At 42.8% G+C, this 144,179-nt stretch overlaps 1 protein-coding gene across 2 annotated transcripts; it reads right to left on the bottom strand.

The window, feature by feature from the left end:
* Positions 1–55,579: 55,579 nt before the first annotated feature.
* Positions 55,580–138,552, bottom strand: ONECUT1 (one cut homeobox 1). Of its 2 annotated transcripts, XM_075345772.1 has the most exons (3): positions 137,262–138,552; positions 67,386–67,490; positions 55,580–58,596 (listed from the first exon to the last, which is right to left on the bottom strand). In XM_075345772.1, the coding sequence occupies exons 1-3, from the start codon at positions 138,340–138,342 to the stop codon at positions 58,310–58,312; spliced, it is 1,473 nt and encodes a 490-aa protein (XP_075201887.1). In that variant the 5' UTR covers positions 138,343–138,552; the 3' UTR covers positions 55,580–58,309. The 2 variants fall into 2 exon arrangements, with proteins under 2 accessions (XP_075201887.1, XP_075201888.1); XM_075345773.1 differs by lacking the exon at positions 67,386–67,490.
* Positions 138,553–144,179: the final 5,627 nt, after the last annotated feature.

Here is a 144,179-nt window from a genome sequence, read left to right as displayed (position 1 = left end):
ACATGTCCAACATGTACGCACTGTACTCCAGAGACTCAGGGATAACTACTTATTCGCTAAATTTGAGAAATGTGTTTTTTTTACTGAAGAGGTTAATTTCCTGGGTTATATTTTGTCTGCAGAAGGCTTCCACATGAATCCATCTAAGTTTCAACTGATTAAGGAGTGGGTGCAACCCAAGTCCCAGAAAGCCTTACAGCATTTTCTTGGGTTTGCAAATTATTATTGCAAATTTATTAGCAATTTTTCCAAAATCGCCAAACCCCTCAGCGATATGACTAAAAAGGATATGGTTAATTGGAACCAGAGGCGAACCAGGCCTTCTCTAAATTAAAAGAATGTTGTTCCTCAGACCCTATTCTGGTTAAGCCTGATCTTATGCTTCCGTTTATTGTAGAAGTGGATGCCTCAGAGGTTGGAATGGGAGCGGTGCTATCACAAGGTACTCTGTTTCTCAACTTTGTCCTTGTGCCTTCTTTTCCTGCAAGTTTTCTTTCACGGAGGAAAACTATGATATTGGCAATTGTGAGCTGTTGGCACTTAAATGGGCCTTCAAAGAATCGAAGGCGCCAAACATAAGGTCACAGTTATCACAGACCATACGAATCTCACTTGTTTAGACTCTGCAAAGAGACTCAAAACTTGGCAAGCTAGGTGGGCATTATTCTTCTCCATATTTGATTTCGTGGTAACGTTTGGGCCTAGTACCAAGAACACAAGAGCTAATGCACTTTCCCATAGCTTCTGTCCCTCTCAGTCTGAAAACTCTGAACCAGTCCCAATTTTAGCTAAATGCATTATTGTATAATCTGTTTCCTTAGATTTGGTAGAAGAAATCCATAATACCAAAGACCAAGCCCTCGAAACCACTCCTAACCGTAAACTGTTTGTGGCTCCCCCACTTTGCCTACGTGTACTTTAGGAGTCCTACAATTCTGACCTTTCAGGTCACTGGTATAGGCCATACCCTCCGTCTGGTAACCAGGAAATTTTAGTGGCCAACAATAGCGAAGGATTGTAAGAAATTTGTACTAGCTTGTGAAACTTGTGCTCGAGCCAAAGCATCCCATAACCATCCCACTGGATTTCTCCAGTCCCTACCTACTCCAGGAATCCTTTGGATCCATTTCTCCATGAACTTCATCACTGACCTCCCATCCTTGGAAGGGAATACTTGTATCTGGGTAGTAGTGAATAGATTCAGAAAACAGTGTCATTTTGTTCCTCTGTCCGGATTGCCTAATTTTGAAACTCTTAGCAGGTTGTTCATTAGGCATATTGTGCGGTTACAAGGGATTCCGTAAAATATAGTTTCTGACCGAGGAACGCAGTTTGTCTCAAAATTCTGGAGGGATTTTTGTAAAAAGGTTAATATAGAGATATCCTTTTCAACTGCCTACTACCCAGAGACCAATGGTCAGACTGAACGTTCTAATCATACCCTAGAACAATATCTCCAGTGTTATGTGTCCGACCATCAGTCTGACTGGGTGAAATATCTGCCGCTAGCTGAGTTCGCCATCAATAACCAGTATCAAGAATCCATCCAAACTACCCCCTTTTTCTGTAATTTTGGATTGCATCCACGTTTTGGTACTTTTTCTTCCACTATGGTGGATACTTCTGATGCTGAAAAAAATGGACAAATTAAAAGTTATCTGATCTGAGGTTAAAGAGAACTTGAAGAGGGCACAGGGTGATCACGCCTTAGCTCCTAATAAGAGACATTCCAAAGACCCAAGCTTTGGAGTTGGGGACAAGGTATGGTTGTCCACAGGGCATATTAAACTTAAGGTTCCTTCTGCTAAGCTGGGTCCCAGATTTTTTGGACCTCATGAAATAGTCAAGGTCATTAACCCCTCAGCTTTCTGCATGAAACTCCCCCCATCCTTTAAGATATCAAACGTGTTCCACAAGTCCCTCCTCAAGTTCTATCGTTTCCCCATGCACCCAGTCAGGGCCCCCCTCCTCCTGTTTTAGTTAAGGGTAACTTGGAGTATGAAGTACAGAAAATCCTGCATTCCTGTATTGTTAGAAGGGCAGTACAGTATCTTGTACATTGGAGAGGTTATGGCCCAGAGGAGAGATCATGGGTACCAGCAAGTGATGTTTATGCTAAGGGTCTTGTCAAGCGATTTTACCTCCAGTTCCTCAACAAGCCAGGCTCTGGGGGTCAAGAGGCCCCTCGTGAAAGGGAGGGTACTGTCACGCCTCCCCCAGAGTCCACTCCTGCTGGTGATAGGAGAGGAGTCAGTACCAGTAGCTCTGGTAGGTGCAGGCTCCGCCGATCCATTAAGCTTGCCATTTTTGTACCTCTCTGCTAACTCCGGTTTTGACCTTAGCCTGATTTCCTGACTACGCTCTTGTCTGCTGATTTTGTCCCTTTTCTGTAATTCCTGGTTTGACCTTGCCTGATGACTACTCTTCTCGGGATTGCACCCTTCGACAAGTAGCGATCACCGGGGCCCTGTAGTAATTCCAAATCCCTGTATAGGGAATAAATGGTTTCAGGGTTCTCAAGATCCTGCTTAGTGACAGCTATCCTGAGACTGTGGTTCCAGGCAGACATTACACAAAGGCTCTGGAAATGCGCTATGGCTTCCCTCATAAAGAAATCCATCAAAATCTGCACTCCAAAATCCAAATGCTCCCCTCCATTCTAAGCACCACAATGTGTCTAAATTACCGTTAACTTCCTCATGTTTAGCATTTTTGTAGAGAGGAGAGCCCACTTATTGTATGGAATGTGTGTTTCCAGAAGCACGAGTGGGGCACAATGTAAGGGCACTATGTTGCACTGTGCACTAGAAGGGCTTATTTGCAATTTTTAATTCTGCAACATTGACTGTGTTTGACTTCATGGGTATTTTCCAGAGATAAAATTGTAACTAAACCGATAGATGAATTTCCAGTGAGGTGTAATTTATAAAATGTGGTCAATGAAAGTGGTTTCTGCTGTTCTGGCACTTAGGGGCTCTGCAAATGGAGTCGGCAACCTATTCTAGGAAAAACTGTGCTCCAAACTTCAAATGGCGCTCCTTCCCTCCCGAGTCTTGCCCTTTGGCTAAACACTATTGTCCAGTCACATGAGGGTTATTGCCATGTTGAGGACAAATTGTGTAACAAACTATGGGGCCTTTTCTTTACCTATTTCCCTTGTGAAAATTGGAAATCTGGAGTTAAAACAACATTTTAGTGTTAAAAATGTAATTAGTTTTTCTTCACCGCCCAATATTATAAAATTTTAGGACACGCCTATGGTATCAATATGGTCACTGCACCCCTAGATGACTTTCTGGAAGGTTGAAGTTTGTAAAATCGGGTCATTTATGGGGTCTTTGCTTTTCTGGCATGTCAGGGGTTCTGCCAATGTGAAATGGCACCCCCAAACCATTAATACTAAATCTGAACACTAATATGGCGCTCTTTCACTTCTGAGCATTGCACGCTGCCTCAAAAGTAGTTTTTGACCACATGTAGAGTGTTAGCAAACTCAGGAAAAATTGTTTAACAAATGGTATGGTAAATTTACTTCACATTTACTTCACTGACTGTCATGGTGGCATCAGGTCCTGTTCAGATGGCTGATTCTGAAACTCTACCTGAGAGACTCTCTAGTGTCTGAGAGCAACGCAGGCGAACTGGGGAGTCAACCTGCTGTGTGCTGAATCACAGGCAGGCTAGCAAGAGTTAATATGTGCTAGCCTGCTTGTTTGCTCTCTTTGATCACCTGTTGTGAAGGAGACTATCACATATGCTCCCCGAGCAGTATCCCTGAGATTAGGGATAGCATAGGGCCCCCTATCATGAGGGACAGCATAGGAACCCCTATCCTTTGTTATTCAACAAGTCACATCATGACATTATAGCTGGCCATACCTTTTACATTCCACCATGGACCCAGTTGCTTCCCTAACGAGACAATTGCAGAAAATGTATGTCTCTTCCGGTGGCTGAATTAAAGGGGGCAGTAATGCAGCAAGCTCTGTCCACTACATCGGAGCAATCTGTCATGGTCGCTGGATCATCTGAACACAAACTGCCTCTCCCGGAAACAGGGCCGACTCCAGGTTTTTGTGGGACCCAAGCGGAAGAGTTCCAGTGGGCCCCATAAACAAGCAGACACACACACATACACAGATACGTACACGTACATATACATATTGAAAGACAAACTCACAAAAATACATATAAACAGACAAATCTATACAGTCATATACACTGACATACATAGATACACATCATACATGCATACAGACAGACACACACAGCTCTGCTGCATACATACAGAGACACACACTGCTCTGCTGCATACATACAGACACACACTGCTCTGCTGCATACATACAGACACACTGCTCTGCTGCATACATACAGACATAGACAGACACACAAACTGCTCTACTGCATACATACATACAGACAGACACACACACACTGCTGCTGCATACATACATTTAGACAGACACACACATACTGCTCTGCTGCATACATGCATACGGACACACTCACACACACACACACTGCTGCTGCATATATACACACACAGACACACACATACTGCTCTGCTGCATACAGTTAGGTCCAGAAATATTTGGACAGTGACACAAGTTTTGTTATTTTAGCTGTTTACAAAAACATGTTCAGAAATACAATTATATATATAATATGGGCTGAAAGTGCACACTCCCAGCTGCAATATGAGAGTTTTCACATCCAAATCGGAGAAAGGGTTTAGGAATCATAGCTCTGCAATGCATAGCCTCCTCTTTTTCAAGGGACCAAAAGTAATTGGACAAGGGACTCTAAGGGCTGCAATTAACTCTGAAGGCGTCTCCCTCGTTAACCTGTAATCAATGAAGTAGTTAAAAGGTCTGGGGTTGATTACAGGTGTGTGGTTTTGCATTTGGAAGCTGTTGCTGTGACCAGACAACATGCGGTCTAAGGAACTCTCAATTGAGGTGAAGCAGAACATCCTGAGGCTGAAAAAAAAGAAAAAATCCATCAGAGAGATAGCAGACATGCTTGGAGTAGCAAAATCAACAGTTGGGTAAATTCTGAGAAACAAGGAATTGACTGGTGAGCTTGGGAACTCAAAAAGGCCTGGGCGTCCACGGATGACAACAGTGGTGGATGATCGCCGCATACTTTCTTTGGTGAAGAAGAACCCGTTCACAACATCAACTGAAGTCCAGAACACTCTCAGTGAAGTAGGTGTATCTGTCTCTAAGTCAACAGTAAAGAGAAGACTCCATGAAAGTAAATACAAAGGGTTCACATCTAGATGCAAACCATTCATCAATTCCAAAAATAGACAGGCCAGAGTTAAATTTGCTGAAAAACACCTCATGAAGCCAGCTCAGTTCTGGAAAAGTATTCTATGGACAGATGAGACAAAGATCAACCTGTACCAGAATGATGGGAAGAAAAAAGTTTGGAGAAGAAAGGGAACGGTACATGATCCAAGGCACACCACATCCTCTGTAAAACATGGTGGAGGCAACGTGATGGCATGGCCATGCATGGCTTTCAATGGCACTGGGTCACTTGTGTTTATTGATGACATAACAGCAGACAAGAGTAGCCGGATGAATTCTGAAGTGTACAGGGATATACTTTCAGCCCAGATTCAGCCAAATGCCGCAAAGTTGATCAGACGGCGCTTCATAGTACAGATGGACAATGACCCCAAGCATACAGCCAAAGCTACCCAGGAGTTCATGAGTGCAAAGAAGTGGAACATTCTGCAATGGCCAAGTCAATCACCAGATCTTAACCCAATTGAGCATGCATTTCACTTGCTCAAATCCAGACTTAAGACGGAAAGACCCACAAACAAGCAAGACCTGAAGGCTGCGGCTGTAAAGGCCTGGCAAAGCATTAAGAAGGAGGAAACCCAGCGTTTGGTGATGTCCATGGGTTCCAGACTTAAGGCAGTGATTGCCTCCAAAGGATTCGCAACAAAATATTGAAAATAAAAATATTTTGTTTGGGTTTGGTTTATTTGTCCAATTACTTTTGACCTCCTAAAATGTGGAGTGTTTGTAAAGAAATGTGTACAATTCCTACAATTTCTATCAGATATTTTTGTTCAAACCTTCAAATTAAACGTTACAATCTGCACTTGAATTCTGTTGTAGAGGTTTCATTTCAAATCCAATGTGGTGGCATGCAGAGCCCAACTCGCGAAAATTGTGTCACTGTCCAAATATTTCTGGACCTAACTGTACATACATACAGACACACAGCTCTGCTGCATACATACAGACAGACACACACTGCTCTGCTGAATACATACAGACACACACTGCTCTGCTGCATACATACAGACACACACACACACACACACACACACACTGCTCTGCTGCATACGTACAGACACACTGCTCTGCTGCATACATACATACAGACACACACTGCTACAGACAGACACACACACTGCTTGCTGCATACATACATACATACAGACAGACACACACACTGCTTGCTGCATACATACATACATACAGACAGACAAACACATACTGATCTGCTGCATACATACATATAGACAGACACACACATACTGCTCTGCTGCATACATACATATAAACAGACACACACATACTGCTCTGCTGCATACATACATATAGACAGACACACACATACTGCTCTGCTGCATACATACATATAGACAGACACACACATACTACTCTGCTGCATACATACAGCCAGACACTGCTTGCTGCATACATACAGACAGACAGACACACATACTGCTCTGCTGCATACAGTTAGGTCCAGAAATATTTGGACAGTGACACAATTTTCGCGAGTTGGGCTCTGCATGCCACCACATTGGATTTGAAATGAAACCTCTACAACAGAATTCAAGTGCAGATTGTAACGTTTAATTTGAAGGTTTGAACAAAAATATCTGATAGAAATTGTAGGAATTGTACACATTTCTTTACAAACACTCCACATTTTAGGAGGTCAAAAGTAATTGGACAAATAAACCAAACCCAAACAAAATATTTTTATTTTCAATATTTTGTTGCGAATCCTTTGGAGGCAATCACTGCCTTAAGTCTGGAACCCATGGACATCACCAAACGCTGGGTTTCCTCCTTCTTAATGCTTTGCCAGGCCTTTACAGCCGCAGCCTTCAGGTCTTGCTTGTTTGTGGGTCTTTCCGTCTTAAGTCTGGATTTGAGCAAGTGAAATGCATGCTCAATTGGGTTAAGATCTGGTGATTCACTTGGCCATTGCAGAATGTTCCACTTTTTTGCACTCATGAACTCCTGGGTAGCTTTGGCTGTATGCTTGGGGTCATTGTCCATCTGTACTATGAAGCGCCGTCCGATCAACTTTGCGGCATTTGGCTGAATCTGGGCTGAAAGTATATCCCGGTACACTTCAGACTTCATCCGGCTACTCTTGTCTGCTTTTATGTCATCAATAAACACAAGTGACCCAGTGCCATTGAAAGCCGTGCATGCCTATGCCATCACGTTGCCTCCACCATGTTTTACAGAGGATGTGGTGTGCCTTGGATCATGTGCCGTTCACTTTCTTCTCCAAACTTTTTTCTTCCCATCATTCTGGTACAGGTTGATCTTTGTCTCATCTGTCCATAGAATACTTTTCCAGAACTGAGCTGGCTTCATGAGGTGTTTTTCAGCAAATTTAACTCTGGCCTGTCTATTTTTGGAATTGATGAATGGTTTGCATCTAGATGTGAACCCTTTGTATTTACTTTCATGGAGTCTTCTCTTTACTGTTGACTTAGAGACAGATACACCTACTTCACTGAGAGTGTTCTGGACTTCAGTTGATGTTGTGAACGGGTTCTTCTTCACCAAAGAAAGTATGCGGCGATCATCCACCACTGTTGTCATCCGTGGACGCCCAGGCCTTTTTGAGTTCCCAAGCTCACCAGTCAATTCCTTGTTTCTCAGAATTTACCCGACTGTTGATTTTGCTACTCCAAGCATGTCTGCTATCTCTCTGATGAATTTTTTCTTTTTTTTCAGCCTCAGGATGTTCTGCTTCACCTCAATTGAGAGTTCCTTAGACCGCATGTTGTCTGGTCACAGCAACAGCTTCCAAATGCAAAACCACACACCTGTAATCAACCCCAGACCTTTTAACTACTTCATTGATTACAGGTTAACGAGGGAGACGCCTTCAGAGTTAATTGCAGCCCTTAGAGTCCCTTGTCCAATTACTTTTGGTCCCTTGAAAAAGAGGAGGCTATGCATTACAGAGCTATGATTCCTAAACCCTTTCTCCGATTTGGATGTGAAAACTCTCATATTGCAGCTGGGAGTGTGCACTTTCAGCCCATATTATATATATAATTGTATTTCTGAACATGTTTTTGTAAACAGCTAAAATAACAAAACTTGTGTCACTGTCCAAATATTTCTGGACCTAACTGTACATACATACAGACAGACACACACATACTGCTTTACTGCATACATACATACAGAAATCATATAGAAAAATTGCGCAAATCAACATTCGAAAAAATACAATTTTTATTGTCAAAGAATTAATAGTACAAAAATGGTGGCATGAAAACAACAGGAATTGGAGACAAAGGGCGGCTACTACCTTAGGCATAAATTATAGCATACACAATCAATACATGAATAAAAAGGGGCCATGCAATAAATGATTCACACAATACACAAGGGGTGCCAAATATCAATGGATCTATCACATAGTGTATAAACGGGGCTCCTCTTGAGCAAAAGCATCAAACATGGAGGATACAAAAGTTAACCTCATCATGACAAACAGATTAGGCATAGGTAACCACTAAATAAAAAAATGGAACCACCATAGCATGACCGATAATAATTATCAATAGGTGTAGAATAACATTACCTAGGCAGGTGAACGCCCTGTCTGGAAACCTCGTACGCACGTTTCGACCGGTAGTCTTTTTCCAGGGAGAAAAGTAATATGAACCTGTCAGTTCACCGCTCTTAAATACTATGGACAGAATGCTGATAGGACCTGCGATCATGTGATCGTAAAGTCCAACGTCACTTCCTGTGCAACGCATAGCAACGCTGATGCTGCCGTCGTCATCGCAGGAACAGGCGCCACCAGGAGAGAAGCAACGCCCACCAGTGTAGTGGTACGTCACTGACCCTAGTAAAGACGCCTATCGCCGCGGAGACGAGGGGAGCCACAACGCGCATGCGCTCAAGTGGCGTCAATGTTACCGTATAATAGTAAATATAGGAGCACCCATCATATAATTTAGGTCACAAAGTAAATGCCGCAAACCAGAATAAGGGTCGGTAAACATAACAACACTACATATATTAAGCATAAAGGAATAACGAATCTATAAATAATTTCATAGATACGAACATATGCAACAATTATACAAGACGCAGATACTACAATATAAGTGCATGATTATTAAACGTAAAGTGCAAGAGTGCAATAATAAAACTCTATATAAACAAGTTATAAATCACCAAACAAGGGGCACAGAGTATATGTAGGGTAATCTCAATGATACAATGAAATATATATGGGAAAATATAATAATATACCCAGTTAAAAAATGTAAAATGAACCTGAGTGCACACGTACAGAAAAATGATAGGTGTGGACAATATGAATATGAAGAAGTGCAATACTGATGCATATAAGAATTGTATGGCACAAAAGGTGTAAAAGTTAAAAGATCATGCAAGATACATGATATAAAGTGTGAAGTGAATGGATTAAAAAACATGAAAAAATATCTCAAGATTGTGCAAAAGTACAAAGTGAATATTAGTTCTATAAAAAAAATCTATAAAAATTCCATAATAAATATGAAAAAATCATTATCCATAAACAGTGCAAGTGATGCAAAAATATGTAAAAAAAAAATGTAAAAAATTTTTTTGGTTAAATAAATAACAAGTGAATATTGTGAAAAAAATATATATAAACCCTATACCCCACTATAATACATACTCATGCTAAAATGTATATATCTAAACTATATACATAGCCCGAAACCTAAAATGGGCATACATCAACCACAATCTATACCAAAACTGAGTACCCAGTCTATTTAACAACGTGTCTACACATACATACAGACCATAAAGATAAAAAATATATAGTCATGAAGCAATCCGCATCTTCGCATTTGTTCCATCTTGATTTTTTTCCTCCTTTTCAACCAATACCGATCCACCAGCAGATACCATGTGTAAACAAGAGCAGTGCACACAAACCAAACGATCATGGCTTAATGTACATATGAATATAAAAACTAGAATAGAAGAAAAAACAATTAGAAACAAGATAAAAACACATTAAAACCAGATTCATAAAATAAAAACCAATACAATGATCAGAGAAAAGGTGAAAAACTCAAATTTTCATTCAATCCAGCGGGCTGCAGAGTCCCCAGGGTCCAGATCCATCTTGCCTCCCTTTGCGCCAAAGCTTGACTCAAATTACCCCCCCGTAGATCCGTATGTATGCGATTAATCCCTTTAATGCGGAGGCCAGCAGGATCGCAGGAGCGGTATAGCTTGAAGTGTTTTGGGAGAGTTTTCAACAGATCCACATTATCTTCATTTACAGCTGCCATGATATCCCGCACATGTTCCCTGGCTCTAAGGGGTACTTCACACACAGCGAGATCGCTACTGAGATCGCTGCTGAGTCACGTTTTTTGTGACCTCATTAGCGATCTCGCTGCGTGTGACACTGAGCAGCGATCTGGCCCCTGCTGTGAGATCGCTGCTCGTTACACACAGTGCTGGTTCGTTTTTTTATTGTTGCTCTCCCGCTGATAAGCACACATCGCTGTGTGTGACAGCGAGAGAGCAACAATCCTGAATGTGAAGGGAGCAGGAGCCGGCGTCTGACAGCCTGCGGTAAGCTGTAACCAAGGTAAACATCGGGTAACCAAGGTGGTTACCCGATATTTACCTTCGTTACCAGCCTCCGCAGCTCTCACGCTGCCAGTGCCGGCTCCTGCTCCCTGCACACGCTAAGTTAAGTGGTGTGAGCTGGTAACTAAGGTAAACATCGGGTAACCATACCCGATGTTTACCTTAGTTACCAGTGTCCGCAGCTTCCAGACGCCGGCTCCGTCGCTGCTGGCTGGGGGCTGGTCACTGGTCGCTGGTGAGATCTGCCTGTTTGACAGCTCACCAGCGACCATGTAGCGATGCAACAGCGATCCTGACCAGGTCAGATCGCTGGTCGGATCGCTGCTGCATCGCTAAAGTGTGAAGGTACCCTAATTTTAAGGGCTTGTGTTGTTAATCCCATATATATCTTTGAGCAGGGACAAGTAGCATGGTAAACAACCATCTTGGTTGTACATGTGATAGCCTGTGTAATCACAAATTCCCTCCCCTGGGATGACAAAAAGGTTTTAGAATTTTCAATGTTGGGGCAGGACACACACGTACCACATTTCTTGCAAAATACATACAGACAGACACTGCTTGCTGCATACATACATACAGACACACACATACTGCTCTGCTGCATACATACATACAGACAGACACACACATACTGCTCTGCTGCATAGATACATACATACAGATACACATATACTGCTCTTCTGCATACATATATACATACATACACACACATACTGCTCTGCTGCATGCATACATACAGACACACACATACTGCTCTGCTGCATACATACATACATACAGACAGAAACACACCTTGCTCTGCGGGGCCCCACACGCTGCTCTGCAGGGCCCACACACATGCTCTGCAGGGCCCACACACGCGGCTCTGCGGGGCCCACACACGCGGCTCTACAGTGCCCACACACGCAGCCCCGGGGGCCCATACATACGGCTTCGGGGAGGGGGGGCTGGGCATACATCGTGTGGGGGAGATGCCCATACAGTTCACCGGGCCCATAATTCGGGGGTTGGGGAAGGCACATACAGATCGAGGGGGGGTCCCACAAACCGCTCAGGTCACGGTTGAGAGGGAGCCCACACAGCGCCGGAGGGGAGCGCTGTGCTGGGGGTCGCTGGCTGGCACTGCACCTCCTTCATCTGTGGGACCAAGCAGGACACCGTACGGTAGCTCCGCCCACAGATGAAGTCAATCCAGGAGGACGCAGCGAATGCTGTGGTCTGCGCACCTTAAAGGGACGGCAGCCACAGTTTCCTTCCGAGGACTGTGGTCCCCGGAAATCGGCCCGGGGGCAGCAGAACTGATGAGGCTGAATGGGCACCCCCAGCTCTCCAGGGTCCCGGCATTTGCCCGGGTATGCCGGGTGCTGATGCCAGCCCTGCCCGGAAAGATTCACAGGGAGGGTAGCCATTTTTTACCTTTAGAAAGGGGTCTAAATTATACGTCTGTCTACATCCCCACTCCTCTGATAGTGAGATACAGCGGGTGGGACTTGTTGTCTCGCTTTTGAGTGGTGACCCACAAGCGAGCTTCTTTTTCTGGCCCCCCGATTCACCAGTTTTAATGACTGTGGACAGATTTTTCTACACACTCGGTCCCATCTATGATGATCCAGACAAAACATTTTTAGCTGAGTCTAAGATCTGTTCACTGCAACAGGAGATTCAGCCTGCAGAGGATGATTGCTCTGAATTTCAGCGTTGTTCAATAAACACATAGTGGAACGACCCTGCACTTAAAGGTCAGTTTTTCCAGAGGTTGGCTTAAAGGAAACGGAGGAGTTAGTAATGTATGAAAGTCCTACTTCTCTAGAGTGTGCCATGTCTCTGGTAATATGCATTGATTGCTGATTTTGGCAGAGGTCTTGTGAAACCAAAATTTTCTAGGAAGAGGGTTACTGTACCAGCATTACCAGCCTCACCCAAGCCCATGCAGCTTGGAGGGACATTCCTGGGAGGAAAAGCTCCACTCCTCCAAAAAGGGGTGGAGTTTGTTTTTTCTGTGGCAAAAGAGGACATTTTATTAGTGCCTGCCCCTCTGTGGAAAAATGACAGTCGGAAAACTCTTAGACCCAAGTGTAATGCCTGCCTGGAACCACAGATTCAGACTGGCTGTAACGGACAGGCTAGAGGAAAGCCGCTCACAAAAAAGAACTTTGAAACCCTTTAATCCCTACATACAGGGATTTGGAATTACACAGGGCCCTAGAGATCACTACCTGTGGTAGACTGCAGTCTGATGAGAGTAGTAGTCAGGGTCAAACCAGGAAATGCAGAACAGGGAAAAAATCAGGCAGGCAAGGACGTAATCAGGAAACCAGGCAGAGGTCAAATCCGGATCGCATAGTGAGGTACAAAAACAGCAGGCAGGAGGGTAGTCAGAGAACAGGCAGAAGTCAAAACACAGGAATAACTATACAAAGCAGAATGGGAACCAGGAAGCAGGAAAACAGAACTATCTCTGGCTGTGACCAGCAGACAGGAAGGGGAATTAGAAGGGTGTGGTGTCTTCCCATTGGCTGTAGCTGAATGGTAGTAACTCCACCTACAGTCAGCCAGTGGTACTGCAGGTCCCAGGGAAACCCAGCTTAGTGGATGAGCAGAGCCTGCACCCACCAGAGCCACTGGCACCGACTCCTATCCTATCATCAGCACTATCCACAGCGGGAACATGGCGCCGCCTGGTGATTGAAGCAGAGGAGCGGACTCTGGTGGGGATGTGACACCAGGTTGATTGGGGGATTCAAACCTGGGTCTAAGTATTTCCTCCACTATGGTGTCTCAATAGTGCCAGGTGTGCACCCATTTCCACAAGTCGCTTACAGCTGCCGCTGGTCTGGCAGTGCTTCAGCAGTGCTGCAAGTACCAGCTCACTGACTGACTGGGGGCATAATAACTGATAGGTGTAACCACTCGACAACTGACAATGCTGACAGGCTGACTCTTATCAAAATGAACAAAGCATGGATTAACCCAGACTTCTCAACCACACCAGATGACACCAGCCGGTGCTTAAGGCAATTGAAATGTTCTTTTTATTGCGGTGTATTCCCATGCACGGCTTTTTTCCAAGATTGTATGTGATGGCTTAATACATAATTTCTTGAGGCCCACCTCAATGAATTTTATATATATATATATATATATATATATATATATATCCTTTCCCAATTTTGGTGTCAGAAATTAAGAGTGTTTTCAAAACTGAACCTAAACGGAATTCAGAGTGTCTCCTGTATGTCTGTTGCTGGCCTAATTGACATTCCTCCTGCCCATTTTGGCTAGGTCATGCACTGCCTGCTGATTCTTTACCACTTTGAGAATTATGAATTAAGAGTGTTTTCAACATTGATCTCTAACTAGACTCAGAGTGTCTTCTGTACAGCTGTTGCTGGCTGTATTGCTATTCTTTCTACCCATTTCAGCTAAGCTTCTCACTCTCTGCATCTCCTTTCCCAATTTGAGAGTCATAAAGTAAGAGTATTTTCAACATTGATTCAAAACTGGAATGAGAGTGTCTTCCGTATGTCTGTTGCTGCCTGTATTGCCATTACTTCGGCCCATTTTGGTTAGACCTTCCATAGTCTGCAGATCCTTTGCCACTTCGAAAATCTTGAATTAATAGTGTTTACAAAATTGAACCAAAACTGGAATCGTAGTGGCTCCTGTATGTCTGTTGTTGCTGTATTGCCATACATCCTGCCCATTTCGGCTAGGGCTCGCACTGTCTGTATCTCCTTTCACATGTTGAGAGTTATGAATTAAGAGTCTTTTCAACATTGAAGCTAAACTGGAATCAGAGTGTCTTCTTCTTGTCTATTGCTGGCTGTATTGCCATTACGCCTGCCCATTTAGGCCAGGCCTCACATTCTCTGCATGTTCTTTTCCACTTTGAGAGTCATTAATTAAGAGTATTTTGAAAATTCAAAAAATATATAATTCAGAGGCCCTCTTCCAAGATTTATCTGAGTGCCTCAGGCTCATTTTTGGCAGCGCTTATAACACGCCCCAGGGCACTCAGAACCGGGCCGGATTAGTCCGGGGATATCAGCGGTGGCGGGAGTCCGGCTCCGTTACCCTGGCGGTGTCTCAATAATAAAGGGAAGGTGATGATGATGGGAGTTATAGTTAATATTAAGTAAAATTCGTGACGCCACCTGTGGTTCTTACGTCTATGTGGGCCACCACTGCGCTGCGGCTTCCCTGGGGCAGTTGGTGATGGCGCAGCTGAGGTGATCTTGCTCCTCACAGGTGGAGCGAGACCCCGGGGCATGGTTGCAAAGTCTATTTTGGGAACCCGGTGAACTTCAGGGTGCAGGGTCGGGATACGGATAATAACGGACCAACACAGCAGTTTCTTTACCTCCTTCCTTTTACTCTGCAACAACCGGTGAAGTCCTGGGAGACTGGTACAGATGGTGGTAGCGATCCAGTTGGCCTGGAAGCAGTCGGGGGGGTATCTCCCTGGGCAGGTGAGTATTGAGACCTTCTCCCTATGCCCTTCTTCTCTTCTACAGGACCCCGCTGCCTTAGTCCAACAGAGGCCCACTCTGCTGGGACTTGTGGTACTACCCGTTACCCATATGGTATGCTGCGCGGGCCTTCACTGGTGCCGCTCTGCTGGCAATGACTGCAGATCCCTGATCTGCGGCTGTACCTTTGGGTTGTTTTGGGGTCAGGAGACCTGCAGTCTTCCTGCCCTTCAGATTCGGTTACTGGGCCTCAAGCACCTTGGCAACCACGGACTCCGATGTCCGGTTTTTGTCGTTTTATTCTGAGGTGAGCTGGTTCATCTCCACTCTCCCCAGAATTTTCCTCCTGTGCCTCTCTTCAGACCTCGCTTTACTGGGCTGAGCTATCTTTGCCCCAGACCCCAGCTCGCATGTCCACACTACTCCAGCTCCTCACTCAAGCTCCTCTGTCTTCAACGGTCTGCTTTCAACTGTCACTTTTCTAACTCCTCCCCAGGTCAAAGCTCCCCAGACTACTAGGTTAAAGCTCCCCTGCTGACCCGAGTAGGAACTGTATTGTTTGTAGGTAATTACTGACTAAGGGACCCCCCCCCTTGCTTCCAGTCTTAGGTGGGCTTTGCACACTATGACATCGCAGGTGCGATGTCGGTGGGGTCAAATCGAAAGTGACGCAAATCCAGCATCGCAGTCGATATCGTAGTGTGCAAATCCTTTTTGATACGATTAACGAGCGCAAAAGCGTCGTTATCGTATCATCGGTGTAGGGTCCGACATTTCCATAATGCCGGTGCAGCAACAGGTACGATGTAGTTCCTTGTTCCTGCGGCAGCACACATCACTGTGTATGAAGCCACAGGAGGGAGGAACATCTCCTACCTGCGTCCCGGCTGCAATGCGGAAGGACGTAGTTGGGCGGGATGTTTACATCGTGCTCATCTCCGCCCCTCCGCTGCTATTGGCCGCCCCCGTCGCAGCAGCGATATCTCGTGATAGCTGGCGTAGCGAACATTATCGCTACGCCAGCTTCACATGCACTCACCTGTTCTGCGACGTCGCTCTGGCCGGCGACCCGCCTCCTTCCTAAGGGGGCGGGTTATGCGGCGTCACAGCAACGTCGCAGAACAAGTGAGTGCATGTGAAGCTGGCATAGCGATAATGTTTGCTATGCCAGCTATCACAAGATATCGCTGCTGCGAAGTGGGCGGGGACTATCGCGCGCGACATCACAGCATCGGCTTGTGATGTCGCAGCGTGCAAAGTACCCCTTAGTATTGACCCCCACCTTGCTATGCACCCCAATTTGGGATGTATTCCACCTGTCTAGATTTTGGCAGTTGGTGACTGTTCACATTCAGTCATCAGGCCCTGTCCACAGGCTATTTACTTCATGCAGCATTTGCTTGGACCTGTCCCGCCGCCAGCCATGACTCAGTCATGGGTACGGGATTGAAATAGACCAGGTGAGTGCTGCTAAGAGCAGTTCTACTATTCATATGTGAGGCCGTATGGCACATTTTATAAAAATATTTTAGTGTAGGACTGCCCCAAATGAGATTTGCCGTGACGTGGCGGGATAGTGTGACGCCCTGGGCAAGCCAGGGGTCACAGGTCACAACACCACATGCACCCCACATTCCCTGCAGGTACATCAAGCTAACCCAAAATCCTTGTTGCCTTCCTCCAGGGGCTGATGTCCACACCAGGGGGTGGGCCAGGTGGTTGGCTCCGCCCACCGAGGAGTTCACAGCCCTGGAGGCGGGAAAACCAGGCAGATAGAGTTTGGACAGGAAGAAGAACAGAGTTGAGTGAGGAAAGTGAAAGTAGAAGGAAGTGGTAGAGGAGCTTAGGAGAGAAGCTGAAGTAAAGTGAAAAGAAACAGTTTGTAAAGCCTGAAGTTGGTCCGGGTGTGTGCCCCGGACAGTGACAGCAAGGTCAGCAGACGGCGGTGATAGTCTGCAGGGGGACTGCTCGGAGGTTGCTGGAAGGACCGCGGACGGGTGGTGACCCGGCGGTACCGGAGCAGTATACGAAGAACAGTCAGCACCAGGGCAGGGGCCTCTCGGATCCCGGCAAGGCTAGGAGTCGCCATAATTTGCCAAATCCGTCAGTGAAGGGGACGTCTGTCTCCTAACAACCAAGTCCCGATTGAAGGCAACAGCCCGACCGTGAAGGGGAGACACCGCCACCGCCAGGGCACCAGTTTCCCAGGGCCAGCGCCTGTGGGCAAGAGTAGAGCTCCTTCGGCCCAGCTTGAAGCCGAGGAGTGGGTAACCGGTGGGGACCCATCGCTACCAAAGAGACTTTCATAGGTGCAGGGAAGAGACCGTCACCGCTAACTGCAGGGAACATCAGCACCGTGAACCGTCCGAGGGACCCGTCCAACCAGCCGTTTGTTTACCGAGAACTGTGTCGTGTTTACTGGCTGAGTGAGTACCTCCGTGCCGTGCGGCACAGCGCTGCCCCTGCGCCCCTGCACCTCCACAGGCCCCAGACCCGCCTGTCCACCATCCCAATCCCATCACCGGGCCCCGGGAGCACCACAACCCCTACCCACGGAGGGCACATCAACAACTGGCTGCTCCATACCATCACTCCCGGGCTCCCCATACAGAGCAGCGGTGGTGTTAACAAATCATCACAACCGTGGGTGGCATCACGGACAATAAACTATCCCAAAACACCAATTCCCCTTTTCACTCACGGGCGAGGAGTGCCGCTCGAGTCCCCGGGATCCGGCCCATCGCTCGAGCCACCGAGCAGCGGCAGGCCGCAGCAGCCGCGGCAGCCGGACCCGAGCAGTGGGAGAGCGCGGCGTCCCCTCCTCCGCCCGCGACAACTTGGCATCACGAACAGGATTTTACCGCTCTGCCGTTGGGTAGAGGTGCGCCTTGTGACCGCCGGAGGTATCCGGCTGAAAAATTTCAGATGTCGCCATCTTTGGCGCGAAAAGTTCCCGCTCGAGAGTCTTCTCGAGTAGCAGAGGCGCGAAGGCCAAAACCCCGCCCCAATAGAGGAGGGGCCGGAAAGAAGCTAAGGGGAACGCGATGGCGGCTGGCTGCATGTGAACGCAGCTATAAAAGCAGAGACGCCAGGACTCTGCAGCAATACCGGGTTCCTGGAAGGCACGATTGCCAAGATGTACCACCCAACTCCCAACGAGGAAGCCCCCGCGCCCGGCACGGCGACGTGGTTGAGGGACCGGACCGTCCCGCTGAGTAACCGTCTGCAGGCCCACATGCAACTCCTCCTGGAGGAGTGGGAGACCGACATGGCGGACGTGGTGGCAGCTATGCGGAGACGCGAGGTGGAAGAGGATTTGGAGGAGCGGGTAAGAGACCCACGCCCCTGTATTCCCGAGGGATCGGCCATTGAAGCTGAGGGGCCCGGCCTGCCTCCGCTCACCCTGCCTCTCACCCCGCTACCCGCGTTAGCTGCTGCCGCCCCACCACTAGGCCCGCTACCTGCCCAACTGGTAGCGATACCCTGCCAATCCGCCTCGGTGGACCAACCGGCTGCAGACACTCAGGACGTTCCCGAATCGTTCCCGGGGGAACCGCTGGAACCGCGGCCCTGTAATGAAAATGTGCCAGAAGCCCCGGCAGTGATTGTGCCAGACCCCGAGCCCGGGACCGTGGCATGGATGAAAGCCCGGGTGATTCAATTCCACAAACGTCAGCAGGATCAGATCTTCAGGATGATGGAGCAGTGGACCAATGAGGTGGAGATGCTGATTGCAACTGCCCCGATGTACGGAGGGGAAACGGATGTAGCAGAACCGACTGGTGACCCACGTCCCTATGTCCTACCAGGACCGGCCGCTGCAGCTGAGGGGCCCGGCCTAGTCTCGACCTATGCATTATCCTTGCCATTACTTCTGGGGCGCCTCAGTGTAAACTCGCCTGACTTGCTGCCCCGTGCTGCTGCAGAGGGATCTGATGTGCTGGATGCTGGAGGCCAGGAGGCTGCGGCAGCTGGCGGTAACCCGCCTGGTGCAGGAACAAGAGATGATGACTCCGGCCCCAGCCCCGGGTCCGCTGCTGAGTTTGAAGAGGTAAGTGAGCGTTCCCGCTATGTAGGAGACCCCGTGGTTTTCCATGGCCCGCGTACCGGTGGAAATGGGTACCGGGTACCCCTGTCACAGCAGGCATGTCAGTGCATGTTTGATATGCTGGTGGCAGAGGATGGGTCCGCCTCAGCAGAAGAATCTGAGTAATGGCAGCGGAGCACCGTTGCACAGTCCCCGTTGGGACCACCAGTGTGTTTGTTTGAAAGTTTGATGAAAAATGAGAAATTGATTACCAAAGTTCACCTGATTCACATGTGATTTGGAAACCGGCCGTTGCCGGCACCGTTGTCCCCGTGGGGACCGTTTGAAAAGTTTGCATGAGGAACTGCTCATGGACAAGCCCGTGAACTTGCAGGGCAACCACAAACGTTAAGTGGCTTGTAAATATAAAATATGTTGTGCAGCTGACCGTAACCGCCTCCGGAGAGGCAGGTTGGAGGGAGGGCCCGCAGTGGAGCAGGCTGGGGCCCAGTCACCACAGGGACCGGTGGCTACCCTCTGGAGGGGAAGGACAGATCCCGCTCGGGTAACTTGTGCTGGACTGGGGTCAAAGGGGTGCTGCCTGGGTTTTAGGGGCAGCATCAGGGCCAGGTTACTTGGGTGGGAGAGAGCGGCAGCCGCAACCGTTTAATGTTACAGTTTGCAACGTTAAAGAACTGAACCTCCCGATGTGGGATGATGCCATAAATTGTAAATATGTTACCGTTTTTCTATATTCACAGAAAACAAAAAGGAATATAAAACCGGTGTTGGACGGGCAGCCCGAGGACGGTCTGCGTTTTGCTAAGGGGGAATGTGACGCCCTGGGCTAGCCAGGGGTCACAGGTCACAACACCACACGCACCCCACATTCCCTGCAGGTACATCAAGCTAACCCAAAATCCTTGTTGCCTTCCTCCAGGGGCTGATGTCCACACCAGGGGGTGGGCCAGGCGGTTGGCTCCGCCCACCGAGGAGTTCACAGCCCTGGAGGCGGGAAAACCAGGCAGATAGAGTTTGGACAGGAAGAAGAACAGAGTTGAGTGAGGAAAGTGAAAGTAGAAGGAAGTGGTAGAGGAGCTTAGGAGAGAAGCTGAAGTAAAGTGAAAAGAAACAGTTTGTAAAGCCTGAAGTTGGTCCGGGTGTATGCCCCGGACAGTGACAGCAAGGTCAGCAGACAGCGGTGATAGTCTGCAGGGGGACTGCTCGGAGGTTGCTGGAAGGACCGCGGACGGGTGGTGACCCGGCGGTACCGGAGCAGTATACGAAGAACAGTCAGCACCAGGGCAGGGGCCTCTCGGATCCCGGCAAGGCTAGGAGTCGCCATAATTTGCCAAATCCGTCAGTGAAGGGGACGTCTGTCTCCTAACAACCAAGTCCCGATTGAAGGCAACAGCCCGACCGTGAAGGGGAGACACCGCCACCGCCAGGGCACCAGTTTCCCAGGGCCAGCACCTGCGGGCAAGAGTAGAGCTTTTTCGGCCCAGCTTGAAGCCGAGGAGTGGGTAACCGGTGGGGACCCATCGCTACCAAAGAGACTTTCATAGGTGCAGGGAAGAGACCGTCACCGCTAACTGCAGGGAACATCAGCACCGTGAACCGTCCGAGGGACCCGTTCAACCAGCCGTTTGTTTACCGAGAACTGTGTCGTGTTTACTGGCTGAGTGAGTACCTCCGTGCCGTGCGGCACAGCGCTGCCCCTGCGCCCCTGCACCTCCACAGGCCCCAGACCCGCCTGTCCACCATCCCAATCCCATCACCGGGCCCCAGGAGCACCACAACCCCTACCCACGGAGGGCACATCAACAATTGGCTGCTCCATACCATCACTCCCGGGCTCCCCATACAGAGCAGCGGTGGTGTTAACAAATCACCACAACCGTGGGTGGCGTCACGGACAATAAACTATCCCAAAACACCAATTCCCCTTTTCACTCACGGGCGAGGAGCGCCGCTCGAGTCCCCGGGATCCGGCCCATCGCTCGAGCCACCGAGCAGCGGCAGGCTGCAGCAGCCGCGGCAGCCGGACCCGAGCAGTGGGAGAGCGCAGCGTCCCCTCCTCCGCCCGCGACAATAGCTCAAGAAATTGCAATTTTTTGCCAAAAATCTCAAAATTTTTATAATAGGTACAGTTTGGAATTTTTAGTGCTGAAGTGCACATTTAGTGCTGGCTTTTTGTTTTTTCTTCATAGTATTGACCTTTGTGGGGCAACACTACTGTGGCAAACAGACCGCTTACACGTAGTGCACAGCCTTTATTACTGTTGGGCTTGCTGCTGAATAAAGGATCATTTAACATTATCAGCACATAGGCAAAGTTTCTTTCCTTACAGTCCTTGCTGTTACAACTTAAAACTGAAATACATTTTCTGGCCTGCATGTATTCGATTCTATTACCTATTAATACTGCTATTGGCTGTCACGGTAATTTAATATGCACCAGCCATGGATAAAAAACAGGGAAGCGGACATGCTGCTGATGTGGCATGCACAGGTCGAGATAGTCTCGTGAAACTGTCCCTGCTGCATGAGCACAACAAAAAGGACTGTAGCCCTTGCCCACGACTACCGCCCCTGGCTACATTATACATGATTGCTTTTTTTTCTGACTGAAATGGAAAACTCCTGTGTTTTTGAAAGAACACTAAGTGTGAATATAGCCAAAGGGGTGAAAGAGGCCTTTTTTCCCCCTCTTTTGTAACCCCATAGCGACGGCCTAACGTCTCAAGACGTCGGAAAAACAGGGTACTTATTCTGTTTCGACGCTTTGAGACGTCAGGCCGGAAAAAGCTTGTAGCGCCCCCCAGTGACGGAAAATTTCGGGGGTTTCAGCTACTGGAGCTGAGACCCCCAAGATTATGAATCGGGGTGTTTTTTTGGACCCCCATAATGTGATCGCCAATCACAAAGAAAAAAAAAAAAGGCAAATAATACTGATTTCTTTCTCATCTGACATGATCAAACATGTCAGATGATAAAGAAATATAAGCCCCTAGTGCCCCCAAAGCCCCCGGTACCGGAGAAATCAACAACCACCCCCCACCCCCACCCCCCGGAACATCCAAAATGGCGTTGACGCGCGCCGAAAACTGCAGCCGCCGCCGGCTCTGCATTTATTTCCCTCTGATCTGAAATGATCAAACAGTTCAGATCGCAGGGAAATGTCCTCCCCCTGATCCCTCCTCCGGTACACCGGAGCCCTCTGGTCCCCCAGAGCCCCCTCCGGTTCTCCAGAGCCGCCCCCCTTCCCCCTCCGGAGCATGCAAGATGGCGGCGCGCAGCGCACAGTAGCGCGCGCCCGCATTCATCCTGCTCTTTCTGCCGTATGTGACACGTCAAATGCGACAGAAAAGTTGTCCCCAGGTCCCGCCAGGTCTCCCGCCGTCACCCCCCCGTCAGCCCCCGGTCTTCCCCGTTACCTGGCTGCTGCTCCGTCCCCGCGATCACTCCTCCTCCTTCTGGAAAGCTGGCGGCGCATGTGCAGTCAGCGGCTGTCAGCTGGATCCTTGCAAGCAGGGACGCTGACCTCGCTGCTGCACATGCTGCTGCACTGTGGACCGGGGGAGAGTGAGTGCAGTAATCTGCAGCCACACTCCTCACATGGAGAGCTTGCTGTTCTAGAAAATGGGGGGTATGTTCTGTGAGCGTGCCCCTCATATTCTGGAATGAGGTTACTGCAGGTCACTCTGCCCTAGGTTGGACCGGGGCAGTGTGAGTGCAGTATTCTCAGATTACTGCACCCACACTGCTCATGGAGAGCTTGGTATTTCAGAAAATGGGGGATATGTTCCCTGAACGTGCCCCCCATATTCTAGAAGGTCCAGAGTCGTTGAGGGAAAATGGATTACAGTGACCGGAATTTGTTTATTTTCAATAAATTGGTGAAAAAGGGAATGTTTCGGGGCGTTTTTTTTCAAATAAATTTTTTTTTTGTCTTTATTTTTTTCTATTACTGACTGGGTTGTGATGTCGGGTATCTGTTTAGATGCCGTGACATCACTAACCCCAGGGCTTGATGCCAGGTGACATTACAGCTGGTATCAACCCCGTATATTACCCCATTTGCCACCGCACCAGGGCGCGGGATGTGCTGGGGCGAAGCGCCAGGATTGGCGCATCTAATGGATGCGCCACTTCTGGGGCGGCTGCGGCCTGATATATTTAGGCTGGGAAGAGTCCAATAACCATGGCTCTTCCCACCCTGAGAATACCAGACCCCAGCTGTCCGCTTCACCTTGGCTGGTGATCTAATTTGGGGGGGACACCACGTTTGTTTGTTTTTTTAAAAAAAAAACGCCTGGGGAGCCCTACAAATTGATCACCAGCCAAGGTGAAGCTGTCAGCTGTGGTTTGCAGACTACAGCTGTCTACTTTACCCTAGCTGGCTATCAAAAATAGGGGGGACCCCACGTCGTTTATTTTAATTATTAATTTTTTGGGGGGCTAAATACAAGGCTAGGCATCCTTTAGTGCCACATGAAAGGCACTAAAGGGCGCCAGCTTAGAATATGCAGGGGGTAGGACGTTATATTTGTTTGACATCTATCCATTCTTCCATTGTAGCATTTTAGGCTGTGCGCCCACGATCAGGGTTTGCAGCGTTTTGGGCGCAGTGTTTTGCCTGCGTCCATAACGCTGTGTTGTGCAGTAGAAGTACAGTGGAAGGATTTTTAGAAATCCCGTGCCCACTGTGCTTCTCTTCTCCGCAGCATACACTGACCTGTGGTGCAGTTTCCCGAGCCTCAGCATGTCAATTTATGCTGCGGAGACAAGAGTGTTCTCTGCAGGTAGCATAGAGCTCCACAGCAGCCTGAACCCAAATCGTGGGCATGGGCAGCTGCGCTCTCCCGTGGACAACACTCACATCTCTGTAGGAAGGCTGACACTGTGTACTAGACGCCGTGTCGCTGGATCATGGCCACATAGCCTAAAAGTGAGAAATTTTGTTGCTATAGCAACATTTTTGTGAAGTACCTGTGGATTCAAAATGCTTACTATACTCCTGAATAAAATCCAGTTTCCAAAATGGGGTCACTTGTGGGGGGTTTCTGCTGTATAAGTACCCAAGGGGCCCTGCAAATGTGACATGGTGCCCGCAATTTATTTCAACTTTTCCAGAACTCAAATGGTGCTCCTTCCATTCCAAGCCCTCCCATTTATCCAAACAGAGGTATTTGGCCACATGTGGGGTATCATTGTGCTCATAAGACATTGGATAACAACCTGTTGGGTCCACGGTTTGTTGTTGCCTCTTGAAAAAGTAAGAAATATGATGCTAAAGCAACATTTTTGTGAAAAAAATGAACATTTTCAATATGGCAACCAAAGCTTATTAAATTCTGTGAAGTACTCTTGTATTCAAACTGCTCACTATACACCTAGATAAAAGCCTTGAGGTGTCTTGTTTCCAGAATGGGGTCACTTGTGGGGGACCTCCACTGTTTAGGCACCTTAGGGGCTTTCCAAATGCAACATAGTGTCCGCTAATGATTCCAGCCAATTGTGCAGTCAAATGGCACTCCTTCCCTTCCGAGCCCTGTCATGCGCCCAAACAGTTGATTTCCACCACATATAAGGTATCGCCAAACTCAGGAAAAATTGCACAATAAATTTGATGCTGGATTTTTTCCTTTTACTTTTATAAAAAAAAAGCTACCTGGTTGAAATAACAATTTTGTGGTAAAAATGTATTTTTTTATTTTCACAGCTCAACATTATAAACTTCTGTGAAGCACCTGAAGGTTCAGGGTACTCACCAAACATCTAGATAAATTCCTTGTGGGGTCTATTTTCCAAAATGTGGCCACATGTTGAGGGGCTTCACTGTATAGGCACCTCAAGGGCTCTCCAAATGCAACATGGCGTCCGCTATTGATTCCAGACAATTTTGCAGTCAAATGGCACTCCTTCCCTTCCGAGCCCCGCCGTGTACCCAAACAGTTGATTTCCACCACATATAAGGTATCGCCAAACTCAGGAGAAATTGCACAATAAATTTCAAGGTGATTTTTTTCCTGTTACCCTTGTGAAAAAAAGCTACCTGGTTGAAATAACAATTTTGTGGTAAAATTTTATTTTTTTATTTTCATGGCTCAACGTTATAAAATTCTGTGAAGCACCTGGGGGTTCAGGGTTCTCACAAAACATGTAGATAAATTCCTTGAGGGGCTTAGTTTCCAAAATGGGGTCACTTGTGTGGGGTTTCTGCTGTTTAGGTACCTTAGGGGACCTCCAAATGTGACATGGTGCCCGCAAATCTTTTTCAGCCAAATTTCCTTTCCAAAATTCAAATATTGTTCCTTCCGTTCCAAGCCCTCCCATTTGTCCAAACAAAGGTTTCAGACCACATGTGAGGTATCACCGCGCTCATAAAAAAGTGGGTAAAAAACCTTGAGGTCAAATGTTTGGAATTACCTCTTGAAAAAGTGAGAAAATTGATGCTAAAGCAACATTTTTGAGAAAATTATTAAAATTTTCAATATGACAATGTAACGTTAACAAAATCTGTGAAGTACCTGTGGATCCAAAATGCTCACTATACCCCTAGATAGAAGCCTTGAGGGGTCTAGTTTCCAAAATGGTGTCACTTGTGAGGGGTTTTGTTCTGTTTAGGTACCTTAGCGGACCTGTAAATGCAACATGGTGCCCGCAATCTATTTCAGCCAAATTTGCTTTCCAAAATTCAAACATTGCTCCTTCTGTTCCGAGCCCTCCCATTTGTTCAAAAAGAGGTTTCTGACCACATGTGGGGTATCCGTGCGTTCATAAGAAAGTGGGGAACAAGTTTTGGGGTCCATTTTGTTGTGTTATTTCTTCTAAAAGTGAATAAATTTGGGTTAGAGCAACATTTTTAGGTAAAATTTAATTTTTGCTTTTTTTCATTCCACATTGCTTTTGTTCATGTGAAGCACCTGAAGGGTTAATAAACTTCTTGAATGTGGTTTTGAGTACTTTGGGGGGTGCAGTTTTAAGAATGGTGTCACTTTTGGGTATTTTCTGTCATCTAGGCCTATCGAAGTCACTTCAAATGTGATGTGGTCCCTAAAAAAATGGTTTTATAAATTTTGATGTAAAAATGAGAAATCGCTGATAAACTTTGAACTCTTCTAACTTCCTAACAAAAAAAATTTTTGTTTCCAAAATTGTGCTGATGTAAAGTAGACATGTGGGAAATGTTATTTATTAACTATTTTGTGTCACAGAAATCTCTGGTTTAACGGTATAAAAATTCAAAAGTTGAAAATTGCTAAATTTTCAAAATTTTTGCCAAAATTCAATTTTTTTCATAAATAAACGCAAAAAATATTGTCCTAAATTTGGTGAAGTCATGAAGTCCAATATGTGATGAAAAAACAATCTCAGAAACATTGGGATCCGTTGAAGCGTTCCAGAGTTATAACCTCATGAAGTGACACTGGTCAGAATTGCAAAATTTGGTCTGGTCATTAAGGTGAAAATTAGCTCCGTCACTACGGGGTTAATTTGCCTTATATACATGTCATTATATGGGAAAGAATGTTTCTTAACAATGTTTCTTTTAAAATCTTTTTTTATCTTCGATTTTGAATGGGAGTCAGAGATGTGTGTCAGTATCTGCCCCATGCTGTTCCCATTCTATTTAAACAGTGTTTACAACTATTTCAGTGATTTCCAGGACCCTCTCAGACCTCCCAGGGGGGTCTGCTGGAAAAATGCTTGAATTTCCCAATGACTTCCATTATGCTCGTTTCTCAAGACAAGCACCTAAGCATTAGAAATTGCTCGGCTTGAGTAACGAGCACCCAACCATTTTAGTGCTCGCCCATTACTACCAAATAGCTTTAGAATGAATCGGACCAGGAGGAAGGCAAAATCTGCCGACAAATTTTTAGCATACATAGGAAATCCTTCAAGAATATTAAAAATTGCTTCCACGTGGCCACATTGTGAATCTCTTTGATTTAACAGGAGTCTACAAAGCAGTCAATTAAGTAAAAAGTGACTTTGTAACAAGTAGAAATGTAATAGTTTTGACTTGCTTTTACTATTCATTTCAGTGCTGAAAACTTCCTTTTATTGCAGTTTTTATAGTTTTACCATAAAAAATAAAATTTGCGGTTAGTAAATGATATTCACAGTTTTGTCAGTTCTCTCATTCGGCCACTTGGTGGCGCTGTCCACTGATGTATCTATGCTAACGGCTGCAAGCAAGTCAATCAATAAATAGTCACGCTTTTTTCTTCCAAGCTGTATGTATATTACACGACGTATAGCGTGTAATATATACTGCACCGTGTTTGTTTTTTTCTAGATAATTTGGCATTTTTAAACCAAAAAAATAAAAGTTTGGAGGAAAGTTGGTTCAAGTCTATAATGATGCAAAAGGTGAAAGCAGCTGAAAAGTGTGCAGTTTTGTTATACGTCAGGAAGGTATGTGTCAGTAATTTTTTTTTTTTTTTTAAGGAACCTGACAGTCCATTTATGTTGCCCAAACCACGGGCAGCATGAATGAGAGTCTGGCTGCACAATTGTAGCCAGGAGTATGTTTTACTCTGAAACATTCCAGTATTTCAGAGAAAACATATTTTAAGGATCCTTCCTGGCTTTACACGGACTAATTATAATCCTTATAAACCTGTACAAAATTTCCAGTAGCGATGCTTTCGCATTGTCACTAGCGGTCTGTGCTTGATCCACATACAACTATATCACCAACTTTGTGTGAGGTTGAAAAAGTTCACAAAATTAACCGAAACGTCATTATTCCACTCGTTATATGTTAGACTACTGAAATAAAAAGCACCAATAATTCAAACATATTCCTGTTTTTAGGTGCTGGATTTCTTCTTTACTGGACAAAGGTAGGCCATCAATAATTTTGGATTAGCAGTCGAATAGTATATTAATGACCTGCAAGCACTGAATCATGAGATTCTTGATTAAGTCTCATACAAAACAGGGTTGGAACAAACTATTTTTGATAGGCGGGCTTTGCACGTTGCGACATCGCAAGCCGATGCTGCGATGTTGCACGCGATAGTCCCCGCCTCCGTCGCAGGTACGATATCTTGTGATAGCTGGCGTAGCGAAAATTATCGCTACGCCAGCTTCACATGCACTCACCTGCCCTGCGACCGTCGCTCTGGCCGGTGACCCGCCTCCTTCCTAAGGGGGCGGGTCGTGCGGCGTCATAGCGACGTCACACGGCAGGCGGCCAATAGTGGCGGAGGGGCGGAGATGAGCAGGATGTAAACATCCCGCCCACCTCCTTCCTTCCGTAGAGCCGCCGGCGGCAGGTAAGGTGAAGTTCCTCGCTCCTGCGGTGTAACACACAGCGATGTGTGCTGCTGCAGGAACGAGGAACAGCATCGTACCATCGCTGCAGCAAAATTATGGAAAAGTCGGAGCTTGCAACGATGATACGATAACGACGCTTTTGCGCTCGTTTATCGTATCATCTAGAATTTACACACAACGATGTCGAAAGTGATGTGCGTCACTTTTGATTTGACCCCACCGACATCGCACGTGCGATGTTGTAACGTGCAAAGCCGCCCTAACTCTTGGAATCTATGGATCTCCTCCATCAGGTCTAGGGACACAGAAGACACCACAATACCCTCCACTATTGTGGGAACAGTATTGAGGTTTTCGTTTTAGATGGACGAAAAAGTACAAAATAGAGCATCAGTTTTCATTTTCTTGGTATTATGTCTAAATGTCATCACAAAATCAAACTTAGAGAAGACTAAAGCCCTTCAACTGTCATTACAATCATTAGATCATTTGATTAATTTTCTTATTGAACAATCACAGAGCTGTCAGTGAATCCTAAAGGTTAAGAAATCTAAAACCTGAATATTTAAGAAAGTAAAAATGAGGTTTTTTTATTTCTTAGGAGCATTTCTTATTGGGCAACTATTAGTGAGCAAAATGATTATGCAACTAATTGAAAACATAAATTTTTCCATCTCAATTGTTTTTCATCTGTTAAAGTGAGAATAATCAAACATCTCAAAATGTTCAGAAATATATATAACATATTTCTCCAAAAATAAGATAGTGTGATATTTTTTTTTTTGCCCTGAAAAAATGCGCTAGAGCTTATTTTCAGGGATAGGTGTTATTTTTGAGGAAACATGGCTAAGTTTACCTCAAAAGAAGGCTGAAACCCCCAGGAGAATTGCACTTAGGGTACTTTCACACTTGCGTTGTTTTCCTTCCGTTACAATCTGCCCTTTTGGAAAACAGCGGAATCCATTAACGGATTCCACTGTTTCCCATAGACTTGTATGGTTGACGGATTGTACCAGAAGGACCTGCGTTGCTTCCGCTGGGCGACGCTCCGTTGCTTCCACCCAGCGGGAGGAACGCAGCATGTAACGTTGTTTTGAGCAGCGGAATCCTCTGGATTTCACTGCGCATGCTCTTTTTTTTTTTTTTCAATCAAACTTTATTTTGGCTCGCGGTGGCCGAACGTTCAGCTGAGCGCCCGGCCGTCGGCAAGCGACAGCGCTCAGCTGAGCGACCGGCCGCCGGCATGCCCGGCCACCGGCAAGTCACAGCGCTCAGCTGAGCGCCCGCCCGGCCGCCCGCCCGCCGGTATGCCCTGGCGCCGGTAAGTGACAGCGCTCAGCTGAGCGCCCGCCCGCCGGCATGCCCGGGCGCCGGCAATTGACAGCGCTCAGCTGATCACCCGGCGGTCGGCTGCAGGGAGCGATCAGCTGATCACCTGGCGGCCGGCAAGTGACAGCGCTCAGCTGATCACCGGCGGTCGGCTGCAGGGAGCGATCAGCTGATCACCCGGCGGCCGGCTGCAGGGAGCGATCAGCTGATCACCCGGCGGTCGGGAGCGATCAGCTGATCACCTGGCGGCCGGCTACTGGGAGCGATTAGCTGATCACGCAGCGGCCGGCTGCAGGGAGCGATCAGCTGATCACCCGGCGGCCGGCTGCAGGGAGCGGTCAGCTGATCGTTCACAATAGTCTGCCGCTGGTAAAACTGTAAAAAAAAAAAAAAATCAAAACGAATTGCGTTGTTTTGCAGCATCCGTTGCATCCGATGTGCCACTATATGCAACACATCCGTTGCATCCGTTACACAACGCAATGCAACGGATACCGTTCAACGCAAGTGTGAAACTAGCCTTACCAGATCCAGACATCAGCGTTGCCGTCAGGTCACCCTGCGTTCCACAGCAGCTGCTCCCCCTGCTGGCCGGAAGCAGTGTCACTCACGCAGATTTAGTGAGAGTGGAGTGATACTATTACCTGATGTATGTGTGTGAGCCGAGTAATGCTGTGATTGGATGTATGTGTGTGAGAGCAAAATGTTACTGCGATCAGATGTGTGTGTGTAGAGAGAGAACTAGGACTCGAAGTGTGATTAAGAACCGTTCTGCAGGTTTGAAACACGTAAGACGCTGATTTTAATCTGTTGCATATCCTACCAACATGTTGGTTTTAACTTGATGAACTAAAAGCTGGTTTTATCACATTGAGACATGCTGTAAAAATCCTTTTTCTACTATGGGACCCGATGTCTGTGTGAGAGCAGATGGATACTGGACCTGATCTGTGTGTGTCTGCTTTCTTTAATGAAATGTCCTTCTGTATTCTTTAACTTTCTCAGCTGGGTGGACACTTCATTATTGAACCTCAACCATGGCATTGGAGTAGAGATTATATTTTATGCATACTCCAAAAAGGCAGAAAAGTACTGCTAGTGTCTCCTGTTTAAGAAGGGCCCACAAGTTCTCAATAGGGTTTAAGTCAGGTGAGGAGTGGGTCATGTCATTGTTCTTTCATCTTACGGCATTTACTGGCTCGACAAGCAGTGGAGACTTCGATGCATGCGATTAATATTATTATTAATTATTATTATTATAGCGGCATCAATTCCATGGCGCTTTACATGTGAATGGGGTATACATAATAGGGACAAGTACAATAATCATAAACAATACGAGGCACAGACTGGTACAGGAGGGTAGAGGTCCCTGCCCGCAAGAGCTCACAGTCTACAAGGGATAGGTGAGGATACATTAGTTTAGGGTAGAGCTGATTGTGCGGTGCTGTATCAGACTGAGGGTTACGGCAGGTTGTAGGCTTGTCGGAAGAGGGGGGTCTTCAGGTTCCTTTTGAAGCTTGTCAAGGTAGGCGAGAGTTTGATGTGTTGAGACAGAGCATTCCAGAGTATGGGGGAGACACGGGAGAAATCTTGGATACGATGGTGGGAAGAGGAGATGAGAGGGGAGTAGAGAAGGAGATCTTGCGAGGATCGAAGGTTACGTGTCGGTAGGTACCGGGAGACTAAGTCAGAGATGTAGGGAGGAGACAGGTTGTGGATGGCTTTGTAGGTCATGGTTAGGGTTTTGAACTGGAGTTGTTGGGCAATGGGAAGCCAGTGAAGGGATTGGCAGAGAGGAGAGGTCGGGGAGTAGCGGGGGGACAGGTGGATTAGCCGGGTAGCATAGTTTAGAATAGATTGTAGGGGTGCAAGACTGTTAGAAGGGAGGCCACAGAGCAGGAGGTTGCAATAATCCAGGCGGGAGATAATAAGGGCATGTACTAGGGTATTTGCAGCTTCTTGAGAAAGGAATGTACGGATCCGGGAAATATTTTGAGTTGGAGGCGGCAGGAGGTGAAGAGGGCTTGGATGTGTGGCTTGAAAGAGAGATCAGAATCTAGGATTACTCCCAGGCAGCGAGCATGTGGCACTGGGGAAAGTGAACAGCCATTGACATTGATGGATATGTCAGGTGGGGGAGTTGAGTAATGAGGAGGAAAGACAATGAATTCTGTTTTGTCCATGTTCAATTTTAAGAATCGAGCAGAGTAAAAGGATGAAATAGCAGACAGACATTGTGGGATTCCGGTAGTAGGGAGGTGATGTCAGGTCCAGAGAGGTAGATCTGCGTATCATCAGCGTAGAGATGATACTGAAAGCCGTGGGACTCTATGAGCTGTCCCAGGCCAAAGGTGTAAATGGATAACAGCAGGGGTCCAATAACTGAACCTTGGGGGACACCGACAGATAGAGGGTGAGATGAGGAAGTGGTGTGAGAGTGGGAGACGCTGAAAGTTCAGTTGGTTAAGTATGAGGAGATCCAAGATAGCGCCAAGTCTGTGATGCCCAGAGACTAGAGAATTTGTAGTAGAATGGAGTGGTCTACTGTGTCAAATGCAGAGGACAGGTCCAGGAGGAGGAGGACAGAGTAGTGTCACTTGGATTTTGCGGTTAGTAGGTCGTTAGTGATTTTGGTTAGGGCAGTTTCAGTGGAATGATGGGGACGGAAGCCAGATTGTAATCGGTCAAAGAGGGAGCAGGAAGAGACATATGAGGACAATTCAAGATTGACATGCTGTTCCAGTAGTTTTCAGGCATAGGGGAGAAGTGATATGGGGTGATAGTTTGACACAGAGGAAGGATCAAGGGAGGGCTTTTTGAGGATGGGTGTGATGGAGGCATGTTTAAAGCATGAAGGGAATATACCAGTTGTTAATGATAGGTTGAAGAGATGGGTTAGGGTCGGGAGGAAGACTGTGGTGAGATTGGGGAGGAGGTGGGATGGGAGTGGATCAAGCAGGCAGGTTGTAAGATGTGATCTTGAGAGTAGAGTGGAAAGATGATCTTCTGTCATGGTGGAGACGCTGGATTTGGAGGAAGAAGGCTGAGTAGTTGTGAGGAGTGGCTGTGGGCTAAAGCTTGCTCTGATGTTCTCAATCTTCTTCTTCAAGAAAGAGGCAAAGTCTTCAGATGAGAGGAGAAGAGAGGGAGGTGGTTCCGGGGGACGGAGGAGAGAGTTGAAAGTGTTGAATAGCTGTTTAGGGTTGTGGGATAGAAAGGATATGAGAGATGAGAAGTAGGTTTGTTTTGCAGCAGTGAGTGCAGACTTGAAAGTGGTGAGAGCCTGTTTGCATGTAACGAAGTGCTCAGTGGAATGAGACCTGTTCCATCTGCGCTCAGCAATTCTGGAAGCCCATCTCAATTCTTTAGTCTGGCTTGTGTGCCAGGGTTGCCTGTTGATTGTGCGGGTTTTGGTGTGTGTGAGAGGGGCAGCTGATTCGAGAGCTGCAGAGATGGTGGTGTTGTATAAAGTGGCAGCAGCATCTGCATCGTGTAAAGTAGCGATGTCTGTAAAAGGGAAAAGAGACTGAGAGAGTGAGTGTAAGTCAAGGTGATTGAGATTTCTGCGGGGGTGTGAAAGATTCTGGAGGGGGGGTTCGGTACTTAGAGAAGAGAGGGAAGAGAATGTGAGTAGGTTGTGGTCAGATAGGGGGAGAGGTGAGTTAGAGAGGTTAGATAGGGAACAGAGACGAGTGAAGATGAGGTCCAGTGTTTGGCCATCTTTGTGAGTAGCTGCAGAGAACCATTGAGTGAGGCCGAAGGAGTAAGCGAGTGTTAGAAGTTTAGAGACAGAGAAGTGTCAATGGGCATGTTAAAGTCATCCATGATGATGGTGGGGATGTCGGTGGAAAGGAAATGTAGTAGCCAGGTGGTGAAATGGTCAAAAAAGGCAGTGGCTGGCACTGGGGGGGCGATAAATGACAGCCAGTTGGAGGTTGGAAGGGGAGTAAAGTCGTACGGAGTGCACCTCAAAAGAGGGGAGAGTAACCGAGGGTGGTAGTGGAATTGGTGTAACGGAGCATTGGTCGGACAGAAGCAAACAAACTCCTCCACCATGCTTGTTAGTGGGGGGGGGAGGGTGAGAGAGTTGGAGCATGTGTGAGAGAGATGCAGCATTGTCCTGCATAAAAATCATTGTTTTTTCTTAAGCCTCTTTCACACGTTCGTGAAAAACCCCGCATGTGTGGCGCCCTGGACAAGCCAGGTCGTCACAGGTACTGCAACAACATACCCCACACCCCGAGATAGGCACACCAGTCACACACAAATCCTTGTTGCCTCCCTCCAGGGGCTGATGTCCACACCAGGTGGGGTGGAGCCAGGCAGTTGGCCCCACCCACTGAGGAGTTCACAGTCCTGGAGGCGAGAAAGGAAGACAGAACAGCTAGGGAGAGTGAAGGAGAAGGAGTGAAGTAGTGGTAGAGGAGCAGACTGACCGTGTCCGGGTACGTGGCCCGGGCACCGAGAGCAAGGTTGGCAGACGGTGGTGGCCGTCTGCAGGAGAGGCCAATCGACGCGGAACCGTAGGACCGGGGATGGGCGGTGTCCCGCCGGTACTGAACTGGGGAGCGAAGAGAAGCCAGCACAAACCGGCAGGGCCTGCGGACCCCGACCAGGCTTGGAGTCGCCGTTAAACAGGTCAAATCCGTTAGCGACCGGAACCTCCGGGGTTTCCTAGCAGCAAAGACCCGATTGAAGGCAACCGTCTAGACAGAGAAAGGGAAATACAGCTACCGCCACAGCTAGGGTTCCCAGTGCCAGAGCCTGCGGGCAAAAGGGGCTCCTCCGGCACATATCCAAGCTGGGGAGTGGGTTACCGGTGGGAAGCCACCGGGACCGAAGATACACAACAGGTGCAGGGAAAGGCAGCCACCACCAACCTTCCGGGAGTAACCACAGCAGCCGGCTGCGGGACCCGTCCATCCAGCCATTTGTTTTACCGGAGACTCTGTATCCATTCTTGGCTGAGTGAGTACCACCGTGCCATCTGGCACCGCGCTGCCCCCGCGACACTGCACCTCGCCAACCCTGCCTCCCCGACACCTCACCGGGCCCCGGGACAACCAACCCCTACCCACAGAGGGGGAAACAACATCCCAGCTGCTCCCTGTCATCGCTCCCGGGATCCCCGTCCAGAGCAGCGGTGGTGTCCCAATCTCACCACAAACCGTGGGTGGCATCACGGACCAACTCCCCAAACCAAACTACCCCCTTTCACTCACGGGCGAGGAGCACCGCTCGAGTCCCTGGATCCGGCCCACCGCTCGAGCCACCGAGCAGCAGCAGCAGCGCCGGACCCGAGCGTGGTGAGCGCAGCGCCCTCCCCGCCCGCGACACATGTTTTTCACGGACGTGTCAAAGGTGCATTTTACCCTCCGAGCCGTGATTATTGCCTACGTGTGTTCTCCATGTGTTATCCGTGATAACACACGGAGAATGGGAACTTTCTACTCACCTGTCCCTGGCTTTGCTGTCCGTGGTGCTGATCTTCGGTCTCCAGTCCTGCCAACTCCCCGCTGCTGCTTCCAGCCGCAGTGAAGTGAATATTCAATTAGCATAATGAGCGGCGGTCGGCAGCAAGTGACAGCAGCGGCAGAGACAGGAGGGCTGGAGAAGGTGAGTACAGTCTTGTTTTTTTTTCTCGCAGACACATGTCTTCTCTCCAGTGTGTGTCACACAGAACACATCCGTGTGGTCCATTTGTGTTACGTGTGACCCGTTTGCGTTCCGTGTGACACCTGTGATGCGGGAGAGAAAATGGACATGTTGCCGTGAGAAATACACGAACACACGTATGTACGGAACGGAGACACGTTCCGTGCGTAAATACATACGTGTATCCAAATCCATTGGAATACCTAGATCTACGTGTGTACGTGTCTCCAGTACGTGCGGAAACTGACCAAACATGTACCGGAGGCACGTACGTGTGAAAGAGGCCTTAAAGATGTAGACTTTTTCCTGTACCAATGCTTGAGGAAAGTGTTTTCTAAAAACTGGTAGTAGGTTTGGGAGTTTATTTTGAGTGCATTTTCTACCCAAAAAGGTACAACTAGCTCATACCAGTACACCCAAATCACCTTGCTGACATCTGAATCAAATTGGAAGTCTGTGCTCATTACTGATCCAGTCACGGGCCTATCCATCTGGTGCATCAAGTGTCACTCTCCTCTCATCAGTCCATAAAACCTTTGAAAAATCTGTCTTCAGATATTTGTTGTCCCAGTCTTGATGTTTCAGCTTATGCATCTTGTTCAGTGGTGGTGGTGTTTCTACCTTTCTTACCTTGGCCAAATTTCTGAGCACTGAACACCTTGTACTTCTGATCTGTTTCATGCAATGAGCATTCAAATTTATACTGCTAGGAGTTGGAGAATCTGCACAAATATTACGATATGGTCAAAATACTTTTCTAATAATTGTGCACACAGTGTAGCTTGCCTAGAGTTTACATTTTTGTCTGAATTGAGATATGTAAGTTTTTTTACTCTATGATAACAGTTACTTTATGTTTGGCTCCTTCAAGAAAGGGAGCACAATTTCTTGTAGGGCCACTTGATTGTCAATAATTGCCACTTGATTGCCAAGATTACCAATATTTTTTTAGCCTATGAAAACTTTTGTGAAAAGAAGGCACACAGATGGAATTGAGAGACAGTGTGCCCAGTGACAACACTGTTCTAACTCAAATCTCAGCGGCATCTACCTCCACCATTAAAGCACATTCTAGATCAGGCTGGACCAAAAGAAGGTGAAATGAGAAGCATTCCTTTTAATGTTGCCTCAGGTTTCCAGTTAACCACATAAGACCTTTGCAGAGTGGTGAAAGTCGGGATTAAACAGCTTGCGCCCTGCCCAGGCTCAAAGAAGTGAGCAACAAGGCAACAAGTGTAAGGGTTAACCACGAAGCTACCAGGTTGGCATCTACCACTAGTCCCAGAAAAATGTAAACTACTGCACTGTTGACCAATGGTCCCTGTAACGGAGGTGTGATGTGCCTGGAACAGAAGCAGAAACAGAAGGGACAAACATGGAAGTGGATGCAACGCAATCTGTTCACCACTTAGGACCCCACTTGTGATCAGTTAAGGCACAGGAAAACCAATACTGATGCCACAGTTAAATAGAAAGCCAGCCTTATAAAGTGGTAATTTACTTCTATACTAGGTACAGTGAAACCTCCTGAGACGTCCATCATGTTGAGTTTTCCTTCAACGGGAGTCTTCAAACTGAGGCTGGATAGACATCTGTCTGAGATGGTTTAGTGAATCCTGCATTGAGCAGGAGGTTGGACACGATGACCCTGAAGATCCCTTCCAACTCTAAGGGGCACTTTGCACACTACGACATCGCAAGCCGATGCTGCGATGCCGAGCGCGATAGTCCCCGCCCCTATTGCAGCTGCGATATCTTGTGATAGCAGCCATAGCGAATATTATTGTGGTGCCCTGGACAAGCCAGGGGCCACAGAGAACAACACCCACACACCCCACACTCTCGGTCAGGCACACCGAAGTCAGACACAAAACCCTTGTTGCCTTCCTCCAGGGGCTGATGTCCACACCAGGGGGGTGGGCCAGGTGGTTGGCCCCGCCCACCGAGGAGTTCACAGTCCTGGAGGCGGGAAAAACAGACAGATTAGTTTTGGAGGTGAAAGTGGAAGGAAGGAAAGTGGTAGTGGAGCAACTATCTGACAGCGTCCGGGTGTGTGGCCCGGGTGGTACAGCAAGGTTGGCAGACGGTGGTGACTGTCTGCAGGAGTGGCCTATCGGAGTCTACTGTAAGGACCGTGGACGGGCGGTGGCCCGGCGGTACCGGACCAGTACACAAAGAGAAGTCAGCACTATCTGGCAGGGGCTTACGGACCCCGGCAAGGCTAGGAGTCGCCGTGAATTTGGCAAATTCGTTAGCGAAGGGGACCTCCTGGGTTTCCCAGCAGCCAAGACCCGACAGAAGGCAACAGTCCAACCGAGAGAGGGAAACACAGCCACCGCCAAGGCTACCGTTCCCAGGGCCAGAGCCTGCGGGCAAAAGGGGCTCCTCCAGCCCATATCCAGGCTGGGGAGCGGGTTACCGGTGGGAACCCATTGGAACCATCTACCATGCATAGGTGCAGGGAAAGGCAGTCACCATCAACCTGCCGGGAGAAACAACACCGCAGCCGCCTGTGGGACCCGTCCATCCAGCCGTGTGTTTTACCGAGAACTGTGTCCTCATCATTGGCTGAGTGAGTACCACCGTGCCGTGCGGCACAGCGCTGCCCCCACGACCCTGCACCTCACCAGGCCCCGTAACCCGCCTGCCATCCATCCCTACCCCATCACCGGGCCCCGGGACAACCAACCCCCTACTCACGGAGGGCAGAACTAACAACAAAGCTGCTCCCTGTCACCGCTCCCGGGATCCCCGTCCAGAGCAGCGGTGGTGTCACCAATATCACCACAACCATGGGTGGCGTCACGGACAATACTCAAATCCCCCACAATCAAATCCCCACCCTTTTCACTCACGGCCGAGGAGCACCGCTCGAGTCCCCGGGATCCGGCCCACCGCTCGAGCCACCACAGAGCAGCAGCAGCAGCCGGACCCGAGCAGTGGGAGAGCGCAGCGTCCCCTCCTCCGCCCGCGACATTATCGCTACGGCAGCTTCACATGCATTTACCTATCCTGCGACATTGCTCTGGCCGGTGACCCGCCTCCTTCCTAAGGGGGCGGGTCGTGTGGCGTCACAGCGACGTCACACGGCAGGCGGCCAATAGAAGCGGAGGGGCCCACCTCTTTCCTTCCGCATTGCAGACGTGACGCAGGTAGGAGATGTTCCTCGCTCCTGCGACTTCATACACAGCGATGTGTGCTGCTGCAGGAACGAGGAACAACATCGTACCATCGCAGCAGCTAAAATAATGTAAATGACCGACACTACACCGATCATACGATTTTCGACGCTTTTGCGCTTGGTAATCGTAGTTAAAACGATTTACACACTACGATGTCGAGAGCGACGCCGGAAGTGCGTCACTTTCGATTTGACCCCACCGACATCGCACCTGCGATGTCGTAGTGTGCAAAGGGCCCCTAACTGAGTCTATCATTCTATGAGAGGTCCACTCTCCATAAAGATCACAATTTGCAACTACATTATAGTCTATGTAAATTGGTGAAAAGATGCACAAAATCCTACAAGATTGATCTAAAAAACATTTATTAAGGGTAAAAATAAGACAAAGAAAACCCGATCTAACACCATCTAAAGAGCAGACGAATTTCAGACAAGGTCCTTAGTCATTGCATGGCTTTTTTATATGTAGGAAATGGTTTCTCTTGATCCATCTTGCTGGATATTATGCTTCTTTTTCATATTTTGACTTGCCATACTATGAAGTATCCATGCAATTTGGAACATTTACCCCAGAGTGAGCTGACATTTCCTTGTTGTTTTTGTTCATATGTAAATTGGTCCTCTAAAAAAGATCACCTCTCATTCTGCCCAAACTATTTGATATTGCTTTATGCAAACTATGATCCAATAAATAACATGGACTAGAGGCAACATAGCCAAGCAGAAGACAGGGGGTAGGTAGTAAAAACGGATTTCCAAGCTTTTCATTTCTTTTTTTTTCCAGCAATGATATATCCCTAAATTGACCACAGCATAGGGGAGTGACATAATGGAGGATGGGAAGGAAGCAGAGGAGGGAGCTGCCAAGCTCTAATTGCAGCAGCTTTCATTGCTCGGCCCGGGGTATACGCTGCAGCACAACCTGCCACAACATATTAAGGAATGAGCAATCAGTAGAAGGAAAACATGTTAGCAATGCTGGGTAGAATGATAGTAGAAGCCGTGCTAGGGACTGAGGGAAGTGTCACCATACTGGTCCATGACATCCTGGGAAATAGCAAGAAGAAAGGGATATTCCAGAGGTGGCAGAATCAGGCAGTCTGCTTCATGTTCCATTATGTAAGACATCAAGCACTGCTGTGATTGGCTAGATCTGCAGGGATTCTTTACATATCTGAAAGCTAGTACGGCTTCCATTTAATGGATGTTTTTTCTTCCACTGGAAACATGGGAATACCTTAATGTAGTACACTATACCATACCTTTTTTTTTTTTTTTGAACACTGACATTTACAATCTAGGCCAGATGAAGGCCAATAGGACACTTATTTGGCCTTTGTACAGCAATAGAGCCCTATTGACACATTCAGCATGTATGTCAGGAACTATAGACCCCGTCACACGCAACGACGTATTAACGATATATCGCTGGGTCACGGATTCCGTGACACACATCTGGCATCGTTAGCGATGTTGCATGTGACACCAACGAGCAACCGTTAACGATGGAAAGTACTCACCAAATCATCCATCGTTGACACGTCGTTCATTTTCAAAAAATAGTTGATTGTTGAGGTCGCAGGTTGTTCGTCGTTCCCGAGGCAGCACACATCGCTACGTGTGACACCTAAGGAACGACGAACTATAGCTTACCTGCGTCTGCCGGCAATGAGGAAGGAAGGAGGTGGGCGGGATGTTACGGCCGCTCATCTCCTCCCCTCCGCTTCTATTGGGCGGCCGCTTAGTGACGCCGCTGTGATGCCGCACGAACCGCCCCCTTAGAAAGGAGGCGGTTCGCCAGCCCCAGCGACGTCGCTAGGCAGGTAAGTCCGTGTGACGGCTACGAACGATATTGTTCGCCACGGACAGCGATTTGCCCGTTACGCACAAACGACAGAGACGGGTACGCTCGCTAGCGATATCGCTGCATGTGACGGGGCCTTATCTTTACTTTGGGTCGGTCCAGAACCCCTTCACACCTGTACGATTTTCTGTTTTTCATTTTTGTTTTTTGCTCCCCTTCTTCCGAGAGCAGTAACTATTTTATTTTTGCATCAATCTTGCCACATGAAAGTTTGTTTTTTGTATCACGAGTTGTACTTGTAAATGAAACAATGAGTTTTACCATATAGTGTACTGGAAAATGGCAAAAAAAATTCCAAGTCTGGAAAAATTCCCAAAAAAGTGCAATTCCATGATTGTTTTTGGGGTATTTTATTCATCGTGTTCATTATATGGTAAAACTGACCTATCGGTGTGATGCTTCAGGTTGGTATGAGTTTGTAGAAGCCAAACACTTAGGCTATGTGTCCACGGTAGAATGTACCTGCGGATTTTTCTGCATGAAAATCCGCGACTTTCGCGGCAAATCCGCACCTTATTTTTGCCGCGGATTTGTCGCGGATTTACCGCGGATTACCGCTATTTTGCCGCGGATTTTGATGCGAATTTTTTTTTTTTTCCCCATTCTATACCCAAAATCCGCACCAAAATCCGCAAGAATAATTGACATGCTGCAGATTTTTCCGGATCAAAATCCGCGGCAAATCCGCCGCGGAAAAATCCGCAGCATGGACACAGCATTTCCAAAATGCCATTGAAATGGCTTGGAAGTGCCGCTGTGCAGATTTTCGGGAAATCCGCGGTAAATCCGCGGCAAAATCCGCGCAAAATCCGCAGCGTGGGCACATAGCCATATAGGTTTACTTTTATCTAAAGGGTTAAAACATTTTTTTAGAAACTTGTTAAAAGTGGTACACTTTTTGTGCCATTTTCCATGACCCGTAGCGTTATGGGGCTCAGTGATGGCTTATTTTTTTATTTTTTACATCTCGAGAGGATGTTTTTAATGGTACCATTATTGCGCAGATGCTATGTTTTGATGGCCTGTTATTGTATTTTGCGCAAAATGTGTGATGACCAAAAAATTGGCTTTCGGAATTTTTTTTGCCTCTATGCCATTTTCCGATAACATTGACTGATTTTATATTTTGATAAGGCATTTCTGAACACAGCGATACCAAAAGTGTGAATGTTTTGTTTTTTAACTGTTTAATTTTCAATGAGGCGAATGGGGGGTGATTTGAACTTTTAGGGCTTTTTTCTAAATTTTTTAAAACTTTTTTTTTATTAGTCCTCATAGGGGACTATAAGGATCAGCAGTCTGATTGCTGATTCATTTCTGCTGATCAGAGCTGCATAGCTCTGATCAACAGAAATGCTGCATTCCTGTTACAGCCTCTGCTCTGCCGGCTGTAACAGGAACTACGTCATGATAGTGACAGGAGTCATCACATGACCAATCGCTACCATGGCAACCATCGGCTCTTCGTGATCATGTCACGGGGCTTCTAATGGTGGCAGGGAAAGGCGATTTCCCCGCTACGGCCATTTAAATTGCATTGTCACATTTTGGCAGCACGATCTAAGGGGTTAACAAGCATGAGTGGATCACGACTTCACTTGCACCTGTAAGCCACACATATCTGCTGTTCAAATCAGCAGACATGTGCAGGAATCACTGACGGCTCACCCCAGCAAACAGCAGTGATCACCCCTTCTTAATTTAGGTTGTACCGGTACATCCTCGGTCATGAAGGAGTTAAAACACAGGGGTTAGTATTATGGTCCAACAAAATAAGGATAATGCACACAATGATACTACATCATAAAAATATTACACATAGTGATGTCACAGTAACAGCGTAATGCAAAGTAACAAGTTGGCACGTTTTTACATATGAAAGTAATAGTATGGCTATATAGGCACTAATGATGGGCAAGCGTGCTCGCCACTGCTCAGTACTAGTTCAAGTATCTGGGTGCTCAGGTACTCATGATGCTTGTCTGAGTATCACGGGGGCTCGGATGTGTCATTTGTGAAGAACTGAACACAAAGCACAGGCTTGCTACACTCGATGATGGGAGCTGGTACCCCAGTTAGTCAATTGCAATCTCTGAATGGGTCTCATTGGGGGTAACAACAAAGTTTTTAAATGTATTGTGGCAAAAACAACAAAACACCTCCCTCCCCCGGAAATGCTGGCTGTATGTGGGCGGGGAGCTGAACTGCCCAATCATTGATTTCCATATACTCAAGTCGAGCCCGTCAGAACATCTGACCAGCTCGACTCAAGTAAAAAGCACTCGAGCACCGTAGTGTTCACTCATTAGTACAAGTACCGAGCACCGAGCATTATACTGTTCGCCCATCACTATTAGGCACCTGTTTCAAATACAAATGACACCTTTTTATGTTGAGATGCAACACGCCAATCTTAAGAAGTTGAAGCCCTGCTTCATCATTGTCTTTTTGCCTTTTTTGTCTAGTTTTGTGTGAATTGCACTTTTTTTCTTGTACCCAAATCATGATTCTATTTGCACCTTTTTTTTTCATTTTGTGCATGAAGTTTAGCCATTCCAGATGTTTTTGGCTAAATCATTAAAGTGGCATAAGTTGGCGCAATTTCACTCTAGTCCTTCCCTTATGTAATTTTCCCATAAGTTGCAAAACAGACTGGAAGTTTACTTGGCAAGAAGAAGTCCAAGTGCACTGACTCATCAGTGAACTTCAAGCCTGATTTGCATATTTCTTCAACGCTACATTTCTCATCACTGGCACATCAGATCTCAGCAAAAATAAATATTTTTTATTTGGGAACAAACGCCTATACAATGCCATCTGTAAAAATGTGCTGACTGGTTCCATTTAAGGGGAATCTGTCAACAGGTTTTTGTTATGTAAGTTCAACCCAGCATGCTACAAGGGTTAACACAGAAAGTTTAGGAATGCCTGTTTTGTTACGATCCAATCTTTTGTTTATGTTTGTTGAAGAAGCAGGACCCTTATCATTACAGGACTAGAAACTCAAGTGCATGGACATGCCCTCTGCTGTGATTGACACCTCAATGTCAATGTACAATGTCTATTGAGAGCCTGGTGTGGGCGGGACAGCTCCTAACTCTGCTACATGACTAAATCTATATATTCTGCTTGTGTCAGAATGACTGCACCCAGTAATCTAAGGGATATATAGTTGGATTAAGGATCTCTTTGCCTACATCATGGTGCTCTCAGATGAGGTAGCAAAAACCTGCTGATAGATTCCCTTTAACTAGCTACAGGAAATGTGCCCATAATGATGTCCCACTGGATGTATAATGTACCCTGTAACGTCAGGGTACAGAGATAATGCACACAGTTTGTACCAGTACAGTGGAACCTTGGTTTAAGAGTAACTTCATTTTAGAGCGTTTTGCAAGACAAGTAAAGCTTTTTAAAAATTTGTAACTTAGTTTGAGAGCAATGATTTGCAATAAAAGCAAATCCTCACCGTGCACACTTTCGGTTCTTTCCTTTCATCGCGCTCGGACCCGCTCTGGCATGCTCTGTGTAAACCTACTGGAGGTAACTTTCTGTACATATGTACTGTATACAGTAGTCCATTGTACAGTACAATATATACTGTATAGCATATCTATCAATTTGCATTTGTGGATACAGTATTGACTTTCTCTCTGCTAACCAGTACAGCACATTGCTTATACTGTAATCTAATTCCCTGTGCAGTATTCCTACCCCACATTTGCTTAGTTCCGCCCTTATTTTGGGGAGTATAGATTAGGGGTGTGCTTTTTCTGTGTACTGTACTAGAATGAAGGTTGTCATATTTATACATCATTTTTTCTCTATAGTGTATCTCCCGCACACTATTGTAAGCTAAAGTGCAGTTTAATTTGTTTTATATTATTTATTATTATTATTTATTATTATTTATTATTATAGCGCCATTTATTCCATGGCGCTTTACAAGTGAAAGAGGGTATACGTACAACAAATCATTAACAGTACAAGACAGACTGGTATAGGAGGAGAGAGGACCCTGCCCGCGAGGGCTCACAGTCTACAGGGAATGGGTGATGGTACAATAGGTGAGGACAGAGCTGGTTGCGCAGTGGTCTACTGGGCTGAGGGCTATTGTAGGTTGTAGGCTTGTTGGAAGAGGTGGGTCTTGAGGTTCCTCTTGAAGCTTTCCACGGTAGGGGAGAGTCTGATGTGCTGAGGTAGAGCGTTCCAGAGTATGGGGGATGCACGGGAGAAATCTTGTACACGATTGTGGGAAGAGGAAATAAGAGAGGAGCAGAGAAGGAGATCTTGTGAGGATCTAAGGTTGCGTGCAGGTAGGTACTGGGAGACTAGGTCACAGATGTAGGGAGGAGACAGGTTGTGCATGGCTTTGTATGTCATGGTTAATGTTTTGAACTGGAGTCGTTGGGCGATGGGAAGCCAGTGAAGGGATTGGCAGAGTGGCGAGGCTGGGGAGTAGCGAGGGGAGAGGTGGATTAAGCGGGCTGCAGAGTTTAGGATAGATTGGAGGGGTGCAAGAGTGTTGGAAGGGAGGCCAGAGAGCAGGAGGTTGCAGTAGTCGAGGCGGGAGATGATGAGGGCATGCACTAATGTTTTTGAAGATTCTTGGTTAAGAAAAGCACGGATCCGGGAGATATTTTTGAGTTGTAATCGGCATGAGTTGAAGAGGGCTTGGATGTGTGGCTTGAAGGATAGAGCAGAGTCGAGGGTCACTCCAAGGCAACGAGCTTGTGAGACTGGGGTGAGTGAGCAACCATCAAGTTTGATGGAAAGGCTTGTTGGAGGAGGTGAGTGAGGAGGAGGAAAGACAATAAACTCTGTTTTGTCCATGTTAAGTTTTAAGAATCGTGCAGAGAAGAAGGATGAAATAGCAGACAAACATTGTGGTATTTTGGTTAGTAGAGAGGTAATGTCAGGTCCAGAGAGGTAGATCTGTGTGTCATCGGCATAGAGATGATACTGGAAGCCGTGGGACTCTATGAGCTGTCCCAAGCCGAAGGTATAGATGGAGAACAGCAGGGGTCCAAGAACATATGCTTTTTACTGTACAGTATTTTGTATTAGTGCACTGTAATAATTTTAAATGACTACAGTACATTATTTTGTATTACTGTAATAAGTTTGTATAAATGCAGTAAATATTCTTGGGTTGTGGAACAAATTGTTTGAGTTTCAATTATTTCCTATCGGAAAATTCGCTTTGATATAAGAGTAACTTGCTTTAAGAGCTCACCCCCGGAACAAATTATGCTCGTAATCCAAGGTTCCACTGTATAGGGATATTAGACACAAAAATGTTGCCATGTACATAATTACATCATAGCATAAAAATACATAATGATATTACAATGGAGGTATACAATAATGTCTTGGTGAAGGGATAAGGCATTGGTGTCACATGAGGGACACAACAAGTTAATGAGACCTTCGATAAGAAAACTTTCAATGGGGCACATTTCATTTTCTAGCACCTTCACCATATCAATGTGTGACGATGGATCATATTAGTAGACGCTAAGCTAAGAATTCGTTATTGGGACACCTTGGGATGCTCCTCTCATATTTTTTTAGTGTGAACGTCCCCTTTAGTGTTTATCCATTTAACACCTTGCTGTGTATTAGATACATTTACTGTGTTCTACTTTGGCAATTAGTTATTTTCTCTAAACTGGAGAACTGATGCAGAACTAGAATTTTCTTTTGAAGGTAAAAAAACCCTAGATGGCAGATCTAATTCTGTATCGTCTCAGATCAGCACTATCTCAGCCTAACAAATAAATCTTTATGTCAGAATTAAATACACTCTGGAAAGGCCATTTCAGCTCTTTTTGAGATTTTTTCTATCGTGTGCAGTGATGGATATCTTTCGATGCTGGATGATAGCTGCAGACAGTAATTTCTTAAAGTCTGCAATGCTACTAATTTGAAGAAGTATATCCAATTTTCGTGGTGTGTACAGACGAGAAAATAATGAATGCAAAGAAAGAAGAAGGGTAAAGAGCGCGGATACATTGATGAAATTTATTTCATTTTCTGACATCAAAATAATTGTCACTGCAAAATGATGCAGACTTTAAATGTGCCTTGTAGATGTCAGAACAGTTTCCAAAACACAAGACTTTGTCGCACAGTAAATCAATGCACATTATTTTACAAGAGTTAATGACACATCACATCTGCATTTCAGTAATATGGGAATTATGGTAAAAATAAAAACCATAAAATGAAATAAAACACAAAAAGACAAATCTAGAGGTTAAATGTGAAGTAAAGCTGTAGAAAAACTGTAAAAAATCATGCATCTGAAAACAGTAAGTATTACAACCCGCCCATGAGAAATAATTTGGATAGTACAAAGCTAACTACGCAAAATCCTTGGAAAATTTACCTAATATGGCCCAAAATTGTGGTTCCATTTGACAATAGAAGTTCGGTGGGATTTTATCACATGTCAACCAAGTTTTCACTCCAGCTATCACATATGTATGACACGTCCAGGTTACATGGCAGTAGTGGTTTATCAGTAAAGAAATACTCATTTTAAATAACATATTGAGCAGTATACGGGGTAAAAGGCAAAAAGAAGATGTAGAAGTCAACCTTTTATATCAGTGACCAGCTACTACAATCCCGATTGTTTGTCTTCCCCCTGACCAATGAAATGTATCAAGTACTAACTCTGCTCAAATTGTTCCTTTTTTTACTCCCAAAATGGATGCACTGTGCAGGTAGTCTTGGGGGTCACAGCCAAGTGTTAATTCTGCAATCCTATTTTTGCACATGTGAGGGTATGGCTGAACACCAGACCTCCTATTCTACTGCAGAAATACCTATGGTTAGCCCACTATTTCACTATAGCATGTGTCCCCAACCTGTGGCTCGGAAGCCACATGTGACTCACGGGCTTGTAATGTGTGGCTCGCGGCTGTCTTCCAGCTGGGTGCATAAGTGCCAGGTCTAGCAGATAGCTATGAAGGGAAGGTTTCTAAATGGTGACTTTTGTGAGTAGCCCTACCCAGAAGAGCAGATATGAAAGGGGGTAAGGTAGGAACCCTTAGATCTTGGTGTAGTGCCTCAGTGTGACTCATCTAAAAAAGCTTTGACTGTCATTATACCTCTAAAAGGGGCTTTGGGTGTCATTACTGTAAATGGGTTGAGAGCTGCATGTGGCGTATGACCATCCCTCAGACCTGAATGTGGCTTTTGACCCTCCCTCAAAGCTGGATGTGGCTCGTGACCCTCTCAGAGCTGGATGTGGCTCGTAACACTCTCTCAGAGCTGGATGTGGCTCATGACCCTGTCTCACAGCTGAATGTGGCTTGTGACACTCTCTCAGAGCTGAATGTGGATTGTGATTCTCTCTCAGAGCTGATTGGATCGTGACCTTGTCTCAGACCTGGATGTGGCTTATGACCCTCTCACACAGTTGAATGTGGCTTGTAACCCTCTCTCAGAGCTGATTGTGGCTCTCAAGGTCATAAAGGTTGGGAATCTCTGCACTATAGTATATTGGAGACTACAATCAATTGTGTACACGCGTTGTGACATATCATTTTCGTTGTTTATGGGTTTAGGTGGTCACTACACTGAACATTGCAAATAACTGCAAAAACACTGCAAACAATGTGTTACGATGCCATATATCATGGGGTAAGTCTACGTCTGCACACTGCATCTCTGCACGTAGCATACAGAATACATTATAAGTATTTTTTTTATATATCCCTTAATTTCCCATACAATTACATTCACCAGACAGATTGCAAAGTGTGTTCTTCTGGCATTCCTCTGACCGGTATGGATCGTCAGTTTATCTGTATAGGTAAGTGCACAAGATTGCGCTTCCCTATACGGAGAACCCCCATGGAAAATGTATACTATACATTTTGACAATGGGACTTTATAATGGATGGGCATATGCATCCTGACAGCTCCATAAACTCTATTTGTCCCTAGGCTTAGACACATGATATTACTTATTCTGCGGTAAACATATACTGTAGACAAATAAAAAGAAAATTAATTTTAGTATATTTTTTTGGTAAATTGAGATTGGTGTACAGTTTTAATTTTTCTTCATCCTACATTAAATAAATAAAATAAACAGGGTAGACTAGCAATGTACTATCAATATATGTCATAGACAGGGGCATTGAAATTATCACATTTTCAGATGCATTTTTTTATTATTTTTATTTTTACTTTATTTTTCCACCAATGTTTTTTTTTATTATTATTTACACAGCTTTTTATTTTTTTTTACCCAGATAGCAGTCCAGCTGCTCTTAGTAACTGGTTTGGTATCCACAAAGCAACCAAAATGAATGATCCGGTTCATAACATGTTCACCTCCTCCTCTGTAAATCACAGATTTCAATTTAGTATGACCATTTATTTAGAAAGTTGAGCAAATATCCAAATACAAGTTTGCTTGTCGTCAACACTTAACACCCTCTTCTTTCTATACCCGTGCTTAATGGCAAATTATACATATTTATATACACACATAAACAAATCAACTCAAAAGAAAAGAGTCACAAATGCCAGTGCTTGATTAACGTCGAACAACATCGGAAATATTCTTTGGATGCGCAGGTCATACCCACAAAGTAACCCCTTAAGAAATAAATTAACAACAAAAACCCATAAAATGTACATACATACATACAAATGACTTATTTTTGGTTTGATAACAATACCTTCGTCAGTACAAGGTATAGGGATCTGGCAGTGTTTAAAACACACGACAACGTCTGCAAAGATTATTCTTTATACACCCTGCACAGTCAAGAGATTAAAAAAACAAAACAACAAAATAAAAAAAATCTCTCCATCATTTTATCTCGGCAGACAAATAAAAAGGTTGTAACATGAAACTTTGGTTTTCTTGAAACGGACTATATACAGGCATTATTAAAATGTCATCATAAATTAAGCAAAAATTACATAACCGAAATCAAAATGAAAGGTTTCATTTACAGATCATTGAAAAGGAATATAGAGAATGTGTATTATTACATTGATTTCGTTTTTGTTTTACCCTGTAAAAAAAATTAATTTCAATATTAAACACAAAGTGTCATTGTTCAAAAACAATATCATACATGAAAGTCTTCATTGCGTTAAATTGCAACCTGTCCTGACCCAACCCCTTCCTATACTGTAGGGAAAAAAATAATTTCTTTGGAAAAAAATGAATAGCGGGAAATAAAAGCAAAAAAAAGATATAATAATAACATAAAATAGGTATAAAATAAATATGGATTATAAAGCATTTGAATGAAGGTTAACATTTACCAAACTAGTAAGTTTCTGCCTTATCACATAGACTTTCTATACAACATTACCCTAAAGATTTCTTATACTATGAGGTATTTGAAGGAATTGGTAAGAGGACTGCACGGCCTACATCCAGGCAATAGGTACTCGAAGCGATTGGCCAGGCGCAGGCAAGAGAGTGAGAGAGCATAAAAGAGACTGCCAACAGCTAAGACTAGCTAAAACTTTGGTTCATCAGCTAAAAGAGTGAAAAATAAAATCCTTTGGTATCGAAGAAATGTTCATTGCATGGTTGCACTGCAAAAGCACCACGGTGAAGAAGAATTATTCCTTTATGAGTATTATTATTATTATTATTATTATTTAATTAGTGGCCTTTCATCGAGGCTGAGGTATTCAAAGACATATAAGGTGAGATAGAAGAGGTCAACAGCGGTTTAACACTTTGGTATAAGCAAGGCACTCGTCCTATGAGTTTACAAAGTCTTCAACATTTTTGCCTAAAGCTTTATTTATTTTTTTTCCTAGCATTGGTAATGGATTTTGTGTGTCTTTTGGTTTTTAGAGGGCTTCAGATGACCATTGACAAACAATGACCATGATCTGGCTTATAGAAGGTCAATGAAGCATCAACCATAGGTAAATTACTGCAGGTTTGGATGAACTTGAGTTATGGGACCTGTAGGCCGACAACAGTAGGATGACTGATGATTGAATCAGAAAGGGGAGGACATTTAGACAATAAAAATGGACAATGCCTACATTTAGAATTAGTGAAAAGTTTATTTTGTAGCTACCAGAAAGGTAATCGAGAGACATGGCTATGTTAGCATTCGGTCATTTTAAAAAGTCAATTTCCAATAACTCAGTGACTTTTTTTTTTTAGGGAAAATTGATGAGCCAGACCATGATCATGATAAGCCATCTGGTCTCTCTGCTATTGAGTCCATCAGTCTCAAGGGTGCTTTACAGCACCTCTGACCCTGAAGGGGTTAATTATAATATTTATGAAAAAAAAGAAAAGAGTTATATTTCTCAAAGGTCAAGGGTTATGGGTCAGGAGTCAGAAAAAGGTCGCCGAGTGCCTTTGGCAGACGAAGGCCGTGCAAGAAAAAAAAATCTTTGGTATTCTTTGGTATCATCAATGTGATTAAAATCACGAAATGGAAATTGAGTGAGGTAGCATCTTTGGTTCACACTATAAATAGTCGATCTTTACATTTTTTTCATTTTTTTTTTACACACGGAAGCAGCTATTTCTTTGCTTCTTTGTCCTTTTAGGAAATTGTTACCAAACGTATTGTAAAGCTAACCACACCACAATAGACCAGAAGGTCAGTACAATGAAATCAGCCTGACCTCTGTGATAGGAAATTGAACGCACCATAAACACTAATTAGGCAACACAGCCAAAGTACTTTCTCTTTGTTTGCTAAATGCATAGTTTTTTTTCTTTTTTCTTCCTTCTTGACATTGATCTGGTTTGAAAAAAAAAAAGACCTTTTTATTTGGGCTACTGCTTTTCCAGCTCTAGTGAGTGGACTTGTCCTAAGACTCTTTGGTATATAAAATCATACAAATTTAAGCAGTACTGACAAAAAACATAAACAGCAAAAACATAAACATATTGGGAAGTAAGAAATAGATTAGACTGTGTATAATTTGTATTTCACAAATGCAAAATGTCTTTCTATTATTACAGAGCTATTGGATATTAGCATATCTGTTACCTCGAATGAACCATTCTTGTATCTAACCACAAAACATTATAACTTTAGAAGTCATGTCCTGAGGTCTATATAATATTTTACAGCAGAATGTATTTTTGGTTGTGTGACCATAGGTAGGCCTCCTTTGCACGTGCAAGAGTTTGATGATTCTATTAAAAAATAAACTATAGATATATTTAAAAAAGACTCTTGTATCTAGATTTAACTATTACGTACTTAGAGTTCTGGTCAGGTGCACTAGACCTCTGGGGAGTCGGGACATGTACATCCGGCTTCTTAGTGCACATGACCGGAAGTACGGTAACTTTTGATCGTGTGCACTGAGCCTAAACCCAGTGTCTGAGAGGTGGTGACAATGGATACAGGTACACAAGTCGCCACCGATGACACTGGGCAATGGGCATTGTATAGCATGTTAGCACGTCCCTGTGGGCTTACTAACATACTAACAAGCTAAGAGGGTAGACTAGTTGCGGAAAATGAAGGAAAGAGCAAATACTTGGTATTCAAATGGTTGAAGAAACTGGTATTTTATTGAGTAAGCTTGATCAGATACAGCACAGATGTTTGCCACACAGCGGTGGACACCGTGGGCTACACCAGCACCACTTTCACTCACAAGCTGAGCAGACCATCTACACTGCACACTGATGAAGGTCTATGTTAGACCAAAACGTCTGTACTGTATCTGCTCAAGCTTACTAAATAAAATACCAGTTTCTTCAACCATTTGAGTGCCAAGTATTTGCTCTTTTCTACATACTGTACTGGATCCTACTTGAGCACCTGCCACACAGAAGTGCTGTGTTTATTCACAACATAGTCGGAGAAATGACACCCTTGCAACTAGTCCCTGCGCTCAATAGCATATCATAAAGGATCTTTAGAAATACTTTTTCTAAAGATCTTTGTTTGCTACTAGATGTAGGGACAGTTAGGCAGGGATTAGAAATATGCACCCAGAACTGCTCGTGGTTCTGGGTGCATATTGCACCTGACAGGTTCCAATTAATGCTCACAACATACACCTAAAGTTCTCAGTTCCAGGGATAAACAGCTGCTTTTACTGCACCAATTATTCACTGGTTTGTACAATACCCAGGGAATCAGTCTGCTGCCCATGTACAAAAAGATGTGATTCATGGGACGGAGCCACTGGGCATATGTGACCACCGGTACCAGACACATTAGGAGAACACTGAGAGGAAATATAAAGAACACTGAGGCTTCTATATGAAGTACACAACAGGAATATTAAGACACAGGAGACTTGTAAAAAAAAAAAAATATAAATTCCAAAAGAAAACGTGAAATATGTGCTAAGTGCATTTTCTTGGTTTTGATTATTTTAGAAAAAGACACAAAATATGTTCTAGATTGTATTGGAGCCTTCAGAACTTTGGTAAATAGAGGTATATGATTTCATGAAAACAACATTATGTTTTGTAAGATCAAAAAGCGTAAATTAATATTTTTTCTTTGTGGGACAATTCAGGTTCAGTCTTGTCTAAGATTAGTAAGAATGGTCTCCTTTTTTTCCAGATATTGTTATGTTTTGCAAGATCTAAAAGCGTAAATATAACAAAAATACCCCAAGTTTTATAAAAAAACTTTATAAATTATTCACTAAAAAACACCCAAAAACGCAGTACAAAAGAGCATCAATTAAGGCATCAAATTACCCACTTTACATAGGTATTACAATTTTTATCGGTTAGTGGAAGGCCAAAATCCTCATTACACTCTTCCCATCAAACCCATACTCCAAAAGAAAGATATAACGTACACTACACTGGTCGCATGAAATCATGCAATAAGACCAAAGGTGGATGAATGTAAGGAGAAAGGGAGTAAAAGACAGAAATAGTTATATTTAGAAAGGTGGGCCATATCGAGACTTTAGTTGTACCGTCATATATTCATTCATAACACACCGACAGATTTAACAAAAAGTCCCTTAGTTAGCCTCCACTATTGATCAAAGTAAATGATACCTCTGAACCCCCACAGATAAAATACTCACATAAAAGGCCACTCCTCCTCAGATTATAGGGACATTCACCGGTATCCACACTTTACATATCAGATAGCCATTACATCATTAGTGGGTACCAATGAATATCCAAAAACTAGAGGACTAGCACCTCTGTTGTATACACATTAATGAATATTCCAACACACTTATTGGAATATTCATTAATGTGTATACAACAGAGGTGCTAGTCCTCTAGTTTTTGGATATTCATTGGTACCCACTAATGATGTAATAGCTATCTGATATGTAAAGTGTGGATACCGGTGAATGTCCCTATACTCTGAGGAGGAGTGGCCTTTTATGTGAGTATTTTATCTGTGGGGGTTCAGAGGTATCATTTACTTTGATCAATAGTGGAGGCTAACTAAGGGACTTTTTGTTAAATCTGTCGGTGTGTTATGAATGAATATATGACGGTACAACTAGAGTCTCGATATGGCCCACCTTTCTAAATATAACTATTTCTGTCTTTTACTCCCTTTCTCCTTACATTCATCCACCTTTGGTCTTATTGCATGATTTCATGCGACCAGTGTAGTGTACGTTATATCTTTCTTTTGGAGTATGGGTTTGATGGGAAGAGTGTAATGAGGATTTTGGCCTTCCACTAACCGATAAAAATTGTAATACCTATGTAAAGTGGGTAATTTGATGCCTTAATTGATGCTCCTTTGTACTGCGTTTGTGGGTATTTTTTAGTGAATAATTAATAACTTTTTTTATGAAAAAAATTGGGGTATTTTTGTTATATTTACTGTCCCAGACCCCTAAACTGATCTGGTTATACCATTTAAAATCTAAAAGCGTAAATTGATATTTTCTTTGCGGGACGATTCAAGTACAACCTTGTCTGAGATTAGTAAAAATTGTCTTCTTGTCTGGATAAAGTGCCACTCTTGTCTTTTGGATGTGTCTGGTATTGCAGTTTAAAGCTTTTTAAGTAAAAGAGACTGAACTAAAATACCAAAGATGATAAGAGTGGAGGAGAGAGGTGCTTCTAGAAATGATAGATACAACTAAAAAGCTAGTACAGTGTGTAGAAACTAACCTTAAATGACATTGTTAAAAAGACCCAATCTAGTGAATGCTGTATGGCCCAAAATGGACTCAAAATCACACCTATAAACAATGCAATGTGCAGCTGGGAATGATACATTAATACATAATTATCAAAGCTCTGATCATAGCGAATAATGCAGCAGAAAACCTGAACATATTTGCACTGTGTGAATGGGGCCAGGAGAACTATTGTTAATATAATCATACATTATAACTAAATTCTGGACAGCTGAACCACACCTCTACAGGAGTATAAAATATATACTATATGAAAATAAGGACAACTATGGTTGCGGAAAAAAGAAAATAAACAAATAACGTTTTGTTCTGTCCTCTAGTAGCCTTCATTGGTTACAATGGTGAGCTGTACACTGTCAATTATTATTATTTTTTAATAAAAAATTGTCGAGACAGTGACTGTAAGGAACAAATTAGTGTGATGGCTGATGGTTGTGTGCAGTGATCTGCTAAGACATTAGCAAAACCTATGCTCAAAGGGACTCTGTCTGCATAGGATGACTGTTCAATCCAAGTACAGGTGCTCATGCATTATGGTGGGACGAATCATTTAAGCATACCTTCCAATTTGCATGTTTTCCATCTATCTCCTCACTTCTCTAGCTCTATGAAGCCAGAGCTGGCAATCAAAGAAAAGGAGAGGGTGGAGATTGAGGGAAAACAAGCCGGTAGGAAGGTGTATGTAAATGATTAGCCCTATCATAATGTATGAGTGCCTGTACTTGGCTTGAACACTTATCCTGTGCTGACAGAGTCCTTTTAAAGTAGCACCTGCTGTAGTCAGCAGTGAGACTTATAGAGCAAGAATAAATCTACAGCCTACCCACCCTGTCTACGAACAGACATGGATGAATCACATAGATATCAGTCTATAACAGAATTTACATCTCCTGAAGTAGCCTTGGTGTGAAGAAACATGGCAGATCTAGAATAAGTTGTGTATTAGAAAATGTTTTTTTTTCTCTTTGTGATTGCTTTGCATTCTGTTACATACTAGACCCTTGGAGTACCCTTTAAGGAATCATTATTGTGTATGGAGTACAGAGGAAGGACACATTATTGTACAGCATGGAATAGTTACAATTGCGCACAAGTAAAGTATAGTTGTATGTCTTCTTGACATTGCATACCAGTAGAACATCATTGCTATTAGACATTACTCTTTGGTATCATCAATGATTTACTGGTTGCATTTCAAGACAATTACAGTACACTAAAAACTTGGCCATTTTTAGAAAACTGCAAAAATATATCAATGGATTTAGCTTTTAAAGTCTACTATGGTATAAATGTGCAACTCTAGCTGTCTTTGGAATTAGATATGATGGTAATTTGTGATTTAAACTACATTAGTAGTTAAACTTAATGTCAATGTAGATGGAAAGATATTCCAGCTGTGCAGTCTCTATTCTAGACGTATAAGTCAATAAATACATTGCATGAGGCAATATTATAATACCTTGAGGATTACAAGTTTGTAAAAATTGGAGAAAGGTGTCTTGACATTCTATTGACAAAAATGGACAAAAAAAAGTATAGATTTTACTTATATCAGTAAGCTGGTTATCATTACCGATTCATCAGCTAATGAAACCTAATAAAGTAAAGGCTGTCATTAGAAGATGTAGACAAATATTGCGTAATCTGCACTTGTTTCGCCAATTATGAACACCAGGATCAACAATTCTACAAGCATATGAGGATAACGTTGGTTGAAGCTGTTGATATTGGCAGTCTTGAACAAAGTCTAATTTGTATGACAGGCTTCCCGACTTTCCCATGACAGATGATGTCAGGGGAAATAAGGATCTGGCATGTTAAATTTCGGACAGCCAATCCTTTTCTTCCCAGTGAGATAAGCCGCCACCAGAAGACTCTGGTAGTGGCTCTGTCAAAGAGAACACAGAAATAAATGGCTCAGGTGAAAATTCCTGTGTGCAAAGGAGTGGGGAGAAGTAGCTGTTGGCCGAACGATCAGCTGAAATGTGGTTCATCCGACAGCTATTTTTTGAGAAGGGGCGGGGCGTTATTCTGCTATGTAGTATACATAAAAAAATATAGGATGACTCCAGAACACATAACTCTTTGGTTTGCTGTCAATGCTGTTTGGATAGTGTTACCACTTGATTAAAATCAGAAAGACATAAGTACAAGAGCACAAATTTTGGGATATATTTGTATTGCTGAAGGGCATTGCGCTAGCTTAGGTTTTACAGTAAGAAACAAAAAAAAAACACCCACTAACCCTCAACTTGATTATTTCTTCTGTTATATATGCTGTTATGTGATATGTAGGGTTATAGGAGCTGATGGGGTGAGGGCAAATGATTTACTGATTCTTAATACAATGGGTTTCAAAGCCTTATCAAAAATAATGGGACAGGAAATGGAAATATTTTGAAGGCCACAAGCGCTACCGTACACACACCCATACACACACCTAATCTCATCCACCCACCCCACACACCCTCACATACACTGGATTCATGGTAAATATACAAAAGAGTAAGATGATGGCGTGTGGGTAAAAATATCAGACAAACTGAAAATATTTGTGCTCGAGAAGATCGTAGCCTCAGATAACTACAATGAGGAACGGTTTGGTTTCCTTATAAATAACAGTCCTGTTTATAGTGAATGTTTGTGAGTTTTCATTATTATCTAGTAAGAAATTAGAATTGTTTTGTTTATACCTACACTTCTTCATACAACATTATGTAAAAATATCACTGGAATATTAAAATCACTGGAATAAAACACCTGGACTACTATTCTAAACATGTTCTTTGGTATGTTGCACTTGTGGGAGAGGTTGTATCACTATTTTTTGAAGAACTCTTAACAAACAAAGAGAATGCACAGGTCTAGGTGCCATTCAGTCATTTGAGCACCACCGGCAAGTCTTAAAACCGTTGGGCTCAAACAACACAATTACACTCAGTTCCAATGAACTCAAGACGACTTGTAGGTCACATCATATCCCAACCTGTAGACAAGTTATGACCATGTTCCTTACCACTGGATTGTATACAGTACTGATACACCATACACCTTCATATTTAAATGTGTGGTGGAAATGAAAAACCCAGATCAGAAGAAGTCCATTCAATGAAAAGAGACCACGATGCTCCAAACCACCAGACAGCAAACTACGGTGAAGGTGGAAATGATGATTGAAGGTGTAAGGCCAGTGGAATTTTGTATCACTATTAGTATTCTTTTTTTTTGCAAGTCGTTCTCCTGAAAAATGTCTTAAGAAGAAAAGTTCACCGTACAGGAGAAATGAGTCTTTGGTTTCTTTGGATTTATAAATAATTTTGGTTTGAAATAGTTCTGAAAGTATAAACCTGCTATTGAGAGGTCCTTGTCCTTTGTATTAAAGCTTTTCCACCGAGGTTGTAGTTTCTTTTTTTTCCTTTTTTTTTTTTTTTCTTTTTCTTTTTTTTTCCTTCATGCTTTGGTACAAGTGCTTGATGAAGATGATGTGTTTCCCGAGCTGCCCTCATCTTGCCATTTATCTAGACTCCTTCTACGAGCATTCATGAAGAAGTTGCTGACTGTGCTGAGCTCTAAGCCAAGCTGCTGGGAAATAGTGATCTGTAACTCTTTGGATGGACGCTTATTTTCTTTGAATATTGCATGGAGAGTCCTCCGTTGGACATCTGTGAAGACCAACCTTGGCTTCTTTGGTGTGTTTCCTCTGTCTTTACCATGATCTTGTTCTTTTCGTTTACATGCTAATAAAAAAAATGAAGCAAGAAAGAGAGGAAAAAGAGAAAAAAAAGTGACTTTCAGTGTTACATTATTTCATGCATCAAATCACAAATGCAACACAATACTTCTTAAGTGAATAAAGGCTTGTAAATTTGTCACATATTGTATACAGCTCATTAGTCCTTCCTCGGTGTACAAATGTGTGATAGCTTGTCTTGTGCTAATACCTATGTAGAAATCAGTCTTAAACTTTTAAGGGGATGGGGAAAATATACAGTCATATAAAGACAGGGCATGGACTGCTGGTCGAAAATCTAAATTCAATCGGACTAATGACTCTTGACAACCTTGGACAAGCAACATATGAGGACATCTGATGAACTAGAAAATTTATGACTGGCACTCATCTAAAAGCCCCCACACACACAAAAAATTAATCCTGCTAAACCCGCTCATATTGATCGGTTCACCAAAGGTCTATCGTGTGTTGGTCCGCCAGCCGACTGATGGTCGGGAGAGATGTGGATCGCACATGTCTGGTTTCACATTACAGATTGCATTGTGACACATAATTCTGCCAACAACCATTTCATGTGTGAAGGTTGCTTTACACGCAGCGACATCGCTAGTGATGTCGATCGTGAAAGCACCCGCCCTGTCGTTTGTGCGTCATGGGCAAATCTTTCCCCGTGGCGCACAATATCGCTAGTATCCATCACAAATACTTACCTGCCTAACAACGTCGCTGTGGCCGGCGAACTGCCTCTTTTCTAAGGGGGCGGTTCGTGCGGTGTCACAGCGACGTCACATGGTAGGTGTCCAATTGAAGCAGAGGGGCGGAGAGCAACCGCAGGAAAGGCACGCCCACCTCGTTGCCGGAGGATGCAGGTACGGTGTTGTTCGTTGTTCCTGGGGTGTCAGAAATAGCGATGTGTGTTGCCTCAGGAACGACGAACAACCTGCGTCCAGCACCATCAACGATATTTGGGATTTGAACGACGTGTCAACGATCAACGATAAGGTGAGTGTTTTTGATCGTTAGCGGTCGCTCGTACGTGTCACATGCAATGACGTCGCTAACGAGGCCGAATGTGCATCACGAATTCCGTGACCCCAACGACATCTCGTTAGCGATGTCGTTGCGTGTAAAGCCCCCTTAAGACCAGCTTAAGAGAACTCGTGTCTAAAAAAGAAATAAATAACAGTAGTAACTTGCAATTTTAAACTTTTCCCGCTAATCACATTTTTGTACTGAACCCAAAGAAGTGAAGTTTTGGGTTCACTTCAACTGAAGAACTGTTGAGAACTGTTGGCTAAACAAATCTCTGACAACTCGTGACTAACAACATTTCATGTGTATGGCCAGCTTAAGAGAACTAGTGTCTAATAAATGAAAAAATAATAGTAGTAATTTGCGATTTTAAACTTTTCCTGCTAATCACATTTTTGCACTGAACCCAAAGAAGTGAAGTTTTGGGTTCAGTACAACTGAAGAACTATTCAGAACTGTTGGCTGAATGACTCACTGACGACTTGCGGCTAACCACCGTTTCATGTATATGGCCAGCTTAAGAGAACTAGTGTCTAAAAAAATGAAAAAATAATGGTAGTAACTTGTGATTTTAAACTTTTCCCGCTAATCACATTTTTGTACTGAACTCAAAGAAGTGAAGTTTTTGGTTCAGTACAAATGAAGAACTGTTAAGAACTGTTGGCTGAACGACTCACTGACGACTTGTGGATACAACCATTTCATGTGTATGGCCAGCTTAAGAGAACTAGTATCTAAAAAATTAAAATAATAATGGTAGTAACTTGTGATTTTAAACTTTTCTCGCTAATCAAATTTTTGAATTGAACGCAAAAGAGACTCAGTTTACACAATATTCTCTATGTTCATAGAGGTATTCTCTATGATCTATGATAACAGAAGCTATTACAGAAATGTAGAAAAGGTAGAACAATACCAACAGTCAGAACACAAGAAAAAAAATGAAATATCTTGGTCTTTCAGATAATTACTAAAGGTTAAAGTTTCTTCCGCCTTTCAGATTAGTAATTAAAATTCCAAATTGGATTAGGAACACAAACATGGTAAACATTGGGGAAACCTGCTTGGATATTACCCTTTATCTAAAGCTTTCCTCGGATATTTGCTCTGTAACGCAAGTGGTAGACTTTTGCAAGAGTACACATCTTTACATTGTCACACTTAAGCCTGTTTTTGTGCAGTAATATTATAGAATTATGGCATTTACATTTCTATAACATAGTTTTAATAGCCACAGGTTAAACTTGGAGCAAAGTCAACTCAGATAGCTCGAAATAATGTTCCATTCCTCTTGTATCTTTTGTTTAAGTAAGATTAATCAGCTAATAAACACATAGTGACCTATCTCACCTGAGATAAGGAGGCGCCTCTTGGATTGTATTGCTGGTAGCAGTTGGGTCCAAGAGCTACCTATTATCAGTGCTGTGTCTGTGACTATATATTGCTCTATAACATAAGACATATAGTTTGCTGACAACATGTCATACTCTTTAAAGACTGTATGTCTGCCAAGTTATCTTTAAGAATAATCAATATGACAAATCGATAGACAACGCCAATAATTCATATATAATAATAGCCTAGCAATTTATCCTCATTTTGGCCCAGTATTTACATACACATTATCAACCCGCAAAGAGTGATAGTAAAACCTATTTAGAGAAGTTTTTTCTTTATCGCAGCAGCGCAAAGTTCAATTGTTAATAAAATTCTTTGTAATGATACAGATCTAAGTTATTGTAACTCATTTAATAACTTAAGGCCCAAAGGCATAAAATTACTGTCAGCTAAATGATTGTTCAGCACGTCGTTATTACATCATTAAAGGGGCTGAATAGGGTGACAAAAGGGACATTTTTTTCAGTAACACTGTCAATATTGTCCATGGGCCGTGTCTAATGTAGAAGTAAACAGAACTGAGCAGCAATACCAGACATTGCCCGTAAGCAAGAACAGTATGGTGCAGTTTCTGGAATAAGACAAAAATTGTCCATTTGTAGTCTTGTAAAAAATTGATAATATCAAATTATTGTCATAATAATTAATGGGGTAGTATTTCCTAAAAGAACTCAAAACTCCAATCAATGGATTAACTAACACAAAGGAGCCAACATAAACCTATTTTATATTGTATTGATTTTTGGATGGGTTATGATGGCTCCTTTTTGTAATAAAAAAAATTGGCATTTTTTTCACCAAATGTTTCATCATGGTGCAATACGTGCACCATCCGTATGTCTTTTTTTTTTACATCTGTATTGCATCTGTTTTTCTACTTGAACAATTTAATAAATATTAAAAGGCCAAATGTTTCCATAAAACGGATGGTAATGCATATGCAATTCAGATTTTTCTACACCCATTGACTTAGAATGGATGAGTCTGATCTAAAGATACAGACCACAGTAGTGCATGCTGCCATTCTTTGCATGTGGACTGTCGGCCCATGGGTAAAGACGTCCATTTGAGCTACCACATTGGCTTGCATTAATCAGGATGCTGTCCATATGCTTTCTAATTTGCATACAGACAGCACGCTTCTGAACGATCCCTAAAGCTGACCCATTTCTAAACTCTGTACAAAGCCTTTGAAATTAATACTCACTACCGCGAAAAGTGCATTTAATTAAAAGAAGACCAACAACCTGGATTTTCCTATATAAACTAAAACCAGTGCTATACTGGTTCTATCATGCTGATTCTAAACATAGGTGAAGGAAGGACAGGCAGCAGAGAGGGTTTGGAATAACTAACAAAACCTGACCCACCTATTACGGTAGATATTCTGTAGCTGCTGTCATTCAAATAACAGAGCATTTCACAAACTTTATTTACCTGTATTTCAGAAACTATACATGTGATCTCACAACTAAAGGTATGTATAGAATCAGCATGATAGCCCCAGTATAGAACTGGCTTTACATTATATAGGAAAATCCTGGTGGTTGGCCCTCTTTAAAGGTGAGGAGGGGATCTAGTGCTGTTAAAACATTCTTCATAGACACTATATAAGTTGACGGGATCAATTAACCTGTCCTCATCCTATCTTATCAGCGATGTACCTATTAGATCTATTATTATTTGAAGGATCCATATAAAGCTTTTTGAGAATCACAGTGGTTGTGTATTTTATCTGTTTGCGCTATCCACTTTTCTTTGTGCTGAACTGAGCTCCCCCTTGTCATATACAATACACAATCTGCTTCATGTGCCAAGATCTGAACTTTCCTGATTGCTTCCTCTTCTGCCGGGCCAGCAGCTTGGTACGTATATATGGCGCCGTCTGCTTACTCTCCTATTGATTTTTTCCATGCAACTTACTTTCCACTTGCACATTACACAACTCTAAAACCAACCTGCTCACCTAAAAACCATAATGAGTCAGTAGAATGAATAGCAACAGATATCCAAGCTAGTAATATCAGAGGATATACAATGCATAGCTGACTCTGCCTTGATGTCTACAGAGCGATGATGGGATGGAGGGCAGTAGACATGAATTATACATCTACAAGAGGTGAAATCGGTGCCATTGTTTCTTTCCCATTGTCATTAAGATAAAAGTACCTTCAATTTTTGTGCCATTAAGGGAATATACAGTACAATAGTATAAGTACAGATATAATACACATTGTATAGAGGCAAAACACAGACAGATAGATAGATAGATAGATAGATAGATAGATAGATAGATAGATAGATAAAATATGGATAGACGATAGAATAGGGGATATAGATAGATATGACACAGATTTTAGATAAATTTATAAATAAAAAATAGCTCTGTTTAATAATCATTGTAGTGGGTGCAACTCTTAAAGGCATTATCCAAGATATTTATGACCAATCCTCTGGATAGGTCATTTGTATCAGATTGATGGGGGGTTTGGACTAGACACCCAGACCCATCAGCTGATACCTGGTGCTGCAGCTGAAGGAAATACCGTACATAGTCTAGAGGCCCTGTCACACACAGAGATAAATCTGCGGCAGATCTGTGGTTGCAGTGAATTTGTGGACAATCAGTGCCAGGTTTGTGGCTGTGTACAAATGGAACAATATGTCCATGATTTCACTGCAACCACAGATCTGCAAAAGATTTATCTCTGTGTGTGACGGGGCCTTAAGGATCCAAAACCACACAGCTCTACACATTGTGTAGTCAGCCTTCTGGAGCCATCTTGAGAACTTTAGCTCAGATCCAATTGAAGTGAATGTTACTTGAGTTGCAGTACAGCCAATACACAGTGTAAGGAGCTGTGGCAACAGGTATTTGCTGATCGATGAGGATTTCAGGTGTGTTGGGTTATATTGATAACCTTTTCATAGGACAGGTCATCAATATCTCAGTCACTAACAAACCCTTTAAAGGGAACCTATCATCAGAAATTTTGCACTAAACCTAAAAGATTCCCCCTCTGCAGCTCCTGGGCTGCATTCTAGCAAGGTTCCTATTGTTATTGTGCCCCCTTTTAGACCAAAATAAATTCTTTATAAAGTGGTACCTTTTCCTATGCAAATCTTGTTAATCGTACATGGGGGCGGGCTATCTGGTGTCCGTTATCCTGCCTCCTGCTGCTTTACGCCATCCCCCATCGCTCAATTTCATACTTCAGGACGCCGCCCAGTGCGCCCGAGGTCTCGCACATGCGCCGTGCCACTCTAGCGGGACTGTGCACTGTGCACAGTGTGACCGCTGGTGACGTGTCGCGCAGGTGTGAGATTATGGGCGGTGCTGTGATTTTCATCAGCAAGTACCCGCCCATAATCTTGTGCCCGCGCTTTCCCCTTTGCCTCCACCGTTCTGCACAAGCGCTGGCCAGATGAATCCACGTCACCTCATACCAAGATGGGAAAGAGGTGATGTGGGGTCATCTGGCCAGCGCTTGCGCAGAACGGTGGAGGCAGAGGGGAAAGCGCAGGCACGAGATTATGGGCGGGTACTTGCTGATGAAAATCACAGCACCGCCCATAATCTCACGCCTGCGCGACACGTCACCAGCGGTCACACTGTGCACAGTGCACAGTCCCGCTAGAGTGGCACGGCGCATGCGCGAGACCTCGGGCGCACTGGGCGTCGTCCTGAAGTATGAAATTGAGCGATGGGGGATGGCGAATAGCAGCAGGAGGCAGGATAACGGACACCAGATAGCCCGCCCCCGTGTACGATTAACAAGATTTGCATAGGAAAAGGTACCACTTTATAAAGTATTTATTTTGGTCTAAAAGGGGGCACAATAACAATAGGAACCTTGCTAGAATGCAGCCCAGGAGCTGCAGAAGGGGAATCTTTTAGGTTTAGTGCAACATTTCTGCTGACAGGTTCCCTTTAAGGCACTGGTCATGTGGTAGGATAATAGAAAAAAAGCAAAAAAGATAGTGCTCAGACTCAGTATTTGCAGAGCTGCAGAGCTACCTTTTCCTATTTGCTTTTTTTCTTGATAGATAGATAGACATATAGATAGATAGACAGACTGTATATAGATAGATAGAGGGATAGATAGATAGATAGATAGATAGATAGAAAGATAGAGGGATAGATAGAAGGATAGATAGATAGATAGATAGATAGATAGATAGATAGATAGAAGATAGATAGATTAGATAGATGGATAGATAGATAGATAGATAGATAGATAGATAGATAGATAGATAGACAGACAGATAGAAATATAGAGGGATAGATAGAGGGATAGATAGATAGATAGTTAACTCTATAAAACATTTGCATCCTTTTTGTTATGAGGAAGGATGGTGATTAGTGAATTATCTTTTTAGGCCACTTCCTGATTTACCTTTTGTGGTTTAAGAGGAGCTCTGATTGTTTCAATTAAACTTTCCATTAGACACTTAACTTTCAATTCATATTAATGTTTTTAGCTACCATCTATCTATCTATCTATCCATCCATCCATCCATTCATCCATCCATCCATCCCTCTATCTATCTATCCCTCTCTAGCTATCTATCCCTCTATCTATCAATGTATCTATCTATCTATCTATCTATCTATCTATCCATCTATGTATGCCATCCATCCATCCATCTATCTTACTATCTATCTATCTATCTATCCCTCCCTCTCTATCTATCTATCCCTCTATATCTATTTATCTATCTATCTATCCCTACATCTATTTATCTATCTATCCCTCTATCTATCAATTTATCTATCTATCCATCTATGTATCCATCCATCCATCTATCTTACTATCTATCTATCCCTCTATATCTATCTTACTATCTATCTATCGATCTATCCATCTATGTATCCATCCATCCATCTATCTTACTAACTATCTATCTTACTATCTATCTATCTATCTATCTATCCCTCTATATCTATCTATCTATCTATCTATCTATCTATCTATCTATCTATCCCTCTTTCGCTCTATATCTATCTATCTATCTATCTAGAAAAAAAAACAAGAGCAGACCAAAATATATAGTATGGGTGAAAGGCCTACCAAGCAACCTTTCAATTGCTAACATATAGAAAAAATAAAGATGGCAGCACTCCTATGAATTCAGAAAAACCGACCTTTATAAGCCCATAGTGTGGCTGGGCTTATAAAGGTCAGTTTTTCTGAATTTGTAGGAGTGCTGCCATCTTTATTTTTTAGATCTATCTATTTATCTATCTATCTATCTATCTATCTATCTATCTATCCCTCTATCTATCTATCTATCTATCTATCTATCTATCCCTCTATCTATCTATCTATCCATTATCTATCCATCTATCTATCTATCTATCCATCTATCTATCTATCCATTATCTATCCATCTATCTATCTATCTATCTATCCATCTATCTATCTATCCATTATCTATCCATCTATCTATCTATCTATCGCATACCACAATTGTCATTCACAATCATGTTTTAAGGTGCACTGGGCTACTGACTGTACGTTTTTTTCATGTACCCCACTGTAAACATACATAAATGCTGCAGACCATACCTACAGTATGTCTAATATAAGTGGTATATTATAATAGGATTTTTTATTTTTATTAGTGTATTCAAATTGAAATGCAGTTATACATGTAAATGGGAATTTTATTCCTTCTTGACTGTTGACGGATTATTACTAATATTATTATTATGCAAATAAATGATACATTAATAAATATTACTTGTTAGAAACATTCTTAGGTTATATTTTTTCAAACAATGTTTAATGATGGCAGGACGGATGTGATTCTTCTCAAATATGGTGGTTTTCACTATCACCTCAGCTAAAATCATGTTATCTATTAATATTCCTGAAATAGGTTAGAACATTACTGGCAGTATAATAGATTATATGTAAACTATGCATACATAAATTATATTAATATTTCCGTCAATGCTGTGTATATAATTTACATTTTATTATATTTATGCCCTGATATATTGTCATCATATGTATGTTATATCTCATCTGTTACTATTTGTCTTTAAATGTAAACTGTGTAGCATTTAAATGGATAGTACAGAGGGAGAGGCCGAATGTAAAGTCCATACGGTGAACCAACAAATTGCATGCTTTCCAGTAAAGTCTCCAACCCTGATTTGGTAATTAAATATGTCTATATTGTATTTTTATATCAAACAGGGGACCTACCATTGTCTTAGATTGTACGTTTTCACAGTAATGACATATCATTAATGGTGATTTTTTTTTAAGTGAAAAGAAGAAAAGGGGAAAAAAAAGAAAAAACAATCTGTTTGGAATATCTCCTGAAGAAATGCAGTATATACTGTATACTCACACAAGTGATTAGACTGGGTGCTTTGTGGTGGATAACCGATTTTAACCAGGGAGTCTGCAGGCAACTGTCCAGAGTGCTGAAATACCGGATCGGCTGGTACCAAAGCTAGTTTAGTAAAGACATTAGATAATTTAAATGATAAGACTACAGCTTATTACAACAGATCAACTAAATCACTTTGTTATATAAAGTAAATGCAATATTCACTACACAAGTAAATTAAAATGACATTAATGTAAGGTTAGGCATGCAATAGGAAATAATGAGAGGAGAATATGGATGGTAACAAATAATAGGGGGATCACGTATAAAACTAGTGCACAGAAGGAAGGGTAATGTTCACAGTAACAAGATGTCAAAGCTTCTCTTCTTTTTCTACAAAATGACAGAATCTGATGGGCAGCGCCAGTCCTCGTATATCCCTGCACTAGGTTTTATAGGTAAGCCCAATATATAGTGTAATCTTGATCAGCGTAAATGTGTGAGGAATCCGAGATATGGTGTAAACTTAACACCAAGCATAATAAGAAGCCAGTGAAGCTGGCAGAAAAATCATGGTCAATAAAGAAAGACTGTAAGATTAGCACAGAAGGGAAATAAAAAATACCGAAGTCATATCCAAAGGGGCTGTAAGATGGAATGAGTAAAACATTATGTTTGGCATAAATGCTAAGTTAATGTACAAAGTGCCTAGCATGCTAATGGAAAATACAGCTTTGAATTATAATGGGCAATAAATTGCCCTTGTTATACAAATGCTAATTTGAATTTAGTTATGGCAAATGATTTAAAATCTGAACATCGATAAGCACATGCACATTACAAAAAGTGCAAGTTGTTGACTTAGAATAAATCGTTCCCAAGTGTGAAATCATTCCTCAAGTGCCCATAGCTCATAGACGCCAACGGTAGATTTTAGCTTCGGACAGTGCCAACTTACACTTGATTAGATGGGATTAAGGTCAATAAATAGGAATATCCCAAGCTAAAGGATAATATCAATTTCCCCTTACAACACATCAGAATCAGACTTGTTATTGGCTTTTCATGCATTTGGAATATACAGTAAGATCCTTTAGGCTTCTTGTATATAACAAGTTAAGTGATTAAACACAACTAAAGTCCATAGGGCCCCATACTAAATTCATAAATGGGCCCCTTTCTGGCTTCACAATAAAGTAACTGCTGCAACACAAGCAGCCGTAAAAGTAACAACAACCAAAGGATGATACTAGTGTTGTATATCAGATCTATTCCATAAAGAAGAACCCAAAAAGTAGTGCTAGACAACGAAAGCCACTGCAACTCCACTCCACAAAGAACAATAATGCATGTACATGAGCGGGCCACCTCAGCCTCTGACCCATAGCTGCTATGCCTAATACCTCAATATTGATGGCATTCCGGGTACTACAATATAATATATGTAAACAAAAAAATGACCCGCATAATGAGTTGGTATACATGTCACATATAATCGCATGTTTGCACTGGCCATAAGACAAAAACAAACCCAAGATAAAAATAATATGGACGTCTACCCTGCATGAAAGTGAATGAATAAAAGCATAATGCAAATAAATAAACATAGGGTACTTAGTAAACACTATTTTTGATCAAAAAAGCGTAAAGCCATCCCACTGCGACAAGGTGTACCCAAATCGGGATGGTACCTAACACTCTCTAGAATTAAAACCTTACCATGTGTCAACAGACATCAATCTGAATAAGGGCAGAGAGTGACTGGGTCCTGACTATGTACACACAGCCATAGGAAGTACTATAGATGAAATGCCCAGCTCACTGATAAGGGGGCCATACCCTATTTGTACTGATTACAAGAGGCTACAAAGAAACAAAAAAATGAGCCGGAGCATGAGCTGGTATACATGCAACTTATAAGCACATGTTCACACTGGCCATAAGACAAAGAAAACCCAAGATAAGAATAATTTGGACATATACCCTGCTGTACAAATAGGGTGTGGCCCCCGTTTCACTTTTCATCTATAGTGTATAGGTTTTAATACTAGAGAGTGTTAGGTACCGTCTCAATTTGAGTACACCTTGTCGCGGTGGGATGGCTTTACGCTTTTTTGATAAAGAATAATGTTTACTAAGTAACCTATGTTTATTTATATGCACTATGCTTTTATTTAGTTACAGCAGGGTATACATCCACAATATAATACATGTACTGCTCATCAAGTTCAGTTTTCCTATAATTCTCCTGCCTTCAATGCACTGTAGGTAGAGATGACCGGAGCAGGTAAAATTCTAATTCGCCTGTTCATCCAGCATTTAAATGGAATTTCAATCAGTCGTGAATTTATTGTCTCATCAGACCCCAGAGCATTATAAACGCAACATGTAAAAAATAAAAAACCTTCACTTAGGCCCCTTTCACATTGCATTTTTCCCTACGTCCACAGGTCCCGTCGGGGCATCCGTCCGGACTGCCCCTCCCCCACTCTGCAAAGCGTGCTCCGGACGCATGCGCCCAACAGGGCCATTCACTGTTATGGAGCGCACTGCGTTAGCGTGTGCTCTGTTTTGTGCCATTTTTTGCACATATACGTTTCTGCAGACGGACACCCGAACGTACTCCTCTATGTTCGGGTGTCCTTCTGCAGAAACGTATATGTGCAAAAAATGGCACAAAACAGAGCACACGCTAACGCAGTGCACTCTATAACAGTGAATGGCCCTGTCAGACGCATGCGTCCGGAGCACGCTTTGCAGAGTGGGGGAGGGGCGGTCCGGACGGATGCCCCGACGGGACCTGTGGATGTAGGGAAAAATGCAATGTGAAAGTAGCCTTATATGCAACCTTCTGCTTACCTTCCAGACGTTCCCACTGCTGCCTGTCCAGTGCTTTGAACTTTCTGCCCGGTGTTCCCTCCTTTCAGGGCTTTCAGAAGCAAGCAGGCTTCAGAGTTTACTGGGCCTACTCGCTGTCAGAAGTCCTGACCTAGAGTGAACACCGGCCGCAGTATTCGGCTACAGACCCTGCAGGTCACTATGTATGCATTTCAAGATACAATAGACCTATGTATATGTGTCTGGGAATAAATTAAGCAACCTACTGTATGCTGCTGAGATGCACAACCACTTTGAGTTCAGGTAAAGTGTGATTGTCACAATAATCTTTTTCCTGGTTATTCATTATTACTGTATATTATAGAACATTAACCTCTCCATGCATGAATTTTATGTTGCTATTAAATGTACAGAATTGTTAGCCAATGCGAGTGGGAGACTAAAGCTGGCTTTACACGCTGCGATCTCACTAGCGCGATCGCAAGCGATCGTACCCGCCCCCGTCGGTTGTGCGACACGGGCAAATCGCTGCCCGTCACGCACAACCTCGCTTACCCCCGTCACATGGACTTACCTGTCCTGCGACGTCGCTCTGGCCGACGATCCGCCTCCTTTCTAAGGGGGGCGGGTCGTGCGGCGTCACAGCGACGTTACATGGCAGGCGTCCAATAGAAGCGGAGGGTCGGAGATGAGCGGGACATAAACATCCCACCCACCTCCTTCCTTCCGCATAGCCGGTGGAGGCAGGTAAGGAGATGTTCCTCGCTCCTGCGGTGTCACACACAGCAATGTGTGCTGCCGCAGGAACAAAGAACATCGCTAATTAGGAGAAAACGATTTTTTGTTTTAGGATGACCTCTCTGCACAAACGATTTTTTCCACTTTTGCGATCGTTTTAGGTCACACATAAGTGTCACACACTGCGATATCATTAATGACGCCGGATGTGCGTCACAAACAACGCGACCCCGACGATAATTCATTAATGATATCGCAGCATGTAAAGCCCGCTTAAGAATGTAATATATCAATGGGAATCCTCAGTTGTATATATGGTACATGTTTTTGACTATATTTGGGTAATTTGAGCAATACAGGATTGTATTTTGATTTTACTGCTTACAGACCACCTTCCAATCCTTGTGTTTTTACTGTGTTATTATGAGATGTTGTTATATTAATAAAGTATAAATTACTTTGCATAAACTATTGGGTGTGTTTCTAGGTATTTGGGGTTTCTTCAGTAGACTCTTTGTAGGTCACTATGCATGCATACCTAAATCCAGGGCCTGCTCGTTGCCAGAAGTGCCAGCTTAGAGAGAAAATGGATATGCAACACAATTGGGGCGCGGAAGACTACACAGGAAAGGTGAGCTATGTTTTTTTTTTCTTTTTTACCTTTTGCTGCCACTTACCTCACTGGCTGTCCCCGCTTCTCCATGCCTGATGTCCAGTCCTCTGCACCTTTGTTGCATCTCTGACCCTGTGTTCACTCACAGCCAGGGATCTAGGCCAGGGTTTGTGGCCTCAAGCAAGCAGGCCCTGGAATTCACTGAACATGTAGTGTTTAACTCCAGGGCCTTCCCACAGCTTCAAGCTCTTGCTTAGAGTGAAAAAAATGGGCCAGTGATGCAATGTGATGGAAACATAGAGGAGCAGGCAGGGAGCAATGGGGATTATAGAGGTGAACGGTGAGGGGAGTATGTTTTTTTTTATTTTTATTAACCTTTTGCTGACCTGCTACTTGTCACAATTTCAGAACATTCTGTATTGTTCTGCCATGCTCTCCTGCAGAGCAGGTATATGTTGCCTATGGTGCAGAGCATTTTGCAGGATGACTGTTCTGCTGGATGTTTCACAGGACTGGGTTTCACCTTGAAGGTCTTCGTGCTCTTGCAGATGATTCTCATCTCCGGTGATTGTTCTGCTTTTTTTGGGAGCGTGTTAGCTCAAGACGCTTCCAGTCGAACCTCTTCTTTACAGTTGTGCTGCTGGCTCCCGTGGTGTTCAGTGTTCAGATCTTGGTCTCTCGACTCCGAACTACTGTTTACCCATCTCTGGCTGTCCTCCCCTGTTTCTGTTGTGACTTCCTAGCTTCTGATGTCAGACTTCCTCCTGACCACTTCCTTACCTGCTCCCTATTTCTTGTATGTACTCTCCTGGAACCCTGACCTTCGGCTTGTGCCTCAACCTCGTTTCTGTCTGCCTCCTGTATACTGTTGTGCCCTCCTAGTTTATGATCCCGGCCTGTCTGACTACATCTCCATTTACTGCATACTAGTATTGTCTAGCGCCACTTTGTGCCAGTCATTACACTACTGTACAGCAAGATGGCTACTGAATTTGCAAAGCGTGAATAATTAAAAAAATTGGATTCTTCAGAATTTGGATTTTTGTAAAATTCGAGTCAATTCCGCTCTAATAAACTCACCCAACTCTAACTATAAACGTCAACAACTAATGATTGCTGTGATTATTTAAAAAAAGTGTTATCTAAAGGCAGTTTATACCATTAATTACAATGGACACACAGCATTTTCTACAGCAGTCTTCCAAGGTGTTTCTTGATAGAGTTTTTGATATGTTAGACTGGGATCAAATTTCTATTGTGTCTAGACTGTCTGGTCCAATGACTATAGCCAAAATGCCACATGCTGCATGCAATGTTTATCTGTCTGGCACAGGGAGACGACCATTATCAGGAACTGATGCCACCAGATACAAAACTGTTCTCCTGGGAAACTATTAGATTAGTTTTATCATCAGTTTCTCTTTCTTTTTTTTGTACTGCATCGGTGGGATTTATGAGGGAAGCGTAACTCAGGTGCTTTAAATGATGTGGTGGACTGTAATATTTATTAGGGCACAGTGGCTTTTTACACATGATGATTATTCATATTTTGTTTTAGTTGTATCTTATGATAGTTTTAATATGTATTTGATTATTCTCTCACTATTGTCTGTCTTCAGCAGAAATCCAAATTTAAATTGATCTGTCAGATATAAAAATCGAAGTGTGAGAATGAATAAAATTGGTGTAATCTTTGAGTCTGCGAAACACTTTATCTACAAATACTATGTAGACATTTACTATTGTACAGTAATGCATTTTGTTAAAGGGGATGTCCACTACTTGAACAACCACCACTTATTGCGCTTGTTCGCCCTCATTAAAATAGATAAGCCTATACTCACCTTCGGTGTGGACGCGGTTTCAGCGATGTCTGAAGTTGCATTCCCGGGGCCCACACGACATTGTTCTGAAACGCGAGCCCCACAACCAATCAGTGCTCGGGAGCTGTCTTTCCGCTTTCGGACATTTGAACAGGAACTGAGCTCTGCTTTGACTTCCTGCTCAAACGTCCAATGGTGGGGAGAAGGAAGCTGACACTGACTGGTCATCGGGCTCGCATGTCATAACAATATGCCATGTTCTAGTGATGTCTGAAGTTGCATTCCGGAGCCCATGTTCACAATAACAGTAATTTTGACCAGGAGTGACCAAACGTCTACATGCCACTTTAAGCCTAGTGCTTTTTTTCATTTTATATATATATATATATATATATATATATATATATATATATATATATACATATATATAAACACACACCGTATCTTTCGGATTGTAAGACGCACTTTTCCCCAAAACATTTGGGAGGACAATGAGGGGTGCAACTTATAATACAAGCGTATCTTACCAGGAGGTGAAGAATGGGTGCTGTGCTGCCTGCAAGATGCTGCGGTGGGGGCTGTGCTGGCTGTGGTAGGGGCTGTGTAGAGCAGGGCGATGCAGCGGGTGAGATGCTCTGTCAGCGGTGCTTCAAATAATAGCGCTTGGCATCAGCACGTGTGCAGATGGAGCTCTCAGCTTAAGATCTCATCTGCGCACTTGCAGCATCCGGCGTACTGATCTCTCTGCAGCGGACTTAAGGAAAATGGCGCCCGGAGGTGGTACGTGCAAAGATGAGATCTCGGCTTGTCATTGAGCTGAGATCTCAATCTGTGTATGCGCCAGCATAGCACCTGCAGCCCCCACAGCCCCCACCGTATCCAGCACAGCCCCCACCGCAGCGCCTGTAACATCTCCCTACTCCAGCACCACCCCTACATCCTGTGACCCCACTGCACTGCCGCTGCCACCCTCCTTCGGTAAGACACCTCCGAAGTAAAAGATGGACACCTCTTTTTTTTACCTTTTTCATCTCTAAATATGGGGTGCGTCTTATAATGCAGTGCATCTTCTAAAACGAAAAATACCGTGTGTGTTTGTATATATATATATATATATATATATATACACACATACATATATATATACATATATATATTTTTCATATTTTCATGATGATTCATATCTTAAAGAAAAACAAACCTCCAACCCCCATTCAATCAGTTATCGGTAGTATGAGCCATTGGTTGTTTTTTTTTTAGTTCATGTATTGGTAAATAACTTATCCTTTACATCCTTTAGTATCTTAAGCCGCGCTCACATCAGCGGTATTTTGCCGCAAAACCAGACCGTCATAAATGAGTTTCAGTTTCATTCATTTACAATGTAATCGCGGCAAGATGCGGTGACATGCAGTTGCGTGTGGCATATACAACCGCATGTCACTGCATCTTGCCGCGATTGCATTGTAAATGAATGGAACTGAAACACATTTATGACGGATCCGGTTTTGTGGCAAAATACCACTGATGTGAGCGTGGCCTTAGCTATCCTTTGTTCTTCTGTTATGTCATTCGTAGGAAATGTTAGCTGTTCTGGTTCATACATTCTGAAAGTCTCTAAAGGAACGTGGTTAGTATGAAATGGTATTAGAAAATATCTCCTACTGCTGTATCTCATTTAGATAAACATTAACTCTGAGCAAATGTGGCAATGCATTAGTTGGTTATAAATCAATCAGTCTACAAGGACACTGACAATATACTGGTCGCAGGTGGACTACTTTCTCAGCCAGGGATTCTCTATCTGTCTCCTTATCGCTGAGCCTGCTCTTCCGTAAACTAAGAATAAGACTGTATTCTGCCTGTATACACATTAAAGGACTTGTAATCAGAATCACTAATGTTGCATTTACACTGCACAAATATCATGAATGAGCGTACCAAGGAAAACTCGTTTCCCAGCAATCGTGCAATGTGACTAGGCTGCTGTGCACACCACGAACTAACAAAATGCTTGCTCATCGGGTGAAATTAACTATTGGATTGCACAAATGTTATTCATTTTCGACAAAGCATCGTCCTGTATAAATAAGATCTGTACTGCCGACAACATTGGCAGAATATATGCACTGAAAGATCTAAGGCTATGTGTCCACGGTAGAATGTACCTGCGGATTTTTCTGCATGAAAATCCACGATTTGCCGCGGATTTACCACGGATTACCGCGAATTTGCCGCGGATTTTGATGCGGATTTTTTTTTTTCCCCATTCTATACCCAAAATCCGCAACAATAATTGACATGCTGCAGATTTTTCCGGATCAAAATCCGCGGCAAATCCGCCGCGGAAACATCCGCAGCATGGACACAGCATTTCCAAAATGCCATTGAAATGGCTTGGAAGTAACGCTGCTGCAGATTTTCGGAAAATCTGCGGTAAATCCGCGGCAAATCTGCGGCAAAATCCGCGCAAAATCCGCAGCGTGGGCACATAGCCTAATACAGATCGTTCTATGTGCATCTGAAGCACGATTTGCCTGTGTAAACAGGTTAATAAACAGGCTATACACTGATCAGCGGTAGTTTAATGCTGCAAAGACATCTAGTGTAAGTGGACCTTAAAGGGGTGGTTCACTACGCTGCAGTAGTGGCCACATTTCTGTAAAACTGATAAGGAAGGCTTTTTTTACCTTGTTCAGCTAATTCTGCCTCTGAGCGGTCTGCTCATTCCTATGAAGTGACCCCCATGACCTACAAGATCAGGTGATGTCACGTCAACTTCCAGTTGACCCGACATTACTGAGCTCAGCCCCAGTCTTCCTGAGTGACTGGGCTGTGGGTGCTGTTTCACCACTCGTCACAGCCCAGCGTCACAGCCCAGCATCGCTCCTACTTGTAGTGCTCTGCAGCGAAGTAGAGAGCGCGCAACATGCCGAAATTCTGTAACAAAGCAAAAACTCACCAAAAACCCAATGTGGGAATGCAGCCTAAGGCCCCCTTCACACGTCCGTGATACACGTGCGTGTTTGGTCCGTTTCCGTATATACCGGAGACACGGCCAAACGTGCACCAATGTTAATCTATGATTGTGGTCACACGTCCATTATTTCATTATGTCCGTGTGTGCGTGTCCGTGATCCGTATGTGTTTGCGTTTGGCACGGATGCATGTCCGTTATCTGCACGGAGCACGCACACGTGGACACAATGAAAGTCTATGGGTATGTGCACACACGTTAGTAAACACGTATGCATATACCTATAGTCCGTGTCCGTTTGGTGTTTTTATTTCTAGTGATGTCGGCTATTCTTTCTATTTCTGTGTATGTCGGTCAATCTCCCTGAGTCCGTCGGTCAGTCTCTCTGTCTCTCTGTCGGTCTCTCTGTCTGTCTGTCCCTCTCTCACAGTCTGTCGGTCAGTTTCCCCCCCTCTCTCATACTTACCGTTCCCCGATCTCCGGCGCAGCGCTGCACGGCATTCACACTGCTGCGGCGGCTTTTACTATTTTGAAAAAGCCGGCCGCCCATTAAACAATCTCGTATTCCCTGCTTTCCCCGCCCACCGGCGCCTATGATTGGTTACAGTGAGACACGCCCCCACGCTGAGTGACAGGTGTCACACTGCACCCAATCACAGCAGCCGGTGGGCGTGTCTATACTGTGCAGTAAAATAAATAAATAAATAATTAAAAAAAAACGGCGTGCGGTTCCCCCCAATTTAAAAGCCAGCCAGATAAAGCCATACGGCTGAAGGCTGGTATTCTCAGGATGGGGAGCTCCACGTTATGGGGAGCCCCCCACCCTAACAATATCAGTCAGCAGCCGCCCAGAATTGCCGCATACATTATATGCGACAGTTCTGGGGCTGTACCCGGCTCTTCCCGATTTGCCCTGGTGCCGTTGGCAAATCGGGGTAATAAGGAGTTATTGGCAGCCCATAGCTGCCAATAAGTCCTAGATTAATCATGTCAGGCGTCTATGAGACACCTTCCATGATTAATCTGTAAGTTACAGTAAAAAAACACACACACCCGAAAAAATCCTTTATTTGAAATAAAAAACACACACAAATTCCCTCATTACCAATTTATTAACCCCGACAAACCCTCCATGTCCGGCGTACTCCACGGTCCTCCAGCGTCGCGTCCAGCTCTGCTGCATGGAGGTGACAGGAGCAGCAGAAGACACCGCCGCTCCGGTCACCTCCACACAGCAAATGAGGTGAGTAGCGCGATCAGCTGCTGTCAGTCAGGTAACTCGCGGCCACCGCTGGATCCAGCGGTGGCCGCGGGTAACCTCAGTGACAGCAGCTGATCGCGCTACTCATCTCATTTGCTGTGTGGAGGTGACCGGAGCGGCGGTGTCTTCTGCTGCTCCTGTCACCTCCATGCAGCAGAGCTGGACGCGACGCTGGAGGTCCGTGGAGTACGCCGGACATGGAGGGTTTGTCGGGGTTAATAAATTGGTAATGAGGGAATTTGTGTGTGTTTTTTATTTCAAATAAAGGATTTTTTCGGGTGTGTGTGTTTTTTTACTGTAACTTACAGATTAATCATGGAAGGTGTCTCATAGACGCCTGACATGATTAATCTAGGACTTATTGGCAGCTATGGGCTGCCAATAACTCCTTATTACCCCGATTTGCCAACGGCACCAGGGCAAATCGGGAAGAGCCGGGTACAGCCCCAGAACTGTCGCATATAATGTATGCGGCAATTCTGGGCGGCTGCTGACTGATATTGTTAGGGTGGGGGGCTCCCCATAACGTGGAGCTCCCCATCCTGAGAATACCAGCCTTCAGCCGTATGGCTTTATCTGGCTGGCTTTTAAATTGGGAGGAACCGCACGCCGTTTTTTTTTAATTATTTATTTATTTATTTTACTGCACAGTATAGACACGCCCACCGGCTGCTGTGATTGGGTGCAGTGTGACACCTGTCACTCAGCGTGGGGGCGTGTCTCACTGTAACCAATCATAGGCGCCGGTGGGCGGGGAAAGCAGGGAATACGAGATTGTTTAATGGGCGGCCGGCTTTTTCAAAATAGTAAAAGCCGCCGCAGCCGTGTGAATGCCGTGCAGCGCTGCGCCGGAGATCGGGGATCGGTGAGTATGAGAGAGGGGGGGACACTTCAGTCAATTGGGGGATTAGCGGTCACCGGTGAATCCTTCACAGGTGACCGCTAATCAGTACTCGACACAGACAGAGCCGCGGTATGAGGATGAAGTCGGGTGAAGTTCACCCGAGTTCATTCTCATCGCGCAACTCTGTCTGCTGTCAGCCGACATTTATAAACGACATTGTGCATCACACACACGGACATTACACACGGACATTACACGTACACATACACGTTAATTCCACACGCACACACGGACGTTCTGCACACAAACACGGCTAGCATACGCAATTCACACAGGTGCCACACGGACCATAAAAACGGACACAAAAACGGGACACGGACCCGAAAAACGGCCCGTAACACACGTGCGTGTTTTTCACGGACGTGTGAAGGGGGCCTAAGGGTGTGTTCACATATGGAATAGGTATTTCATTTTTGTGGATCCATTTTGGGTTTATAAAAACAGAAATTCCCTTGAATAAGAACAAAAGTGTTCTAAAATGTCTTCTATTTGCCTCCTTCTTGTCTTTTATCACTTTTTAGGTTTTATCTTGTAGCTTGCACAACTTTTTTTGTTCAGCCCCCCCTCCAAAAAATACTGATAACATCCATTTTTAAAAGAAAAAAAAAATTGACGTCTATGGAAAATGGATCATAATAGATGGTCATGGATCTAATTTTTAGAAATGCCAATGGCCAGAACACTGGAGTTGTTTAGAGTAAAAACAGAACTGTTGCAAACTGAATAAACATGGATGCAAAATGAAATCTAATACGACCGTTTTTAAACAGTCATTTTTTTTTAAAAGACAGATCTGATTAAAATAGAATCTTTGTTTCCATTTTGCATTTATTTTTGCTTTGTTTGTTGCAACTGTTCCTTTTATGTAAAATACTATATCTGTTGCAAACAGATAAGAATTGGACACGTGAACAGAGCCTTATGAAATCAATCTCATGACCCCAGACATATTCAGCTTAGTTCATTTTGACCATAGCGATTCAGTGAATAGAGCGTATAAACACATTCAGAAGCAAAAATAGTAGAAATTAGCTATATTATATTGTTTCATATTGGAAAATAATTCCCATGGATGGCCCCTTTACATAGATCTTATTACAGTATTATTATTTATTATTATAGCACCATTAATTCCATGGTGCTTTACATATGATCTTATGCACATGAGCATTTGTTTGTTGGATATCTTTTCACTGCATACAATAGAATACTGAAAAAAAGAACAACTAATCATGTGGCCTAATTTAAAGAATGTTTTTTATATCTCTAAGCCCAGTTTCACATACACTGACAAGCAAAAGGGTAATAGTGTTTTGAGGTTTTTGACTTTCATGCGCCATATCTCACCATCCACTACAGCTTTGAACGTCAGACTACCTTCATGTTATAGTTAATCATCTTGGTTATCTTATACATAAATTTATTTAGCGTATGCTTAGTTATGCAGGTTCTTGTCATGTCACTACATGCGGCTGCATGTGACCGCATGTGAACTTATCTTGCTGCGATTCCATTGAATTGTATTGAACTGTACCGCATTTGTGCCGGATCTGGCATTGCGGCAGAATAAAGGTCCAGTCACACTAAGCAACTTACCAGCGATCCCAACAACGATAGGGATCGCTGGTAAGTTGCTAGGAGGTTGCTGGTGAGATGTCACACTGCGACGCTCCAGCGATGCCACCAGCAACCTGACCTGGCATGGATCGCTGGAGCGTCGCTACACGAGTTGCTGGTGAGCTCACCAGCAACCAGTGACCAGCCCCCAGCGCCACGTGGAAGATGCTGCGCTTGGTAACTAAGGTAAATATCGGGTAACCAACCCGATATTTACCTCGGGTACCAGCGCACGGAGCTACACGTGCAGAGAGCAGGGAGCAGCGCACACTGAGGGCTGGCTCCCTGCTCTCCTAGTTACAGCACACATCGGGTTAATTACCCATTGTGTGCTGCAGCTACATGTGCACAGAGCAGGGAGCAGCGCACAATGCTTAGCGCTGGCACCCTGCTCTCCTAGCTACAGCACACATCGGGTTAATTAACCCGATGTGTCCTGCAGCTACATGTGCACAAAGCAGGAGCCGGCACTGACAGTGAGAGCGGCGGAGGCTGGTAACAAAGGTAAATATCGGGTAACCAAGGACAGGGCTTCTTGGTTACCCAATGTTTACTGTGGTTACCAGCCTCCGCAGAAGCCGGCTCCTGCTGCCTGCACATTTAGTTGTTGCTGTCTCGCTGTCACACACAGCGATCTGTGCTTCACAGCGGGACAGCAACAACTAAAAAATGGCCCAGGACATTCAGCAACAACCAACGACCTCACAGCAGGGGCCAGGTTGTTGCTGGATGTCACACACAGCAACATCGCTAGCAACGTCACAAAAGTTGTTCATTAGCAGCGATGTTGCTAGCGATGTTGCTTAGTGTGACGGGGCCTTAACACTGATGTGTAGCTCGCCTAAGTTTAGTTTTCCTAAGTAGAAACCAGATCGTAAACAGTCAAGAAGAGCGTTATCTGACAGATAGCTGATTAGCGTTCCATAAGTTTACAGATGAAGGGGAGATTAGAAATAGGTCTGCAGTTAGCAGCGCTGTTTTAGTCCAGGGATAGTTGTTTTTTAGTAATCAGTGTATTCTGGTATGTTTGAATGAGGAGTGAAAAATACCAGTTGAGATGGAGAGGTTACATTTTTAAGTCAGGTGAGTGGTGACAGCCAGGGAAAAGGACTGAAGAAGATATGGGAGAATAGGGTCACTGGTGCAGATAGTAGGACAAAGAGATGCACGAAGCATTGTAACTTCTTCTGTCACCGGACCCATAAGAGCATAGTCTATTGACTTTTGGCTAATTGCTCCAAATCACCTGTTTCAAATCTTCTGCTGTCCACTTTTTGTACTTTTTTTTGTAAAATTGAGGCTTTGAATGACAATATTGAAGTCAAAGCTTTTTCACCTTTTTCGGGCCACCATTACAAACTTGTTATGTGCATCACAAGCATATCTGTGATTTCACTATTATGAATCATATGAGTCATCTCCACTGCCGTGTTTTTTGTGCCAGAGCTAATAGACCTCTTGATGATCTAACTTGTTGACTCTGATATTTGATCTCTTGGCTTTTGAATGGATGGACCAACTTCATTTTGTATTCTTCCAACTGTCACGGTAATCACATGATGCATTGCGGCAGAATAACACTGAAGTGAAGCCCGCCTTACTAAAGTCTCTAATGATCTACTAACAGCTAAATCTAATGATCACTTCTCCCTGCTGATTCTCCTGAATGTCTCTGCTGTATTCAATACTGTGGATCACCAGCTCCTCCTCACTAGAGTCTGCTCTATTGGCCTCAAGGACACCATTCTCCGGGTTCTCTTTCTACCTCTGTGACCGCTTCTTCACTGTATCTTTTATCGGCTCCTCTTCCTCTCTTCTTCCCCTTATGGTCAGGGTTTGTCAGGGATCAGTCCTAAGCCCCCTCCTATTCTCTCTATACACTGCCCCATCAATAGATTTGGTTTTCAAGATCGTCTGGTTGTTGATGATATCCCATTATACACATCATCTCCTCACATCAACACAGCATTACTACAAAATACCAGTTATTATCTGTCGCTTATCTCAAACATCATGTCCTCTCTCTATCTAAAACTGAATCTGTAAAAAACTGAGCTCATGTTTCCTCTCTCTACTAACATTCCTAAATTCCTAAACACAATATTACCATTTCCATATCAGGTTTAACTATTACTCCCCAGCAGCACTCCTCCTGTCTTGGGGTCATATTTGACTCAGATCTCTCTTCACTCCCTACATCCGATCATTTGCTTACTCATGTCACCTACACTTTAGAAACATTTCTAAAATTCATCTTTTTCTTATGGTTAACTCTGCAAAAGCTCTAAACGTCCAGTCACACATAACGAGATCGTGAACGAGATCGCTACTACGTCACAGTTCCCAGATCGTTGCTGAGTCGTTGGTGAAATCGTATGTGAGGTGTCACACACACCGACTTTAGGAACGAACATGCGACCAGTATAACGATCTTGTAAATCGTCGGGACCCTGTCACACAACAGCTGTGGTAACAATTCCGATCTCGATTCAGGGCGTAGTGAAACGCAGTTAGCCACGTCGGCGTGCATTTGCGTCACCTTTTCCAAACTCCTCCGCTCTGATTGGTGGCCAATACTGCGTTATGATTGGGCGGCCGGGCAGGCGTCACCTTTTCCACACCCCTCCGCTCCGGTTGGTGGCCAATACTGCGTTCTGATTGGGTGGGCGGGCGTAGAAGGTAAACTTTTGTATCGCATCATCCTTTGTAACTTCTTTTGAGCCTTGCTTTGAGAATAGCTGTCTATCAGTGAAGAATAGTATTATACTATCTATTATTAATCGCAGCTTCGATCCTCAAAGCAACACACTTGGGAACGAAAGAGGGATCAATCCAAGTGCAGATCCTGCTTTGATCCGAAAAGCAAGCAAGCAATCGAGAAAAAAGCATGAATGAATCTGGGTGTAGTCACGGGTTCTATCCCAAGACTCAAAAGGGAACAAAGCATGAAGCGATACCCAATCAGAACGTAGTAGTGTTCTCAGCGCAAACCAATCGGTGCAGAGAGAGGCGCGGAAACGGTGACACAACTACACGCTATTGTTCTCAGCACCAACCAATCGGTGCAGAGGTGGCGCGGAAACGGGGATGCAACTACATGCCTACGTTTCACTCATCTAGGTCGTTAGCGAAATCGTTAGCTAGGTGTCAAACATACAGATCCATCCTGACCAGCAGGACTCCAACGAGCCAAAAATGGCCCAGGCTGTTCAGCATCGACCAACGATTTCACAGCAGGGGGCGGATCGTTGGTACGTGACAAACATGACGAGATCGCTAGTGAAGTCGTTGCGTCACAGAAACTGTGACGTAGCAACGATTTCGTTCACAATCTCGTTATGTGTGAAGTGGCCTTTACTGTTGCTCTTATTCAAGCTCATCTGAACTATTGCAACTCTCTACTTATTGGTCTCTCTCTTACTAAACTGTCCACTCTCCAAATCCATCCTGAATATAGCAGCCGGGATCATATTCCGCTCCAACTGCTACACCGATGCCTCCACCTTGTGACAATCATTCTACTCGAGGTCCATCCACTACAGAGTATAATATAAACTTATCATTCTCACCCACAAAGCTCTTTACAGTTCTGCACCGCTCTACGTCTCCTCACTCATCTCTGCCTTTCACCCAACCTGTGCCCTCCTTCCGCTAATAATCTAAGACTGACATCCTCTAAAATCCGAACCTCTCACCCCTGTCTAGAAGAAGTTTCACAAGCTGCGCCAATTCTCTGGAATGCACTACCAAGAACAATTTGATTAATTCAGAATAGCCACAATTTTAAGAGTGACCTAAAATCACATTTCTTTAGGGTACCTTCACACTTTAGCGATGCAGCAGCGATCCGACCAGCGATCTGACCTGGTCAGGATCGCTGCTGCATCGCTACATGGTCGCTGGTGAGCTGTCAAACAGGCAGATCTCACCAGCGACCAGTGACCAGCCCCCAGCCAGCAGCGACGTGCAAGCGACGCTGCGCTTGCACGGAGCCGCCGTCTGGAAGCTGCGGAGACTGGTAACTAAGGTAAACATCGGGTATGGTTACCCGATGTTTACATTAGTTACCAGTGTGAGCAGGGAGCAGGGAGCCGCGCACACTGAGCGCTGGCTCCTTGCTCTCCTAGCTGCTGTACACATCGGGTTAATTAACCCGATGTGTACAGCAGCTACATGTGCAGAGAGCCGGAGCCGGCAGCACAGGCAGCGTGAGAGCTGCGGAGGCTGGTAACTAAGGTAAATATCGGGTAACCACCTTGGTTACCCGATGTTTATCTTGGATACAGCTTACCTCAGCTGTCAGACGCCGGCTCCTGCTCCCTGCTCGCTTCATTTGTCGCTCTCTTGCTGTCACACACAGCGATCTGTGTGTCACAGCAGGAGAGCGGCTTTGAAGAAAACGAACCAGGGCTGTGTGTAACGAGCAGCGATCTCGCAGCAGGGGCCAGATCGCTGCTCATTGTCACACACAGCGAGATCGCTAATGAGGTCACTGCTGCGTCACAAAAAGCGTGACTCAGCAGCGATCTCGGCAGCGAGCTCGCTGTGTGTGAAGCACCTCTTAGACTGGCCTATCACCTCACTTATCTTACTATTCCCATTTTGCCCTTACAATATTTCCTTCATAATCGGGTCCTTTTTATCATCTGTCTACACCCTCCAGGCACTTAATAGCACTCTGTACCTGTACTTGTACGCCTTCTGGCTGGTGACATGTTCATGCAGCATTATTTGATTTCCCTATTTAATATATTGAAAGGCAGAACCTGAGATACAAGCACATTTTACTACTTACATTTTGTGCCTCCCCTATTTCCTCCTAGATTGTAAGCTTGCTAGTAGTGCCCTCACTCCTCTTAGTATCTGTTGAATCGTGATATTCTGTAATATCTGATATTGTCTATATATGTCCCCTTTGAATTGTAAAGTGCTGCAAAATATATTGGCGCTATACAAATAAAAATTATTATTATTCTAAAAAATAAAATTTAGATTTTTAGGAGCAAAACAGTAAAAAAACAGTGAGATGACAAAAACCTGCATAGCTACTCAGATGCTAAATAGTTACAGGTCAAATTTATGTATGAGATAGCCAAGATGATTGCCTATAAATAATGGTAATCTCATGCTCAATGCTGTAGTGTATGGTGAGATATGGGTCTTGTAAATTAAAAGTTCAAACTGTTACCCTTTTACTCGTCAGTGTAAGCGTAATGTGGGCCATTTTTGATGCATTCATCTCTGGTCTTTAGACTTGTGGCCAGGGAAGGGCTTTCAGCTGTAAGATGGCTACAAAAATGAGACTATAACTATATTGTACTCCTAAGAAACTGGCACTGGGATCACACAAGCAGTTTTTGATTAAGTTTCAGGTGCAGTTTTTAATGCAGTTTTTAAAGCTAATACCAAAATTGGATTCAGCAGGTAAGAAAGAGGTTATAGTGCAACATAGCAGAGGATAAGGCTAGGGCTACATATCGTTCAACAATAAAATCACGTTTACCTTGGGACATCTCATCTAATGATTCTTTTGGTTCTTGCACTGCAATCTGCAACTGCAGAAGAGTGTGTTGGATTTTCTATTCTTGGACTTACATGCAATTTGACTATTTTTTTTACAGCAAAACCAAACTTCTAAAATAGTTGTGTGACTGTAGACAATTGCTATCTCGTCACACATGTTGCCCAAGCCCCATGAAATCCTTCCTTTCTATTTTCCATTGTTTTTAATACAAGTATATTTTTGGCTCAAAAACTGCATCAAAATCTGCAAGTGTGATTCCAGCTTTATGATGATTGAGTCAAGTGGCGTGTATGAGCTTACTGGTGGTGGTTATAAATTAAGGGTATGTGCGCACGTTGCTTTTTACCTGCTTTTTACCTGCTTTTTTGCTGCTTTTTCTTCTGCGCTGTTTAATGCCAAAATGGATGTGTTCTTCTATTCAAGCAAAGTCTATGGGAATTTGGGTTTCTTGTTCACACTATGTTGTTCAAAATGCTGCCTTTTTGAGGCAGAACTTTGGTCAAAAACTCAGCTTTGCAGTGCAAAACCCAAATGGCAAAAACAATTGACATGTTGCTTCTTTGAAAAGCTGAGTTTTTGACCAAAGATCTGCCTCAAAAAGGCAGCATTTTGAACAACATAGTGTGAACAAGAAACCCAAATTCCCATAGACTTTGCTTGAATAGAAGAACACATCCATTTTGGCATTAAACAGCGCAGAAGAAAAAGCAGCAAAAAAGCAGGTAAAAAGGAGGTAAAAAGCAACGTGCGCACATACCCTCAGGCTGCTCCTTTACCCAGGCTCATTTTACTCAATATGTGTGACAATCATCTGTCAGTATTCATTCATAGAAAATCCTATTAATTGTTGTCGGTAGCTAAGCCCCTGTTCACATGGGTAAATTTACTACTGACCAAAGACGATTCTTAGATCAGTTTAATAGATACGATCAGCAATAACCAAGATTCGCTTGCCATGTTTGAATGGGTAAAATTGTTTCCATATCATTTCTTGAATTCCTTATCTATGTCCATTTAAACAAAGACACCATCCAAAAAAATCGAATTTAATACACTTAACCCTTTCATTTTTCTCAACTCACATTCATAAGTCCTAAAAGCTGAGACAATAAGGTTCTTACACAGAAAAGCGTTTATCTGGCTCAGTAGTTACTGTTGAATTGATGTCCCCACCTAACAAAGCAGTGTCTTTAGAGAATCAAATAATTTATTTATGAATTTTCTTAAACATTGATTATAAAGTTACTTAACAGGAAAGTGTTAAACCCAGCCAGGCTCTGATCCTGTCCCAATGCATTTTGAGGCCTGCTGGCACACAGCGAAGTGAGTCACTAATGTTAGGGACCATCCTGATTGGGTTTACCTTCTCGCTGTTGGATGGCTTTCACACTTTTTAATTAAAAAAAAAGTTAACTAAGTACCCTATATTATTTACATGTGTTACTAATTATTGACTTACTGCAGTGTGCCTGCACATTATGATTTTATTTAGGTTATAGTTGTTTGTTACTTGCCACCTACATATTACATTTATACTAACAGGTAAGCTGACCTACGTGTTTCTTACTTAACACTAGAAGTCCCAGAAATTTCGAGCTCCCCCCTGAAGTCCCGAAAGAGGGTCAAATGACCCTTAGTCCAAACTGGATAAAACTAACTAGAAACTAAATGGCTAAACTCAATGGAAAACAACAACCTCCTGTGATGCGACAGTAATGGCCTTAATTACAGATCAAAAGATGGTGATTATAGGATGTTAGCTAAAATCCTTCAGGTCATTCGACCCGTCTCTGGGTTCCAAAGGTAGAAATGTTAAATTACTCTTCTCTGGGACTTCTAGTGTTAACCTTATAGATTAATGCTAAGACAACTATGAGGTCTTTTTCACAGGAGGACAAATCCTTCAAGATGGCCATATACTCACTACATCCCGTGATTGAAGCCCTGCTAGCCCAACATGTATCTATTCAGAAAGGAAGATTTCTAGTGCCGCATATTGGATGTAACAATCCTACAAGTCAACATCAATCTTTTAATTTGCCTTGCTACATTACTTAGTATACGAAACCTAACCAGGCACTCGATATGCAGACACATGTTTTGGATTGTTTCCCTCTCAACAGTGCAAAATCGGAAGTCTGATTTGGCAATCAGAGATAAAGGTGGTTTTTCTCAATAAGGAGAAACATTACCCCTAGATCAGGGGTCCCCAACCTGTGATTCGGGATGTACATGTGGCTCGCGGGCCTATGATGTGTGGCTTGCGGCTATCAGCTAGCTAGGTGCATTTTACCCAGGTCAAACAGCTGCAAACAGCTATTAAGACCAGTTTTCTAGATGGTAACATTTGTGAGTAGCCCGACACAGAAGAGCAGATTAGAATGGAGGTAGGAACTTGTGGATACTGGTATACTGGATCGATGGGGTAATTTCTGTAGGAAAGGTTTGGCTGTCATTACTGGCAATGGGGGCTCTGGGTGTCACTACTATGAGAGGACTCACGACCCTCCCTCAGAGCTGAGGATAGCTTGTGACCCTCCCTCAGAGCTGAATGTGGTTTACAACCTTCTCTCAGAGCTAAATGTGGCTCACGACCCTCTCTCAGAGCTGAATGTGGCTCGTGACCCACCCTCAAAACTGAATGTTGCTAATGACGCTCCCTCAGAGCAGAATGTGGCTCATGACCCTTCCTTAGAGCTGAATGGGGCTCACAACACTCCCTCAGAGCTGAATGTGCCTCGTGACCCTCCCTCAAACCTAAATGTGGCTCGTGACCATCTCTCAAAGCTGAATGTGGCTCACGACCCTCCCTCAGACCTGAATGTGGTTCACGACCCTCCCTCAGAGCTGAATGTGGCTCGAAAGGTTGGGGATCACTGCCCAAGGCCAACCATCCCTGAATCATATTATCTGGTTTGAGCAGTCATGCAGGTTAATTGGAAAGGAGGAAAGTGAGACTTCTGATTCTGCTAAGCATTAGGTGAAATACTAAATTGGATTTGTTAAAATTCTGTTGGAACTCGGTTTACTTCAATGGTCGTTATTGTGGGTTGATGCAATGCATATTAAATGTCGGCAGAAAATTCAGTCCTCGCCCTTAATATACATGAACTCATGGACAGATTTGTGCCTGTTATAAGGGATGGATATATGTCACATATTTAAGCTTTAGTGGTTATTTAATTTGTACTTCTTAACCCAACACAATGATTTTTGAATAACCAAACTCCTTTACTCATCGCTCTTACAAGTGCCATACACCGTGAAGACAAGATGAGACAAGTAGAGATGTTTTATACTGGAAACCACAAAGTACAAGTACACTCTAATCATCCTCTGTGTACTAATGTGTGCTGAAAATAAAGGTAATATGAATGGCAAGGGTAATGTCTCAATGCGGTTTTACTGTAAGGTCTCTTGATATAGTATTCTAACAATCATTTAAATGCTTTATTGAACTGCCCTGAAGCATAAATTGAGTTTATGAATTAGAATTAGTTGTGCAAATTACGAGATCTACCTGTAATTTATTTCCGTTGATGTTTTCACATCAGAGGATGGAAGGTGCAATTGCCTGAGTTGCAGTGAATTGCAGATGTCTGAGCAGGGGAATTAAATAAGCAGCCCTATGTAAATACGCAAGGTGATCACAGTGGCTGCGGAGGAGGTCATAGTTGTAATTAGCTCCTGGTTTGTTTTCAGAGGCAGCTGGGAAGGTGACAAGACCTTAATATAGGTTCTTTGTAAGTAGCAATTCCCCAACCCTATAGCTTATAGCTGCTGTTTCATTATGTGCTAATAACCTCTAAGGGCGTCTGCAAGCACCAAGCTGAAATAAACATTTAAAAAGTAAAAAAAAACTGTGATTATTAAGTTGTTCTGTATCTCCCGAATTTTGCATTGTTGCGCTCATAGACATAACAACAATTAGGAATAATACAACCAGAATAGTTGTTAGTTGATGGTTATCATTATATTTATCCAAGTGAAATGACTAATTAAAATTTTAAAACCGAGTCCAACACTTGCTGATTGGGAATATTTAATACTAATTTCACATTACGGTAGTAATGTGAATCACTTATCCTTTGAGAAAATACATGTTCAGAAATGTACACAAACAATATATTCAGCAGTGAAAATAATCTTCTCAGGTGGCTTTTGTTTGCCCCTTAAAGGGAATCTGTCAGCAGGTTTTTGCTATGTAAGCTGAAGACAGCATGCTGCAAGGGTTAATAGAGAAAATTCAGGGATGCCTGCCTTGTCACAATCCAATTTGTTGTTAATTTGCTATGTTTATATAATCAGGACTGTATCATTGCTCAGACTACAATGTCAGGAGCAGGTCAGTCCGACACGACCCTCTTCTGATTGACATCTCCTATCAATGTACAACCTCTATAGACAGCCTGGTGTGGGCGGGACAGCTCTCTCAGCTCTGTTACATGACTTAATCTAAAAATTCTGATTGTGTCAGAACGGCTGCACCCAGTAATCTAAAGTGATACATCGTTGGATTCAGGATCTCTTTGCCTACATTATGCTGCTCTCAGATGAGGTAGCAAAAACCTGGTGACAGATTCCCTTTAAACAATCACTAGTAAACCAATTGTGAATAAATTGAAGAGGTGGTTGGATTGGGGGCAACATTTCTCTGTATGTTAAATGTAATTTGTGTAGAGAAATGTTGAGAAAAAAATTGGAATAAACTTGAAAAAAAACAAACTATGAGATGCTAAATTCCAAATGTGGCGTGATAACAAGTAGACTATTATTGATCGCTACAAACAACAACACTTCATTTCTGTAGAGGAATCTTGTGAGCGCAATGCTGAATCTGAAACAAGTGTTATTTATAAGCCATCCACCTATTGACTGGTATCTATTTACATTGCCAAGTATCTATTTTTAATGCTGTCTTTACACTTGTGTTAACTGTTTTTCATGGGGTCTCTATTGCTTTTGGAGGCTCAGGCACTCTGCATTATTTCATCTTCAAGAACACCTGCATACCAGATGAAGACATGATGGACCCATATTGAACGGAATGTGGTGTCAGAAAATGATCTATTATTTAAGTTAGGTTTTAATGTGAATGATTTTTTTTTATCCTTGGATAAAAAAAAAATTCTACATTACTACACATATATAGTGATATAGAAATTTGAAAAAAAAAAACATTATCAAAGGTAAAAAAAATGAAAATCTGACAAATAATAGATTATTTCCTAACATCACTTTCCCTTTCATATAGGTCCATCATGTCTTCATCTGGTATGCAGGTGTTTTTGAAGATGAAATGATGCAGCATGCCTGAGCTTCCAAAAGCAATAGAGGCCCTATGAAATAAGAGTTAACACAAGTGTATATCAATAAATAAATATATATATATATATATATATATATTGCAATTTATTCAAGGATCCTTAAAGTGAACCATTGACCAGGATTTTCCTATATAACCTAAAGCCAGTGCTATACTGGTACTATCATACTGATTCTATACATACCTTTAGTTGTGAAATCGGATGTATAGTTTTTGAAATACAGGCAAGTAAAGTTACGGAAATGCACTGCCTTTTGATTGGCAGCAGCTGCCGAATAGCTAATATGGGGGTCAGATTTTGCTATCTATTCCTGCCCCTGTGTGCCTTCCTCGCCTCTGTAGATCACTGCCAGGATTACCATATAATATAATAGAAACTAATAGATGAATATAAAATGTAATAGATTACAATAATAGGTAGTAGATACTGTAACACAAGCCAAGCCATAGCCAAGGAGTGATGTGCCACCTTTCCAACTCCCCTTCCTTCAGAATGACCTTTATCAAGATTAGAGGATGCCCAGTATAAGCAAATAGGGTTTTAGTTATTCTATTTCTGCTATATGAAAAGCAGGAAATAATTCTAGTATTAAGTCTCTTGGTTAGAGTGAAGACTGCAAAACATTGTTTTTACTATAGTCAGTGATATGAAGAATAAAAAATGTAAACAATTTAAAGGGAACCTGTCATGTCAAAAATTGTTATTAATCTGCAGATTAACAGCATTCTAAAACTGCCAGTTACACCACTGATTTCCTGGCCACCAGGAGGAAGTAAACTTTATTCCTCCCAGCAGCCTCAGGCTTTCAGTCATAGAGGCATGGCTAGGGCAGGTTCAGTCACCGCTCGGTATACCATGAGTGAGTCTGTCACTGACTGACAGCCGGCTGGCAGCGCATCAGTATTGATTCTCTCAGTAGATTGGCCGGGCAGTTTTAATAATGTTATTAACTTGCAGATTAACCCCATATCTGCATATTAGTATCGTTTTTTGACATCATAGGTTCCTTTAACATTAAAACCTGATTGAAACAATATGTTGTTTTCTGATGACTCATTACCTTTAAGTAATTTTGGGGGGAAGAAAACAAATAATAATAAACATACATGAAGATAACAGATCAGAAGCTGAGCCTGTAAAATGTAAAGCTATGACGTCAGTGCAAACACAGCCTGTATTTATTCTACTAGAGATGGACAAAGTGCTTTCTGCAACCTTGTAATACTGGGTTATCACACTTTTCTGTATTTTATGGAGTGCTGCGCTTTCTTTTTGGATATAGTAATTATACAATATTATAGACTAAACCTGATATCTTATCCTACAAGAAATAATCATTTATATAAGATCACTACATTTGTATTAGTTAAAGTGCAAGGACACTTTTTGAGGGTAATTTTTCTTAAATAAATGTATTTGTGGCTAAAAATCATTTTTGCATTAGGACATTATTAAAAATATTGGACTGTTTGGCTTCTACAGCCTCAATATATAATAGTACAGAGCAGTCTGGAGTATAAGTAGTAAATGTATCTGTCAGTGATCTCTAATAACTGATGTCACTCTTTTTTCTCTTATACACTCTCTTCTGACCTGATGTATAATAATTATCACAAATATGCGGCAATATTCGGCTTCGCGAATATCTGACGAATAGTTCGCCGCTATGTGAATATTCGATGCGCAATGTAAGTCTATGGGAAGCCCGAATAGTTGCTATTCGGCAACTATTTGGGTTTCCCATAGACTTATATTGCGCATCGAATATTCGTAAATCGTGGAATACTGGTGACCTATTCGGCGAACATGGGTGTTGCCGAATATTTGCGGTATTCGATCATCCCTAATAATTAGTTCAAATTTGGACTTTTATTTGGTCAAAATCTCTTTAGAACATTGTCCAAGAGAACAGAGACTGAGGTGACAGATTCAGAGAGGTTATACAAGCCACAGTTTTAATAAAAAACTATTTGGAGAAATTATTTTAAGCCAACAATATATGCATTAAAAAAAACGCATACAAGACAATAATAGGAAAAAAAAACCTGTGCCATGATTTTGTTCTTTTTTTATATATAGATGTGAATATGTTTCTCTTAACGTTTTTAAGTGTTCTCAAGTATTCCTAAAGTTGGAAAGTGAAAGATTACATGGCTATTACTCCCGACGGTTAAGGCCACGTACACACGTTGTGCATTTGAGGAATTTTATACCTCAGTATTTGTAGCCAAAACCAGGAATAAGTAAAAAATACAGACGTGGTGACGTGTTTCTATTATACTTTTCCTCTTGCTCCACTCCTGATTTTGGCTACAAATACTGAGGTAAAAAAACTTACCAAATACTCAACGTCCCCAACGTGGCCTTAATGTTCCTTAATTACTTTGTACATTTAAACTGTAACACTTTAATACACATTTTTGCATTTTTACTTAAAACTATGGGACTATCTGTCAAAACACCATGAAATACTACACTATTTTATATATATATATATATATATATATATATATATATCATTTTCTTTCTTTTTTTTTTAGGGTGATTCCCATAAAGAGAATAAGGATTCCTTTTATGGGAAGTTCCCTGAAGAAAGCAAAGAAAAAGTAAAAGAGTCTAATAGTAACATCTAACATCTCTTAAAGGGGACACTGAAGGTACTGTTGATTGGGCACGTGTGACGTAACAACCTCACGTGAGCCCTGGTAGTGCGAGTGCCGACACCACTGGAGCCGCATCAACACCGGAGCTGAGTATAATCTTTTTTAACTTAACAGGGGCAAAAATGGTGAATGAGAAGGGGTCATCCAAGTGGTGGAAGTTACAGTGATTCTCTGTAGCTGACAATAGGACACAACTGATTGGGTATCATAATCTTGATGAATATTATGAACATGTGGCAGTAGTGATTTTGCCAGTTTCTTTATAACTATAATATAAGAATTATACATCTAAACCACCCGAACCGTGCCTAGGTCATTACAGACCGTCCCATACTGCTAATAATCAGTCATATCTGACCTGATGAGTATAAAGGACTGTTTTATACTGTGGTATCATCTTACTGTGGCTTGTTTGATTGACTGATTTATGTTGCGTTTTTTTGGGGGGGGGGTTTGGGGGGGGGTTGGCAATATAACGTATTCCAAGCGCATCTGGCAATAGTATTTGGTGTAAGTGAGCAATCCTTCAGTTTTGATGTTAATTGCTGCCATTATAATTGCTCCTGGTAACAGAAATCCTTTTCAGTCATTGGCAGAATAATAAATGGCCTCCGAATGTCGGCTGCAATCAGGGATATAATAGAATTATCTAAAACTTTGCTGTCTGTCGAGAATCCTAAGGATCTGGACCGATCTTCATGTATGTCCGAGCTCCAGTCTGGATGCAGCAGCCATTTATTCTTGCAGTCACCCTTGGCTTGCAGTTCTCCGCACAGCGCTGTATTGCAGCCCCTAATGGCAGGGACAGTGTTAATCCACTGAGTCGTGTCCTCACTGGGCTAAATGTCTGCCGTACAAAGGGAGGCCAGGTTGTCAAGGAAACCATCTCCAGGCTCTCCTGATAGATACTGTTGTTTATAGTAATTTCACCACATGAATTATAATATCCATCCACTATAAATGGGTTAAAAGCGTGGAATCACCAATGTTCTCTTCAATATAAGGAAATTTTGGACACAGAAGCAGCATTTTTAGAATGATTGCCAGGACCGGCCCTGTTCTGTGTGCCGGTGATTTGTGGTGACCCACCTTCTTCTCACCTCAGGTCCCCGGTTATGTCTTCACACAGCGCCGTCAACCTACATTTGACACTGCAGATTTCACAAACAACCTTGTTTTCATTCAATAAAGAGGGCACATACTCTCCTCTAGCAGCAGATGAATGCTCCTTTATTTTATGCTTTTATTTATTTTATATGATATATTCCCTTGAAGTCACCAAGTTAGCATATCAGTCTTCCTGGTGTATGCTCCATTATACAGTGACCCTCCGTACATTATCCTTCACACCCTGCTCTGTAATGTTTCTGTGCTGGAATGTATTCCTTCCCTTCTCGCTGGTTCAGTATGGGCCCTGGAGGGCGGAGGGGCTGGAGGTGAAGGACCTCATAAGCCTGCCTCACATTTATCAATGTGTGGCGCCCCAGGACCTGGTCGCCACAACAGCATTGCCCTCCCAAAGGGTTAATGCTGAGCCTGGAGGTAATTGGGAGATCTATTGGCCAGTAAGTTAACACTCAACACAATTCTCCCTCCGGCCAGCAGAGGGAGCTCTGAACCTGGAACTTCAGGGAGGATTCCTTAAGTCTGGCTGAAGGGAGGAAGTAGTGGTTAGTCTGGAGACAGGAGTGAAAGAGTGCAGATGCAGGGTAGTGCTGCCTTGTGAAACTGGGGCCTAGAGCTTGGATAGCTTGGCCCAGTGAAGCAAGGGGAGCAGAGAGGCACAGCAGAGACTCGGACATCGGAGTCTGTAGTTGCCAGGGCATAAAATCCATCCCTGGTAGCTGAATCCGGAGGGCAGGAGAGCTGCAAGCCCCCTGTCCCAGAAGCAATCTGAAGGTACAACTGCATCCCAAGGGCCTGGTGTGGGCTCCAGCAGAGAAGCACCAGAGAGGGCCTGCGCAGTCTACCACACAGAAAAGGGGACGAACAACAAGTCCCAGCAGCAAGAGGGCAATTGCAAACCTAAAGTGCAGTGTCCTAAAACAGCAGAGAAAGATTAAGGAGTAGGCCTCATACTCAACTGGCCAAAGATCACCCCAGGCACTTCCAGGCCGGCCGGACCATCTTTACCATCTGTGACGGTCTCCCTGGACTAAACTACTGCCGAGTAAAAGAGGAGAAGGTAAAGAGACTACTGTTTGTGCCTGTTTCTTTCATTGCTTGTCGGCCCTGCACCGTGTTAGTCACACAGCACCATAGACTTCCACAAGCACCAACTGTGCCCCGGGCATTGCTCCACCTGTGGGGAGCAGTACCACCATTGCTGCTATAACATCATCCCGGTGGCCTCACACAGCAGCGGCGGCTTAATAGCCGCAGACCACAGGTGGCGTCACGAATACAAACTTAAAGTCATCCGCCACATATTCAACTGACACCCACCAGGGCCACGGAGCCGGGCCCAGCCACCACTGACTACCACCGGACTAGTCCGGCCCGGCACCGGGTGTCCCATAGCCCTGGGGTGGGCGAGTCAACTTTTGGCGTCACGAACAGGATTTCGTGCCCGGTCACACCGGGTACTGTGCGCCTGCAGGAATTGTGCTTAAAAGACTGTGTACTGTCTGTAAACCGCCGCCGCCATTAGCCTCGCCGAGCGCAGGAAGAAGGGGGGCGTGCCTGAAAAAGAGCGCGAAGGGAGCGCGCCATCAGAGCAGAGCGCTGTTAACCCCGCGCGACCCAGAAGGAAATTTGAAAAGTGAACGGAGCCTGGTAAGGTTCACTAAGGGGGAGGAAGATGTCCGACTCAGAGGGAGAGCAGGTGGCTGCCATCGCCCAAGGCGCCGCAGCACCGGCCGAAGCAGTCCCAGTCGCCGTCGCCCCGGCCCCCACTGTAGCGCCGGTAATGCCGATCACCATGCCGTACATACCGGGAGCAGAATGGCTGCCGCAGTACTCCGGGGAGTCCCATACCTTGAGTGACTTCAGAGAAAGCCTGCACAGCTTATTCCGGGTGTATCCGCTGACTGAGAGCCAGAAGGTGGGCATAGTAATGGGACAGCTAGCCGGCGCAGCCCAGCGTGAAGCGAAGTCCTGGCCTGATACAGATAAAGGGACAGTAACCCAGATACTGGCCAAGCTAAAGAGTACGTTTGACACCCGCACCGCAGCAGAGATAAAGATGAGATTCTTTGGGTGCAAGCAGCGGGCCACAGACAGCATAAGGGACTATGCCTTAAACTTGCAGGAGGCCCTGAAAGCAGTTAAACAGGTGGATCCAGAGAGTGTACGTGAAGAAGACAAACTCCTAACTGAGCAGTTCATAGAGGGGCTCCTATCAGATGCCCACAGGACCCAGCTGCGTATCCTGGTCCTGCAGAACCCTGCTCTGGACTTTGCCAAGTTTAAGGACCAGGCCATCAGGGTACTGAGAGAATCTACACCGAATGACCCAGTACCCCTCCGGCCTCTTGCTATCACGTACCCCGGGGTGGTGCCTGCAACCCGAGCCACTGCAGGGGCTGAGGCGCAGTCCCTGGATAAGGATCCCACTGTAGAGCTCAGACGGCAGGTCCAGGGGCTGACCAAGACTGTGGCTGCCCTTGCCAAGACCGTGCAGTCTCTACAAATGACCCCCTCGCCTGCAAAAATCGAGTTGGCCTCCAGCCCAGATGACGTCCCATGGATGCGACAGAGGAGGATTCCGCCGACCCGAGGCAGAGACACAGACCGGTATGATTCAACAGGACAACCGATCTGCCGCCACTGCAACCAGGCGGGCCACATTGCACGACGCTGTCCTTTAAATGGGCTGAGCCTGGGGCCAGGAGACAACCCCCTCCAAGGTATAGAGAGTCAACTGTATAAGGGAAAAAGAAGGAGTATTTATTAGAATGTACATAGTTATGCAAAATGTCTGTAAGGTTGTGTACAAAATGTTTTTCTTTTCTTTGATTGCGAAAATAGACAATTGGGCCACTGGACTATGGGTGGCCAACACCTAAATTGTTCAAAGTTAGCACCAGTGTGCTCGACACCCCTGAAGAAAAACCTGTCCGGCGTGCATAGAGTGGGGTCATCAATGCTCTGACGCACGCCCAGAGCCTACGTTGGGGGTTTGATCGCGGCGGGTCCCCCATGGAGCAGTGTAATGGACACCCGGCAGGGAGCCACACTGGACTCTTATAGTAATGTTTAAGTTTATAACGTTAAAGTATTTGCGCCTCCCATAATGGGATGAAATGTTCTAACATGTCATGTTTGTTTCTACAGTCCGGGAGTACTGAATTTAACTAAGGGGGAGTGTGGCGCCCCAGGACCTGGTCGCCACAACAGCATTGCCCTCCCAAAGGGTTAATGCTGAGCCTGGAGGTAATTGGGAGATCTATTGGCCAGTAAGTTAACACTCAACACAATTCTCCCTCCGGCCAGCAGAGGGAGCTCTGAACCTGGAACTTCAGGGAGGATTCCTTAAGTCTGGCTGAAGGGAGGAAGTAGTGGTTAGTCTGGAGACAGGAGTGAAAGAGTGCAGATGCAGGGTAGTGCTGCCTTGTGAAACTGGGGCCTAGAGCTTGGATAGCTTGGCCCAGTGAAGCAAGGGGAGCAGAGAGGCACAGCAGAGACTCGGACATCGGAGTCTGTAGTTGCCAGGGCATAAAATCCATCCCTGGTAGCTGAATCCGGAGGGCAGGAGAGCTGCAAGCCCCCTGTCCCAGAAGCAATCTGAAGGTACAACTGCATCCCAAGGGCCTGGTGTGGGCTCCAGCAGAGAAGCACCAGAGAGGGCCTGCGCAGTCTACCACACAGAAAAGGGGACGAACAACAAGTCCCAGCAGCAAGAGGGCAATTGCAAACCTAAAGTGCAGTGTCCTAAAACAGCAGAGAAAGATTAAGGAGTAGGCCTCATACTCAACTGGCCAAAGATCACCCCAGGCACTTCCAGGCCGGCCGGACCATCTTTACCATCTGTGACGGTCTCCCTGGACTAAACTACTGCCGAGTAAAAGAGGAGAAGGTAAAGAGACTACTGTTTGTGCCTGTTTCTTTCATTGCTTGTCGGCCCTGCACCGTGTTAGTCACACAGCACCATAGACTTCCACAAGCACCAACTGTGCCCCGGGCATTGCTCCACCTGTGGGGAGCAGTACCACCATTGCTGCTATAACATCATCCCGGTGGCCTCACACAGCAGCGGCGGCTTAATAGCCGCAGACCACAGGTGGCGTCACGAATACAAACTTAAAGTCATCCGCCACATATTCAACTGACACCCACCAGGGCCACGGAGCCGGGCCCAGCCACCACTGACTACCACCGGACTAGTCCGGCCCGGCACCGGGTGTCCCATAGCCCTGGGGTGGGCGAGTCAAATGCTCTTCTAACAATTTGTGCTTTAAAGAGAAACCTCATCTCAGAGCCAAACTAAAAACTGAATTAAGAAATTAGTTTTAGCGTTCTTGGATATGGCCAAAGGTTTAACCCTTTATGAGCGTCTACGTGATGAAAAGGATTACTTTCTCATGGCAGCGGTGCTTTACATAGCAACAATTAATATAAAGCAATTCATGATCAGTAATATTCCTTAGTTCTGTGGTTTTCTTTTCAGGATGTAGGCAGGTGGCAGTTTTATGCCTTTAGTATAGAGTCTTTTGACAGTCTGCAGATAGTCCTTTATGGTACTGGCAGACACAGACAGAAAAGGGCCTGTCACGCTCGCCGGGTGTAGCAAGTGTGGCGAGGTGTGTTCAGACCTATTTGCATCTGATGCACAACAAAAAAGCACACAAAAAGGAGGTAACTGGGGACACAAAAACAACGGGAGGCCCTGGAACAGGTGAGGAGGATAGGCAGCTCCTAACCTCACCTGTAGCTGTCCCTACTCTCCTCACTAGTCCCTATACAGTCTCCGCAACTGTCACCAAACAGGAACCTGGGACCCTGGGAAGACCCTATAGTAACTCTTGACTAGTGAGGGGCAGGTGGGGTTCACTAGACCTCACCGCTGCACTAACAACACACCAGGGAAGTAAAAACAAACAGGGGGAAAATTAACAACGAAAAGGATATTGCCTGAGCACAGGAACTTGACTTGCAGAACCTTCCTCAAAGGCGGCCAGGACACAAATGACTTTGTATCTTCAGCAGGAAACACTGGGATACACCACTATTTAAGGGGCCTGAAGGGCTTGACTACTTTGTAAGTGCAGCTGATCACTCAGCAAGGAACTGCTTTGGAAAAGCTTCAATAGCAAAACTGGCACTTAACCACTTCAGTGCCAAGAGAAATGAAATCCATTTAAATGAAGAAAGCCAGATGAGAGGCTCCAGTCCAAAGGCTGTCACTGGTCTTAAAATACAGGGAGAATATTGTGACAGGGCCCCTGTGCGAGAAAAATATATGCACTCTTTACAGTTCAAGAACTCATCATAATGCCCAATTCCCCATGATTCGTAGGTGGATGTGGCCCCCTTATCTCTTGGGCCCCTGTATGGCTTCACAGGTTGCAGCAATGATATGTCTGCTCCTGATTCATTGTAAAAGTCAGAATATCATCATACAGCAATTAAAGGTAAACAATAATTTTAAAATGTATCATATATAATACCATTCTACAAGGTTTTCATCGATTTTTTTTGTTGTCGTTATGACATTATTTTTCTTCTGATTTATCAAAAAAAATCCAATTTTGCCTCATCCCATCCAGTATCCAAAATATATTTTATATTGTATTTCTAAGAAATAATTAACTGCAATCTTCAAACATTTCCTTGCATTTTATATGGTGGCATTTTGTTAGTAAGTAGCCATATGATTTGTATTGAGGTAAGTTTTCTCTAACTTTGCTAGATGTAATACCTATATGACCTGCTATCCTATGCAGAGTTTGACATTGGAAAGCAATCCCATCATATGCTTGTATTACCAAAATGTCTCCATTTACTCATAGAAATGATTTAAGTAACAGGAAATCTCCAATCAGAATGATATAATAATGTAGTTGTCTAATTGTATTCGATTGTGTAATTATCATGAATGTGTAGCTTTACTTTAAGTTTTGACCTTGACTTCAGTGGTATTTAATGATAGGTCATTCTGTCTTTGAAGGCCACAGAGAATAGGTTAAAAAAATGATTATTTTCAAACTAGAAGGCTTAAAGTGCTGGAGTGGTGCTTTAACTTAAGGTCCCTGGCCCTAGTATTATACTAACCCTCCAGTGTTATCACCCTTTTTCGGTGTCACTCTGGTCCCGCAGCGCCATCTTGTGACTGCAAATTTTGATAAGTCAGAAGTTTCGTCACAGGCTCTCAATATAAGTCTATGAGAGCCAGAACGAGCCTCTCTCATAGACTTGTGTTGATTTGTTACCTACGGCACCTCCATGAAATATTGGAGCAGCTGGCAGGTCACAAACAGCTGGAGACCTACAGGAACAATGGTGAAAGAAGGTGAGTATAAGACTAGGAGCTGAGGACTTAGGGGTACTTTGCACGCTGCGACATCGCTAGCCGATGCTTGTGATGCCGAGCGCGATAGTGCCCATCCCCGTCGCACATGCGATATCTAGTAATAGCTGCCATAGCGAACATTATCGCTACGGCAGCTTCACATGCACTTACCTGCCCTGCGACGTCACTCTAGCCGGCGACCCGCCTCCTTCTTAAGGGGGCGGGTCGTGCGGCGTCACAGCGACGTCACATGGCAGGCGGCCAATAGAAGCGGAGGGGCGGAGATGAGCGGGACGTAAACATCCTGCCCACCTCCTTCCTTCCGCATTGGCGGTGGAGACAGGTAAGGTGAAGTTCCTCGCTCCTGCGGCTTCACACACAGCGATGTGTTCTGCCGCAGGAACGAGGAACAACATCATATCTCCTATTGGTGCGACATTATGAAAATGACTGACACTACACAGATCACCGATTTACAATGCTTTTGCGATCGTTTATCGGCGCATCTAGGCTTTACACGTTGCGACGTCGTTACCGGTGCCAGATGTGCGGCACTTTTGATTTGACCCCGACGAGATCGCAGTAGCAATGTCGCAGCGTGTAAAGTACCCCTTAGATTTAAAGCACCACTCCAGCGGTGAAATAAAACAAAAACACTGTATTGGATTTTTAAAGAGGTTGTCTAAAGTTCTTAAATATAAAAACAAGCAACTTTGCAATTTACTTATTAAATATTCCATTCGATCTCAGTACCAGGGGGATTTTAATTTTTGTATACAGCTCGCTGGTTATATGACCGATCTTCCTGCCGTCTCACAGTGTCCAGTAACCTGTTAACAAGCATGGCCGCTTGCTGGCTCTATACTTTAGAGTCTGCAAAGCTTGCTCTAATGCGGGTTGGATTCAGCCGGCTTCAGTCCTCCTGTGTTCTCCCTTCCTGCAGTGGCAGCCTAGGAGGGTGCTCAGTGGTTACATGGTCACACTGCTGGGCTGAACTGTCAGTTCTCAAGAATGCACCATCCCAGCAACCATGAAGCTGAGGGGCTAGAGAGCAGTGCCTTCCTAAAGCAAAAACGTAAGAAACCCCCCCCCCCTAGGCTAAATTCCCACAATGTGTTTTTGATATTACAGATTTTGTGCAGCATTTCCTTATTTTACTTAAGGCCGCTTTACACGCTGCGATATCGTGACCGATATTGCCATCGTGCGTACCCGCCCCCCATCGGTTGTGCGACACAGGCAAATCGCTGCCCATTGGCGCACAACATCGCGCTGACCCGTTACACATACTTACCTGCCTAGCGACGTCGCTGTGACCGGCGAACCGCCTCCTTTCTAAGGGGGCGGTTCTTTCAGCGTCACAGCGACGTCACAGCAGCGTCACCGAACCGCCACCCAATAGAAGCGGAGGGGCGGAGATGAGCGGGACGTAACATCCCGCCCACCTCCTTCCTTCCTCATTGCGGGCGGCCGCCGGTAAGGTGAGGTTCCTCGTTCCTGCAGTGCCACACATAGCGATGTATGCTGCCGCAGGAGCGACAAACTACTTTGCACACCGAGCAGCAGCGATATTCGAGAATAGGGGGGCATGTCATCGATGAGAGATTTTGACCGTTTTTGCGACGATTCAAAATCGCTCATAGGTGTCACACGCAACGGCATCGCTAAAGCGACCGGATGTGCGTCACAAATTCCGTGACCCCAACGAGATTGCTTGAGCGATGTCGCAGCGTGTAAAGCGGCCTTTACATGTTTAGATTGTTGGGTTTTTTTAATAAGCATTTTTAGAACATTTTTTTCAGCTGCAGTTTTTATCTTCTTTTTTCAGTATGTCATGTTTTAAATAAACTTGGATTTGATACTTCTAGGTGTTTTCCTTTGATAAAACTTTATAGATATAGTCATGGGCAGATCACATACGTTTTTACAGTATTTCCGCTGTGGAAATGCACTAAAAATGCAATGTGTTTTTTTATCTGCATATTTTCCTCATCTCATTCAAGTCTATGTGCGGATTTAGAAAGTGCACTGCAGGACAGTTTATGGTGCATAAAAGAAAAGCACATTGGGCATGAGATTTCTAGATATCCTATTCACTTGGCTGGAATTGTAAGATACTGAATTTTCTAGTTTTCTACATATCGAAAATACGTAGTGTTAACAATGCACCGAATACTAGCTTTCACACTTGTTTTCCTGTTCAAATCATTACTTTGTTTGTAAAGGATAATTCCCAAATATTACAGAAAAACAACAAGGAACTAGTGATGGGTGGACCCGGACTGCAAAGGTCCATATCCGCAGGGGTTCAAAAGAACATGAACACTGACCCCGGGCCCAGAGTTCTCAGGGAACTCCGGATACTGATCTAAATCCAGCAAATTGGATAATTAAATAAAAATAAAGGAAAACTAATGAAAAAAGCATGGCTGTACACTACTTCTGGGGCTGCTCATAATGCTTCATGCATATGCACTGCTTCCCTTGCCCACTGATAGTCCCCATGTCCGCTGACTGGTTGCAGTCATACTGCGCCCCCCCCACTCTGTGTGACAGCATGTTTGACTGCAACCAATTACAGACACTGTGTGTGTAACTATGGTGTAAAAATAAATAAATAAATAAATAAATAAATAAATATTGGCGTAGGGTCCCCCCCATAATATGAGACCCAGTCATGATAAAGCATACAGTAACAGGCTGCAGCCCCCAGCCGTGTGCTTCTCTTGGCTGTGTGTCAAAATAAGAGGGACCACAAGTGGGTTTTTTTATTATTTAAATAAGTAATTTTAAAAAACGGCATGCGGTCCCCCCAATTTTTATACCCAGCCATGATAAAGCTAACAGCTGGGAGCTGGTATTCTCAGGCTGGAGAAACCATGCTTATTGGGCCCCCATTCATTTGTGATTCAAGGTCTATGGATTATTCTCATTATAGACAGCAAATAATTACCGTACAAAAATTATTTATTAGATATATAAAACACACAAAGTCACACCAATTAGTGAAAAATATAGACAATAAGTATCAATTTGTCTCAGGATATTATTAAAACATCCCGTCCACCTTGGCCCTGGATACCAGGGACGAGGTAAGAAAGATGATAATACAAACAAATTGATACAATTTAGATAGAGCCCTGTAACACAGGTAAGGACAAAGCGACACAGTAATTATGATGATGGTCAGTTATACAACCGGACTTATCTTTTGACCGTAACAAAATATCCAATCAGACATAAATTTCACAGGAAATGTAAAGCTGTGTGATTATAGTTGGAGAAGTTACAGTCCATCAAGATCCATATGTCGCATTTATGCAGATGTCCAAATCCCTTTATTCATTATGTGAAACAGTAGCCATCTACAATGGATGAGGTCTGTCTCTGCCTCGATGCGTTTCCCCATGTGAGTGGTTCATCAGGAGGCCAAAAAGCTGATATCAGACATGCAAATCCATAACACAGTCCCCATCAAGATCAGCGGTAGTGCAGAGAATTCTGAATAATGTAGTCCACAGCCATCATAGAGGAGCGTCATGGTATCCAGGGCCAAGGTGTACAGGATGTTTTAATAATATCCTGAGACAAATTGATACTTATTGTCTATATTTTTCACTAATTGGTGTGACTATCACCTTTGAGTGTTTTATATATCTAATAAATATTTTTTGTATGGGAATAATTTGCTGTCTTTATTGGACCTCCCCAACCTAAAAATTGCAGCCTGTTACACCCGATCCTGAGTATCTGTGAGTCCGCCCATCTCTACTAGGAATCCATCTGAAGCAAAAATTTTAAATATATATAGTGGCCTCCTTACTCTCACCCAACAGATGATGTTGGAGAGAAAAGGATCTGGCCTGCTGAATTTCAATAGCCGATCCTTTTTTTTCTCCCTTGAGATATGCCACCATATATTTTAAGACACCAACTATTGCACAAGTTTTGTAAATCTGTCAAAATGTTCTTTGCAAAAAAGTTATGTTTTTCCAGTGGTGTTTCTCCATTTCTTGCCAACATTCTTTTCCACAGGAATAAAACTCACTATGCCCAGATGCTGACCATGATTTAATATTAGTGCTAGAAGAAAGAAGTGCTAATAGGGTTTTACCCGATAAATAACAGGTTAGTAATGTATATTAATACACTCACCCAAAATGGTCACAACCACCATAGATAGCATAGGATAATGGCGGCTTCCGCGGCCCCACGTGCAAAAGTCTTCAGTGTAAGAGGAGAAAAGGGGGTTAAACCCGCGCAATCCGCCAAATAAAATGTAGAGATGTTGATAGATTAATCACTCTTTTATTCCATAGGTCTACGTGTTTCAAGGTACAGAGACCTCTTCCTCAGGACCAGAAAATCAACATTGTTGTATTTGGCGGATTGCGCGGGTTTAACCCCTTTTTCTCCTCTTACACTGAAGACATGATTTAATATTAGCATAGGAAACAAACTACAAACAGAATGTTTTTGTGGTGTTTTTGTTATTATTATTCTCTGGCCTTTTTCCTCTAAATGCAGCATGTTCTCCCTGTGAAATTCTTTGTGTTTGTTTTCTGATGTTTATATCAAAAAAAGGCACAAAACAATTGGAAAAACTCATGAAGGTCATGGCAGTTTTACAGGTCAGCAAAAAAACAATGTGTGAAAAACAAAGTGACTAAAGAGGACATATGAGCTGTCCAAGCTTATCTGTTTTGGTAAATACTAGCATTCCCTATACTGGCACAGTTGCCTAGTGGTTGGCACTGATGAGTTTTCAAGGAGTTTGTATGTTCTCGTAAGGTTTCTGTCCTCATTCCAAAGACATACATAGGAAATTTAGATTGGAATCCCCAATGGGGACAGTGATGATGATGGCTTTAAAGTGCTGCGGAATATGATGGTGTTATATAAGTAAGTAAAATATTATATATACAAATGGCCAACAAAGAGCTATTATCCATCCTGAGAGCATGCATAGTAGCTGAGGGCCAGGGTTTCATTCTGCGCCTCCTTGTAGAGCTTGATGCGGCTCCATCTCTTGCTTCCAAGACATCATCAAGTGCTCAGGATAGTGCGGGTAGCCGGAATTCCGTGTGGCATTACCACAGATTCAGTCTCAGCTCCCCTGCACCTACCTGGTGGTGTGAGAACGCTGAATATGTTGGGAGACGGTCGGCCTCATGTAGCGTCGGAGGTCTCCCCAGCACTTCCAGGCATGCAGAGCATGACCATTCCCTCTTTTTGTTTGGAGAGCATGAAGCTGAAGACGGATTTTCTTTCTGTTAGACCTTTCGTGCATTCTATTTTACATTCCAGATGTTACACACATTTTACAGTTTAAAGAGAATGATTATGTGGAGAAAGGAATAATAAAGCTGTGGCTGAACCCACCCATTAAAAGAGTAACGTGACAATTGTATTATTTGAGTGCCGTATTGAGACAGGGGAAATTTGGTTATTAAAGGGTTATGGTCTCTGTAGTCTTTCGGACCACAAGCCAAATAGGGAATGGGTCCCTGACAGCAGAGTCAATGTGGTTTGAAAGCTGTGGGTTTGAACTTTCCCTCCCTCATCTCTTTTCGTATTCCCCTTTTCTGGGGGCTGGTTAGGTTGTGGTTAAACTCTTGGGTACAGGGCATTGTTGTCCGTATCAAGGGTGGTCAGCTCACCTCACTTGCTCCTCCTACCAGAAAATTCTATGCAGGCGGATGGGTGGAGTTTCCCATTCTACCCTTCCCACCCCCACCCTATTTTTATGATATGTATATCTTCACTAGTACCTGTTGATTGAGCCTCCTCTGTCCCTCCCTTTATATGATCTTTGTTTATGGTGTTACCAGCTTTGTGATACCATTTTCTATGTTACAGTGAGATGAATCTAGTCCCTGCTGGCGGTAAAATATATCGGTTTGGTTAGTGTGGAGCTCCAGGAGTCCGGTGGTGAATACCATTTTGAATTCCAGATGTTAGAGTGCCATAGTATCGGGAGGGAGGCAATTTGGTTATTAAAGGGTTTGAGTGTTATGGTCTCTGCAGTCATGATGTTATTTTAATCCCATTGATATTTTAGCCATTATTTACAGAAGGAAAACTCTGCCATCTCTTATCTGTCCTGAGTTGATTAAGTTAGTTCTCATGTTGTAAAGACAATAGCTTACTATTCACTTAGTTTATTCATTAACAAAGAAACTCTAATGTCACATAGAGTTGTATAGTCATAGTACTGAAAGTGAGCTAATGACCAGATATAGTTCAGTGACCCCTTGAGGGGTCAGTCACTGCGATATCTGCACACACTTATTAATCATAAGGGCAGAGTTCATACCATGTGTGATGTCATCTTAATGCCATGTCGCTACTGACAAATGTGATTCCACTAGACTTTCTTATTTCGATTTGAAATCCTGCACTAGAGTACACATATGGTAGGCAAGTGATCTTTGCGGGATAAAAAGTACTCTTTGTAAAAAAAAAAACTTAAAGGGGTGCTCTGATGACAAAAGGAAATTTCATTTATGTCCCTATCTGTTTGACGCTAGAATCAAAGCTATTTTCTAACATACTTGTATTAATACTCCCTACCATTCCCTAACTACACTATCTAACAGCTATTCTATTATTTTTTATATTTCCTGTCTGATGATGCTTCATTTGGGAATCCCAGTGATTGCTGATTTACTCTAACAAAGTGTCATCAGGGGGCAGAGTCTGTGGCAGTGACATAATTTCTGTCATGTCTGTCACTTCCTGCTTTGTACTGCTGTCCATGCTCTGTCCCTGCCTGCAACCTAAATGATCTGCACAATGCACAGCGCCCACACTGTTATCGACTCAGAGCAGTATCCATACTAGACATGCAGGAGACATCACTGGTCTTCTGCATGCTGGGTAGAAACCCCGCTCTGTTACCCCCAGATTATTACAGAGCTGAGCTGATCAATGAGCGAACACTGTGCAGATTTCACGAGGAGGGACAGACACAGCAGGAACACAGCAGCGAGGTACACAGAGGGACAGACCAGCCTCTGAAAGAGCCTCATGATGACTTTTTCCCTTCAGGTAGGGGTAGAGGCTCTTGTCACTAAAACAGACTCTGCCCCCTGATGGCACTTTGTTTGAGCATCCCAGCATGCACTGGGATTCTCAAACAAATCGTAATCAGACTGGAAATAGAAAAAAAGAAATAGAATAGCAGTTAGTGTAGTTAGGGAATGGTAGGGAATTTTTAATACAAGTATATTAGAAAATATCTTAGATTATAGCATCAAATAGATAGAGATGTAAATGAAATTTCCTTTTACCTTCGGACCAACCCTTTAGGAAACCCTTTCCTGGAAAAAGCACTACACAGTGCGAAACGTGCGTCGGAGAGGGTGTGGGAGACTTTCTTGCATTCTGTTTTGCCCCGTAGGTATATGTTTTGGTCTGTTACTTTGTTGCCATCAGATCTCTTTGAATTTTGTATCTTTGTAAACACACTTGTGTTAATATATACGCACTTATAATTATACCATTACTGTTGGTTTTTATATGGGGCAATATTAATATTAATATTTATTATAACAATTATGTGAAATTTATGGTGTTCCCAACATAATAATAAGATTGATATTTTTAACCCCTTCTGTGGGGCCTGCTTCCTTGTGATATCCTGTCTATGTTTTTATATTTTACTATCAATAAAGGTTAAAAAAAATTTATATTGACTACTTTTTCTTGCTGGTGATTTAATAAATACAAATGTCAGAAACTAAAGTAATTTTACCAGAAAAGTATTACAATTACACGTTTTATTATACATGTTTATTTTTTTGTGAACTGGAACAGCACAAAAAAACTGAGGAAAAAAAACGCAAACTGGACATAATTTCACACAAAACTCCAAAAATAGGCTGGACAAAATTGTTGGCACCCTCAGCTTAATATTTGGTTGCACACCCTTTGGAATAAATAACTGAATTCCATCGCTTCCTATAACCATCAACAAGCTTCTTACACCTCTCAAGTGTAATTTTGGACCACTCTTCTTATACAAACTGCTCCAGGTCTCTCATATTTGAAGGATGCCTTCTCCCAACAACAATTTTAATATCTCTTTACAGGTGTTCACTGGGATTTAGAGCTGGACTCATTGCGGCCACTTCAGAACTCTCCAGCACTTTGTTTCCATCTATTTCTGGGTGCTTCTTGAAGTATGTTTTGGGTCATTGTCCTGCTGAAATACACATGACCTAGAAGGCAAACTCAGCTTTCTGACACTGAGCACTACATTGCGACCCAAAATCCATTGGTAATCTTCAGATTTCATAATGACTGGAACACAGTCAAGACACCCAGTACAAGAGGCAGAAATGCAGCCCCAAAACATCTTAGAACCTCCACCATATTTGACTGTAGGTCTTTTCCTTGTAGGCCTCAACCCTTCATCAATTTTTCTCTGCCTTCCACATCCAAGGAGAATAGCTACAGTGCCATGGGTTGTAAACATCTTGATTATTAGGTTAGTGTCCCAAGAAAGAGATACGCCTTGTTTCTGTGTGTTGGGCTCTCATGAATTGGCCAATTTGTAGCTAAGAATCTCATTTTTTAAACTTAGTCTCAATAGCAGTAATGCAGTTCCAAATTCCGCTATTCAATGTTTGCATGTTATAACATTTCAGAGTGCTGCTGTATTTTTTTTATTATATTGAGTTCTCAGCTTGCACCTGTTTACACTTGTCTTGGTCTGTTTGGAGGTGCTGGTCAGTCTTTTATGTTTGTAGGTTACTCCTTTCTTTCCTTTTTGCATGTATAGAGGCATATTAGGTTAGGGTCCCAACAAAGTGATATGCCTTGTTGCTTGCTTCTGGGCTCTCATGAATTGGTCAATTTGTGCTCCAAGTAACTCATTTTTAAAACTTATTTTGAATAGCAGTAATAAACTTCTTGATTATTTTGCGCACTGTGGACAAACGAACATCAAGATCTCTGAAGATGGATTTGTAACTTTGAGATTGTTGATATTTTTCAACAATTTTGGTTCTCAAGTCCTCAGACAGTTTTCTTCTCCTCTTTCTGTTCTCAATGCTTAAAGTGCCACATGCAGACATACCATGGAAAGATTGAATCAACTTCTCCCCTTTTTATCTGGTTTCAGGTGTGATTTACATATTGCCCATAACTGTTACTTGCCACAGGTGAGTTTGAGTAGCATCACATTGTAAAAGTCAGAATATCATCATACAGCAATTAAAGGTAAACAATAATTTTAAAATGTATCATATATAATACCATTCTACAAGGTTTTCATCGATTTTTTTTGTTGTCGTTATGACATTATTTTTCTTCTGATTTATCAAAAAAAATCCAATTTTGCCTCATCCCATCCAGTATCCAAAATATATTTTATATTGTATTTCTAAGAAATAATTAACTGCAATCTTCAAACATTTCCTTGCATTTTATATGGTGGCATTTTGTTAGTAAGTAGCCATATGATTTGTATTGAGGTAAGTTTTCTCTAACTTTGCTAGATGTAATACCTATATGACCTGCTATCCTATGCAGAGTTTGACATTGGAAAGCAATCCCATCATATGCTTGTATTACCAAATGTCTCCATTTACTCATAGAAATGATTTAAGTAACAGGAAATCTCCAATCAGAATGATATAATAATGTAGTTGTCTAATTGTATTCGATTGTGTAATTATCATGAATGTGTAGCTTTACTTTAAGTTTTGACCTTGACTTCAGTGGTATTTAATGATAGGTCATTCTGTCTTTGAAGGCCACAGAGAATAGGTTAAAAAAATGATTATTTTCAAACTAGAAGGCTTAAAGTGCTGGAGTGGTGCTTTAACTTAAGGTCCCTGGCCCTAGTATTATACTAACCCTCCAGTGTTATCACCCTTTTTCGGTGTCACTCTGGTCCCGCAGCGCCATCTTGTGACTGCAAATTTTGATAAGTCAGAAGTTTCGTCACAGGCTCTCAATATAAGTCTATGAGAGCCAGAACGAGCCTCTCTCATAGACTTGTGTTGATTTGTTACCTACGGCACCTCCATGAAATATTGGAGCAGCTGGCAGGTCACAAACAGCTGGAGACCTACAGGAACAATGGTGAAAGAAGGTGAGTATAAGACTAGGAGCTGAGGACTTAGGGGTACTTTGCACGCTGCGACATCGCTAGCCGATGCTTGTGATGCCGAGCGCGATAGTGCCCATCCCCGCCGCACATGCGATATCTAGTAATAGCTGCCATAGCGAACATTATCGCTACGGCAGCTTCACATGCACTTACCTGCCCTGCGACGTCACTCTAGCCGGCGACCCGCCTCCTTCTTAAGGGGGCGGGTCGTGCGGCGTCACAGCGACGTCACATGGCAGGCGGCCAATAGAAGCGGAGGGGCGGAGATGAGCGGGACGTAAACATCCTGCCCACCTCCTTCCTTCCGCATTGGCGGTGGAGACAGGTAAGGTGAAGTTCCTCGCTCCTGCGGCTTCACACACAGCGATGTGTTCTGCCGCAGGAACGAGGAACAACATCATATCTCCTATTGGTGCGACATTATGAAAATGACTGACACTACACAGATCACCGATTTACAATGCTTTTGCGATCGTTTATCGGCGCATCTAGGCTTTACACGTTGCGACGTCGTTACCGGTGCCAGATGTGCGGCACTTTTGATTTGACCCCGACGAGATCGCAGTAGCAATGTCGCAGCGTGTAAAGTACCCCTTAGATTTAAAGCACCACTCCAGCGGTGAAATAAAACAAAAACACTGTATTGGATTTTTAAAGAGGTTGTCTAAAGTTCTTAAATATAAAAACAAGCAACTTTGCAATTTACTTATTAAATATCCATTCGATCTCAGTACCAGGGGGATTTTTAATTTTTGTATACAGCTCGCTGGTTATATGACCGATCTTCCTGCCGTCTCACAGTGTCCAGTAACCTTGTTAACAAGCATGGCCGCTTGCTGGCTCTATACTTTAGAGTCTGCAAAGCTTGCTCTAATGCGGGTTGGATTCAGCCGGCTTCAGTCCTCCTGTGTTCTCCCTTCCTGCAGTGGCAGCCTAGGAGGGTGCTCAGTGGTTACATGGTCACACTGCTGGGCTGAACTGTCAGTTCTCAAGAATGCACCATCCCCAGCAACCATGAAGCTGAGGGGCTAGAGAGCAGTGCCTTCCTAAAGCAAAAACGTAAGAAACCCCCCCCCCTAGGCTAAATTCCCACAATGTGTTTTTGATATTACAGATTTTGTGCAGCATTTCCTTATTTTACTTAAGGCCGCTTTACACGCTGCGATATCGTGACCGATATTGCCATCGTGCGTACCCGCCCCCATCGGTTGTGCGACACAGGCAAATCGCTGCCCATGGCGCACAACATCGCGCTGACCCGTTACACATACTTACCTGCCTAGCGACGTCGCTGTGACCGGCGAACCGCCTCCTTTCTAAGGGGGCGGTTCTTTCAGCGTCACAGCGACGTCACAGCAGCGTCACCGAACCGCCACCCAATAGAAGCGGAGGGGCGGAGATGAGCGGGACGTAACATCCCGCCCACCTCCTTCCTTCCTCATTGCGGGCGGCCGCCGGTAAGGTGAGGTTCCTCGTTCCTGCAGTGCCACACATAGCGATGTATGCTGCCGCAGGAGCGACAAACTACTTTGCACACCGAGCAGCAGCGATATTCGAGAATAGGGGGGCATGTCATCGATGAGAGATTTTGACCGTTTTTGCGACGATTCAAAATCGCTCATAGGTGTCACACGCAACGGCATCGCTAAAGCGACCGGATGTGCGTCACAAATTCCGTGACCCCAACGAGATTGCTTGAGCGATGTCGCAGCGTGTAAAGCGGCCTTTACATGTTTAGATTGTTGGGTTTTTTTAATAAGCATTTTTAGAACATTTTTTTCAGCTGCAGTTTTTATCTTCTTTTTTCAGTATGTCATGTTTTAAATAAAACTTGGATTTGATACTTCTAGGTGTTTTCCTTTGATAAAACTTTATAGATATAGTCATGGGCAGATCACATACGTTTTTACAGTATTTCCGCTGTGGAAATGCACTAAAAATGCAATGTGTTTTTTTATCTGCATATTTTCCTCATCTCATTCAAGTCTATGTGCGGATTTAGAAAGTGCACTGCAGGACAGTTTATGGTGCATAAAAGAAAAGCACATTGGGCATGAGATTTCTAGATATCCTATTCACTTGGCTGGAATTGTAAGATACTGAATTTTCTAGTTTTCTACATATCGAAAATACGTAGTGTTAACAATGCACCGAATACTAGCTTTCACACTTGTTTTCCTGTTCAAATCATTACTTTGTTTGTAAAGGATAATTCCCCAAATATTACAGAAAAACAACAAGGAACTAGTGATGGGTGGACCCGGACTGCAAAGGTCCATATCCGCAGGGGTTCAAAAGAACATGAACACTGACCCCGGGCCCAGAGTTCTCAGGGAACTCCGGATACTGATCTAAATCCAGCAAATTGGATAATTAAATAAAAATAAAGGAAAACTAATGAAAAAAGCATGGCTGTACACTACTTCTGGGGCTGCTCATAATGCTTCATGCATATGCACTGCTTCCCTTGCCCACTGATAGTCCCCATGTCGCTGACTGGTTGCAGTCATACTGCGCCCCCCCACTCTGTGTGACAGCATGTTTGACTGCAACCAATTACAGACACTGTGTGTGTAACTATGGTGTAAAAATAAATAAATAAATAAATAAATAAATAAATATTGGCGTAGGGTCCCCCCCATAATATGAGACCCAGTCATGATAAAGCATACAGTAACAGGCTGCAGCCCCCAGCCGTGTGCTTCTCTTGGCTGTGTGTCAAAATAAGAGGGACCACAAGTGGGTTTTTTTATTATTTAAATAAGTAATTTTAAAAAACGGCATGCGGTCCCCCCAATTTTTATACCCAGCCATGATAAAGCTAACAGCTGGGAGCTGGTATTCTCAGGCTGGAGAAACCATGCTTATTGGGCCCCCATTCATTTGTGATTCAAGGTCTATGGATTATTCTCATTATAGACAGCAAATAATTACCGTACAAAAATTATTTATTAGATATATAAAACACACAAAGTCACACCAATTAGTGAAAAATATAGACAATAAGTATCAATTTGTCTCAGGATATTATTAAAACATCCCGTCCACCTTGGCCCTGGATACCAGGGACGAGGTAAGAAAGATGATAATACAAACAAATTGATACAATTTAGATAGAGCCCTGTAACACAGGTAAGGACAAAGCGACACAGTAATTATGATGATGGTCAGTTATACAACCGGACTTATCTTTTGACCGTAACAAAATATCCAATCAGACATAAATTTCACAGGAAATGTAAAGCTGTGTGATTATAGTTGGAGAAGTTACAGTCCATCAAGATCCATATGTCGCATTTATGCAGATGTCCAAATCCCTTTATTCATTATGTGAAACAGTAGCCATCTACAATGGATGAGGTCTGTCTCTGCCTCGATGCGTTTCCCCATGTGAGTGGTTCATCAGGAGGCCAAAAAGCTGATATCAGACATGCAAATCCATAACACAGTCCCCATCAAGATCAGCGGTAGTGCAGAGAATTCTGAATAATGTAGTCCACAGCCATCATAGAGGAGCGTCATGGTATCCAGGGCCAAGGTGTACAGGATGTTTTAATAATATCCTGAGACAAATTGATACTTATTGTCTATATTTTTCACTAATTGGTGTGACTATCACCTTTGAGTGTTTTATATATCTAATAAATATTTTTTGTATGGGAATAATTTGCTGTCTTTATTGGACCTCCCCAACCTAAAAATTGCAGCCTGTTACACCCGATCCTGAGTATCTGTGAGTCCGCCCATCTCTACTAGGAATCCATCTGAAGCAAAAATTTTAAATATATATAGTGGCCTCCTTACTCTCACCCAACAGATGATGTTGGAGAGAAAAGGATCTGGCCTGCTGAATTTCAATAGCCGATCCTTTTTTTTCTCCCTTGAGATATGCCACCATATATTTTAAGACACCAACTATTGCACAAGTTTTGTAAATCTGTCAAAATGTTCTTTGCAAAAAAGTTATGTTTTTCCAGTGGTGTTTCTCCATTTCTTGCCAACATTCTTTTCCACAGGAATAAAACTCACTATGCCCAGATGCTGACCATGATTTAATATTAGTGCTAGAAGAAAGAAGTGCTAATAGGGTTTTACCCGATAAATAACAGGTTAGTAATGTATATTAATACACTCACCCAAAATGGTCACAACCACCATAGATAGCATAGGATAATGGCGGCTTCCGCGGCCCCACGTGCAAAAGTCTTCAGTGTAAGAGGAGAAAAGGGGGTTAAACCCGCGCAATCCGCCAAATAAAATGTAGAGATGTTGATAGATTAATCACTCTTTTATTCCATAGGTCTACGTGTTTCAAGGTACAGAGACCTCTTCCTCAGGACCAGAAAATCAACATTGTTGTATTTGGCGGATTGCGCGGGTTTAACCCCTTTTTCTCCTCTTACACTGAAGACATGATTTAATATTAGCATAGGAAACAAACTACAAACAGAATGTTTTTGTGGTGTTTTTGTTATTATTATTCTCTGGCCTTTTTCCTCTAAATGCAGCATGTTCTCCCTGTGAAATTCTTTGTGTTTGTTTTCTGATGTTTATATCAAAAAAAGGCACAAAACAATTGGAAAAACTCATGAAGGTCATGGCAGTTTTACAGGTCAGCAAAAAAACAATGTGTGAAAAACAAAGTGACTAAAGAGGACATATGAGCTGTCCAAGCTTATCTGTTTTGGTAAATACTAGCATTCCCTATACTGGCACAGTTGCCTAGTGGTTGGCACTGATGAGTTTTCAAGGAGTTTGTATGTTCTCGTAAGGTTTCTGTCCTCATTCCAAAGACATACATAGGAAATTTAGATTGGAATCCCCAATGGGGACAGTGATGATGATGGCTTTAAAGTGCTGCGGAATATGATGGTGTTATATAAGTAAGTAAAATATTATATATACAAATGGCCAACAAAGAGCTATTATCCATCCTGAGAGCATGCATAGTAGCTGAGGGCCAGGGTTTCATTCTGCGCCTCCTTGTAGAGCTTGATGCGGCTCCATCTCTTGCTTCCAAGACATCATCAAGTGCTCAGGATAGTGCGGGTAGCCGGAATTCCGTGTGGCATTACCACAGATTCAGTCTCAGCTCCCCTGCACCTACCTGGTGGTGTGAGAACGCTGAATATGTTGGGAGACGGTCGGCCTCATGTAGCGTCGGAGGTCTCCCCAGCACTTCCAGGCATGCAGAGCATGACCATTCCCTCTTTTTGTTTGGAGAGCATGAAGCTGAAGACGGATTTTCTTTCTGTTAGACCTTTCGTGCATTCTATTTTACATTCCAGATGTTACACACATTTTACAGTTTAAAGAGAATGATTATGTGGAGAAAGGAATAATAAAGCTGTGGCTGAACCCACCCATTAAAAGAGTAACGTGACAATTGTATTATTTGAGTGCCGTATTGAGACAGGGGAAATTTGGTTATTAAAGGGTTATGGTCTCTGTAGTCTTTCGGACCACAAGCCAAATAGGGAATGGGTCCCTGACAGCAGAGTCAATGTGGTTTGAAAGCTGTGGGTTTGAACTTTCCCTCCCTCATCTCTTTTCGTATTCCCCTTTTCTGGGGGCTGGTTAGGTTGTGGTTAAACTCTTGGGTACAGGGCATTGTTGTCCGTATCAAGGGTGGTCAGCTCACCTCACTTGCTCCTCCTACCAGAAAATTCTATGCAGGCGGATGGGTGGAGTTTCCCATTCTACCCTTCCCACCCCCACCCTATTTTTATGATATGTATATCTTCACTAGTACCTGTTGATTGAGCCTCCTCTGTCCCTCCCTTTATATGATCTTTGTTTATGGTGTTACCAGCTTTGTGATACCATTTTCTATGTTACAGTGAGATGAATCTAGTCCCTGCTGGCGGTAAAATATATCGGTTTGGTTAGTGTGGAGCTCCAGGAGTCCGGTGGTGAATACCATTTTGAATTCCAGATGTTAGAGTGCCATAGTATCGGGAGGGAGGCAATTTGGTTATTAAAGGGTTTGAGTGTTATGGTCTCTGCAGTCATGATGTTATTTTAATCCCATTGATATTTTAGCCATTATTTACAGAAGGAAAACTCTGCCATCTCTTATCTGTCCTGAGTTGATTAAGTTAGTTCTCATGTTGTAAAGACAATAGCTTACTATTCACTTAGTTTATTCATTAACAAAGAAACTCTAATGTCACATAGAGTTGTATAGTCATAGTACTGAAAGTGAGCTAATGACCAGATATAGTTCAGTGACCCCTTGAGGGGTCAGTCACTGCGATATCTGCACACACTTATTAATCATAAGGGCAGAGTTCATACCATGTGTGATGTCATCTTAATGCCATGTCGCTACTGACAAATGTGATTCCACTAGACTTTCTTATTTCGATTTGAAATCCTGCACTAGAGTACACATATGGTAGGCAAGTGATCTTTGCGGGATAAAAAGTACTCTTTGTAAAAAAAAAAACTTAAAGGGGTGCTCTGATGACAAAAGGAAATTTCATTTATGTCCCTATCTGTTTGACGCTAGAATCAAAGCTATTTTCTAACATACTTGTATTAATACTCCCTACCATTCCCTAACTACACTATCTAACAGCTATTCTATTATTTTTTATATTTCCTGTCTGATGATGCTTCATTTGGGAATCCCAGTGATTGCTGATTTACTCTAACAAAGTGTCATCAGGGGGCAGAGTCTGTGGCAGTGACATAATTTCTGTCATGTCTGTCACTTCCTGCTTTGTACTGCTGTCCATGCTCTGTCCCTGCCTGCAACCTAAATGATCTGCACAATGCACAGCGCCCACACTGTTATCGACTCAGAGCAGTATCCATACTAGACATGCAGGAGACATCACTGGTCTTCTGCATGCTGGGTAGAAACCCCGCTCTGTTACCCCCAGATTATTACAGAGCTGAGCTGATCAATGAGCGAACACTGTGCAGATTTCACGAGGAGGGACAGACACAGCAGGAACACAGCAGCGAGGTACACAGAGGGACAGACCAGCCTCTGAAAGAGCCTCATGATGACTTTTTCCCTTCAGGTAGGGGTAGAGGCTCTTGTCACTAAAACAGACTCTGCCCCCTGATGGCACTTTGTTTGAGCATCCCAGCATGCACTGGGATTCTCAAACAAATCGTAATCAGACTGGAAATAGAAAAAAAGAAATAGAATAGCAGTTAGTGTAGTTAGGGAATGGTAGGGAATTTTTAATACAAGTATATTAGAAAATATCTTAGATTATAGCATCAAATAGATAGAGATGTAAATGAAATTTCCTTTTACCTTCGGACCAACCCTTTAGGAAACCCTTTCCTGGAAAAAGCACTACACAGTGCGAAACGTGCGTCGGAGAGGGTGTGGGAGACTTTCTTGCATTCTGTTTTGCCCCGTAGGTATATGTTTTGGTCTGTTACTTTGTTGCCATCAGATCTCTTTGAATTTTGTATCTTTGTAAACACACTTGTGTTAATATATACGCACTTATAATTATACCATTACTGTTGGTTTTTATATGGGGCAATATTAATATTAATATTTATTATAACAATTATGTGAAATTTATGGTGTTCCCAACATAATAATAAGATTGATATTTTTAACCCCTTCTGTGGGGCCTGCTTCCTTGTGATATCCTGTCTATGTTTTTATATTTTACTATCAATAAAGGTTAAAAAAAATTTATATTGACTACTTTTTCTTGCTGGTGATTTAATAAATACAAATGTCAGAAACTAAAGTAATTTTACCAGAAAAGTATTACAATTACACGTTTTATTATACATGTTTATTTTTTTGTGAACTGGAACAGCACAAAAAAACTGAGGAAAAAAAACGCAAACTGGACATAATTTCACACAAAACTCCAAAAATAGGCTGGACAAAATTGTTGGCACCCTCAGCTTAATATTTGGTTGCACACCCTTTGGAATAAATAACTGAATTCCATCGCTTCCTATAACCATCAACAAGCTTCTTACACCTCTCAAGTGTAATTTTGGACCACTCTTCTTATACAAACTGCTCCAGGTCTCTCATATTTGAAGGATGCCTTCTCCCAACAACAATTTTAATATCTCTTTACAGGTGTTCACTGGGATTTAGAGCTGGACTCATTGCGGCCACTTCAGAACTCTCCAGCACTTTGTTTCCATCTATTTCTGGGTGCTTCTTGAAGTATGTTTTGGGTCATTGTCCTGCTGAAATACACATGACCTAGAAGGCAAACTCAGCTTTCTGACACTGAGCACTACATTGCGACCCAAAATCCATTGGTAATCTTCAGATTTCATAATGACTGGAACACAGTCAAGACACCCAGTACAAGAGGCAGAAATGCAGCCCCAAAACATCTTAGAACCTCCACCATATTTGACTGTAGGTCTTTTCCTTGTAGGCCTCAACCCTTCATCAATTTTTCTCTGCCTTCCACATCCAAGGAGAATAGCTACAGTGCCATGGGTTGTAAACATCTTGATTATTAGGTTAGTGTCCCAAGAAAGAGATACGCCTTGTTTCTGTGTGTTGGGCTCTCATGAATTGGCCAATTTGTAGCTAAGAATCTCATTTTTTAAACTTAGTCTCAATAGCAGTAATGCAGTTCCAAATTCCGCTATTCAATGTTTGCATGTTATAACATTTCAGAGTGCTGCTGTATTTTTTTTATTATATTGAGTTCTCAGCTTGCACCTGTTTACACTTGTCTTGGTCTGTTTGGAGGTGCTGGTCAGTCTTTTATGTTTGTAGGTTACTCCTTTCTTTCCTTTTTGCATGTATAGAGGCATATTAGGTTAGGGTCCCAACAAAGTGATATGCCTTGTTGCTTGCTTCTGGGCTCTCATGAATTGGTCAATTTGTGCTCCAAGTAACTCATTTTTAAAACTTATTTTGAATAGCAGTAATAAACTTCTTGATTATTTTGCGCACTGTGGACAAACGAACATCAAGATCTCTGAAGATGGATTTGTAACTTTGAGATTGTTGATATTTTTCAACAATTTTGGTTCTCAAGTCCTCAGACAGTTTTCTTCTCCTCTTTCTGTTCTCAATGCTTAAAGTGCCACATGCAGACATACCATGGAAAGATTGAATCAACTTCTCCCCTTTTTATCTGGTTTCAGGTGTGATTTACATATTGCCCATAACTGTTACTTGCCACAGGTGAGTTTGAGTAGCATCACATGCTTGAAACAAAGTTATTTACCCACAACTCTGAATACATGCCAACAATTTTGTCTGGTCCATTTTCTGGGTTTTGAATGAAATTATGTCCAATTTGCATTTTTTTCCTCAGTTTTTATTTGTGTTGTTCCACTACACACAAAGAACATAAACATGTATATAACAAATATGTGTAGTTGCAATAATTTTCTGGGAGAAATTCTTCATTTTCTGGAACAAATTCAAGGGTGCCAACTTTTTGGGCCATGACTGTATATGAATATTGTAATTGCAGTGTGTGTTATACGGTCACCAAGGCAACTTTACGGTCAACTGTGTTATACCCCTTTCTTCTGTTTTAGTACTAAAACAACATTTGGTCATAGACATAATGGTGAAAGTATGTGGACATCCAGAATTCTTTTGTGTTAAACTTCTTACTTTAAAACCACAGCATTTATAAGAAATTGGCCCACCGTTTGCATTTATACTGTCTTTCTACTTTTTGAGAAAACCATCAAACGTCAAACATGTCTGTTCAGACACAAGGATATTCGTGAGCTTGGGAACTTCAATGATGAGAAATAAATTGCAATTGGCATTACAAATTAATTATTCATAAAGTTTTATGGTTTATCAGTGCTCTATGCAAGTCATATGAAACCTAAAAACTATTGTATAGGGGTGTGGGATGATCATTGCTACTGTGTTTTTCCGAAAATAAGCCCTCCCCCAAAAATAAGCCCTAGCAGGGATTTTCAGCATTTTGAGAGCAAGGTTTAAGTATAAGCCCTCCCCTGAAAATAAGCCCTAGTCGCTGTTCAAAACTGAAGTGTCCGTGCAGCTAAAAAAGTTACTGATACTACAGGACACTTCATTATAGACAGCAGGCACCCTGTAATCATACTCACCAGATGCCGAGCGGAGGACCTGCAGTGATTGAACCCCCGCGCACATCCGATCTCACACACATACAATCAGATCGCACACACAAACATCGCTTCACACACATATCGGATCGCACACATATTCACCACATCTAGCTGCACCGATTTCTTCTCGCCGGCAGAATCCTGAGAGGCTGTGTGGAAGAGCGCAAGGACGTGCCGCAACAGTACCTGCGGACACACCTGACTTCCTCCCATCATTCCCTGCGGCCGGAAGTGCTGGATGTTATGTGGTGTGATGTATGATGTATGTGTGCACGCGTGTGTGCGATCTGCTGTGTGTGAGTGTGTCATCGTATCAGCCAGAAGCAGGGGAGGACAGCATGCAGCACCCACTGGAGATCACAGGAGGACCTGGGAGCCACGCAGACGTCCGGGTCTGGTAAGTATGAGTCTCCTTGGAAGTGGGGTGGTCTGCTTTTTTGGGGGGTAAACTTACCCCCCAACTGTGTTTCTCCAAGAATAAGACCTCCTCCAAAAATAAGCCCTAGTGCTTTTTTGGGGAGGCAAAAAAATATAAGACAGTGTCTTATTTTTGGAAAATCACGGTATATTATATTTTCCATATTCCCTACGGAGAAACTTAGGGAAACCTCAAACCCTCAAATGCTTCATCCTTCAATCAGTTTCTCCCCTTGATTCATGTAAATTCACCACCATACATTTTGTCTACAGAGGCACCCTTGGCTCCATCAGTTTACAAGGCTTCTTGCGGCAGTCTTTGTGATCGTTTGTGCTGTCTTCTTAGCACGTGAATGTCTAACAACTAAAATCTGTCTGGTTCGGCCACCCCTATTGTAAGATGTCACTGATCTTTCTCTATCAGTAGGAATATGATTGGCGCTCTTGGAATCTGATGGTGTGTATGAAATAGATCCAAAGCAAAAAATACAGAGCTCCATAACACTTGAATAAATTGCAGTGAAGATGATAACTTTATTAATGTCAGTCTACGACTTTACAACCACCTCTTAATCGCTCCAGTGCCCATCATAAATTAAAAAAAAATATGGATCAATTTCCGGTGGTCACATGACATTATGTGGGATGACCACTGCAGCCGATTCCCAACTGCAGATTGGCTGCAGCCTTCACTATCCTCACATCAGAGGACTTTTGTTCTAATGAAATATTGAAGGGCTGCAACCGATCAGTGTCTACTGATTGGCTGCAAAGGTCGGGTGACAACATATATCATGTTACTACTGGGATTCAAATTTCCAACATTGATGGAATGGGGTCGATTAGGGAGGAAAACATCAAGCATTTTTATTTTATGATGGACAGTGGTGTGATTAAGCAGCAGTTGTCCAATATTGGACAACCCCTTTATGTTATTCCATATATGAAGACTGTGGCCAAAGTAAATATTTTGATCCATACAGACCTTGTGCATGGAGATAAGGAGTAGTCGTGATGTCAGAAATCAGCCAGGACATAAGAAGGTCCAGAAGGACTGAAGTGTTTACTATGGCCACCTTCTTGATATGTAGAATAGCATAAATATCATAGACTAACTGGTCAATAATGCTTCACTGCACCCTGAGTTCTATGGTTTTCTTATCATCATCATCATCATCATCATCAAATAAATGAAATTTTCTCAGGCTGGTCCAGCATCAACACCAGTAATGTCTGTAACTTCCTTTTTAAGCACTGGCTGGTAGAACAGGACTCAAGAGAACAACAGAACATTACAGGTAATAAAGAAAACGAGTCTCAGTTGATGATGGTCCAATGTTGCAACCACTAGCTTCATGTTACCTCGGTGTCAAACAGTAGAAGACCAGTCATTACAATTGGTATCTACATACTTATCGTCATATACTATAAGCTCCAGTTATTTAGATACGTTGGTAAAATATATAATTTGCTAGTTTATAGATTACCAGTTCATGATAGATATCAAAGTAGCTCTACACTTTACCAAAACCGGTCCCCAAAGCTTTTAATACCATGTAAAGTAACAAACAGAGCAGGTTCTCAAGCTCCCTAGGTTCAGGGACGACTCTCTGCTCATGCTCTAATATTGTTTAAAGACTGCAGCAGTGACATTGCAACTACAGTGCCCATCACCACTGAGCACAGTAGCTTGCGTTATCTACAGTGGAGGAGGTGCTTAGTCAGCGATTGGCTGCAGTGGTAATGTGTGCTGTAATCGTGAAGTCACCGATGCAGACAATATACAATGATCAGAGCAGTGGCGGAAAGCTGGAAGTTGACCAACCAGATGGTGAGTAACTGCTTTATTTGTTATTTTACATGTATAAAAGTAGTATTGCTAACCCTAGAACGCGCAAGCAATTCAATCTACCATAAAAAACAAATGACCTAGCAGGCCTGCGAGGCCCCAGATATGCGTTCTAGAGTTAACATGTAAATAACGATGGGTGAATAGTAACTATTAATGTTCGGATTATTCGCAACGAATCCCAAAGTACTATTCCGGAATTCGTCACGACTAACAAACCTAATTCAAGTCAGTGGGGAACCTAAGCATTTTTCTTGTGGTGACGAATACTGAAATAGTACTTGGTATTCGGTATGCATTATCCGATCACGAATAGTTACTATTCGCCCTTCTCTATGTGTACACCCTCCTTATGTTTGTGATCTAATGTAAATTTTTAACCAGTAAATCATCAGATTTTCTATGGTTTTACTTTGTTGCAACATTTTTATCATGAGTCTTAGGGGCACTTTGCACTCTACGATATCGCAGGTGCGATGTCGGTGGGGGTCAAATTGAAAGTGACGCACATCTGGCGTCACATGCGACATCGTAGTGTGTAAAGCCTTTTTGATACGATTAACGAGCGCAAAATTGTCGTAATCGTATCATCGGTGTAACCTCGGTCATTTCCATAATTTGGAAATGACCGATGTTACGATGTTGTTCCTCGTTCCAGCGGCATCACACATCGCTGTGTGTGAAGCCGCAGGAGCGAGGAACATCTCCTACCTGCGTCCTGCGGCTCACACCAGCTATGCGGAGGGAAGGAGGTGGGCGGGATGTTTACGTCCCACTCATCTCCGCCCCTCCACTTCTATTGGCCGCCTGCCACGTGATGTCGCTATGACGCCGCACGACCCTCCCCCTTAATAAGGAGGCGGGTCGCCTGCCAGAGCGACGTCGCAGGGCAGGTGAGTGCATGTGAAGCTGGTGTAGCGATAATGTTCGCTATGCCAGCTATCACCATGATATCGCAGCTGCGACGGGGGCGGGGACTATCGCGCTCGGCATCACAAGCATCGGTTTGCGATGTCGTAGTGTGCAAAGTGCCCCTTATTCTAGAAGTAAGGCCTTCTTCACGCGTCTTTGTTTAAACACGTACGTGAAAAAATGATGTTGTAGTGTCATCAATGTAGTGTATATAGTCCGCGTGTCTGTTTCTACCATCAGTATAATCTGTGTTTTTCACAGATGGACCGATAACTAAATAAATGATACAACTTCTACTATAGTTTGCAATGTTAAACACAGATAGCACACGGATATAGTATGCTGGTACTGTATGTGGTTTTCATGGACACATAGACTTGTATTGGCCCTTGATATCCATATTGCCATAAAAAACTAACATATCTCCGTGTGCTTTGCATAGACACATGGTCTGTGTAAAAAAACGCGGACATGTGAATTGCACCATAGGTTATAATGGGTACGTGTGCTATCTGTGAAAAAAACAGATACCAAAGGTGTCATGATTCACTTTTGGCTCTGCTCTACATAGAGCTATTGGGTCCTTGGTGTTTTCATGTTGTCTGTATTCTTTGGGGTCAGGCTCGGTGGGAGGGGCCTATTCGGTCATTCATCGTTTCGTGAGATCACTCTGCCTTATCTTGGAGCTGTCTCATCCGGAACGCTGCCAGTAATAGTTCCTCCTCTGCAGTGTACGCTTCTGATTTTCGTGAGTTGTTCTGATCTTGTCTCGTTACCTTGCGTCCCATTCCCTGACCTCCGCCCCCCCCCACCCCCGTATTGTCTGTACTCCCTGTCTTCCTGACCATCTTCCTGTTTTGTGACCCTGGCCCAGCTCTCTCCTCTGTACCTTTGTGTCCTCTCGGCTTCCGACCCCGGCTTGTTCTCTGACCATGGTTCTGCTCCCCTTCTGTACCTGACGCTACTTCCTGGCTTACCGACCACCGGCTTGCATGTGACCTCTGCTTCTCTTGCTCCTCTATACTGATGTGACCTACCAGCTTCTGACACTTAGCTTGACCGACTACTATGCAGACCTTCCCCGTCTAGTGACCCCTAGTGGGCTAGCGCCTCACTTAACAATTCCACTGTACCTGTGCCCCCTGGTGGTCAGCGTTACAACAGATACGGAGGTGTGAAGGAGGCCTAAGGTTGTTAAGGAGAGATTTGTGAACGTTATCTCAACAATAATTGATATTTCATTTGGAAAGAATTTCGAAAGATATTACTATAATATTAATTAAAACAGTGACTTTCATGCTGATATCATATTTTCTTGTATTGTCCATCTGAACTTGTGAGTAATCAGTAATTATCAGATGCCAATTTATCTATACATGGAGACAATGCGGGAAGAATGGTAAATGGATAGAATAGTATAAATGGTGATGAGATAATCTGATGCACGGGATATTGGCTAATGATCTCATTGAGGTGCTCTACAATGTCATCTCATATGCATGACTCATATTAAGATGTCAAGATCTGATGACAGAAGCTGAAGCTTACACTGATAAGTGACCTTTCATATTCCGAGTCTATAAAGATTTTATACAAATCCCCATATATTAAAGAGGGTTTCAATTTGAAATAAAAATGTAGATTGAAAGAACAATAGTTGTCTCCTCTCAAAACTTTCTTTGCCTCCTATATAGGATGTAAATACTAAGTGATGGAATCAATGAAAGCCATTACACTGCAAAAAAACTGGCTTCCTAATTTACCCAAGGCTCCAAATATTGTAGAGCTCTCCAATCCCATACTGTGTCACTACTAGCTAGAGATGAGAGAACCCAAACTGTAAAGATCGGGTTTGTACCAAACACTGGGTGTCCGGGGCTCGAACCTGAACATGGTCTTTTCAAAAAAAAAGTCTGGGTCTGAGTTTGGGTGCTGTTCGTATGCTAACCACTTGATTGAGCATCGAGGTGCTTAGGTATGCTCGGTGCTTGGCCCAATGAGAGACTTTTGCAATCTCTCAATGGCTCTCACTGGGGGTCAAAACAACATTTTTAGATGCAGTGTGTTGAAAAAAAAACAACCCTGCCCTCCCCCAGAAATACTCTGCTTATAGCTGTATGTGGGCGGAGAGCCGAACTGCCCAATTAATGACTTCCATTATATTCATTACTCCAGTCGAGCCCGTTAGTTTAGGTCCCCTTTGCCGTAAATGGTGTTTTGAGTCCAGGAACATGTTCAAGTCAAGTCTGGGTCCCAAAACTAACTTTTAGTTCAGCTCATCTCTAGTCGCAGTCCAGCGACCACATGATTGAGACCCAGGCGAGTAAAAACATTGGATGTGTCGCACACTACCATATATAATTTTTTTCTGTTTATAAGTAAACATACCTATATACAGCATCCAACCATGAGAGTGCGGTGAATTTATATATTCTTTTCTAGTCACAACAGCTCAACTTGTGCATCTGCTGCAACAGGCACATCAAATGCATTCACCTGCACTTTTTGCGTCTCCAACTTAAGGTACCACTCCAGTGGGGGGTTAAATCTGCCCATCCGTTAGATATAAGTAATATATGTTCAGTGGAGACATTAAAACACTTTCTGATTGCTGTCTTCTGCTGTTTTCAATGCTGCTCCTGTCCTCTTCTGCATCATTAGACCACAGTTGTGACCAGTCGGATCACACAGCGTTTCTGTATGGACAACAAGTAACTTTCTCATTGTAAGCCTATGAGACATACATTAAAGATCTCATAGACTTACATTAAGAACCAAAGTGACGAATGGCTGTGTGAACCAGCAAGAAAAGCTGCAGTCACATAATGAAGAAGAGAGACGGAGCAGCGCTGGAAACGGAAGAAGACAACCACCGGTAACTTATTTAATGCACATACTGAACATACATTACTGATATCTAACAGATTTACAATTAAAAACAAAACATTGGAGTGGTACTTTACATACATACAGCAAGTGCATTTTCCTACAGCCATGTATTGTCATTTACAACTGTCACATGAGTCACAATCTACTATTTCATACTGATTCTCAATTAGGCCTTGTTCCCATAAGATCTTCTGGTGTTCTTTCTTATGCTTTAGTAGTGTTCTAATGGATCATTTCTGGTATAGGGTCCTTGAACCAGATCAGAAAACATTGTGTGCCATATTTCTGGTTCCGGCCATCAACATTGGACCAGTGCACAACCATTTCATTAGTTGTGTCAAGTTCAAACAAATAAGTAACTGGACACAATGAATATTTGTGAAATCAGCCTTCCCTTTGAAGGAGTATGATTAACATAGGGAAGGGTTCACACATTCACATCCTTCATTTGGGTAAAGGGGGCTTTACACGCAACGACATTGCTAACGAGATGTCGTTGGGGTCACGGAATTCATGACGCACATGCGGCCTCGTTAGCGACGTCGTCGCGTGTGAAACGCAGGAATGACTGTTAACGATAAAAAATACTCACCTAATCGTTGATCGTTGACACGTCTTTCTTATCACAAATATCGTTGCTGTTGCAGGACGCAGGTTGTCCGTCATTCCTGCGGCAGCACACATCGCTATGTGTGGCACTGCAGGAACGAGAAATTACACCTTACCTGCGGCCGCCGGCAATGAGGAAGGAAGGAGGTGGGTGGGATGTTACGGCCACTCATCTCCGCCCCTCCGCTTCTATTGGGCGGCTGCTTAGTGACGCCGCTGTGACGCCGCATGAACCACTCCCTTAGAAAGGAGGCGGTTCGCCGGCCACAGCGACGTCGCTAGGAAGGTAAGTATGTGTGACGGGTGTTAGCGATGTTGTGCGCCACGGGCAGCGATTTGACCCTGACGCACAACCGACGGGGGCTGGTGCTTTCACCAGCGACATCGCTAGCGATGTCGCTGCATGTAAAGCAGCCTTTATGTGATCCGCTTTTCCATGGGCTCATTTAAATGACATCATAGTAAGTTGTTACAAGGCCTCAGATGCAAACTGTCGAACACAGGATCTACCACATGAAACTAACAATGTTAAGTGGATCTGTCACCAGATTTCACATTAGAGACTACATAAAATATATAACATAGATACACAATAGATACACTTTCTTGTGATAAAATAAAGGTTGAGGTTGTCATTCTTCCTAAACTGTATGAATCTGGTAATTTTGAAGCAACAAACTTTCTAACTTGGTGGATCAAATTGGACTTTTCCAAGATAGTATTGTAGCCTGTAATAATTGGGAATATGTTACATTTCTTTCTTTCCTACATCCTACTAGACAACTAAGATCTGCACTGTCTGCACTGTGTATGTACAGACAGCCTTTGCTCAATATTGTACACTGGGGTTTTCCAACCTGTCCAACAAGATTATGTGATTATTTTTTTGCCACTTGACACAGTAAAGTGTCAGAGAACTCTGAGATGTCTCAGAAGCCATATGTGTCCAGCCTCAAGGTCATGTTGCACTTAAAGCATGTTACAATATATCTAGTAAAGCTGGACTTTGCAATTTTGTAAAACTAAGAATCATAAAAAAAAGTTACTATTGAATGCAACATCACTGTCTTGTGAGTGCAAAGATGTCAATAATCTCAATTGTTAGTGCATATACTCATAACAAAGGACTCCTAAAGTCAGCCACACAGCAGGGGCACTTCTAGTTACATGTGGCTTTTGAGCCACTGGTTTTGGCCAATGTGTAAGGGTACCTTCACACTTAGCGATGCAGCAGCGATCCGACCAGCGATCTGACCTGGTCAGGATCGCTGCTGCATCGCTACATGGTCGCTGGTGAGCTGTCAAACAGGCAGATCTCACCAGCGACCAGTGAACAGCCCCCAGCCAGCAGCGACGTGCAAGCGACGCTGCGCTTGCACGGAGCCGCCGTCTGGAAGCTGCGGAGACTGGTAACTAAGGTAAACATCGGGTATGGTTACCCGATGTTTACATTAGTTACCAGTGTGAGCAGGGAGCAGGGAGCCGCGCACACTGAGCGCTGGCTCCTTGCTCTCCTAGCTACAGTACACATCGGGTTAATTAACCCGATGTGTAATGCAGCTACATGTGCAGAGAGCAAGGAGCCGCGCACACTGCTTAGCGCTGGCTCCTTGCTCTCCTAGCTGCTGTACACATCGTGTTAATTAACCCGATGTGTACAGCAGCTACATGTGCAGAGAGCCGGAGCCGGCAGCACAGGCAGCGTGAGAGCTGCAGAGGCTGGTAACTAAGGTAAATATCGGGTAACCACCTTGGTTACCCGATGTTTATCTTGGATACAGCTTACCTCAGCTGTCAGACGCCGGCTCCTGCTCCCTGCTTGCTTCATTTGTCGCTCTCTTGCTGTCACACACAGCGATCTGTGTGTCACAGCAGGAGAGTGGCTTTGAAGAAAACGAACCAGGGCTGTGTGTAACGAGCAGTGATCTCGCAGCAGGGGCCAGATCGCTGCTCAGTGTCACACACAGCGAGATCGCTAATGAGGTCACTGCTGCGTCACAAAAAGCGTGACTCAGCAGCGATCTCGGCAGCGAGCTCGCTGTGTGTGAAGCACCCCTTAGACATTAGTTTACACTAAGCAATTAACTCCTAAAAATATGCATAGAAAATGTATAGGTGCATTGGCTGCTCAGCTGCTGGGACTGTTTTGAGTCATGGTGCTGTGTCTTTCCAGGCCAATTCACCATATGAAGAAGACCATCCTGCAGATAAATAAATGAAGCTGAAAGCCAAAAAGAACCCAAAAAACTACAAATTGTCTCTAACTTTGTGTAGACTGTGAGCCCTCGTGAGCAGGGTCCTCTCTCCCTCTGTACTAGTGTATGTCTTGTATTGTTCATGAATATTGTACTTGTTTTATTATGTATACCCCTTTTCACTTGTAAAACGTCATGGAATAAATAGCACTATAGAAATGAAATATAATAACTGCTACACAGGACACATGGACAACAAATTATTTTTTTAAATAAAGAACTCTATAGACTGTGAGCCCTCGCGGGCAGGGTCCTCTCTCCTCCTGTACCTGTTTTTGCCTTGTATTGTTCATGATTACGGTACTTGTTTTTATGTATACCCCTTTTCACACGTAAAGCGCCATGGAATAAATGGCGCTATAATAATAAATAATAATAACTCAAAATATAAGTTATTCTTTTTTACCATGGTCCTATATATTCCATTTCATAATTGAAGGAGTATATATCTGAATAACCTAGTCTTATGTGAAATGAGTCACAATAAAGCACTGGGGCCAGATTTGTATTGTAACTGCAGCTAAAACTTTTGCTCCACATCTAAGGCTTAGTTCCCACCATGAGAGAATTTGGGGCATTTTTGATGCTGCAGATTTTCTTCACCAATTATCTAAATTCGATTATTTACTTTTTTTGTAGCATTTTTTAGTGTTTTTTTATAATTGCGTTTTTATCTAATATTTGCAGCTGAAGCTTTTGTGTCCTTTTTTGTTATGTTTTAAATGAAACTGCTTTGGATATTTCCTGTTACTTAAGTTTGATAAAACTTTATCGGTGAAGCCATTACATACATTCTTAGTGCTTGTCCACTGTGGAAATGCGCTGAAAACGTATATGGGTTTTTAACTGAGTTTCCTCATCTTTTTCGAGACTATGGGGACAATTCGCACATAAGATGCATATGTACTGCAAGAAAAATGGATATCTTCCAGAATTAGAAAATCCACTGCAAGTCCGTTTATAGAGAGATAAAAAAAAATTATCGGTCATAATATTTTTATAAATCCCATCCGTTTTTTGCTGGAACTGTAATTCTCTTCATTTTTTGTGCAATGAAAATATATAGCACCAAAAACGCACCAAATACTTATTGTGGAATCGTGGAACTTTGTCCTAAGGACTACATTCCTTATGGCTTTTAGCTTGATAACAACTTTCTGTACACAAACATTATAACATTGTCTTCAGTTACTATAATGCCTATGGTGCAATGTATTATAGTTGGACACACACCACTTTCCTTCTGATCCCATTGTTTCCCAGTGTTATTTTAAAGCCTTAAAATCAGGACAAAAAGAACAAATCAGTAATGATCAATGTATAGAAGTATTGGATACTTGGTTTCCAATATCTTGCCTCACTGTGGTATATCTGTCTTTTGCCAACCAATATGACAGAAGCGTTATCAGAGAGAGCTGGAGATGGCAGATCGGTTAATTGCTATGGTACATCAAGTAATACTGAAAAGTAGCTGATATGTTTATATGATGCTTCTCTGTGTGATGGCAATACATATACAGGGAGATCAAACAGCATTCAATAGTAGTTCTATGGAAAGGTTGTAATGATCAGAATACATATGTCATGACTGAGGCCCATCTGTCCCAATCAGATCAGTAGTAATTGTATTGCAGGGATATAATTCAATTCATTAAGGAAGGTGAAGAACATGAGAGCTTACTACTTACTTAGAAGATATATTGCTATGTCAATTGAAAACTGAGAGTAATCAGTTATCATAATAGGGTGAACGAGCCTTGGGTGAACCTTCAGAACAAATAAGCAAAGTAAGGACAAACTAAGTGAAAACTTGAATTCCGGAGAGGTGACCAAACAAATCCAACTTTCCATGGCTTATTCTACTTGTTACAAGTCTAAGGGATCAAGATTCACTGGATATGTATGACTTGTACCTTTAAAGTTTGGACACTACAGATACTTTTTTCAGGAAATTACTGTATATATGAAATGTATCATCATTTATTGCAATCTATTGGAGACCATGGAAGAAGGCATTTCTAAATTGAGGCTGGAGTACAACGATTCATATTTGAATCTACTTTTGAATAAAGATGGTTCTACCACATTATATACTGGATTTTACAAATTATTGAAAAATACAGATAAACTTTGGAGTAAACGCCAATCATTTGGTAAACACCAAAGCTGACGTCTGATTGGCTGCTCTGATAGCTGCTGCCCTTCTGCCCTTTGATACTAAACAGTACTTATCTGATTGTGTACAACAAACTCCGTCCCTTAAGGTGGAGGTGTAGCAGAAGTACATTAATTAAGCCATTGCTCTTCATTATGATACTGCAGAACAATATATTAATTAACGAGGGCTGAAGAGTCTATGACAGCCCCTAAGTTTATAAACCCTAATTGTTGCAAAGTGATTAGTTTAATTTATATTTCAGTTTATTTATAAAACTTCACCAGAAAGCAAAAATAAAATAACATGAAAAATTCACAGAATAGTATAAGTTACCAAAATCCTCACTATTAAAAAAAATGTTTCTAAACAATGGATTGGAAGTGTAAGTGGCCGTAACTGCCTAAAATGCTTCATTAGACAACTCATTTGCATTACTGGTTTCATTTCCACTTTGAAGAAGCTGTAATCCCAGAGCTCACGAAAACTTTCTCTGACTTCTATTATAAATAATATGACTGTAATTATGATAAACAGTAAAATATGGAATAATAATTATTATTATTATTATTATTATTATTAAATGTATTTATATTAACTCACATTTACATGTCTTTCTTTTACATTAATACTAGAGACTGTAAGTGAAAAATATTAGTGACTTGCTTAGAGAATGAAGTATTTTATAATGTATAATAATAATAATAATAATAATAACAGTTTTTATTATTATTATTATTATTTTATTTACATTATTAATTCACATTTACATGTCTTTACTTTACATTAGTACTAGAGACTGGAAGTTGAAAATATTAGTGACTATATTAGAGAATTAAGTATTTTATATATGTATATATATTTGTATAATAATAATAATTATTATTATTATTATTATTTTTCTTTAATCTGATCACTAATCTGATCTGATCGCTAATATTTTCCATTTACAGTCTCTAGTATTAATGTAAAAGCTAGAAATCTAAATGTGAATTAATAATAGAAATAAATAATTTTATTCTGGCAATTTTTTTTCTAGAAAAATATTTATTCCTAAAGTGTATGCCATTTATTAAATAAGTTAACTCTAAATGAATATTAGAATAAAAAAAAACCTTCACTGTAGTATAATTTGTGAAATGTGGCTGACTAATCAGTGATCCTGGAACTATGAACTTATATTGATCAGCAAGTGTGTCAAGTCCTAGAAAGAAACAGGCCTACATTAAACCACAAAAGTAAATTCAATTGAGTGTAAAGAAAATGCCTAAACTGAATATGTTTCATGCACATTGTGAAAAATAAGAGTAAGCCCCAAGTGTGTGGAGTAACATGGATTGAATCAGAGAACACAAGCAACCTCCAGACACCAACAGAGGCCTATTATGGCAGAAAATCATTGCAATCTAAACTGAGGCCCAGAAACAAATGTAAAATGACAAACTACTCTCAGGATAGGTTGACACCACTAAAGTAAAACATATGCACTCATATTCTTCTAAACTTGCACTTTACCTATCCACAGTACTGCAAATATCTGCAGAGGCCTCCAACTCACAGAAGTACAAAACTACTCCACGGCACATGTAATATCATAGCATACAGTTATGTAAAAGTGTACTCAATAAAATGATATAAAGTGTGCTGAATATCCAGAAAGGAATAATGCTATTATATTTATAAAATATTCCCTGTGGGAATCTACATATTTACACTTCAGGTAGGGCTAAACTCTACCATACATTTATAAATACTAAAATAGAAAAATCAAACGTGTTCTTCCACTACAAACCTAAAATGATCAGCAATAGCAAAATAAAAGAAATTCACTAATGTAATTAATACATTAAATGTAAAATGTCATAGAAAATCTCTCTACATTATTAGAAAAAATAATGATAATATTAAAAATAATAACAACAATGAATTGGTCATTCTTAATATATAAATATATATATATATATATATATATATATATATATATATATATACATATATACATATTATATAGTTCTGTATATATATGTGTGTGTGTGTTTGTGTGTGTGTGTGTGTGTGTGTGTGTGTATATATATATATATATATATACAGACATATATATATGTTAAGAATAACCAATTCATTGTTGTTATTATTTTTATTATTATCACTATTTTTTCTAATAATATAGAGAGCTTTTTCTATGACATTTTACATTTAATTTCATATATATATATATATATATATATATATATATATATACATACACCTGTATATGTTAAGAATGAATTAAGAATATATATTTTTTATATATGTATATATATATTTATATTTATTATTCGTACCCCATTACATGTTTCTCAATGTACAATAATTGCATTTTGGTTTGGAGGTTCTAATACAATATACTTCTTTAGCAATCACTGTTTTGAATTAAATACTTTTTTGAACCTCCAATTGCAATTTTTTTATATAGATAAAGGAAAGCAAAACTATAGAAACTAAGGTTAGGATGTTTAACATGAACAATTGCTGTGCCTCCATTTACAAATATATAAATATATCTCCATATGTGCAAAGTACATACACATCATTATTATTTATTTTTAGTTAACTAATATAGTAATAACATAACTATTGTAACAAACAACACTAATGACTGTGTATTTAATATATTTGCTCACATATATATATATATATATATATATATATATATATATATATATATATATGATTTACTACAAAATTAGAACCTCTGAAAAGGAATATATTCCAGTGTATAGGTAACAGCCCATCAGAGACACAAATATCTATTTTGCACTGTATTTCTCTGTGGCTGGAGCTGTTAGTGCATAGTAATCGATGCCTGTGCATGTGTATGGTGGGCACAGTGGATCTGTATGCAGTCAGTGTGCAGCCCTCTCCAGCAGACACTCCAGATTGGCAGATTAATGCCCAGATAACGCCAAGAAGGGGATCCTACATTCTAATTCAAGCGCTTGTTTCCACTATTGATCCATGTAAATAAATGGAGATTCTGTTCCACCAAATTGTTGTAAAAATACACTGTAAATCGAAGAAGACTTCTTATCAATCGCAGCTTTCCCGGGGATCACGAGGAGCTGTACAAGTCCCTGTTCGCCTTCCAGATCCTCTTGTGGACAATGCTTTACTCCCTATGCATCCACATATAAAGGGGGGACTGTATACAGATAGAATTTGTGCATGCTCCTACATGTATGTGAATGTGGGTGCTTTACCAGCTGCACTCTGGCATTGAGCAGCAGTGCAGTGAAAGCACATATCTATGTCTCCTATATCACTATAGGCAGCTATTTTGTGTCATTGGTGCCTGCTGTATAATAATAGAATAAATGGAGCCTGGTACAGATCACAATACACTGCTATCACATTATGTGTAATCCAGGGGCTACTCCTTCCCACTGGCGTCTGTGGAGCAAATCTCAGCTAGTGACAGCACCTCACACTGACTGCCTGCCACTCTCCCGGGACGGATTAATGAAGAGCTGCCAGTTAATTAATCCCTCAAATAAGACTCTGCTTTCTATTAAACTCCGGGAATCACTTATTGCACAAATCTGCACTGTGCAGAGATTAGGCTTCAGGCATCCTACACAGACATTATAGGAATAATATCATTATTTAGTATTATTATTACTATGCATAGTATTATTAGCAGGGTCCTTAATTGTAGTGCTACTAATAATACTAATAATAATAGTAAGTACATCAGAAGGCTACAAGGGTCAGCAGCACCCTATTTTTTTATTATTATTACTATTATTAATAATAATAATATCATCTGAAGGTTACAAGGGTCAACTATGTTGCATTATAAATAATAATAATAATTATAATAATAGTAATAAAAAACACATGAGAAGGCTACAAGGGACAGATGTCCAGCACTATATAATAGCAATAATAATAATATCAGATGTCTGCAAGACACAAGTATGCAACAATATAATAATAATAATAATAATAATAATAATAATAATAATAATAATATAACCATTTCAATCATATAGAGGATCCAACCCTAGCTCTGAGGCTTCCCTATTAACCTCTACACTGGATCTGGGATTAAAAAGTGTCCTCTGTCACATTTCCATCTAACATAAGTATAGTCCATGCTGAAACAAAGCCATGTCCCTGACAGCCACCGATACAAGGAGCTTCCCTCACTGCTGGATTGTGCACAGCTATGAGAAGGGCTCACCATAGACATAGTGACAGATATTCCTAAATATTCAGCCCATATTCACACATTGCCTGATACAGCCCTCCATTCTAGCCTCATGCAGTCAATTTATATGCTGGTTCTTGCACTGGCTCAGTAAGTGTAAACGTCTCTGCGAGTATTGATTTATCGACTAGCAGATAGATATCAATCAATCAATCGATATTAATTGTTTGACAAAGACAATGGGTGGGAGATAAGAGTGGGATCTCCCTGGTTTTCTATATGCTTTTTTCCACCAGACCCTGGATCCTATAAAATATTAGTGCCCCTGGATCATTTTCAGAGCCAGTCCACAGTACAGAGAATTGGCCTGCTGTTGACAGTGTGGTGAGATGATCAGGGTGACAATGACAGACTAGAGGGGGTGAACAATGCTGGGTCTACAGAGACAGCAATGGCAGGAGGTGACCCTCTGAAGAATACCAGGGTGCAGGTGGTATATAATGCTCCACACAAAAGACACAGGGTGAATGAGACTATATGGACCATCTACCAGAAGAGGTGGCAGGGTATAGGACACTAGTATTGTAGAAGAAAGCACAAAAGCCTGAGTGAAGTAGGGAGAATCAGCAGCCAGAGGCTTCAGAGATGAGTACAATAGAGGGGCTACACATTGGGGGGGCTCACCTGCTAGCCTGAGAGCTGACATCCTCTGGAATTCAGGCTCCTGAAGCCACTTCCACATCCTACGAAAGGTCTCCCGTCCGGATTTGAGTTTGCTCCAAGGTTTGGGGTTCCTCAGCAGATCTGAGAGGGTCCCTTGTGAGCGGCACAGCACCCTCTGCGCAAAGATCGCCTGGGGGATGCTGTACCGCTTCAGCTCAGTGGTGATCCTCTGAGCTACTTCTTTGGTATTGATTTCTTCCATTTGCCCTGAATTACTTCCATTGTTGACTTGTGATCCAGTCACAGATGAAGGGTTTTGCTCCCTAGTGGAGCCCAGGATTTGCCCGTGAGTCTGGGCGTTTAAATGGGCATGAGGGTGATGAGGGATCCCATTGATAGGCACCATGCCAGCAGATGGCGGGGTGAGATGTTGTTCTCCATGCCTTGTCAACATGGCAGGGTGATGGGCTTCAAAGCCATTGGGGGTGAGCATTTTCTCAGTAGGCATGGTGGCACTAGGGTGGGCATAGTGAGGCAAGCCTTGCTGGGCATTGTGGATGCTCCCGAGACCAGATCCCGAGAGGGGAGATAAGCTTTGTCCCATGCCGGTGACCTCCTTGTGGTAGGGGGTGTACAGATTGTTCATAGAAGTCAGCCCTCGGTCATCCCGCATGAGGGTGAAGCTGCCGCTGACATTGCCCGGTATCCGCTGGTGGGGATGGTGGTGGTGGTGATGGTGGTGGTGGGGGAACTTGTCCGACACGGTGGAGATGGGTGGCAGGGGCTGCAGAGGGGTGAGGGTGGTGTAGGTGCTGCTCATACTCATGCCCGGTGGGGTGTCACACGCCATGGTCATGGTGGGGTGCAGGGCTCCCGTTAAGGCATGGTCTGGGGGTCTGTGGTGATGATGGTGGTATTCTCCTCCGTCCAGGATGGAAGCCATGCCCATGGATCTGGGATGAGCAGCCAGGTGGTTGCTGCGGTGTGCCACCGGTCCTCTGTGGTGGGGGCTGCCGGTCATCAGATCAGCAGCGACCGATACCGGATCATGGCTCACCCCGTGCAGATCGCCGATATTGTCCATGGTCAGCTGAGCGTTCATGATGAGCCGTGCAGGCGTGTGGACAGCACATGTATGTGGCGTGTGGGTGACCCGTCCCGGGAATAATGGAACTTGTCCTCTGCTCCACTTACTACCATTAGATACACTGTGTTATTGGGGTGCTTGTTATTATGCTTCAAGGCCCGGTCCCCTTTACGAGAGCAGTGATTGCAGGCTGCTCAGTCCCCTCGCCATCTCCTGCCATGTCCCTCACTGATCAATGTGTAGTCACTGAGCTGCTGCCCCTGCAGCTGGCGAGCCGCACCGCGCCTGCGCACTGAGGAGCCAGCTCCTGTCACATCACTCCCACTTCTAATAAGGCTTCTACTTACCGTGTACGGCAGAGCCGGCGAGCAGCACATATGGCCCCGTATACAGCCCTATATACAGTCCTATAGGGTCCCACAGGGTCCCACCTAGGACTGGTGAGCAAGGTGATGCACTCTATTGTTCCCTGGAAGCAGCCATTTTAGGCAGTATCGATCTGCAAATGGATCATTAGTGGGGAATTCAGAAAACATGTAACTCAATGTCCCTTCTTTCCTGCACATCTCACCAGATCTGCGAAGGCTTCACTATATATATATATATATATATATATATATATATATATATATATATATATATATATATATATATATATATATATGTTATATATAGGCTTTATTCTATATATAGGCTTCAGTTTATATATAGGCTTTTATTCATATATAGGCTCTTCACTGTATATATATATATATATATATATATATATATATATATATATATATATATAGCCTTTATAATATATATATATATATATATATATATATATATATAGATACATATGCTTCGGTGTACATATCTCTATTTATATATAGGCTTTAGTATGTGTGTGTATATATATATATATATATATATATATATATATATATAAAAGAAGTTTTATTCAAATATAGAGGTACAATTGTATATATAGGCTTCACTTTATATATAGGCTTTATATGTATGAAATGTTATTCATATATAGGTGTGATTGTGTATAGGCTTTCATTTATATATATATATATATATATATATATATAGGCTTCCCTTTGAGAGACCTCTCCATTGCACGTGGAGTGCCCCTTTAAGGATCCCGTCAGTCGTGATACACTGAGGGTGGCTAATGAGAAATATTGCACATTCTAGCACCCAGTGTGTGTGACGCTGCTGGGGCTTGTGGTTCTCCACTCCTCTGGTCTAGGCTGTGGTGCAGGCATGTAGCAGTGCTGTAGTGTCCCCGCACCCCCCGCTCAGCAGTGCCCTCATTACTCCCCTCGTCCCTCCCATTTGGTGACTTTGCATTATAAGTGCTGGGTGCTGCTCAAATTGAATTTTAATTTTAACTTCCGGGTTTTCTCTGCTCATTACATCAAGGCGATTCCTATTAAGCAGGCACCTTCTTGGCACAGCCTGGCACCGTGTCTGCCACATCTGCTAGTGCGGGGATCAGCACTGATATAGTAGGTGATCTGCAATACTAATACATCTATCTTCTCCATATCATCCTCTGTGTCCAGCATTGTGTTCTGTAGGGATCAGCAGGGATCGTGGTCGGGGCTGTGCAGGTGCCCCCAGAAGAGCCCACAGCCAGTACAGATGTGTCCATTGTGTGGAGCCGCAATGTCCTCCCTGCAGACCTGAGCAGACACACACTTTAACCCTTTCCCAACACAAATCATTCCAATTAGTCAATATATATCCTTCCCAAATCAGATATTTATCCAATGATTTTTTTTACCACTAGCAGGATACGATTGGTTGGTTAGAAAATCATTTTAATGACAGAAAAACAATGATGTGAATGTGATCGGGGATATTTCTAAACATTGATTAGATAATGTATCTGTCCCTGATACTAAACTGCCGCTAATTACCAGCCGTATACAGTGAGTGAGATTGGGAAAAGCCATCACCCCCAGTGTAAAGTAGAGGGAGGAATGGCCTTGAGAGCAAATACATTTACATCAAATCAAACGTGATCAATGCTGGATAATAGGGAGCCACAGAAAGGTCTCAGCACAATCCTAGAAAGGCGCACATCCAGTGCAAGGGAAAGATGCCTAGTAATATATATATATATATATATATATATATATATATATATATATATATATGCGCTAGATACAGACATAGTCATTGTAGCTATATATAACCCCATCACGCACAAATCAATAACTAATTTACATGGATTATTTATATATATATATATATATATATATATATATATATATATATATATATAAAACTATGCCTCATATATGTACATATATGCTAGATATAGACATAGCCAAGGTATATATATAATGAAACTATCCAAAAATGCATATCCATATATTACATACTCCACACATCCGACTATATATACAACTAAAAAAAAAAAGGGAACACGAAAATACCATTGTGCTGTTCAAGTGTTTCCTTTATTTTTTGAGCAGTATACATATATATATATATATATATATATATATATATATATATATATATATATATATATATATATATATATATATATATATATGTCGTATGTGTGACCGTGTGTGTGTGTGTGTGTGTGTGTGTGTGTATATATATATATATATATATATATATATATATATATATATATATATATATATATATATATATATATATATATATATATATATATATATATATATATATATATACAGCCAGATGGTGTGAAGTGTGTAAGATATGGATATGCACTTTATTATAGTATCTTTTATTTGCTATCTGAACTAATGGCATGGTTTGCAGTGATCACACACACATACATGTGGATATAAATAGTGATATCATGGACATAGTGATCTGGTTGGCACCAGGTACGCAGAGCTGCTCGGGCGATGCATTGGGGTTGGTCGTGCTGACTGTTCCTGAGCAGGAGCTGTGATTGGATCTGCATGGTGCGGCTGGAGCTGGTGTAGTGATGTGCTCAGCTTTCTATGGAGGAGCTATGAGCTGTGATCTGAGATGTGCAGCTTGGTGTGATGTAGCTTGGTGATTAGTGATTGGGTCTACAGGAAGGTGCTGGAGCAGTGTATTGTGCTCTGCCCTGTATCAAGGTGCTATAGTGTGTAGTAATTGGCTTTGCATAGTAGAGTTGGGACAAAGCATTTTAGTTGTTTAAGTGTGAGTGTGATAGAGCAGTATATTGTGATTGGCTTTGGGTAATGGTATTGGGGCAGTATATTGTGATTGGCTTTGGGTAATGGTATTGGGGCAGTATATTGTGATTGGCTTTGGGTAATGGTATTGGGGCAGTATATTGTGATTGGCTTTGGGTAATGGTATTGGGGCAGTATATTGTGATTGGCTTTGGGTAATGGTATTGGGGCAGTATATTGTGATTGGTTTTGTATGATTGTTTTGCAGCAGCTTATTGTAATGGAGAAAGATAGTGTGATTGACTTTCTATGATTGTTCCAGAGCATTATACTGTGATTGGTTTGTATGGCTAGGCTGGAGCTGTATCTTGTGATTGGCTTTGTGTAATGATATTGGGGCAGTATATTGTGATTGGTCTATATGATTGTACTGGAGCAGAATATTGTAATTTGTGTGTATGATTGTATTAGGGCAGTATATTTTGATTGGTATGTATGGTTGTGTTGGGGTAGTATAATGTGATTGACTTTGAGTGGTGGTATTGGGGAAGTTTATTGTGATTGATCTGTATGATTAAATTGGGGCAGTATATTGTGATTGGTCTGTGTGATTGAGTTGGAGCAGTATATTTTGATTGATCTGTATGGTTATGTTTGGGCAGTATATTGTGATTGGCTTTGTATAGTGGTATTGGGCCAGCATATGGTGATTGACCTGTATGATTAAATTGGGGCAGTATATTGTGATTGATCTGTATGATTGCATTTGAGCAGTATATTTTGATTGGTCTGTGTAAGTGTGTTGGGGAAGTATATTGTGATTGGCTTTGTGTGGTGGTATTGGGCAGTATATTGTGATTGATCTGTATGATTGTATTGGGGCAGTATATTTTGATTGGTCTGTGTAAGTGTGTTGGGGAAGTATATTGTGATTGGCTTTGTGTGGTGGTATTGGGCAGTATATTGTGATTGATCTGTATGATTGCATTTGAGCAGTATATTTTGATTGGTCTGTGTAAGTGTGTTGGGGAAGTATATTGTGATTGGCTTTGTGTGGTGGTATTGGGCAGTATATTGTGATTGATCTGTATGATTGTATTGGGGCAGTATATTGTGATTGGTCTGCATGATTGTGCTGGGGCAGTATATTTTGATTGGTTTGCATGATTTAATCAGGGCAGTATATTGTGATGGTTCTGTATGATTGCATTGGGGCAGTATATCGTGATTGCTCTGTATGTTTTTGTTGGGGCAGTATATTTTGATTGCTCTATATAATTGTATTGAAGCAGTATATTTTGATTGGTCTATATGATTATATTGGGGCAGTATATTGTGATTGTTCTGTATGATTGTATTGGGGCAGTATATTGTATTTTTTCTGTATGATTGTATTGGGGCAGTATATTGTGATTGGTCTATATGATTGTATTGGGGCAGTATATTGTGATTGGTCTATATGGTTGTATTGGAGCAGTATATTGTATTTGTTCTGTATGATTGTATTGAGACAGTATATTGTGATTGGTCTGTATGATTGTATTGGTCAGTATATTGTGATTGGTCTCTATGATTGTATTGGGGCAGTATATTTTGCTTGCTCTGTATAATTGTATTGGGGCAGTATATTGTGATTGTTCTGTATGATTGTATTGGGGCAGTATATTGTGATTGGTCCGTCTGATTGTATTGGGGCAGTATATTGTGATTGTTCTGTATGATTGTATTGGGGCAGTATATTTTGCTTGGTCTGTATATTTGTATTGGGGCGGTATATTGTGATTGTTCTGTCTTATTGTATTGGGGCAGTATATTTTGCTTGCTCTATATAATTGTATTGGGGCAGTATATTGTGATAGGCTTTGTGTGGTGCTGCTGGCCGGTAGGAGGACGGCTCGCCATGTGTCGGTAATGGTGACAGCTTGCAGTGGTCAGTGGATGGAGGACTCAGCTCTTCTCCAATAGGCAGGATGTCAAAGGTGACGCGTGAAGACTCCAAAAGCCACAGCTGCCAGCTGGACAGTTACATTTCTCCAGAGCTTCCTGCAAACTTGTCCATCTACAAATACATCTACATCTGTCGCTACAAAGTAACAAAATGGGGAATAAGGGGGGGGTCAGAGTGGTTGTTCTTTTTATTAGTTTAAATAAAGGCAGCACATGAGGAAGACACAGAATTCTATTAGTAACATGCTCTATTGCATGATGCAGGGGATGATATCTCTACTTTTCATATTACAATCTCTGCATATGAAATTCATTGGAAATTTAGTTGAAACTCATTGGGGATTTAGAAAAAAATAAGTCCATGAAGTCGTGAACAGAATCCTAAAATTAACTTTGAAACAATCAGGTGATGCATTGCATGTAAGGGCTCCATCTATTAACCCTATAGTAGAAGGCAGTGGTGGCTAGCTGCAGCCCTGTGGTATTAGGAGATGGAGCATCTGCTCATATTCTCATAGTGGTCGATATTTTTCATTCACACTCGTGCCTTTCTGCTTTGCAAGAGGGGAAAATTACACTTTTGTTAAGATGCATTGAAGCGGCCTTCATGTGGGGGTCTCTCCCTCTATCTGGCCATTAGTTCATCACAAAATACTTATCTGAGCAGGATGAGACCCTCACATGAGCCAGAGCTGGAGAACACGCATTGATAAGCCATGTTTGCGGTTTGGACATATTGTCCTGGTGGAGGAACATTTC

The sequence above is a fragment of the Anomaloglossus baeobatrachus genome, chromosome 4 (assembly GCF_048569485.1).
Source record: "Anomaloglossus baeobatrachus isolate aAnoBae1 chromosome 4, aAnoBae1.hap1, whole genome shotgun sequence".
Lineage (NCBI taxonomy): Eukaryota > Metazoa > Chordata > Amphibia > Anura > Aromobatidae > Anomaloglossus > Anomaloglossus baeobatrachus.
Note: the sequence above shows the minus strand (reverse complement) of the source record. Positions and strands in the feature narration are given on the sequence as shown.

Bases quoted from the DNA above. Each gene is read 5' to 3' on its own strand.
- ONECUT1 (XM_075345772.1), bottom strand. From the start codon at position 138,342: ATGAACGCTCAGCTGACCATGGACAATATCGGCGATCTGCACGGGGTG. The intron at 67,491-137,261 runs GTGAGCCCCCCC...TTACTAAACTAG, and splicing joins GTCAGCTCTCAGGCTAGCAG to CTTTGGTACCAGCCGATCCG. The intron at 58,597-67,385 runs GTGAGTATACAG...TTTTTTTATTAG, and splicing joins CACCCAGTCTAATCACTTGT to CATGTAAACGAAAAGAACAA.